Source organism: Mobula birostris, chromosome 2 (genome assembly GCF_030028105.1).
Source record: "Mobula birostris isolate sMobBir1 chromosome 2, sMobBir1.hap1, whole genome shotgun sequence".
NCBI lineage: Eukaryota > Metazoa > Chordata > Chondrichthyes > Myliobatiformes > Myliobatidae > Mobula > Mobula birostris.
In genome coordinates, this window is record NC_092371.1 from 69,298,782 (window position 1) to 69,442,960 (window position 144,179).

At 43.1% G+C, this 144,179-nt stretch overlaps 2 protein-coding genes across 8 annotated transcripts; one reads left to right on the forward strand and one right to left on the reverse strand.

Moving 5' to 3' along the window:
* Positions 1 to 580: 580 nt before the first annotated feature.
* Positions 581 to 54,636, reverse strand: sgk2a (serum/glucocorticoid regulated kinase 2a). Its single transcript, XM_072277265.1, has 13 exons — positions 54,536 to 54,636; positions 37,285 to 37,359; positions 24,980 to 25,029; positions 24,842 to 24,899; positions 23,013 to 23,096; positions 19,893 to 20,024; positions 13,797 to 13,909; positions 13,671 to 13,707; positions 13,500 to 13,586; positions 9,997 to 10,092; positions 9,097 to 9,252; positions 5,725 to 5,814; positions 581 to 788 (listed from the first exon to the last, which is right to left on the reverse strand). Exons 3-13 carry the CDS (start codon positions 25,024 to 25,026, stop codon positions 627 to 629), a joined length of 1,062 nt encoding a protein of 353 aa, XP_072133366.1. The 5' UTR covers positions 25,027 to 25,029; positions 37,285 to 37,359; positions 54,536 to 54,636; the 3' UTR covers positions 581 to 626.
* Positions 54,637 to 56,205: 1,569 nt separating this feature from the next.
* On the forward strand, positions 56,206 to 118,158 carry slc2a10 (solute carrier family 2 member 10). 7 transcript variants are annotated; one of them, XM_072242577.1, is made up of 8 exons: positions 56,221 to 56,291; positions 58,543 to 58,765; positions 72,867 to 73,009; positions 83,623 to 85,029; positions 88,091 to 88,213; positions 92,863 to 92,998; positions 94,623 to 94,753; positions 118,049 to 118,158. In XM_072242577.1, exons 3-7 carry the CDS (start codon positions 72,979 to 72,981, stop codon positions 94,711 to 94,713), a joined length of 1,788 nt encoding a protein of 595 aa, XP_072098678.1. In that variant the 5' UTR covers positions 56,221 to 56,291; positions 58,543 to 58,765; positions 72,867 to 72,978; the 3' UTR covers positions 94,714 to 94,753; positions 118,049 to 118,158. The 7 variants fall into 7 exon arrangements, with proteins under 7 accessions (XP_072098685.1, XP_072098678.1, XP_072098650.1 ...); XM_072242549.1 differs by lacking the exon at positions 118,049 to 118,158 and having other exon boundaries at positions 94,623 to 99,614; XM_072242560.1 differs by lacking the exon at positions 118,049 to 118,158 and having other exon boundaries at positions 56,222 to 56,285; positions 94,623 to 99,614.
* Positions 118,159 to 144,179: the final 26,021 nt, after the last annotated feature.

Consider the following 144,179-nt stretch of genomic DNA (forward strand, 5'->3'; position numbering starts at 1 on the left):
GAGTGCAAGGTTGTTGCTGCAACTCCACTCAAACAGCTGATCTATCTTGCTCCTGTATCACTCCTCATCACCATCTGGCATGGTGGAGCAGACTCGATGAGCTGAATGACCTAAATCGGCTCCTACATCTTGTGCCTTATGGTTTAAAATCCTTTTGTAAAACACAGAATACAATGTACAGAATATTCCAAATTTCAGAAAAACACCTTGTAAGATTTTGCTATCAGAAAATACTACTGAACATTGATTGCTGAAAATGAAACAGACTTCTTAAATTCAGGAAATAGTGATTGAGATTATGAATGTCAAACTTGTTTAAGTATGAAAAGTATACATTTGAAATTTATACAAGCTTATAGTGATAGAAGCAGTCTTATAGAAACTGTGTACACATTTATAATTGAGGTGCCAAGGCAAATTTGAAAATTCACGCATGACAGTGTTGTAAAAACTAATAAATTCTATTCTATTATATTTTCAGTTAACTGCAAGACAATTATTTTTAATTCAAATTATGAATTTATTTCTCAGAAATCATTTCAGTGATGCATTTTAGTGTTAATTACATTATCTTCCTCCTGCTAGTAATATCCATTTAAATAGCTCAGTTTACATACTGTATTTAGTTAACTTCTCAAATTATCATCTGTAGTAGCATAGGAAAATCCCAAAAATGCACTTGTTGCAGTTGGGCTGTTAATAGTGGAGTCAGGAATGCGCCCAATAGAATTAGGGACAGTTTCTTGTGTGAATTCAGGATCAATGTGTTGTAAGTCACCAGGGCCAGCCTGAAATAAGAAGTAAAACAAATCTGTAAAGCAAATCTTACAAATACATATATGCAAATTTTAAGAAGGAATAAGGAATATTTTGAACTTTACTTACTTGATCCTTGTGTTTGATCCTTATTCCTAGCAATCTTGTGCAGATTAGACATGGCCAAAGTTACTACTGTCTAAATTGCACTATAATTCTTTCTTAAGTCTTATGGATGTTCTATTTTCATTCACTATCAGGAATTTTGCTGCATTCCTAATTGTTCTTCAGAAGGTGGTGGTGAGTTACCTTCTTGAATCACTGCAGTCTTTCTGTTGAAGGTATGTGTACAGTTGTGTTGGGTGGTGAGTTTCAGGATTTACAACATGTGACAATCAAGGCCAGTGAAACATTTCAAAGTCAGTATGGTCCGCACCTTGGATGGGAGCTATCAGGTGATAGTGTTCCCATGCCCCTGGTACCCTTGTCTTTAATGGCAGAAGTTACCGGTTTGGGAGATGCTGAAGAGTAGCCTGATTCTATTCCCTGATTTAAACCTGAACCAGATACGTCATGGAAACATGGCTTAATCTTTGTTTTCTCTGGATCTACTTACTAGATACATAAGTAGTTTATGTGTTTATGATTTTCTGCTTCTATCTTGTACCCAAGGTCTAAAAACAGGGCTGTTCTGGTAGACCAATTGTTTTAGGTTCCCTGGCCCCCATTATCTTATTTTTACAATGGATGTCCAGTCCCTATACACCTCCATCCCCCACCAGGAATGCCTCAAAGCTCTGTTTCTTTCTAGACACCAGAACCAACTAGTTCCCCTCCACCATCACTCTCCTCCACCTAGTGGAACTTATCCTCACTCTAAATAATTTCTCCTTTGGATCCTCCCACTTCCTTCAAACAAAAGGGGTAGCCATGGGCACTCACATGGGTCCCAGCTATGCTTGCCTGTTTGTCAGCTACATGGTACAGTCTATGTTGCAAGCCTACACTGGTGACAGTTCTGCAATTTTCCTATGCTACATCGACGACTGCATTGGTGCTGCTTCCTGCACCTGTGCTGAACTTGTTGATTTCGTCCACTTTGCCTCCAATTTCCACCCGTTTCTCAAATTCAGCTGGTCATTTCCGACACTTCCTTTCCCTTTCTCGATCTCACTGAGACAGCTTATCCACCGATGTCTATTATAAACCAATGGACTCTCACAGCTATCTTGTCCCACCCTGCTACTTGTAAAAACCCCATCCCCTTCTGTCTCCACCGCATCTGCTCTTGGGATGAAGCTTTTTATTCTAGAATGAAGGAGGTGTCCTCCTTTTTCAAAGAAAGGGGCTTCTCTTCCTTGACCATCAACGCTGTCCTCAACTGCATCTCTTCCATTTCATGTATGTCTGCTCTTACCCCATCCTTCTGCCATGCTACCAGGGATAGGGTTCCTCTTGTCCTCACCTATCACCCCACCAGTCTCTGCGTCCAGCACATAATTCTCTGAAACTTCCGCCACCTCCAACTGGATCCCCCTACTAAACACATTTTCCCCCCCCTCCCCACTTACTGCTTTCCACACCCTATGAGACTCCCTTGTCTATTTGTCCCTCCCCACTGATCTCCCTCCTGGCACTTATGCTTGCAAGTGGAACAAGTGCTTCACCTGCCCCTACACCTCCTCCCTCACTATCATTCAGGGCCCCAAACAATCCCTCAAGGTGAAGCGACACCTCACCTGTGAGTCTGTTGGGGTCACATACTGTTTTCAGTGCTCCTGGTGTGGCCGCTTGTATATTGGTGATTCCCGACGTAGACTGGGAGACCACTTCGCCAAGCATCTGTGCTCCATCCACCAGAACAAGCGTGATCTCCCGGTGGCCACCTATTTTAATTCCACTTCCCATTCCCTTTCCAATATGTCTATCCTTGGCCTCCTCCACTGTCGGGATAAGCCACACTTAGGTTGGAGGAACAACACCGTATAATTCCATTTGGGTAACCTCCATCCTTATGGCATTAATATCGATTTCTCAAACTTCCAGAAATGCCTTCACCTCTCCTTCACCATTTCCCATCCCTTTGTCCCTCTCTCATGTTATCTCCTTGCCTGCCTATCGCCTCCCTCTGGTGCTCCTCCTCCCCCCTTTTTCTTTCTTCTATGGCCTGTGTCTCTTTCACCAATCAATTTCCTAGCTCTTTGCTTCACTCACAACACGCTGGAGGAACTCAGCAGGTCAGGCAGCATCCGTGAAAACGATCAGTCAATGTTTCGGGCCAGAACCCTTCGTCAGGACTAAAGATGGAAGGGGCAGGGGCCCTATAGAGAAGGTGGGGGGAGGGTGGAAAGGAGAAGGCTGGTAGATTCCAGGTGAAAAACCAAGCTCTTTGCTTCAACCCTCCCCCTCCAAGTTTCACCTATCACCTGGTGTTTCTTTCTCCCCTCGCCCCACCTTTCAAATCTACTCCTCAATTTTTTTCTCCAGGCCTACCGAAAGTTTTGGCTTGATACGTCGACTGTACTTTTTCCCATAGATGCTGCCTGGCCTGCTGAGTTCCTCCAGCATTTTGTGTGTGTCGCTCGGATTTCCAGCATCTGCAAATTTTCTCTTGTTTGCTGACCCATTGTTTCTCCCTGCATTTGACCCATTGAACTTATCTTCTCACACCATTCTGTATCTTCTTGTCCACTTCCTTACACCTACACCTACCCGTCACCATTTGGACAACTTCCAATTCCCTGGCCCCTAATGCATCATCTTTACTATGTATATCTAGGTTTTACACATCTCCATTCCCCATAAGCAAGGTCTAAATGCCTCTTCCAGGACATCTGAAATGTCTTCCTTTTTTCAGAAGTGTGGCTTCCCTTTTGCTGTGATTGATGGAGGCTGATCTTGCATCTCCTCTGTCTCTTGTACTTCTGCTCTTGTTCTGTCTCCTACCAGACAAAACAGAGATAGAGTTCCTCCGGTCCTTTCACCCTATGAGTTTCTGCATCCAGCATACCATACTTCATCATTTGTGTCAGCTGCAATGTAATCCCACCATCAGCCGCATCTTCTCCCCACACTTCTGCCTTCTGCAGGGATTATCCCCACTGTAACTCCCTGGTCCACTTATCCCTTTACACCCATCCCTCCCTTACCACTGGCATATTTCCCTGTGCTCACAGTAGATGTAACACTTCTCCTTATACCTCCCCCCATCATCCAAAGATTTAAATAGTCCTTCCAGGTGGGGCAACACCTTATATTCCACCTGCTTATCTCCCTCCAGAAGTTGTCTCCCATTTTCACTCTCCCCTCCCTCTCTCCATCTTGCTCCATCTGTTGTTCTTTTTCTTTTTACATTCTCTCTTTGTCATCTCCATCTATCATTCAGCTGCCATGGTCATCCAACAACACCCTACACTCACCTCCCCTACCTGGCACCGTCTGCCTGTGATTTTATACTCGTCCTCAGTCTGCCAATTGCCTTGCAATCCTTTCTAGCCACTTTTCCTCTTTATACTAGACAACTCACCTCTCTCCTCAGTCCTGATGCAGGATTTCAACCTGAAACTTTGACTGTTTCTTTCCTCCCATAAATGCCACTCACCCATTGAATTCCTCAAGCAGAATTTTTGTGGCAACAACTAATTCCCTCCTGTTTCTAAAGGCACATGCCACAATCTTATCTCAAACAAAATCTTTTGTGACAGATGACCTGACTGAAGACTGTCCGAGACAGACTGGAGGCAGGGTGAAAGGACTGGAGGTGGGGTGAAGTCAAGATGGCACTAAGTGGTGACTCCTTTGCTTGCAACTTTGGAAACAACTCTAGTTCTATCTTTGATATTTCTTTTTTTCCTATTCAAGGTTCTCTTGAAGACCCTGACCTGGAGTTGCACTCTGACTTTGCTTCTTTGTGGGAATGGGATTCGCTCTCAGGGCCTCACAACCAGCCACTTTTTGATATCCCAAGGTCACGGCCTGGAAGATGAGCGTGCCTTCAGGGTTCCAGAATTTCATGGCTCTGGGGACTTGCTGATTCTGGGCTGGTGCCCGTGACTGAAGCGTCGCAGGAGAACACAGACCATTGGGAGCAACAGGTTAGCTGCCGGGCGTTGTCTGTATGGAGAGCTGCACTTTTCTGCTTCCAACTGTTTGGGCACAGAGCTCAAAAGAAGTGATGGAACAGACTCTTAATATTGTAGATCAGCGAGTTGTTTGTTAAATCTCCCCTCTTGCTGTGTAATGGGGGCACCCCTTTTTCCCTTATTCGGTGGTAAGTCTAAATACTGGGTGAATGAGTAGTTTTTGGGGTACTGCAGGTTTGTGTCTTTATTGATGCTTTGCTGCACACTTGAGTGCACGGTGGAGGGTGCCAATGCTTTTTTGTTGGTGGGGGTGGGGGTGGCGGTGGTCGTTGCCTTGTTGCTGCTTATGTGTAGGGGGGAGTTGGGGGGCTCTGAGGTTCTAACATTTTAACTGTTATTCGTTCTTTGGGGCACTCCTCTGTTTTTGAGAATGTTTGGAAGAAAAAGAATTTCAGGATGTATATTGTATACATTTCTCTGGCATTAAATTGTACCTATTGAATAACAACCAGATTTTGTTCAATATAGATCAGCGCCAACTACTTCTGTATCTGGAAAGAGCAGCCAGAGAAAGTACAGAAGCAGGTATAGCAGCAACATTTAAAAGATATTTGGATTAGTGCACGAATGCAAAGGCTTTTGAGGGATATGAGCTAAATATGGGCAAATGGGACAAGCTTAGATGACATCTTGGTCAGCAGGGATGAGTTGGATCATAGGGCCTGCTTTGGAGATATATTACTGTTATGATTCCATATTAAATGTTCATTGATACCTTGATTCTCAATTACATCAGTTAAATTTTTATAATATGCAGCTAGATTAATTGGAAGATTATTCTATCTATAAACTGCACACAAAAACTAACAGAAACCAAAACACCTACCACATTGGGATTGTATGGTGGGGCAATTCTCTTGTGGTAGAGATCCTCCCAGGAAATTGTTGAAAAGAATTGATGTTTTTTGACGTCAAGCTGTGACAGAAGAGTGCACTAATTAATCAAGCTTTAATAATCATAGACATACTTTATTGATCCCGAGGGAAATTGGTTTTCGTTACAGTTGCACCATAAATAATTAAATAGTTATAAAACCATAAATAATTAAATAGTAATATGTAAATTATGCCAGGAAATAAGTCCAGGACCAGTCTATTGGCTCAGGGTCTCTGACCCTCCAAGGGAGGAGTTGTAAAGTTTGATAGCCACAAGCAGGAATGACTTCCTATGACACTCAGTGTTGCATCTCCGTGGAATGAATCTCTGGCTGAATGTACTCCTGTGCCCAACCAGTCCATTATGTAGTGGATGGGAGACATTGTCCAAGATGGCATGCAACTTGGACAGTATTCTCTTTTCAGACACCACCATCAGAGAGTCCAATTCCATCCCCACAACATCACTGGCCTTACAAATGAGTTTGTTGATTCTATTGGTGTCTGCTACCCTCAGCCTGCTGCCCCAGCACACAACAGCAAACATGATCGCACTGGCCACCACAGATTCGTAGAACATCCTCAGCATCGTCTGGCAGATGTTAAAGGACCTCAGTCTCCTCAGGAAATAGAGACGGCTCTGACCCTTCTTGTAGACAGCCTCAGTGTTCTTAGACCAGTCCAGTTTATTGTCAATTCGTATCCACACTGACCCCCTGGATGGAAACAGGGGTCACCGGTGCCTTAGCCCTCCTCAGGTCTACCACCAGCTCCTTAGCATGATATCTCATACCAGCACGATATCTCATCATGTGTCATGTCGGAGCTTAAATTCTGTTTTTATTTTGGATGAAAGACCTTGGATATAGAATTTGTATACTATTCAACACATTGTTTGTGCTCAATGTAAAAGGCAGTATGTGTCAGTATAATTAAGCTTCTGTTAACCATCTTCACTGAACTTTATCTTCACAAGGAAGATAGCTGTCAGGATTTACAGAAGGATCTTGATCAGCTGATTAAGTGTGCTGAGAAATAGCAAAAGGACCTTAATTCAAGTGAGCAACGTTTTGCATTTTTAGAAGATAAATGAGGGTAGGACTTTCCTAGTGAAAGGTAGGGAGGGCCCTGTGGAGTGTTATAGAACAGGGGAACCTAGGAGTACAATACATGGCTCCCTGAAAGTGACATTACCGATAGATAGTGTGGCAAAGAAGGCTTTCAGTACGGTGGCCTTTATCAGTCAGGATACTGAGTTTAGAAGGTCAGATATTATGTTACAGTTGTATAAGCTGTTGGTGAGGCTACATTTGGAATATTACGTTCAGTTTTGGTCACAGGATTTATAAGGGGGATGTTGCTGGGACTCAAGAGGCTGAATTATGGAGAGAAATTGAGTAGATTGGGACATTTCTCGCTAGAGTGTGGGTGAATGAGGGGTGATCTTATAGAGGTGTATAACATTATGAGGGGCATAGATAGGGTGAATCTGCACAGTCATTTGCACCCAGAGAGTGGTCAGAGGTGCTGAAGGAAGTTGAGACAGGTACATTAACAACTTTAAAAAGGTAGTTGGGCAGGTAAATGGATAGGAGAAGTTTAGAAAGATATGAACCATACGTTGACAAATGAGACTAACTTATACGGTAATCTTGGTTGGCGTGGACCAGATGGCCCTAAGTGCCTGTTTCCATGCTGTATGACTCTGACTCTAAGCTTCTGATAAATTTAAAGTTAAAATATCCTTTCAAGGGTTTTGGTTTTATTAATGCTGTAAAATGGCTTTAAGCAAAGGGTGTATAAACTCTTTGAAACATTACTTCAACATACTTTGATATATATTACATTTTTGAATGTTATCTTTTATCATTTCACATACTTTTCAATAAAAATTCAGCGTATTTCTTGCTTATTTCTCAAATAAAAGTATACAAAATAGACTTGTTGGGTCAAATGTCTTTCTTCTGTTCTGTATGCATTCTATGACTTTAATTATTTTCAAAGATTGAAATATTTGTAGTATTATTGTCGCAGTTTTAATCTTCAATTCATCTGGAAAAACTATTCATTGTATTTGTTGGTGTATTTTTAATGACGCAGAATCCAATTGTTAACAGGAATGTGTCTTTACAGATGTGAAGACATATTGGTTCCCTCTTGGAACCAGTAGTTTCCTGCTTCCATCCTCTGTACTGGTAATCTGCTACCTACTTTTCTAAGTGTCTAAAACTTACATCAGAAAACGGTACATTAGTCAAGCATGATTCCCCAATATCTAAAACTACATTGCTTGAAGCAAATTAGTTAGATCAATTTTTTTTTTGATATTAAGGAAATCAAGCAATAGGGAGTCAAGAAAGTGGAGATGAGGAAAAAGATTACCCATGATCTTACTGAAGGATGGAACGGAAAAGAGCAGCTGAATGGTCCTTTCCTGTTTCTTAAATCGTAATGTTGACTTTTAAGATAAAGATACTCAATTACTCCTCATTCACTATTACATTTCTGAAGTTGAATATCCTTTTAAAAATAGCGAGACTAAAACTGGCCAAGTATTCCAAATGTAGTTTCAGCCTCCAGGCATGTGTTATACTGTTATTCTATGTATACTGCATCCATCTGTTCATGAAACATTTTTTCCATCAGCTTTGGAACATTGTGCTGATGATCCACCTATTAAAATTCCAAGACTGTTGTCGTGCTCTGATAACTGAATATATTCTAATTTAGTTCATAACTTGCATCAATCTTCTCTCTGTCAGATCTCAGTTACATTCCCTTTGTTAAACATTATCCCCCATCTCCCCTCTGTTCTAGCTAACCTAAATTGCAATGTATTGATCATCATTATTTGCCTCTGTTTGTTATTTGATATTTTCTAAACATTTTGGACTATTCCGTACTTCTCAGTAATTTATAAAATGAGTTGTATACAAAAATGTGTCAAACATTTAACTTCACAATGATTATACAAGTAATTGGCTATCGCCCATATTTCTGTCACACAGTAATGCTCATGTTCATGCATCTACTATTATACATTTTACACCATTTAAAAATATTCTAGTATTCAAAGGCTTTGAATTTATCGAATAGGCAAGTATGTGAGAGAGTGTCAAATGATAGCCGGAAGTCTGGAAGATGATATTCATTAGTTCTTTCTTAACTATTATGCTGACATTCATTAAAAGAAAACAAGAAATTAGGCTCGCATGTCTAAAACCACATTGCATAAATCTGATTGGCTGTCTTACTGGTAATGCAAGGTATTGTTGTATTCATTTACACCCAGTATTCAGTCACATACAAAATGTGCACTCACAAAGTCTGCTTGAGCTCCTAATCTTCTCCTTTGATCTTTTTGTAGAAGTCCTGTCAAAATATCACGGGCAGCTGTTGATATGCTCATTGGCAAGTGGAGTGGCTTGTGGAGAATATTGTCATACATCTCAGCTATATTCTGGCTGTAGAAAGGTGGCTATCAACAAAAATGAAAAACAATACACCTTCTTGATCAAACCTACAAATGTATCAGGATCAAGTATATAGATTTGTCTCAAGAGCAATTTGTACAGAGAAAGAAATAAATAGAAGCCCACTGTTTAATAATTTTTTTCCAGATTTGTCATGAAGTGCATACAATTTTAAATTACCAGAACATGAGGATTTATAGCAATTTTCATCATTGTTGCCTCTATTATAGTAACAAAAAAAGCAGTTAGTTGCTTTCACTTTATTTAAAAATGCTACAGATTAGCAACTTTAGAAAGGTTTGGCTTACTAAAGCTATATTTAAGGCAGTTGGTAAGTGAAAGAAAGGTGAAATGTGGAAATTATTTTTATAAATAAGCATAAGATAATAGATATAGATCCAATTGTTCCCCTTCCAAATAAAATTGTATGAGTACTTTTTTTAAACCTTATCTTTTTCCATTTATCACCCACCAGGTTCTGTCCCTGAAGTCCCACCCCATCAACCCCCCTCAAGTGTGACTCCATAAGCCAATCATTGCCTACCCCACCTGGTCTACTTATCACTCTGCCTCACCCTCTGCTTCCCACCTCTTTATGCTCGCTACTGTCAGTCTACACTTCCACTCCTCATACAGGTCTCAATAAAATGTTGATTGTATCTTTGCTTCCATGGATGCTGCTCAACTCACTGAGTTCATTCTGGATTTGGATTTAGATTCTGGTTCATAGATTAGAGTTCATTACTTACCAGTCCAAGCAACATTTCATAGAGTACTGCCCCAAAACACCACCAGTCAACACTACGATCATACGGATGTTTTCTTAATACTTCTGGAGCAAGATACTGTTAAAGCAAAATGCACTTAGAATGGAAGGTTGTAAAGTTTTCTCTGAAAATTTCACTTTCTTCAAGCATGAAATGAAGCCAATAACAATTTAATGGGATATTAAATCTGAACAAGATCAAAAGCAAGCCGTAAACACAAAATAATCTGCAGATGCTGTTGTCAAAGGAACACTCACAATGCGCTGGAGGAGCTCAGCAGGTCAGTCAGCATCAGTTGAAAAGATTAGTCGACGTTTTGGGCCGAAACCCTTTGCCAGGACTGAAGGAAGAACTTTGGGGAGGGTTTGAAGAATGCTGGTAGTTGAAAAAAACAGTAATTTTTAAGACAAAGTGGTGGGGGAGGGGAAGCAGGGAGGTGATTGGCAGGAGAACAATAGTAGAAGGAGGCGGAACTATGAGGGAGGTGATGCGAAATAGGGATAGAGGAAGGGAGGGGGAGGGAATTACTGGAAGTTGGAGAATTCTATGTTCATACCAAGGGGCTGGAGACCTCACCAGTTCCCCACCACCACTACCCTCCTCTGGTTGACGGAACTGGTTCTTACACTTAATAACTTCTCTTTTGGCTCTTCCCACTTTCTTCAGACTAAGGGTGTAGCTATGGGAACTCGCATGGAACCCAGCTACGCCTGCCTCTTCGTTGGTTATGTGGAACACTCTGTGCTCCAAACCTATTCTGGTACTGCTCCCCAACTTTTCCTTCGATACATTGACGACTACATTGGTACTGCTTCCTGCACCCATGCTGAGCTCATCAATTTAATGGACTTTACTTCAAACTTCCACCCAGCCCTCAAATTCACTTGGTCTATCTCGGACACTTTTCTCCCCTTTCTCGATGTCTCGGTCTCCATCTCTGGAGACAGACTGTCCACTGACATCTTCTACAAGCCCACTGATTCTCATAACTACCTTGACTATACCTCTTCCCACTCCGCCACATGCAAAAATGCCATTCCCTATTCCCAGTTCCTCCGTCTTCGCCGCATCTGCTCCGAGGATGAGGCTTTCCGTTCCAGGACATCTCAAATGTCCTCTTTCTTTAAGGATCGTGGTTTCCCTTCTATGGTGATCAATGATGCCCTCACCCGCATCTCCTCCATTTCCCGCACTTTGGCCCTCACCCCATCTTCCCGCCACCACAGCAGGGACAGAGTTCCCCTTGTCCTCACCTACCACCCCACCAGCCTCCGGATCCAGCACATTATCTTCCGCAACTTCTGCCACCTTCAACAGGACCCCACCACTAAGCACATCTTTCCCTCTCCACCCCTCTCCGCTTTCCGCAGGGATCAATCCCTTTGCGACTCACTTATCCGCACGTCCATCCCCACGGATCTCCCACCCGGCACTTATCCCTGTAAGCGTAAGTGCTACACCTGTCCCTATACCTCCTCTCTTGCCACCATTCAGGGCCCCAAACAGTTCTTCCAGGTGAGACAACACTTCACTTGTGAATCTGTTGGGGTCATCTATTGCATCCAGTGCTCCCAGTGCGGCCTCCTCTACATCGGTGAAACCCAACGCAGATTGGGGGACCACTTCGTCGAGCACCTCCACTCCGTCTGCCACAACAGACAGCATCTCCCGGTAGCCACCCACTTCAACTCTGCTTCCCAATTCGATTCAGATATGTCCATACATGGCCTCTTCTACTGCCATGATGAGGCTAAACTCAGGTTGGAGGAGCAACACCTCATATACCATCTAGGTAGTCTCCAGCCCCTTGGTATGAACATAGAATTCTCCAACTTCCGGTAATTCCCTCCCCCTCCCTTCCTCTATCCCTATTTCGCATCACCTCCCTCATAGTTCCGCCTCCTTCTACTACTGTTCTCCTGCCAATCACCTCCCTGCTTCCCCTCCCCCACCCCTTTGTCTTAAAAATTACTGTTTTTTTCAACTACCAGCATTCTTCAAACCCTCCCCAAAGTTCTTCCTTCAGTCCTGACGAAGGGTTTCGGCCGAAACGTCGACTAATCTTTTCAACTGATGCTGACTGACCTGCTGACTTCCTCCAGCACATTGTGAATGTTCCATCAAAAGCAAGCCAACAACTAAATATAAGATTGAAAGAGTCAAAGGACATTTATTGTCAAAATATGTATGCAGTATACAACTCTGAGATTCATCTTTCCACAGACAGCCATGATACAAAGAAATATCAAAGAAAATATCAAACATCCAACATGCGAAAAAGAACAACTGAAAACAGGATATAAAACATCAAACCACAGTAATTGAAATAGTCTAGGAATGTTCAATTTAGTTCAGTTCAGTTCAATTTAGTGCTGGGTCAATCAACAATCTAAAGTTGACCATCCCTTGTGAAAATTCCCGATATCCTTGTGCACTCAGTGAGAAAATGGAATTTATAATCCTATCGGGCATTTGTAACATTCAAACAATATCCTATTTTCACCTGAATAATACACATGAGGAATGAAAAACAATGCACTTGATAAGATTCAACTACTGTTTTACGAGACCGGCTTGGAAAGGCTAGATATCAAACAAGAGACATTAAATAATCCTGAAAGGAGAAACAAGAAAAATATCTGCTTTATATTTCTTTGAAAAATACTCTTTACACACTGAACTTTCATTCGTTACATAAAGAAAACACTCTGATATTTTTTCTTCAAATAGTTGTGTCTCTGTTGAATGTTATTTTGCTCAACCTGCCCATGCTAACTACAGCTGTCTGCTAGTGCCAATTTCCTGTGTTTGGTCCATAACCCTCCAAGACCTTTCCCTCTATATACCCAGCTGAATGCCTCTTAAATATTGTAATTGTATCTGCTTCAATCACGACCTCTGGCGGTTCATTCCAATTACTTAATCTCTTCTGTATAAAGCAGTTAGGTCCCTTCTAAATGTGTTATCTCTTATCTCGTATCTGTACCCTCTACTTTTAGAGTCCCAATTCTGGGGAAAAGACTGACTTTATCCATATCCCTCATGATTTTATAAACTTCTAAGTAAGAAGTCACTCCACATTCCACTATGCTTGAAGGAATAAGGATCAAGTGTGATCAACCTCAACTCCATCATGGATGTCCTAAGCCTGGCTGTGAAAGAAGGGTTGGGCATGGGGCTAGCAACCCCATCCTGTTAAAAGTCAGTGCTATAGAAACGCCAACAGAAACTCCAATGACCTCATTCCCGAAAAAGTAACGATCTAAGAAAATGGGCTACACTTGAAAGACTGCCCCAGGATAGATAACTCTGGCAGGTGCTGTCGGAGGGCCCATGCCCTAGTAGGGGTGATGGGCTTATGTAAATTAACCAACCTTTCCCTATAATTTTAGACCCTCTAGTCCAGGCAGCATCCTCATAAATCTATTTTACACCCTCTCCAGCTTGATGATATCCTTCCTATAACAGGGTAACCATATGCTTACCTCAGGAGTCCCACAAAAAGTAGAAGTTGTTCCTGATGGCTCTATTACCTCTTTACAAAGACCAAAGTCTGTTAGTACAATATGACCCTGAAATATGAAAAAGGTCACATCAACTGGATGCTGAAACTATTCTTTAAATTATTAACAAATTGGGATATTTGTTAATAATACCTGAGAATCAAGGAGGATGTTTTCAGGCTTTAAATCCCTGGAATACAAAGTAAGATTGAAAACTCAACTGCAGAACTTTTGAATTTTGGCAAAAAAAAGAACTAAAATTTTTGCAACAAAACTCACCTATACACAATGTTGAGTGAGTGCAGGTATCCTATTGCACTGGCAACCTCTGAGGCATAAAATCTTGCTCTGGGCTCGGGGAAAGTGTGTTCTCGTTGTAAATGGAAGAAAAGCTGCAATTAAAGGCCACGAGTGAATGGGTGTAAAGTACTAAATCTTGATTCTGGCAGGGAATCAGAATCAGGTTTAATAGCACCAGCATACTTTGTGAAATTTGTTGTCTTTGTGACAGCAGTACAATGCAATACATAATAGCAGATAAGAGCTGTGAATTGCAGTATGTATAAATATAAGGGGTCGATGTGGGGGGGGGGGGTGGGGGGATAAGATTTTTGGATAATTGGCTCTCTTCCAGGGAAGGTGGGACCTGTTTAAAAAGGGATGGGTTGTACCTGAACTGGAGGGGAACTAGCGAGAAGGTTTGTTAATGCTGCATGGTGGGGTTTAAAATAAAGTTACAGGAATGGGGACTAGAGTGCTAAAACAGTTAGTGGAGAGATCATGAAGGCAGATATTGCTAAGACCTCAGACAAACTTAAGAATCAAAAGGTTGAGCAACTAGTGTTGTGAGCTGCATATATTTCAATGCAAGAAGTATTGTAGGAAAGGTGGATGATAGAGCTGAAGATGAGGTAACTAGCTTATAAGCACAGGCAATGTGCAGTAAGGAGAGACTGTTGATAAGGCAAAATTGCAGTCAACAGGATGAGTTGCAATGTAAAAGGCAGACAAATCGAAAAGGGTGAATATAGGACTGAAGGTGTTGTATTTGAATGCGCGCAGTATACAGAATAAGGCAGATGAACTTGCAGCACAGTTGCAGATTGGCAGGTATGATGTTGTTGGCATCACTGAATCATGGCTGAAAGAAGATTATAGCTGGGAGCTTAATGTCCAAGGATACACATTGTATTGAAAGGATAGGCAGGAAGGCAGAGAGGGTGGCATTGCTGGATCAGCAAAAATGAAATCAAATTATTAGAAAGAGATTACATAGGTTTGGAAGGTGTTGAATCATTGTGGATAGAGATAATGAACTGCAAGGGTACAAATACCCTGATGGGAGTTTTATACAAACTCCCAAACAGTAGCTAGGATGTGGTATACAAATTATAACGGGAGATAGAAAATGCATGCCAAAAAGTCATGGGGGGTTCAATATGCAGGTAGATTGGAAAAATCAGGTTGGTGCTGGATTCCAGGTGCGGTTATTTCTAGAGTGCCTACGAGATTGCTTTTTAGAGCAGCTTGTGGTTGAGCCCACTAGGTGATCAGCTATTCTGGATTGGGTGTTGTGCAATGAGTAGAGACCTTAAAGTAAGAGAACCCTTAGGGGCAAGTGATCATAATATGATCGAATTCACCCTGAAATTTGAGAAGGAGAAGCTAATGCCTGATGTATCAGTATTACAGTGGAGTAAAAGGAACTACAGAGGAGTTTGCCAGAATTGATTGGAAAAGAACACTGGCAGGGATAAGGGCAGAGCATCAATGGCTGGAATTTCTGGAAGCAATTTGGAAGGCACAAGATACATACATCACAAATAGGAAGAAGTATTCCAAATGAAAGATGACAGAACTGTGACTAACAAGACAAGTAAAAGCCAACATAAAAGCCAAAGAGAGGGCATATAATAGAGCAAAAATTAGTGGGAAGTTAAAGGATTAAGAAGCTTTTAGAAATCAATAGAAGGCTACTAAAAAGCCATTAATAAGGTAAAGATGGAATACAAAAGTAAGCTAGCCAATAATATTAAAGAGGATATCAAAAATTTCCTAAGATACATAAAGTGTAAAAGAGAGGGTAAAGTGGATATCGGACCGTGGGAAGACGATGTTGGATAGTAATGGGGGAGAAGGAAATGGCGGATGAACTGAATAAGTATTTTGCATCAGTCTTCACAGTGGAAGACACTAGTTTTATGGTGGAAGTTCCAGGTGTCAGGGGTCATGAAGTGTGTGAAGTTACCGTTACTAGAGAGAAAATTCTTGGGAAACTGAAAGGTCTGAAGGTAGATAAGTCACCTGGACCAGATGGCTTCTAAAAGAGGTAGCTGAGGAGATTACTAATGATCTTTCAAGAATCACTAGATTCCAGAATGGTTCTAGAAGACTGGAAAATAGCAAATGTCACTCAATTCTTCAAGAAGAGAGAGAGGCAGAAGAAAGGAAACTACAGGCCAGTTAGTCTGTAGTTCGTGGTTGGGAAGATGTTGGAGTCGATTATCAAGGATGAGGTCTCAGAGTACTTGGAGGCACATGGTAAAATAGGCCATAGTCAGCATTGTTTCATCAAGGGGAAGTCTTTTCTGACAAATCTGTTGGAATTCTCTGAAGAAACTACAAGCAGGATAGACAAAGGAGAATCAGTTGATGTGTTCTTGGATTTTCAGAAGGCATTTGACAAGATGCCACACATGAGGCTGCTTAACAAGTTATGAGCCCATGGTATTACAGGAAAGATTCAAGCGAGGATGAAACAGTGGTGATTGGTAGGAAGCAAAGAGTTGAAATAATGGGGAGCCTTTTCTGACTGGCTGCCGTTGACTAGTGGTGTTCCACAGGGGTCTGTGTTGGAACTGATTCTTTTTAAGTTATATATCAATGATTTGGATGATGGAATTGATGGTTTTGTGCAAAATTTCCAGATGAGAAGGTGGAAAGGTACGTAGTTTTGAGGAAGTAGAGAGGCTACTGAAGGACTTAGACATTAGGAGAAAATTGGCAGACATGTCAGATGGAATACAGTGTTGGGAAGTGTATGGTCGTGCACTTTGGTAGAAGAAATGAAAGGGTTGACTATTTTCTAAATGGAGAGAAGTACAAAAAACTGAGGCACAAAGGATCTTGAGAGACATACAGGATTTCCTAAGGGCGAATGTGTAGGCTGAATCTGTGGTGAGAAAGGCAAATGCAATGATAGCATTCATTTCAAGAGGACTAGAATAGAAAAGCAAGGATGTGATGTTGAGAGTTTATAAAGCATTGGTGAAAGCTCACTTGGAGTACTGGGAGCAGTCTTGGGCCCCTTGTCTTAGAAAGGATGTGCCAACATTGGAGAGGGTTCAAAGGAAGTTCACGAAAATGATTCCAGGATTGAATGGCTTGCCATATGAAGAGTGTTTGTTGGCTCTGGGCCTGTATTCACTTGAATTCAGAAAAATAAAGGGTAACCTCACTGAAATCTTTTGAATGATGAAAGGCCTTGGTAGGGTGGATGTGGAGAGGATGCTTTCTATGGCGGGAGAGTTTAAGACCAGAGGACACAGCCTCAGAATAGAGGGGTATCCTTTCAGAATGGAGATGAGGAGGAATTTCTTTAGACAGAGAGTGGTGAATCTGTGGAATTCTTTGCCACAGGCAGCTCTGGAGGCCAAGTCTTTATGTATATTTAAGGCAGAGGTTGATAGATTCTTGATTGGTCAGAGCATGAAGGGATGTACGGAGAAGGCAGGAGGGAGATTGGGGCTGAGAGGAAAATAAGATCAGCTACGATGAAATGGCAGAGCAGACTCGATGGGCCAAATGGACGAATTCTGCTCCTCTATCTTTTGGTATTATGGTCTTATATATGAAATAGTTAAATTAAATAAGTAGTACAAAAATAGAAATACAAAAGTGGTGAGTGTCCATTCAGAAATCAGATGGCAGAGGGGAAGAAGGTGTTCCTGAATCATTGAGTGTGTGCCTTCAGGCGTTTGTACCTTCTAACAGATGGTAGCAATGAGAACAAGGCATGACCTGGATGATGGGAGTCCTTAATGATGGATGCCACCTTTTTGAGGCATCGTTCCTTGAAGATGTCCTGGATACTATGGAGTCAGCTGGAATAAATTTATACGAATGGCTTCTGAATTTTCAAGGACTTTCTGATTAGTAGGTATGGTATATAACTTATATCATAAGTAGGAGAATTTATTTTTAACATGGTCTTCTTCCAAGAATATTCTGAACTTCAATTACCCAGGTGTATCTTGTACTTGAAAAACATAGCATTGTTCTGTCCTGCTCACCATGTATTTCTCTTTCCTCGATCCCATTTAAAGGACACAAATATATTGCAAATCAAATTCTCATTAAATTAAAGCCGTATTTTCGATGTTCCGCTCTGAACATCCACATCAACGTGACTACTACTCTCACTTTTATTCTGTTTTATGGTATCAACCCTGTCTCTGCATGTCTGCCCTCAAAACCTCCAACATTGTTTTGATAGTTTTAAATTTAATTACTCCAGTGTTCTTTTGACACTTCTTCATAACCTCCAGCTCATCAGAAACTCTGTTCTCATAACCCCATCTTGCATATTTTGTCTATCACTTTCATGCTCATTCCAAGTTAGGTCATAATTCTTCATAATTTCATTTTTAAAATCCTCACCCCATTGCTTTGCTCTTCCTATATCTCTGTAACCTCCTATACCTTCGTAAGGAAAGTGTTTAATTTCATTCCTCCTAGGCACACCTAAAATGTGTAACACAAAATGGAAATTTGTAAGACAAAATCATGTTAGTCTATAGTGTGTACTGTTTAGAGAAAGCACAAGGGGACCAGTTCACAGCAATAATTTGAGCAAAATTTTTAGAGAATGTGTAATTACTAGTCTATTGCCTGGAGATGTGCATGAATTCATATCATTCAGGTTAGATATTGATGAAGAATGTTTTCCTTCTTACAGACCTGTTGTCTCTCTAAGTTATGTGCCTATGCAGAAGGCCGTCATTAAGAAGATATCTGTTGGTACCACTAAGGGATGGAAAAGTGTTGGAATAAAAGTTAGGTTATTTTTTGTAGGGATCTTTAAAGGAATATTAAAGGGTACCTTCTTGTTGCAAATGGGAATCTTAGGCCAGGTAGTGACTGGTGCTAAGAGCTGGAGCTAAGAATATATATATAGATATAGATAGATAGATGAGAGAGATAGTGAGAAAGAGAGAGAGATTGAGAGATAGATAGATAGAGAGAGAGAGAGAGAGAGAGAGAGAAAGAAATGAAGGGGGAGGACTATCAGATAATTGTGGTTCCCTCCAGCAATATATTGTGTTGCATGGCTGAGTGATTGGTTGCTAGGTACTCTTTTGTCTCTTTTATGACTTCAGTAACTACTTTTTGGTATTTTATTCATAACTGTAATAAATTAATTTCTTATAACCTTTAACACCTGTACAGTAAACACAAGGAATTCTGCAGATGCTGGAAATTCAAGCAACACACATCAAAGTTGCAAAGTTCACCAGCAACTTTGATGTGTGACACCTGTACAGTGTTTCTTTTGTTTGCAGATACCACTTGCCACTGCATTTAAAATATTTTCATTACAACCTTGTAACCTTTGCTGAATGCTCCTCATTTGATTCTGGCTCTGTGCTTTTAGTTTAGCTCTGGAATTCCCCGCCTACTTACTTCACCTCTTCGCTTTTCCTCTTCCCCTCTTATAATCTTGTTTAAACTGACTTTACAGTTGTATTGTCCTGCAGTGACTACTGGGAAAGGCAAACACTCACAGCACTCTGTGGCATCACTCACTACATATTCTACCAAGCATGTGTAATAAATGTTTGGATATGGATGAGAGATGTTCAGATTCAAAATGATTTATTGTCATATATACCAGGATGCAATGAAATGTCTTGCTTGTGTGTCTCTCGCAGGATGATGAAGTGTAAATTTCATATCAAACCTTTTGGAAAAATTCCCCACATCTTAAAGACTCCAGTATTATTTCTCTTCTATGAATACCAACATTAAGAGCTTTTGCTTCACAAACATTCCTTGAACTGTTGACTATATAGACTATGCTCTATACTTATTTCAGACTTCCAGATCTGCAGTTTTATTTTCCTGTCCACTTCATGGAGTTTCCTATTTGCTTTGTTAATAGCTCCAGGAATTAGATAGTCAAAGCATATCAGGAACATTCAAGAGGTCACGAGTACACGCATAGTGATTATAATGTGCGAAACTATTGAAGTGTTTTGTCATGTAGAACAGGACGAAGAATGGAACATAATGAAACAAGGAGAAAAGCAAAGAAACCCATTTACCTGTTCAATATAAATACAATTGCACATTTATAAAGGATCACGATCCACTCACCTCTCCACCATTTAAATAATCAAGAACAAAATAGAGCTTTTCGGTTGTTTGAAAGGAATAATGGAGCCCAACCAGAAAAGGATGCTTGAGATTTTTCAATAGCACATTGCGTTCTGCCATTATGTTCTTTTGCTAATTTAAAATAGGTAACATTAGGTTCTGAGCAAGCAACAGCAGAATAAATTTATACATTCGTTAGTCAATACATTTAAAATAATATGCTTTATTTTTATAGATTTTGCAATGGTGGGAACTCATACGAAGTTGATTCTCACTAGCGTATTTCTGATTATAATTGTCTACATTACCAATCACCAGTCATACATTTACTTTAGCAATGAATTTACACAGTGGTACCATTGTGTTGTTAGATCAGTGATTGCTCTTTTGCCTCAGGATAAAGTTGGTCAGTTCCATTTCAGAGATTTGTACACAAAATCTAAGTTTAGAGTGCAGCACAGAGCACAACATTTAGGCCTACATTTCATGGAGTACTGAGGAAATTCTTCCTTCTTTCATCTGGGACCTTAAAGCAATGATTACAAACAGATCACATAGAGCTATTTGGAAGGGGAATAAGTATTGAGTATAAGCATATACTCAAGAGGCACATAGTGCCGAAATGGGTCCCTCAGCCAAATTTATCCATGTCACCATGATGCCCAGCTAAGATAATCCCATTTTCCCTCTATTCCTTTCCTATCCAAGTACCCTTTCAAATGGCTTTTAAACACAGGTTCTGTATCTGCCTCTGTCACTTCCACTGGCAGTCCATTCTCTAGATACTAAAATAAGGGGTGAGGGAAGGTGGGAATAAGAAGTTTTTCAATTAGCGACTAAAAACTGGTGGGATAATGTAGGGCTGAATGCGTTCATTCTTTATTATACCATTCTGCAATTCTACGGATCTCTTACTACTGCCCTGAACAATATAGAACATAGAACAGTACCGCCCATGAACAGGCCCTCCAGCCCACGATGTCTGTGATGAACATGATGCCAAATTAAACTAAATCACTTCTGCTTGCATATGATCCATATTCTTCCATTCTCTGCATATTCAGCTCTCAAGCTAAAAGCCTCATGAGTGCCACCATTGTATCTCTTACTGCCTCTACCCTACAACTCCCTGGGTAAAAAAAAAAATTTGCCCTGCACATCTCCTTTAAAGTTCCCTATTTCACCTTGAACACAATGTCCTCTAGTATTTGACACTCCCTACCTGGAATAAGATTATGGCCGTCTATCATATGCCTTTCATAATTTTATAAACTTCTGTCAGGTCTCTCAGAACAGAAATGGTCATCATTAAATTATTATTTTAATATTATGCTGTGCTCAAATTGGTTCTGTTTCTTTCATTATATCAGTGACAATATTTATAAAATAGAGCATTCATTATAAAGGAATGGATCAGCTTGGAGCCATGAAGATGCTAAGTAATTGCATATCTTTCTTTCCTACTAACTTCACCAATGATCTTCAATACAGTGTCAAGCTGCCACAGGCAGGTCCATTTTAAAAAAGGGAGTATATCATGGTGGTGTTCATGTAAGAGAACAATTTTATATTTAGTACCTAAAAACACTGAGAAAATTATTGTCATCTTTGCTTATTCTTCCATTTCACTATCTGAACCAAAATTCTGAAATTTGAAGTTCAAAGTAAACTTATTATCAAAGTACATACACGTCACCATATACAACCCTGAGAGTCATTTTCTTGTGGGCATACTCGATAAATCTATGGAATAATAACTATAATAGAATGGGTGTTCAGCCAGACTGCAGAAGACAACAAACTGTGCAAATACGAAGAGAAAGAAATGAAAATAATAAATAAGCAATAAATATCGAGAACATGAGATAAAGAATCCTTGTGGAAACATTTCAATGATGGGGCAATTGAAGTTATCCCCTTTGGTTCAAGAGCCCATTGGTTGTGGGGTGATAACTGTTTCTGAACCTGATGGTGTGAATCCTGAGGCTCCTGTTCCTTCTTCCTGATGGCAGCAGTGAGAGGAGAGCATGACCTCGGTGGTGGAGGTCCCTGATTATGGATGCTGCTTTCCTGTGTTCAAAGCTCCGTATAGATGTGCTCAATGGCCTTAGCCGTGATAGACTATTTTTTGTAGAATTTTCCATGCAAGGGCATTGGTGTTTCCATACCAGGCTTTAATGCAGCCAGTCAATATACTCTCCACCACACATTTATAGAAGTTTGTCAAAGCTTTAGCTGTCTTGCCAAATCTTCTCAAACTCCAAAGGAAGTAGAGGCATTGATGTACTTTCTTTGTAATTGCACTTTATGTGCCGGGACAGGACAGGTCCTCCAAAATGATAACACCAATAAACTTAAAGTTGCTGACCTTCTCTACCTCTGATCCTATAATGAGAGCTGGGTCATGGACCTCTGGCTTCCTCCTCCTGAAGTCAATAATCTGCTCTATAAAACTCTGTTAATCTTACATACTCCGTTCTTGGCGGTACTGGATTAACAGATTTTCCATGGTATTTAATTCACTTGTGTGCTCAATTTTAAACGGTAGTGAACCAAGTAGATTGAATAGGACTGTGAGGAACCCTGGTGAGTTTAAAGAGAGTGTAGAAACCAAGCCTTAGTGAGTTTAAAGTGAATGTGGGAACTGGATGTTAAAGAGAGTGTGGGATGAACATATGGTGGCCAAACCACCATAACTTCGGAACAATCAGATGGTGGATAATTAGATTTTTACTTCGCCTTTCAAACATGTAGCATTCTTTCCTGCTGTTCCCTATTTAAATCCCTCAGATTTTGTTTCTGTCCTATCACTGTACTGATCTGGCCCCGACCAAGGACATGATCATTGAATTATTTCTCATCGTGATTTACCGATAACTAAACAGGTTCGTATTCCTGCTACCAGCTCAAGTTTTAGCACCCAAGCATTTGTAGTACTTCTGCTGTTTAATTTAATTAAATAGCGCAGGAAATAATACTGTTACTGAATTTGGATATTTTTTGGACTGAAAAAATTTCTTCAGGGCCCAATCGTCCACCAGTGAAGGGATGCAGAGTAAAATTTAATATATTGAAATACACACTTCAGAAGAAAGACATTTTAGATAGCTTCATACATACCTCATTTTTTTTAAGGATCATTTTCTTCTGCAAGACTTTGATGGCATAAAATCTGCCATCGGATTTGCGTTTCGCAAGAAGAACCTAAATCAACATTAACAATTTAGGATTGAAGTTCCAACTGTACATTAAATGCTGACTATAGAATTTACAAGTTATAGCCTTTGTCAGATTATACACTGGAACCTTACTTTGCACCCAGGATGCATTCTTTGTAATGACTGCACTAGTGGAAATAGCACTTAAAGGTATCGCAAGGCACCTTCTAGAGGTGCGTTACTGATAGTTGAGAGGACACTGGCCTGCTGGTAACCCCACAGCAATGAAATAGTTAAAGGGATCACACAGGTGTGTGGCCTGGCATGCAGTGAGCCGCTGAGACAATGTTGATTTTGATAGAGTTGGAGTGAGCAGACTGGCAATACTCACTCCACATTTTAACAAGACTGCTTGGATGCTTTGCGACCTCCTGCTGAATGTCATGGAAGCTGCCACCTCTCCCCTCTTTGCTTTGCTCTCGATTCACTGGTTATTAAACTTGTCACCACGGAGAAATCACCGAAGTGCGGCCAAAAAGCGGGAGGAGAGAGAGCAGCACGCCTGCGCGTGCGCAGCCCTCCGGTGAAAAATGATATCGTATCTGAATTCTGATTTGATGGAGAATGGACGTGAAAGCACAAAGGAACATCTGGAGAAATTTCTGAAACGCTCGTTCGCTGTTGTCGTTACTGCGTGGTTGGGAATCTTTCGGAGGGTAGGCCTCAAAATCCCCGGCTTTGCCTGCTGTTGGCGACCGAGGTTGAGGTCGAATCGTTCAGACAGAGATGGCGCTCAGTCCTCGGTGTTGGAGAGCTGATCAGAGCTCGAAGTTTTCGGATGACTCAGAGTCGGACTGTGGTCAGCATGGCAGGGAGAGTTTTTCTTCCCGCTCCCGTCTGCGTGAGATATGGTACATTTGAGAACCTTTGAACTTTACTGTGCTCGTGGACTTCTTCATCAAGTTATGGTATTGTTGCACTGTTGTAACTATATGTTATAATTATGTGGTTTTGTCACTTTTTTCAGTCTTGGTCTGTCCTGTGTTTTGTGATATCACACCAGAGGAAATATTGTATTATTTCTTAATGCATGCATTACTAAATGACAATAAAAGAGGACTACGTGTCTTCATAATCTAAAAAAGGAGGAGGTTGAAGCTTTCATCACAACCAGCAGAAGCAGATAAGATAGACTGCAGAATCTGAGTGGCCTGACGACACACAGAACAACTGCTGCCAGTCCTCAACAACGGCCAGAGTATAGCACAAGTCAGTGTTGAGTTATGAAGCTCCACTCCAAACAGGTCCATATGATTAAGAGACCCCAATGTCACTGCTGCAAGGGTTCATGCAAATTTCTCACCATAGCAGTGAACTGCTGGAGAGTGCATATTCCATTTACACGTAGGTTTATACTCAAAGATTCAAAGTACATTTATTATCAATGTATGTATCCAGGACAAAAAGCATTGTCATAATAGTGGTCTACAGGTTAGAACTAAGCAGGGTACAAGTGTGTTCAAATTATTTCTGGCTATTTCTGATCTAACAGATTTAAACATATATAAAGCGATACGCTCATTTGTGGAAACTGTCTTTTATGTCCGATGTTGATCTCACATAATGAAAAATAGTGCACATCTTTTTAAAAGTCACTCTATTGAAAGTGGGATAAAATGTAAATAAATAGTGGAACTGCTTTACAATTGCTTTTGAAGGAGAAACTTTTTAACAGTATAAATAAGGTTAAATAGAAACGGAAGCAAAATAGTAGTAAAGCAATTCACTTACTTTCCCAAAACTCCCTTTTCCAATAACTTTTAGAAAGTCAAAGTCTGTTGGCTTGGCGCTGTAAAGAAATGCGTTTTAAGTGAAATACAGTATTTTCAAGTAAAATAGGTTGTTATTCTGGAGTCAAAATAAACTTACAAAGGATTAGCTGAGGGGCCCAGGTTGATATCACTTTGTTTTGACATGCTCTGTAAGAGAAGATTTGGATAACATGTTTAAAGGAGCGAAATCTGCTTGTTAAATGATGATAATATGAATCTGAAAGACTGATGTATTGAAATAGCAAAACAAGAATGAAAACTATTTTCTCCTTATTGGAGTTCCTCTATCATGAAAGTGATCCTTTTCAGTTTCTTAAAACTCTATTTTCTAAGGCCAAGGGCTGAAAAGGAAAAAAAAAATTTATTTTTTGAAGTTTACATCTTTAAACTATCTTTTGACCATTATAGTATAATGAAATGTAGTAGCCAGTTCCCACTTTGCTTTGATTGAAAAGAGACTGAGAAATTTTGGAGGAGGAAAGGCTTGCATTATAGTTATGATGCTATTCATAAGGGATGTGTCCTAGGAAATTAACAATGATTCTGAATGAATAAAAAAGTTAACAACTATGAACAAATATTACTGTGGGGTTATGCCCTGTAGGACATACACTCAGTGGCCATTTTGTTAGGAATCTCCATTACCTAATAAAGTGACCACTGAGTGTATGATCGTGGACTTTGGCTGCTGTAGCCCATCCACTTAGAACTAATTTCTTTTCCATCCTGATGTTTGGTCTGAACAACAACTGAACCTCTTGACAATGTCTGCATGCTTTTATGGATTGAATTGCTGCCACATAATTGGTTGATTAGATATTTACATTAACTAGTAGGTGTACAGGTGTATCTAATAAAGAGGCCAATGACTGTATGTATCCCTGATGTCACCAATCAATGGGCATTTTGTAAGAATGTAAGAGATGGGGCAGGAAGAATCCATACACACTACTTGAAACTGGTCTTCCCATTAAGGTAATAGTTTGATTGTTAGCATCTGCAGCACTTCTTCATCCCAATAACGCTTGAATACCTTATGTGATGCCAAACCAAGTTATCAGACGATTGATGCTAATGAGAGAGATAAGGGAGACAATGGAGAAACGTTCAAAATGTTAATAACAGAGGAGAGTGAGATTAACGGAAAAGAAACACAATTCAGAATATTGACAGATCGGTTGCTTTGAACCTGAACTGTTTGAAGTCTGATGGACAGGCGATACCCCAGCAGGGGGATAAAAAGAACAGGTTCACTAAGGCACAACACACCATGAGATCACGAGATAACGAGACCCTGGAAGAGCGGTGTGCCCCCACAAGTTGGTGGGAGTTTGGAGGTCCGGTTCGTGGGAACCGACCATTGACTCACAGGGTGTAAAGGTACGATCGGTGGGAACCTGGTGTGTGTGTCCGCCCTTGCCTGGGTGCCGGGTTCACCGTGGAAGAACGCTCTTATCCGGAATGGAGGGGTCACAGTCGGTGACCACAGCAGGATAGAAGACATAAAAGGGTCCGCCCGAAAACCAGCTGCGAAGACATCAAAGGTCTGACCGAATCAAACGGCAATCTCTCCCCCCTCCAATGGCACAACAGCGATTACTGTGAACTGTACTAAGCTGAACTGAACTCTTCATCACTTAAGACTGATCATTTTACCCCTAGACTGCGATAGAGCTTGGTTTGATTCCTATTACCCTAGTTCTGCGTACATGTGTGTATTAACATTGCTAATCTGTTGCATTTATATCCTTACGATTAGAGTACTGTGTTACTTATTTCTTTAATAAAACTTTATTAGTTCCTTGTAATCCAGACTCCAACTAGTGGTCCATTTCTGCTGGTTTGGCAACCCAGTTACGGGGTACGTAACATAAGTGGGGCCTCATCTGTGATTTTGAACACCAAGTTTGGGACTGGGTAAATTGATTGGGTTAAAATTCCCGAAAGAAAGAAAGGGCAAACAGAAGAAATGGAGATTGAGGAATTTCTAAAGGCGCCAACCTTGGAGGTATTAGAGGATGCCAGGAAATCAGAATTGGCAACTGTTGCCAAAAGGTTGAATCTTTTTAAGGGGAAGTTGACAATGAGGAGAGGGGAGGTGCACAGAGCTATCATTGAGCATTATGTATCGAAAGGTGTGTTTCCCCAAGGGGAGCTGGAGGTGGTATCTATGGGCAAACCTGGTGGAGAAGCAGTACAGCTGCAGATGGAAAAATTGAGACTCGAGCATAAGTTCCAGGTAAAACAGCTGGAACGAGAAGAGAGGGACAGGCAGTTAGAACGAGAAGGGAGAAAGAAACAGAGGGAAAGGGAATTTGAGCTGGAGAAGTTAAGGATGACGCTAGTGCAGGGCCCCATGCCGAACCAAGGTGGAGGGTTCAGGGCGACCCAGGAGGTTAGGCTGGTTCCCCCATTTGAGGAGGCCGATGTTGATCAGTACTTTCTACATTTTGAAAAAGTTGCTGCAAGTCAGGACTGGCCGAGGGATAAGTGGGCTGTTTTGCTTCAGAGCGTACTTAAAGGAAAAGCTCAACAAGCTTACTCGGCATTGTCCGCAGAAGATGCCCAGAGGTATGATGTGGTGAAAGAGGCGATACTCACGATTTATGAGTTGGTCCCGGAGGCATATCAGCAGAGGTTCCGGAATGTGAGGAAGCAGTGGGGCTGCACGTATTTAGAGTTTGCCCGTGAGATGCAGATGTATTGTGAGCGTTGGTGTGCCTCGAAAGGGGTCAATGGGGATTATGACAGACTGCTACAGCTAATACTGATTGAGCAGTTTAAAAGTTGTGTCCCTGAAGGTATGAGGCCCTATCTAGATGAGAAAGAGGCAGAAACCTTAGCCGCAACTGCTAAGTTCGCGGATGAGTACGCGTTAACACACAAAGCGAAGTTTACCCTGAGTAAAAGCTACCACAAGGGTAGTCGAGAGGGCGGAGAGAGTCTGTCGGAAAAGCCAGAAAGTAAGCCGGGGACTAGTGAGAAGGATAAGGAAGACAGGAAGCAGTTTGGTAGGAAGTCTCCTGGGGTCGTAAGCTATAATTGTGGGAAAGCCGGTCACTTTGTGTCCAGGTGCTTTGCCCCAAAGAAGGAGACGGGGAAAGGAAAAATGACGACTCCAACTGGCTGTATTGAGCCGGCAGACAAACTGCTAGGGGAGAAGAGGTCTGATAGAGTTCAGGAAGGGCACGACAAGTTTATTTTGGCCCGATTGGTATCGGTGAAGGAGGAGTCAAACCCAGTTCCAATACGGATCTGGAGAGACACTGGACCTTGTCAGTCACTGATCTTAAGGAGTGTTTTAGACTTTAGTTCAGAGACCGAGACTGGGGAGGTCAGTGTGATAAAAGGCATTGGGAAAAGGACTGAAGCAATACCTTTGCACCAGATACACCTAAAAAGTGACTTGGTCTCCGGACCGGTCACGATAGGGGTGAGGCCCGAAATGCCGATGGAAGACGTGGAGGTCTTATTCGGTAATGACCTCGCCGGTGGAGAGGTGTACCCAGCAGTAAAACTGCCAAGCAAACCTGCCAGGATTGAAGACCCGCCCATAGACACACAGGTTTATCCCGTTTGCGCAGTGACTCGGCGCATGTCCAGAAAGGCTGTCGAAGCGAATGTAGATTTAGCTGAGACATTCTTACCAGCCTTGTACCAGGAGGGGTTAGAAAGTGAGAAGAAGGAGCATAGTAGAGCAGAAGGAAGTAAGGGAGTTGAGGTAGACTTATCATTAGCGAGGAAGGAATTTATACAGGTACAGGAACGAGACCAGGAGCTGATGGTTTTGACGGAGACAGCTCTCTCCGAAGCAGAATTAAAAAGGGAGCCAGTGGGCTATTATGTGAAGGAGGGAGTACTAGTGAGGAAGTGGAGACCAAGTACCGTGCCCCCAGATGAGGAATGGGGGGTGGTGCACCAGGTGGCAGTGCCGAAAATTTATAGGGGCGAGATTTTTAACCTGGCCCACAAGATACCCCTCGGTGGACATTTTGGGGTGAGGAAGACAGTTGATAGAATTATGAAAGAGTTTTACTGGCGGAACATGAGGAAGGATATTGTTGAATATTGTAGGCGATGTCATTTATGTCAGGTGGTAGGAAAGCCAAATCAGCTCCTGCCTAAAGCACCCCTTCCACCAATACCCGCTTTCGGGGAACCTTTTCCCCGAATAATTGTGGATTTTGTCGGTCCCCTGCCCAGAACTGCGAGTGGGTGAGAGTATGTGATGACATTGATGTGCGCCACCACCAGGTTTCCGGAGGCTGTGCCCCTGGCCAGCGTCAAAGCTCCCGCAGTGGTAAAGGCGCTTGTGAAATTTATCACTACGGTGGGACTGCCCAGGGAAATCCAGTCAGATCAGGGGAGTGTCTTCACATCTCACACATTCCGACGGATGTTGGATGAGATGGGAGCAAAGCAGATTTTGGCCTCCGCGTACCACCCAGAGTCCCAAGGGGCGTTGGAACGATTCCACACAACATTAAAGACCATGATTAAAATTTACTGTCAAAAGAATGCTAGGGGCTGGGATGATGCTTTGCCTCTTTTGCTAGTTGCCGTAAGGGACACGGTTCAGGAGTCATTGAGGTTCAGTCCATTCGAGCTCGTCTTCGGTCATCGGCCCAGAGGCCCCCTGACCTTACTGAAAGAGCAATGGTCCAGTCCGGCAGTCCAAGTTAATGTGATTGATTATGTTTTAAAATTTCATGAGAGGCTTAAAAGGATCTGTGACCTTGCCAAAGAAAATCTACGACACTCCCAAACTAAAATGAAACAATGGTATGATAGGCGTGCCCATGAACAAGTGTTTCAAGTGGGCGATCTGGTCTTAGTTCTTCCCAGTGGTAACCAACCCCCTCCAGGCGAGATTCCACGGTCCGTACAAAGTGATTAAAAAGATAGACCCTTTGAATTATGTTATCGAAACGCTGGACAGGCGTAAACCCACACAGTTGGTACACATTAACATGCTAAAAGCTTACCATGATCAGAAAGCAGATCTAGTGGGTGTTATCACGAAAATTAATGAGACTGGGGTGTGAAATGATACCAGGAAAACCCATTTTGAAAAGATGAATATGGTGCCGACCAGATTGGAGAACTCTATCGTTTTGGCCAATTTTGCTGATAAGGTCTCTCACTTAACCCCCGAACAGAGCGAGCCACTGATAAAGCTAATTAAGCAGCACGCAGACGTATGTCCGGATGTCCCGAGGCGATGCAAAGGGACGGTGCATGATGTTGTTGTCACCTCAGACCAGCCTATTAAACAACACCCCTATAGGATGAACTTGGAGAAGGGCAAGCTAGTGGAGAAAGAAATTGAACACATGCTAGCCACAGATATTATTAGGCCATCCAAATCGGAATGGGCGTCCCCCTGTGTGGTTGTCCTGAAAGTCAATGGGAGCATACGATTCTGTACAGATTACAGAAAAGTGAACGCCATCACAAAAACTGATGAGTACCCCATCCCAAGGGTAGACGATTACATCAATAAAGTGGGGAGCGCTAAGTACATCACAAAGATAGATTTGCTGAAAGGGTACTGGTGCGTTCCTTTAACCAACCGGGCTAGAGAAACCTCAGCATTTGTCACTCCATCCGGGTTATACAAGTATAATGTTTTACCTTCTGGCATGAAAAACGCCCCAGGGACCTTCCAGAGGATGATTAATTCAGTGATAAAAGGGCTAAAGTGTATATTGACGATTTAGTGGTCTGGAGTGACATGTGGGAGGAGCACATTGTGGCAGTAGAGGAGCTGCTTAAGAGGCTGTTGGAAGCCAACCTGACAGTGAACCTCGCAAAAAGTGAATTTGGCCATGGAAAGATCACTTATCTGGGATTTGTGGTAAGACAGGGGCAGCTGGCTCCGATGCAGGCTAAGGTGCAGGCTACCTCTGAAGTCCCCACCCCGACAGACAAGAGAGCCTTGAGAAGGTTCTTGGGGATGGTAGGGTACTATTGGAAGTTTTGCAAAAACTTTGCAGATATTACCCTCCCTCTTACTAAACTCTTGCCAAAGAATGCGAAGTTTGTGTGGAACGACCTTTGTCAACAGGCCTTCGAGAGTCTAAAGGCGATTCTGTGTCACCATCCTGTGCTAAATGCGCCTGACTTTTCAAAACCCTTCTCCCTAGCAACAGATGCTAGCGACGAAGCAGCCAGGGCGGTGCTGTTGCAGACAGACAAAGAGGGGGTTGACCACCCAGTGGCGTATTTTTCTAAGAAAGTTAATATCCATCAGAGAAATTATTCCACTGTGGAAAAGGAATTACTGGCCATCATACTAGCATTACAACATTTTGAGGTTTATATTTGTCTGGCACGGAAACCACTGATAATTTACACTGATCACAACCCATTAGTGTTTTTGGTCACTATGAAGGATAAAAACAAAAGATTGCTAAGTTGGAGCCTAGTCTTACAGGAATTTGATATTAAAATAAAACATATAAAAGGAACAGACAATGTGATTGCTGACTGTCTGTCAAGGTGTTGAAAACTTAAAGTTCTCTGTATTAGCCGAATAGCTGATGACCCTGTATATTAGTGTGTATCTAATAATGTATTCATGCCCATAATTTTTACCCCGGTAAAAATCCTTTGAAGGATAGGAGTGTGACGCCAAACCAAGTTATCAGACGACTGATGCTAATGAGAGAGATAAGGCAGACAATGGAGAAATGTTCAAAATATTAACGAGAGAGGAGAGAGAGATTAACGGAAAAGAAACACAATTCAGAATATTGACAGACCGGTTGCTTTGAACCTGAACTGTTTGAAGTTTGATGGACAGGCAATACCCCAGCGGGGGGATAAAAAGAACAGGTTCGCTAAGGCATGACACACCATGAGATCACGAGATAACGAGACCCTGGAAGAGTGGTGTGCCCCCACAAGTTGGTGGGAGTTTGGAGGTCCGGTTCGCGGGAACCGACCATAGACACACAGGGTGTAAAGGTACGATCGGTGGGAACCTGGTGTGTGTGTCCGCCCTTGCCTGGGTGCCGGGTTCACCGCGGAAGAACGGTCGTATCCGAAACGGAGGGGTCACAGTCGGTGACCACAGCAGGATAGAAGACATAAAAGGGTCCGCCTGAAAACCAACTGCGAAGACATCAAAGGTCTGACTGAATCAAACTGCAACTTCCCCCTCTCTCTCTCTCCAACGGCACAACAGCGATTACTGTGAACTGTACTAAGCTGAACTGAACTCTGCATCACTTAAGACTGATCATTTTATCCCTAGACTGCGATAGAGCTTGGTTTGATTCCTATTACCCTAGTTCTGTGTACATGTGTGTATTATCATTGCTAATCTGTTGCATTTGTATCCTTACGAATTGAGTACTGTGTTACTTATTTCTTTAATAAAACTTTATTAGTTCCTAGTAAGCTAGACTCCAACTAGTGGTCCATTTCTGCTGGTTTGGCAACCCAGTTACGGGGTACGTAACACTTACAATAGAAAACTTTCTCTAAGTCTTGAAATACATTCAGTAGTTCAGCATCCGCAGTCTGATACTACAGAAAATTCCAACAATTCACAACTCTCTGAGAGACAGAATATATATCAGTCATTTTCGGGTAACTTTATTCTGAGACTTTGGCTCTTTTTCTCCATTCCCTCATGAGAGAAAATATCCTCACAGCATCTACCCCGTCAATACCCTTTAGGATCTTTTAAATCTTGATTGGATAATTTCTCATGTTAATTAATAGTAAAACAATGTGTCATCAAGAGCAGAAAAGTGGTTAAGGCACAATAAAAGACTCATTTTGATTAATGTGGTAGTTTAGGGCATTGTCCTTCTGTTTATATTGGTTGCAATTGTGATGTAGCCTCTGGTTAAATATGTGTAAATGTAGTTACTGTTCAAATCAAGCATGTGAATGTTGTCCAGTTCCAATATGATCTTGTTTTTTCAGATGATCTGTGTCTATGTGTACTTACATACACCTGGAGTTTCCACCTAGTAAACAAATAAGATTTTGAGTATTTTTAGCATAGCGGGGTGGATGTTCTCATACCACTGAATGTTCTGGCTAAGCTTTTCTGATGATTAGGAGATCCAAAACAAATTTCACAATGCTGGTTTTGAATTTTTAGTAAATTGTTGACAGGTTTTGGAAATTTTGTTTTGAATTAACATGATGCACAATGTTTTCCAGATTGGATCAAAAATCCTACTTCAACATATTTTAAATTTGGAGAATGGGACAGTAAGATATGAATATAGTTTGTGGGCTGAATGCATTTTTAAGCAACTGTAAACCAAGGCTAGCTGCTTTTAGATACTAGTACCCTGGCAAAAACTGTGATGATCCTTATGATTTTATGAACATCTATAAGGTTACCACTGCAGTCTACTTTTGCATCAAGGAAAACAATCCCAGCCTATCTAGTCACTCCTTACAACTCAAGTCCTTTAGTCCCAGCAACATTCTTGTGAATCTTAGGGGAAGATATACAAATAGGCTATTTGACTTTAAGACTCCAGCATCATCCAATGAAATAAAGGTTGATTATAACTTATAAACTCTTTTTGCCCCCACATCCCCTAATTCCATTGGTAGGCAAAAAAAAACAATCTCTGCTTAAGAGTAACAAGTGAAACTACCATCTATTGCTATTTGTCAAAGGAAAATCCAAACTCCTACCACACTATGCATTTTGAAATGTTCAGCTTCATATTCAGATTCAGATTTATTTATCACATATACATTGAAACATACAGTGAAGTGCGTCATTTGCATTAATGAGCAATACATTCAAAGATGTGCCAGAGGCATTCCTAACATCCTGAAATGTCTTCTTTTAACTTTAGACCGTTCATTCCCACCTGTCTGATTCCACAAAGAGTGGAAGTAGTTGCACTCAACCAATCCCACCATCTTTTTCTTATTTTCTTGAAAACATCAAAATTAATTTTAAATTTTCAAACTTGAGGGAATATAACCCTGTTTCTCTGATCTCTTCTCATAATTTGATCCTTGGATTCCAAGCATAATGCTGTGGACCCACCAAGACCAGTATACATTTGAAATATAACCCAGATTATAAAACAAGAAAGGAAGAATAGCACATTCAATAATGTTATCCTTGGGGCTTGCATTTGTGGAATTAGGACTGGCTGTCCCTCCAGGAGCAGGCACAATTGGATCAGAGTACCAAGCACTAAATTTAGTGTAATTTTCATGACAGATGTTATATTATTTACATATTCCATTATAAGTTGCTACATCTACATTTTTACATGCACTACTTAAGAAAACTGGTCAAACTATAATTAGAGGTTTCACCTCATGATCACAGTACAGTTGGAGTCAACAGCAAACTATCCTTGCTCGCTCAACGCAATTATGTAAGTGAGAATGAAGGTTTAACTCCCAAGACTTTGGTTTAGCAGAAAGCAACTAGCTTAGTATACAGCCTGTAAAATAAATTGTGATTTTTTTTTACTGTATGTCTCAAATCTATTTAATGTCTGAAATCAGGGGATGAACCTTTTCACCTCAGAAATGTGCAAAGTTCAAAGTTCAAATTAAATTTATTATGAAAGAGCGTACATGTCACCATATACTACCCTGAGCTTTATTTTCTTGTGGGCATTCACAGTTGAACAAAGGAATACAACAGAATCAGTGATATACTACATACAAAGACTAACAATTGGTGTCCAAAAGAAGACAAACTGTGCAGATACAAAAAAAAACAAATATTAATAATAATAATAATAATCAAATAGCAAATAAAATAATGAAAATGACTTGTAGAGTCCTTGAAAGTGAGTCCATATGCAACCCTGAGATTTGTTTTTTGAGGGCATACACAGTACATTTGGAAACACAATAGAGTCAATGAAAGGTTGCCCTCAAAAGGATGGACAAACTGCAAATACAAAATAAGGGAAAGTAAACAAAATAATAATAATAAATAAATAGGCAATAAATATCAAGAAAAAGTGTTGTATAGTCCTTGAAAGTGAGTTCATAGATTGTGGGAACAGTTCAGTGATGGGGTAAGTAAAGTTGACTGGTTAACCCTTTTGGTTCAAGAGCCTAATGGTTGTGGAGTAATAAATGTTCCTGAACCTGGTTATGTGGTCCCTGAGGCTTCTGTACCTTCTTCCTGAAGGCAGCAGTGAGAAGAGAGCATGACCTGGATGGTGGGGGTCCTTGAGATGGATGCTGCTTTCCTGCAACAGTGTTCCATATAGATGTGTTCAATGGCCGGGAGGGCTTTACCCATGATGGACTGGGCTGCATTCATAACTTTTGTGGGCTTTTCTGTTAAAAGGACATTGGTGTTTCCATACCAGGCCGTGATGCAACCAGTCAATATATTCTCTACCACACACAGAAGTAGGTCAAAATTTCTGATGACATGCTGAATCTTCACAAACTTCTAATAAAGTAGAGGCACTGCCGATCTTTCTTTGGAAGTGCCTTATGTGCTAGACTCAGGAGAGATCCTCTGAAATGATAACACTGAGGAATTTAAAGTTGCTGACCCTCTCCACCTCTGATCCCCTGATGAGGACTGGCTCATGGATCTCCAGTTTCCTCCTCCTGAAGTTAATCATCAATGACTTGCTCTTGCTGATGTTGAGTGAGAGGTTGTTGTTGTGGCACCACTCAGCCAGACTTTCAACCTCCATCCGATATATGACTCAGCCAACGACAGTGGTGTTCTCAGCAAACTTAAATATGGCATTGACACTGTGCTTAGCCTCATAGTCATAAGTATAAAATGAGTAGAACAGTTGTCCACGCTGGTTCAGGAAACTGATGGTTGAAGCGTAATAACTGTTCCTGTACCTACTTCTCTTTGTCATCAGGGAGAAGAGTGTGTGGCCTGGATGGAGGGGGTCCTTGATAAAACATGTTGCTTCCTTGTGGCGGTGCTCCTTGTAGATGTGCTCAATGGTGGGGAGAGCTTTTCCTGTGATGGAGTGGGCTGTATTCACTACAGATACTCATACGTCAGATGAATACTGTTTCAATTTCTCAAGATTTTAAATTAAGTATAGTTAAGTTTAATAAGTGTCCATTAGTATTGCTGAATTTCCTGGGGACTTCGCACACCAGGTTTGACGATGATCAGAATTTGTTGTGGAACTGCTCAATGGCAAAGTAGTTTCTTTTGTTAATGATGTCATGGAGGAGAGTGGAGACAGAATGTGAATTTTACTGTAAGGGCCCACTGTACTGATAACAGTCTTATAACTTCAATCTTCTAACTCCAAGATTAATTTTATATCACAGCAATGGTGAGGTGGGTAGGAAGAGCATCCCCCCCACCGGCCTTTGTGCCCATGCATTGGTGAGGTTATAAATATGGATTTACCCGTTAATACCATCAGTATTATCAGCTGGTGGTTTATTCAGACACTAAAGCAGCAAGCTATCTGGAAAAGCAACTTCTCGTTTCCATATAGCTATTCAGCTGAAGGTCAATATTGATATTTTTCTAAAGAAAAGAACAGCAGCATTTGGATAATTTGTACAAACATAATTCTAATGTGTGTGTGTATGTAAATATATATATATATGTGTGTGTGTGTGTATATATATATATATAGCAGCGTAGAACATTAAAAAAAATCTGGAGCATGACCCTCCTCTGCCATTCAAAACTATCATTAATTAGTTGGTGCCTTTCCGTGCCTTGTGGTGCATTGGGCAGCAACCTTGCCGTTTCTTTCTGGGTTGCTAGCTCGACGCTCAGTCAAGCACAGATGAAAAGTGTGCAAGGGGCCGGCTGGATTTGAACCGGGGACGACTCACCCTGAGGGCTGGTACGGATGCCACTACAACACTGGCTGGCCCAGTACGATCATTGCTGCCTCGTTATTGCAATGCCATATTCCTGCTCTCTCAACCCCTCCCCCCCATGATGCCTTGTGTGCCTCACTGACCTGGACCATTTATTTTACCATGTATATGCCACGTTCCAAACAGAATTGGAGATTAAACCAAAGACACTGAGACCCAGTGATGCATCATTGTACCTAATAGCTAATTCATACTGGCATTTCTCTCAGTTTTACACAATTGAATGAATATTTTTGCCATATTATTCTATCACATTAACTGTTGGCAGTCACAAGTACAAAGTGCTAACTTAACCTAAAAACGAACAGTTAACGATGCAGACTGCAAACAAGTGAACGCGTAATCATTGTTAAATATCTGCTTCATAATCGTCAAGAAGCTTCAGTCCTCAGGTGACAACAACAATCTGTACTTATAACATGCTAGGACATCTCACTGTGGTTCACAAGGCCATTATCGTACTATAATTACAGCCAAGAATCAGCAATTTAATGATGTATTTTAGACTGAAGGTGACTGAGCACAAAGGATATAATTTAAAGGCATGTACTGTACCTTCAATGGGTAAATCTTGTGAAAGTGGGAGCCTTCTGCTTAACGACAGATGATAATGAGCCGCTGTTAGTCTTGCTGCTGCCAGGCGAAGAATGTGAGAGATCAGGCTGTCTGACAAGGTCAGGAAACTATTTACATAAACACAAACCTGAGATATAAAAAAAACATTCTTCCACTCTTGCAAAATTCGCATTGCAATCTTCAACAGTCAACTTTTTGCCTACCCTAATGGAATATATTAAAAACCTTCACTTTCCTATCTTGCAATTCTGTACTACCAGATACTTAGTGATAATTTCATTATCAGGCTATTGAAAAATAGTATCATCAACATGAACTTATTTAATTGCATTTAATAAACTTTTAAATTAAAGATGATGGCTTGCATGAATTACTGAATAGGACAAAATGCTAACTGAACCTATATGGTGGTGGTGGTTGTCTCTTGGGGTCCGAGGAAGACTAAACATTGTGCAGTCATCTGTGGATATGCATGTGGCTTCAGAGGTCGAAGGTCGAAGCACACACACGGTTGCTGGTTGGACATGGAATGGCGGTTGTTAGAACTGGTGCATACACAGCTTTGAGGTGTTGGTCTCATGCTGCTGCAAGGCGCTGATTTCGGTCATCCTCAAAGTCAGACGCAGCTTTTCTGGTCAGGACGCACCACGCAGCCCTGTCAGCTGTGGACACCTCAAGTTGTCGAGGCTGGAGGTCTGCCCATTTGATGTACGATTTCAGATTGTCTTTGAATCTTTTTTTGAGGTGTCCCTGATTGCGACTGCCATGCTCAAGCTCACCGTAAAGCAGCTGCCTGGGGATTCTTGTTTCACCCATGCGGATTACATGGCCAGTCCAGCGTAGCTGGGCCTGGAGGATCCTTGCCTCAATGCTTGTGCTGTTGGCTTTGTCAAGGACTTCCTGGTTGGTGATTCGGTCCTGCCATCGAATCCTCATGATCGAGCGCAGAGAGCGCACGTGAAACTGCTCCAGCAGTTAACGTATATATGAACAGTTAAACATGCAGACTGCAAACAAGTGAACATTTAATCACTGCTAAATGTCTGCTTATGGTTGAGTGTTTGACTATGCATGCCAAATACAAGCCTGTTCCTTAATGCATCAGAAAATCCATTTCTAAAGTCACAGTACCGTGAAAGTTTGCGCAGTTTTGCAATGCAAAAATCTGCTGGAGGAACTCGGTGGTTGAGGAGCATTTGTGAAGGGAGAGGGTAAAAGGACTGTTGAATTTTTGAGTCAAAACCTGGCATAAGAATTGGAGAACAGAGGAAGCAAATATAGATATGCTGAGAACTGACATCTTGTGAAAGGGACACCCCGATAAATTGCAAAAGCGTAGACACTCTGACAATTGAGGAACTGATGGTTGAGGTAACTGTGGGATGGCAGCAGGAATTTAAAGGAGTTAAAAAAGTTATACTTGTATGGATAAGGAATGGACATTATAAGTCATATAATTATCGATAGGGAACTAGGCAATGACTCTAAGGTATATGATGTGATGTGTAAAGGCTGCCTTCTGAGATAACTTCACAGCAGTGACTCCGAAGACTGTCCACGGAAGAAGACTTTGAGTTAGAGAAGAACTTGCCAAGATTGAACCCTGGTTAGGTTTATCGAGACTGGGAGATAAATAACCACAGTTAGTAGGTTTTGTAAGTTGTAAATATAAGCCAAAGAATTGTGTAACTGAAAGGATTCTGAAACTAAATAGTTAATGCATCTTGTTTGAATTTATGTAGTCATTCTTTGAGTTGTTTGAATAAATCCCAATTAATGAAGGAGTATTATTTCATAAAGAAGAAATATTTTGATTTCACTGTTTAAGAGAAGCTTGGATAGGTACAGTATATGGATAGGAGGGGTATGGAGGACTATGGTCCAGGTCCAGGTCAATGGCCTAAGCAGTTTAAATGGTTTGACATGGACTACGTGGGCCAAAGGGCCTGTTTCTGTTCTGTAGTTTTCTATGACCCAATAAGGACAGTTGTTCAGCAAAGTCATTTAATGCTGTGAGGAACCAGTATATAAAGTGTATCTTCAAAAGGCGATGCCTCACGGAGGTGACATCCATTATTAAGGACCCTCACTGCCCAGGACATGTTCTTTTCTCATTACTACCTGCAGAGAGGGAGAACCAGAGCCTGAAGACACACACTCAATGTTTTAGGAACAACTTCTTCCCCTCTGCCATCAGATTCCTGAATAGCCCATGAACCTATGAACACTACCTCACTATTTTTGTCACATATACTCCCTTTAGTAACTTATCTGTTGCACTGTACTGCTACTGCAAAACAACAAATTTCACGACGTATGTCAGCGATAATAAACCTGATTCTGATTTTGGATAATGACACAAAGGCAAGGCTTACAGTGAACCAGCTTTGCGCAAACCAGCCATCAGTGAGATGTTACCCACACAAGTTTTAACATAACCAAGCTGCCTCTGAACTAAAATGGTCAGAAGCTCAAGAACATGCTTGTTTCTGCCTGTTTGTGAATACATTAAACAATCTCATATGATCTGCACGTGTATTATTGTCTATTGCTATACAAAATCAAAAACAGAATCAGAATCAGAATCAGGCTTATTACCACCGGCATACACTGTGAAATTTGTTGTCTTATGGCAGCAGCACAGTGCAATACATAAAAAAATTACAATAAGGAATGTATAAAAAGTGCAAAAACAGTGTAAACTAATGAGGTATCATAGGATCAAGCACTGTTCAAAAATCCAACAGCAGAGGAGAAGAAGCTGTTCAAACTAAAGGGTTAATGTGCATCCTCAGGCTCCTGCTCCACCTCCCTGATGGTATGAAGGAGAAGGAGGAATCTCCCATATGGTAAAGGTCTTCATGGATGGATGCCGCATTTTTGAAGATGTCCTTGATGATGAGGAGGCTAGTGGTCATGATGGAGCTGCTTCAGCCTACAACCCTCTGCAGCCTTTACTGATCCTGTGCATTGGAGCCTCCATGCCAGACAGTGGTGCATCCAGTCAGAATGCTGCCCACGGTACACCTACAGAAATTTGCTAGAACCTTTGGTGAGATAAAAACCTCCTCAAAGTCTTAATGAAGTATAGCTGCTGGTGTGCCTTCTGTGTGATTGCATCAACATGTTTGGCCCAGGATAGACCCTCGGAGATTTTGAAATCCAGGAACCTGAAGCTGCTCATTCTTCCCACTGCTGACCCCCTGAAGAGGACTGATGTGTGCTCCCTCAACTTCCCCTTCCTGAAGGTCACAATCAATCCCTCGGTCTTACTGAAGTTGAGATTAATGTCATTGTTGCGACACCACTGTCTCACTCCTGTGCACCTACTCATCACTATCTGAATTTGCCAACAACAGTAGTGTCATCAGTGAATTTATAGATGGCGTTTGAACTGTGCCTAGCCACACAGTCGTGAATGTAGAGTAGAGCAGTGGACTAAGCACACATCCCTTGAGATGCATCTGTGTTGGCGGTCAGCAAGGAGGAGATGTTATTTCCAATCCATACTGAGTGATTGAGGAAGTCAAGTATCCAGCTGCAGAGAGAGGTACAGAGGCCCAGAGGCCCAGGTTTTGAACCTTGTTGATTAGCACTCAGGGGATAATGGTGATGACCACTGAGCTGTAATCAGTGGGCAGTGGTCTGAAGTAGGTATTGCTGTTATCTAGGTGGTCCAAGGCTTAATGGAGAACCAGTGAGATTGCATCTGCTGTAGACATGTTGTAGGCAAATTGCAGTGGGTCCAGATCCTTGCTCAGGAAGGAATTAGTTCCAGCCGTGATCATTGTAACTGAGTTCAACACTATCAGAATGTGTACTCATTCACAACCTGTTAGCTCAACCGTTCCCAACCTTTTTTATGCCATGAAGCCCTGCCATTAACCAAGGGGTCCATGAACCCCAGGTTGGGAACCCCTGAATTAGCTGAAACTAGATAATAAACACAGAGAGGAACATGAGAATATGAATTAGAAAATACTATTTAATCCCTCAAATCTGTTCTGCCATTCTGTTTATGACTATGTGGCTGTCTTGTTTCTATATTGAACCATCAAGCAACTGTCTACAATGGTGTTTATGGACCCCTTGCTTATTGGTATTGGTCCATGACATAAAAACCGTTGGGAATCCCTGGTCTACATCAATCCTAGTCACTTCGTAACTTTGCTAATTATAATACACATAATCCTAATCTTTGTAAATGTATTTTGCAAATTAATCCACAGAGTCAGGTAGTGTTCTTGTCGAAGGTGCTGGAGCCTCTGGAAATATCCCTTTCTTAGCAGATATAGCCTACATCTTTTTCCAGATCCAGCATATAGCTGACCTGTACGGCAGCACAGTGGCAAAGTTAGTGGAGTTACTTCCTCACAGCAAGGTCAGCAGAGTGATGCAGCTGCCTCTCAGCTCTAGTGACCTGGGTTCAGTCCAGAAGACAATAAGACATAACAGCTTAATTATCCTGGCCACCAGTGTTGTCTGTGTGGGGCCCGTGAAGGCTTCCTCCAGGTGCTCAATTATCTTTTCAATCCCACTAGACAAAGGATGTTGAGTTTTTGGAGAGGGTGCAGAAGAAGTTTACCAGGATACTGCCTGGTTTAGAGGGCCTGTGCTATCATGAGAAGTGAGGTAAACTTGGGTTGTTTTCTCTGGAGCGGTGGAGGCTGAGGGGAGATCAGACTGAGGTTCATAAGATTATGAGAGGCAGAGATAGGGTGGACAGGGAGTATCTGTTTCCCAGGGTTGAAATATCTAACACCAGAAGGCGTGCATTGAAGGTGAGGGGGTGGGGTGGCTTCAAAGAGGATGTGAGGGGTAAGTTGTTTACTTAAAGAGTGTTGGGAGCCTAGAATGTGCTGCCTGGTGTGGTGGTAGAGGCAAATACATTAGAGGCTTTTAAGAGTTTTTAGATAGGTGGAGGGATATGGACATTGTGTAGGTAGGAGGTGGTTTTGATTTGCTTTTTAGCTGGTTCAGCACAACACTGTAGACCAAAGAGCCTGTCCAGTGCTGTACTCTACTATGCTAGGTAATTTCTAAAGTAAGTACATGTTTGGCACAGCATTGTGCTGCAGGTTTTCTATGCTCTATTCCAAAAATATGTGGATTGGTGGGTTAACTGGCCACGGTAACTTTCCTGCAGCATGTGTGAGTGGTAGAAACTTGGGGGCTAGGGGTGGAATGTGGGAGTTAATGGGAATACGTAGAGAATTAAATAGGTTAGTGTAGGGTTAGTGTTAAAAAATTGATAGCTGGTGAGAACTTGAAGAACCTGTTTCTCTGCTAATCCGTCTGTGACAATAACTGTGACTCCAGACTCTCTTTGAAGTGGCTTTGCCAGGCACTCTCAGGGAGAAATTAGAGGCAAAGCTGGGTTCAGTCTTGACCTCCGGCATTGTCTATGTGGAGTTTGCATGCTCTCCCTGTGAAATTAGAGGTGGAGCAATGATGCTGATGTTCCCATCCCGTGAATGAATAAAGAGCAGTGATTTTCTGATCAAAGTCAGATCATAATACAGTAAGTTCAGTGCCTGGTACCAGTGATGTGTGGCCACTCTATTGGGTAAGCCAGTCACCTAGTTCAGAACTATATTAGCGCACATCAAACAGTGTCAATTACAGTAAAATGTAATAGCTATTAAGATGTAGGAGGGAATTGATCTTTTGGTTTTTGGTTTTGGGTTTCATTCCAATGTACCAGACTCATGGCATCCTCTCCGTACTGAGCCAAAAGTCATTTCATTGCAACACGTTCCCAAATACTGCAGAACTCAGCAACAAGGAGGGTTAAGGGTATGTGCCAGGTCCCAGGAACTCAGCCTCCTGTACAGCAGCAGGGAGGGTATGTCAGTGCTGTCAGTGAAGTATCCTCAGTATAGAATGCCGTAATGACTTATTGATTCCTTCAGGTTGTTATAGCCGCGCATGAACTCCCACTACCTATTAACTGCTCCCAATGGCGTGCGTCTCAAATAGCCTCTGACAACCAAGTGCAGCTCCTGACCTTCCCGTGTGGCTTAGCTACTAAACCTGATGGAACCATCTCTGCTGTCAGAAGGGGCAAGTGCAGGCTACTGCTGCCTTATAACCAGTCACTTTGGGCAGATGGGGCTTGTCAGCCATGGCTGGCAGCTCATCTAGGAGAAGGAAAACTCTGATCTCAAACCTCCACTGCCTTGTGACTATACCCACTTATGGGAAGGCCTGAAGGGAAAATCCGGAGCTGGAGTCCCTAAGGCAGTCCTACGTTGAGTTCAACGCTGACTGGCAAGTCCTACTAGGCCGCTGGTGCCAAGCTGTATCAGTCTCTGCTGTTCCTTTGAATTCATCATCTGCATGGGGTGGGGAAGCCACTCTTTGCTCTCCACACTGCCCTGACTATGTAGACAGATAGGACACAACATCTGTGGTTGACCCCCAGCCAAAGGAGAGCCTCTCTCTCTCTCTCTCTCTCTCTCCAATGACTTACTTCAGTGATGATGTCATTAACACCCTCATTCTTGGAAACGCATCCCGAGTTGTAGGCAAGCTACCAATGAATGAGTATTTCGATAGCCATGTGCAGTATTTATTGCTGACAAGGAATTTTAAAGATTAAAAAATCTATTTCCTAAACAGGCCTTGGGGTCTTTAATTTTTTTTTTTTTTTTTTTTTTTTTTTTTTTTTAAATAGCTAAGATTCAAGCCATATATTCAGATGAACAGTAATTTTGTCCCTCAATGACTCTTCATCTTTGCAATCTGGAAAAGAATTGGAATCGATTTAAACTGTGAATGCTAGTTCTGCAGCTTGAGAATACTTAGCAGCATTATACTGAATCAGATTCAAAATCAGGTTTAATATTACTGACATCTCGTGAATCAGTTGTTTTGTTGTCGCCGTACAGTGCAATACTTAAAACTATAAATTACAAATACATATATAAGCAAATAGTTATATAGAACCATAGAAACTACAGCACAGAAACAGGCCTTTTGGCCCTTCTTGGCTGTGCCGAACCATTTTCTGCCTAGTCCCACTGACCTGCACATGGACCATATCCGTCCATACACCTCCCATCCATGTATCTGTCCAATATATTCTTAAATGTTAAAAAAGAACCCGCATTTACCACCTCATCTGGCAGCTCATTCCATACTCCCACCACTCTGTGTGAAGAAGCCCCCCCTAATGTTCCCTTTAAACTTTTCCCCCCTCACCCTTAACCCATGTCCTCTGGTTTTTTTCTCCCCTTGCCTCAGTGGAAAAAGCCTGCTTGCATTCACTCTATCTATACCAATCATAATTTTATATACCCCTATCAAATCTCCCCTCATTCTTCTACACTCCAGGGAATAAAGTCCTAACCTATTCAAGCTTTCTCTGTAACTGAGTTTCTCAAGTCCCGGCAACATCCTTGTAAACCTTCTCTGCGCTCTTTCAACCTTATTTATATCCTTACCGTAATTTGGTGACCAAAACTGAACACAATACTCCAGATTCTGCCTCACCAATGCCTTATACAACCTCATCATAATATTCCAGCTCTTATACTCAATACTTTGATTAATAAAGACCAATGTACCAAAAGCTCTCTTTACGACCCTATCTACCTGTGACACCACTTTTACGGAATTTTGTATCTGTATTCCCAGATCCCTCTGTTCCACTGCACTCCTCAGTGCCTTACCATTAACCCTGTATGTTCTACCTTGGTTTGTCCTTCCAACATGCAATACCTCACACTTGTCTGTATTAAACTCCATCTGCCGTTTTTTAGCCCATTTTTCCAGCTGGTCCAAGTCCCTCTGCAGGCTCTGAAAATCTTCCTCACTGTCTACTACACCTCCAATCTTTGTATCATCAGCAAATTTGCTGATCCAATTTACCACATTATCATCCAGATCATTGATACAGATGACAAATAACAATGGAAGCAATTCTCTACTACCATTCTTTGGCTTCTTCCATTGAGCCAATGTCTAATCCAATTTACCACCTCTCCATGTATACCTAGCGACTGAATTTTCCTAACTAACCTCCCATGCGGGACCTTGTCAAAGGCCTTACTGAAGTCCATGTAGACAATATCCACTGCCTTCCCTTCATCCACTTTCTTGGTAACCTCCTCGAAAAACTCCAATAGATTGGTCAAACATGACCTACCACACACAAAGCACAAATGTATTAATATACATTATACTAATATATGCAATATACATAACATAGAACATAGAATAATACAGCACAGTACAGGCCCTTCGGCCCACAATGTTGTGCTGACCCTTAAACCCTGCCTCCCATATAAGCCCCCACCTTAGATTCCTCCATATACCTGTCTAGTAGTCTCTTAAACTTCACTAGTGTATCTGCCTCCACCACTGACTCAGGCAGTGCATTCCACGCACCAACCACTCTCTGAGTGAAAAACTTTCCTCTAATATTCCTCCTTGAACTTCCCACCCCTTACCTTAAAGCCATGTCCTCTTGTATTGAGCAGTGGTGCCCTGGGGAAGAGGCGCTGGCTATCCACTATCTATTCCTCTTATTATCTTGTACACCTCTATCATGTCTCCTCTCATCCTCCTTCTCTCCAAAGAGTAAAGCCCTAGGTCCCTTAATCTCTGATCATAATGCATACTTTCTAAACCAGGCAGCATCCTGGTAAATCTCCTCTGTACCCTTTCCAATGCTTCCACATCCTTCCTATAGTGAGGTGACCAGAACTGGACACAGTACTCCAAGTGTGGCCGAACCAGAGTTTTATAGAGCTGCATCATTACATCGCGACTCTTAAACTCTATCCCTCGACTTATGAAAGCTAACACCCCATAAGCTTTCTTAACTACCCTATCCAGCTGTGAGGCAACTTTCAGGGATCTGTGGACATGTACCCAGAGATCCCTCTGCTCCTTCACACTACCAAGTATCCTGCCATTTACTTTGTACTCTGCCTTGGAGTTTGTCCTTCCAAAGTGTACCACCTCACACTTCTCTGGGTTGAACTCCATCTGCCACTTCTCAGCCCACTTCTGCATCCTATCAATGTCTCTCTGCAATCTTTGACAATCCTGTACACTATCTACAACACCACCAACCTTTGTGTCGTCTGCAAACTTGCCAACCCACCCTTCTAACCCCACATCCAGGTCGTTAATAAAAATCACAAAAAGTAGAGGTCCCAGAACAGATCCTTGTGGGACACCACTAGTCACAATCCTCCAATCTGAATGTACTCCCTCCACCACCCTCTGCCTTCTGCAGGCAAGCCAATTCTGAATCCACCTGGCCAAACTTCCCTGGATCCCATGCCTTCTAACTTTCTGAATACACCTACTGTGTGGAACCTTGTCAAATGCCTTACTAAAATCCATATAGATCATATCCACTGCACTACCCTCATCTATATGCCTGCTCACCTCCTCAAAGAACTCTATCAGGCTTGTTAGACACAATCTGCCCTTCACAAAGCCATGCTGACTGTCCCTGATCAGACCATGATTCTCTAAATGCCTACAGATCCTATCTCTAAGAATCTTTTCCAACAGCTTTCCCACCACAGACGTAAGGCTCACTGGTCTATAATTACCCGGACTATCCCTACTACCTTTTTTGAACAAGGGAACAACATTCGCCTCCCTCCAATCCTCCGGTACCATTCCCGTGGACAACGAGGACATAAAGATCCTAGCCAGAGGCTCAGCAATCTCTTCTCTCACCTCGTGGAGCAGCCTGGGGAATATTCCATCAGGCCCCAAGGACTTATCTGTCCTAATGTATTTTAACAACTCCAACACCTCCTCTCCCTTAATATCAACATGCTCCAGAACATCAACCTCACTCATATTGTCCTCACCATCATCAAGTTCCATCTCATTGGTGAATACCGAAGAGAAGTATTCATTGAGGACCTCACTCACTTCCACAGCCTCCAGGAACATCTTCCCACCTTTATCTCTAATCGGTCCTACCTTCACTCCTGTCATCCTTTTTTTCTTCACATAATTGAAGAATGCCCTGGGGTTTTCCTTTACCCTACTCCCCAAGGCCTTCTCATGCCCCCTTCTTGCTCCTCTCAGCCCCTTAAGCTCCTTTCTTGCTTCCCTATATTCCTCAATAGACCCATCTGATCCTTGCTTCCTAAACCTCATGTATGCTGCCTTCTTCCACCTGACTAGATTTTCCACCTCATTTGTCACCCATGGTTCCTTCACCCTACCATTCTTCATCTTCCTCACCGGGACGAATTTATCCCTTACATTCCGCAAGAGATCTCTAAACATCGACCACATGTCCATGGTACATTTCCCTGCAAAAACATCATCCCAATTCACACCCGCAAGTTCCAGCCTTATAGCCTCATAATTTGCCTTTCCCCAATTAAAAATTTTCCTGTCCTCTTTGATTCTATCCTTTTCCATGATAATTATAAAGGCCAGGGAGCGGTGGTCACTGTCCCCCAGATGCTCACCCACTGAGAGATGTGACCTGACCCGGTTCATTACCTAGCACTAGATCTAGTATGGCATTTCCCCTGGTCAGCCTGTCCACATACTGTGACAGGAATCCATCCTGGACACACTTAACAAACTCTGCCCCATCTAAACCCTTGGAACTAATCAGGTGCCAATCAATATTAGGGAAGTTAAAGCCACCCATGATAACAACCCCGTTATTTTTGCACCTTTCCAAAATCTGCCTCCCAATCTGCTCCTCTGTATCTCTGCTGCTACCAGGGGGCCTATAGAATACCCCCAGTAGAGTAACTGCTCCCTTCCTGTTCCTGACTTCCACCCATATTGACTCAAAAGAGGATCCTGCTACATTAACCACCCTTTCTATAGCTGTAATAGTATCGCTGACCAGTAATGCCACCCCTCCTCCCCTTTTTCCACCCTCTCTATCCCTTTAAAAGCACTGAAATCCAGGAATATTGAGAATCCATTCCTGCCCTGGTGCCAGCCAAGTCTCTGTAATGGCCACTACATCATATTTCCATGTATGTATCCAAACTCTCAGTTCATCACCTTTGTTCCTGATGCTTCTTGCATTGAGGTACACACATTTCAGCCCTTCTATCTTACTGTCTTTACACCATTTATTCTGCTTCTCTTCCCTCAAAGCCTCTCTGTATGTTAGATCTGGCTTTACTCCATACACTTCTTTCACTGCTCTATCGCTCTGGGTCCCAACCCCCTCGCAAATTAGTTTAAACCCTCCCGAACCATGCTGGCAAACCTACCTGCAAGGATATTGCTCCCCCTCGAATTCAGGGGCAACCCATCCAATCTGTACAGGTCCCACCTTCCCCAGAAGAGATCCCAATGATCTCAAAATCTAAAACCCTGCTCCCTGCACCAACTCCTCAGCCACACATTCAACTGCCATCTCCTCCAATTCTTACCATCTCTGTCACGTAGCACTGGCAGCAATCCTGAGAACGCCACCCTTGAGGTCCTGTTCTTCGGCCTTCTGCCTAATTCCCGAAACTCACACTTCAGGACCTCATCCCTCTTCCTGCCTACGTCGTTGGTCGCAACATGTATCACGACTTCTGGTTGCTTTCCCTCTCGTACCAGGATGTCGTGCACCTGGTCAGAGACATCCCAGACCCTGGCACCCAGGAGGCAACAAACCATGCAGGTGTCCTTCTCACGTCCATAAAATCTCCTGTCTCCCCTGACTATAGAGTCTCCAATGATGACAGCTCTCCTCTTCTCCGTCCCACCCTTCTGCACCACCGGGTCAGACTCGGTGCCAGAGGCCCTGCCACCGTGTCTCACACCTGGTCGGTCATCCCCGCCAACAGTATCCAGGATGGTAAACTTATTATTCAGGGGAATGGCTGCAGGGTTGCTCTGCACTACCTGTCTGCTCACTTTCACTTTTCCCCCCTCTGCCTGTCACCCAACAACCTGCTTCCAGCAGCCTAGGTGTGACTACCTCCCTGTAGCTCTTATCTATGACTGCCTCATTCTCCCTTATGAGTCAAAGATCATCCAGCTGCTGCTCCAGATTCCACTCATGCACTGGCCACTTCACTTGAGCTATCCTTCTATTTATCTGTTTGAGCTTTTAAAAATGTTTGGTCACCTGACCTCGACTGCCCAATCAGCTGCTTTCTGTTGAGTCTGAGCTATTCAAATCTTGATTGTCTAATCAATGGCTTTCTGCTGATCTATTCAAATCTTGATTGACTTGATTGCACAGACCAACTGCCAAGACTGCCAGAATCTCTCGAGTCAAAGCCTCAAAGCTCCACTCCTTCACTGGCCACTTTCCACATTAAAAAGTAGCACAAATAGTGTAGTAGCTTTCATGGGTTGGTTCATCGTTTAGAAATCCTGAAGTGAACTATTGATGGCAGAAGGGAAGAAGCTCTTCCCCTCACCTCTCTCACTGCCAGGGGTGGAAGTTTCCACTTGCTTCAAAAAGGCAACAATGATACCAGTGTCCAAGAAGAATAATGTGGGCTGCCTTAATGACTATCGCCCAGTAGCTTTCACATTGACAGTGATGAAATGCTTTGAGAGGTTGGTCATGACTAGACCGAATTCCTGCCTCAGCAAGGACCTGGACCCATTGCAATTTGCTTATCGCCACAGTGGAGTTCACGTTTTTTCCCTCTGGTCGGATGAGGCTACGCCCATTAATGTATCTCTGTGAACGAGCATGTAATTACAGTGAGCACCCGAAGATATGGACCATCAACACAACACTGTGTGAAGGGAGCCAGCTTATTTATTCAGCTTAGGTCACCAAGAACTACTGCGGCCAAGCATACATAAGGCTCTGGCATTAGTCTCATGATTTTGATTCCCGAAATAAGCAGGATTTTTTAATAAGCAACCTCTTTGTCTCCTATTCTACGTCATCGTATAGAGAAAGCCATTATGCTCTCTCAGCTTTTACGAAACGAAAAAAAAAGCTAGAAATGGATCAGGAAGGGAATAAGTTCAACTTTGCACATGGAGCCCAATCCTCTGCATTCAGTTTAAGGGAGTTTGTTTACTTTCTATGGGAATTGCAAAGATCAAATCCAACTTTGAATCAAATATAATTCCAGGTTACTCACGCAAGACCAAGACACTTAAATAATATTTATATGAAAATGAATCTCTAGGTTGTAGATGGTATACAGACTTTGATAATAAATTTTAACTTTGAATGTTTAGGTCAAAGGGATGTCAATCTTTGTTTTTGTTTAGTTTTTTATGGAAATTCTATTGTATTTCTTCTTGCTGCCTGTAAATGCCCGCAAGAAAATGAATCTCAAGGTAGGATATGGTAACTGAGCAAATTTGATAATAAATTTACTTTGAACTTTGATATACGGAACAAGCGTAAGACGGAAGAAGTGGTCAGCATGGACGAATTAAGTGCTCCAAGCTGATACAGCGGTCTCTGTATACACGTTGCAAGCTGCAACTTTTGTGGGATATGCTCAACCGAGGTTTGGTTTTGAGGATGAAACCTCCTGGTTTAAAAAAAACTTTCCTGAGATCCTTGCAAAGACCTTTGATTACAGATCATTCATACATCCCTTGTTAGGGACTTTGCCTGAGTTCTAAGCAGCGGGTACACTTCAACACACTTTGAGGCGCCATGACCAACGCTATATTTTGTACCTCACTTTGCTTTCCTATTTCAACCAACTAATAATACTAAACGCAAAATTATTTGTTAGATAAATTAACAACAGTGGGGTTGAAACTACTCTGCATTATTTTTGGCTAATCAGGTCCTTGTTGCTGCCACTAGGGCTGGGTCAAGCCAAGCAGAGCTGGGAGTATTGATCTCCTGCTGGCTGTCCCATCACAGCGGTTTCTGTGCTCTCCTCCCGCACACCTTTTGTTTATTTCCAATGTACAGCCTCCAGGTGTCCATGGGTAATTAGCAGGGAAGTTATACTGTGATATTCCAAATGGTCTTGAATACAAAATTAAGGACGTTTGGCTAAGACTAAAGAAATTAAATCAAATAAGATCATGAAATGCCATGACTGAGGAGATGTTGAATTGTTTCTAAAAGAAATTAAATCAAATAAGATCACGAAACGACATGACTGAGAAGATGTTGAATTGGTTCTGTTAGTGGGAAAATCTGGAGCAAGCTAACAGTTAATACTCAAGGGGGTGGTCACTTAAAACTGAGATTAATTTAAGGATTTTTTTTTGCAGAGGATGGTATATCTCTGTATTCTTTGCCCGAGAGGCTGAATTTTTATGGGGGCATTTAGCGAGAAAGTAGGTTTTTCTCTTGAAAGATCAGGGGATTGGTTTAATTGGTTTATTATTACTGTCCAGTACAGTAAAAACTTTGTTTTGTATGCCATCCATACAGATTGGTTCCTTGAGGTTGGTAGTGGGGATAAGCTCCCACTACATATTTAATCCACCCAATGGTGTTCATCTCAAATCGCCCAGCTCCTGGCCTTTTTGTGAGGTGTAGCTACTAAGCCTGGCGAAACCATTTCTACTGATGAGAAGGGGAAAATGCGGATTACTGTCGCCTTAAAACCAGTTACTTCAGGCAGGCAGGGCTCGTCAGCCGTGGTTGGCAGCTCATCAAGGAGAAGGAAAACTCTGATCTCAAACCTCCGCTGTCTCGTGGCTATGCCCACTCACGTGGAAGGCTCCGGAAATAAACCCCGAGGAAAAATCTGAAGCTGGAGTCCCTAAAGCAGTTCTACGTTGAGTTCAACACTGACTGGCAACTCTTGCGACGTTGCTGGTGCCAAACTGTATCAGACTCTGTCGTTCGTTTGGACTCATCAACAGCGAGCAGAGGGAGAGCCTGCTACACGGGCATCAGCTTGCTCTCCATATCACACTGCCCTGACTTGCGTATCATTCATGGTCGACCAGGACCAACCGAGGGCCTCACCATATGGATGACTTGACAACATCAGTCAGGCTCTGTTAGAGGAGTCAAACTGGACACACAGGAGGCTGTGGTAGAACAAAGGACCCTACAGAAAATCCTGGCAATTCTGGACAATGTTTCTCACCCTCTGCATGCCACCTTGGCTGAACAGAGGAGCACGTTTAGTAACAGACTAAGACAACTGCACTGCTCCAAAGAGCGGTATATGAGGTCATTCTTACCCTTGGCCATTAGGCTGTATAATGAGTCAACCTATAGCCAGGGAAATGATGACCCCTCCCGTTAGACTGTTTGTGGTAACTTATTTTTATTCTTTCTACTTCCCTTCTTTTTTTTTTAACACATTCAGAAAGACTTTAATTGGATTTGATTCAGGCACTCAAACACTCCTACTGGGTGCTTTAATTGTACATTTCACCCAAACAATTCTTAAAGCCTAAGCAAGCTTCTACACACAACCAGATGGATAACTTTACAGAATCAGCATGGATTGGATGGACTATTTATCTCTTTCTGCATTGTCATGTGTGAAGCCAGGCAGAGCTGCAGAACAGATGATGCTAATGAGAGAGATAATGAAAGACAATTGAGAAACATTCAAAATGCTAACAAGAGAAAAGAGGGAGATTAACGAGAAAGAGACACAATTCAGATGTTGGCATCTGCCACAGACCGTTTGCTTTGAACCTGAACTGTTTGAAGTTTGATGGACAGGTGATACCCCATCAGGAGGATAAAAATAGGGGGTTTGCTAAGGCATGACACACATGCCACAAGACCCTGGAAAGAGCAGTGTGCCCCACAAGTTGGTGGGAGTTTGGAGGACCGGTTCATGGGAATCGATCAGAGGCTCACAGGGTGTAAAGGTACGATCGGTGGGAACCTGGTGTGTGTCCGCCCTTGCCTGGGTGCCGGGTTCACCATGGAAGAATGATTGTATCCGGAACGGAGGGGACACAGTTGGTGACCACAGCTGGATCAGAAGGCATTGAAAGGTTTGCCTGAAACCATATATATATACCTCTCCCTCTCCCTCCCCCCCCCCACCCACCCCCAATGGTACAACAGTGAATACTTTGAACTGCACTAGACTGAATTAAACTCTGCTTCACCTTAAGACTGATCATTTTACCCCTAGACTGCGATAGAGCTTGGTTGATTCCTATTACCCTATTTCTGTGTATATGTGTATACTATCATTGCTAACCTGTTACATTTATATCCTTGCGGTTAGTGTACTGTGTTATTTATTTCTTTAATAAAACTTCATTAGTTCCTAGTAATCACAGACTCCAACAAGTGTTCCATTTCTGCTGGTTTGGCAACCCAGTTACGGGGTACGTAACAGCATTATATCAATTCTGAGATTCCACAATTCCCATTCTGATGAAAGGTAGTTGTCTCAACTGTTTCTCTCTGTAGCTGTTGCCTGGCCTGCTGAATGTATCTCACATTTTGCTTTTGATCTCAAATCTTTTCATTTTCATCACAATATTTTGTTAAAACTTCCCATGATACAACTAGTTTATAATCAAATGTTTCCCACCTCACCAGCAGGCTGTAAAATAGCCATTGGGTCTTAGAATTATTACTTCAGTGCATCAAGCTGACATCAGCTCTCTGTTGACCCATTCAGCCAATCACATTCCCTGCTTTCCCCCGTATGTTTATAAGCTGATTTCCTTCAGGTGCTATTCCAATTTCCTTCTGAAATCATTGATTGCCCATATTCATAGGTGGCAAGCTGTCAGCTCTTGCTAAACAAAGTTCTACCTCACATTCCTATCTAATCTTTTTACTGAAACAACCCCAGATTCTCCAACAAAATTTGTAGCTCTATTCCTGGAAGCATCTTCACAAATCTGATCAGCATACAAAGGCTTCATTTTCTTAAGTGTGATGACCAGAACAGTATGCATACTTTATAAAACATTCAACACAACTTTCCTAGTTTTGTACTTTATACATGGCATCTAAGATCCTTACACTTTACCATTTATTCTTAATATAATCAAAGATCTACACAAATGAACCTCCAGGTTTCTTGGTTCCAGTCCACTTTCAGGTTGTGCCTTCAAGTCTATGTTGCTTCTCCCCATCTACTAGAGCAAAAGGGCAAACTTCAGTTTCTTCCTTTGTTAAAAGTCCATGTTCACTTTCTATAACATGAAATCTAGGAAACACTCAACATCCATTCCCTAACAGCATCAGTAACTCCTAAGCACAGAATCCAAGCTGAAGTGATTTTATCTCAATACCAGCATTCTGAAATTCCCACAGGATGTAAGAAATACAAACAACAGGTTTCATTTAATCAAAAACCCCCAGAAACTATTCCCACTTTTAGATGAATATACTAACCCGAGACAAGTATTAGGTTTCAGATCTTGCTGCTTCCTGTTCCTTTGGACCACATCTTTAAACACAAACTTTTTGTTGGCAGTCCAAAGGGTTACCCGTCTGACCACGTTTCCACTCAAAGGGCCAAGTTGCACCGTCCCTCAGTGATAACAATATTAGTGTTCTTAAAGACATCATGAATTCTCTCAGCAACTTTATTCCAGCTGAGTTTGTCCAATCCACATCCAATCCTGGGCTCTGTAGACTTTCATAAGTTGGCTTTTGAAAGGCTTTCTTTTTAGTAATCAGATAGTAAATGTATCTTTGGTTTTTCTTCAGCACTGCCACTTCTCCCGTTTTCTTCTTCTGGATTGAAACTGATTTCTGAATGCAAGTGCTATCCCTGCTGCAGTATGCAGTCCTCACTGATGCAGTGTGCCAGTGATTCTTCTGCTGGACATTGGAACAGAGCACCAGTCACGTACGAGATAGCAAAGCCATTGTGCTTTGGTGCTCTCTCAGTACAATCCATCCTTTTGGTCATCCTACGTGCACAGATGGCAGAGTCAGACTGTAAACCAAATGAAAATTAAAGGACTGGACGAGTCCAGCCGGGCCGGCCAACGACACTGGGAAGGGGTCCGTATTGTGCCCCTAATTCTCTTCTAATACTGTATTTATATCTGTGCGTTTGTACTGTAGTTTCCTTTGGGATCAATATAGTATCTATCTATTCAAATGCATCGAGATAGTAGAAGGGAAAAGCAACGGCAGAATAAGGAATATAGAGTTATAGTTACACTACAGGAAACTTGTAGTACAGGTCGGCAAAAAGATACAGGCCGTGACGAGGTAGATTGTGAGGTCTCCCGGACGCAAGAACGCCAGACTGCTAATAGATTTAAAGTCAAGCGGAACTAGTATAGATAAGAATGGAGCGGATCAACCATGGCCATATTGAATGGCGGGCAGGCTTAAGAGGCTTATCTCCTCCTATTTATTTTGCTCTTATGAGATTGTATCGGACTTCGGCCGGACATCATTTGATGGACATTTTGGTCTCCCTCTGTTATGTGGAAAATGCTCGGTAGTCACCACAGCACAGTTTCACTGGATTGAAGAAAAGCCATGTATATTTACCTACGCACACTGGGGTTTAGGAGAATGGCCACGGAGACGGACAAGGGATGGATGCAGTGAACGCCCAGAAGTTGCCTCTTTCAGCAGAAGAGCTGGAAACTCGGCAGGTAAAGCCACGGCTGGACTAATTGGGAGATGAGAAGTTACCACGGAATTCTTTTCAAGGGGCAGTAGATGCTTGGTGCTACGGAGAATACCCGAGGCCGAGATCGATAGATTTATCGACATCAAAGGAATTAGGAGATATGGGGAGGGGAAGTAGATCTACAGGAGCCCAGCGAATGGTGCGGCACGCCTGAGGAGCTGTACACCCCCAACGCCCCTCCCGCACTTTAGCTTCTTACAGTAACTTGCATCCCTTCCTCGCTACAACCTGCAAGCCGATTGCCGGTAAAACTTAATGGGACGATCGGACTTAATTTGCGTTTCACTTGGGCAAACGGATGTGGACGGACGAATATCCCGAGAGGTAAGGCCGGCCTTTGTCGCCCTCTCGTGGTCGCTAAGTATAGCTGCACAAACATTCTTAAACTGTTCCCTCCAGTTTCACTCATCTTTCCAGTTCAACTCTCTGCCACGTCGACTCGCGACGCAGAATCCCCCACTCCAAGAGGTTCGCATTCAACGAAATGTAACGGTATCAATTTCCTGTTTTCGTCGAAAGTAGTCTCGCGGCTTTTATTTTGTGTTGAGCGGGGTCAAAAGTGGACAGATTTGCGGAAAATATCGTTTATGGTTTAGTCCATGTAACTAATCAAACATTGAAGGAGATAGGGAAATTATTTTTTTTGGAAATGTCTTTAGGCCACAAATATTAAACAACGGAACACGCTAAGCTAAGAAGATCATAGATTTCGTTTTACTAGATGCTGACGATTGAGATTTTTGTCTTAATACAATATTCGTGAAGTTCTGACACGCATTTTATTCCGATAATTTAGTTATAAACTTTAGTAAATAAAACTAAATAGAAACGTTGTTACTTTGGCATCCTGGAAGAAAAATGTTAAAGGTTACAATTCGCATCTGTAGTGTATGAAATAAAAATATCGCAACTGTTTACTTACTGGGAAGGTTGAGATTAGAATGCCGTTTGGGCCAAAGCAGCAACAGTGCAAATACGATAAAGCTTTGCGAATGGTTACAATGTGTTTGAATTAGGTGGTATCCCTGATGCCAATTGCTTTTGGTGTTCGAATTTGTTTTGTACAATTGGATGGACATTCAACAAGAAATATCGTGCACGCAGGATATAATAAACAGAAGCGATTCCGCAGATGCTGGAAATCCGGAGCAACACACACAAAATGCTGGAGAAACTCGGCAGGTCAGGCAGCATCTATGGAGAGGAATAAACAGTCGACGTTTCTGGCTGAGACCCTTCATCAGGACTGGAAGGGGAGGGGGAGGAAGCCAGAGTAAGCAGGGCGGGGGGGGGGGGGGAGAGGAAGGAGTACAAGCTGGCAGGTGATAGATGAAGCCAGGTGAGGGGGAAGGTAGGTGGGTCGGGGAGCCAGAGGAATGAAGTACGAAGCTGGGAGGTGATGGGTGGAAAAGGAAAGGGCTGAATGTACACAGGAGCAGTGTATAAATCAGCCCACTTCTGATATCTCACCAGTTTTAATTTTACATCAAGTCTTTCTGGATTTTCCCCCTGGTCCGGTTATCCAATCATTTTGATGAATCACATTTGCAACTCCCTCTCATATGCTGACCCGAAGGTCTTCCTCATGAACCCAGACAGCAAGTGCTAACGAGCTGGTGAACCAAGGAAAATGTCACAGTCAAACCCAGGCTTGTTATGGTAATGAAGAGCTGCCACCTTTAAGTATGACATGGAGTTTAATTGACTACGTATTTCAGAAGTCACTGTCACCTTCCTGTCAGTTTGATCCAGTCTGGCCATTCTTCTCTGACCTCTCTTATGAACAGGGCATTCACAGGATATGTTTTTAGTTTTTTGTACCATTCTCTGAAAGCTCTAGAGACTTGTGTGTGAAACTCCCAGGAGAGCAGCAGTTTCTGAGATACTCAAACCACCCCATCTGGCACCACAATCATTCTGCAGTCAAAGTCACTTAGATCACATTTCTTCCCCATTCTGATATTTGGCCTGAACAACAACTGAACCTCTTGACCATGTCTGCATGCTTTTGTGCATCAAGTTGCTACCCACGTGATTGGCTGATTGGATATTTACATCGACATGATTGGCTGATTAGATATTTACATTGACGAGCAGGTGTGCAGATTTACCCATAAAGTGGCCACTGAATGTGTTGCCATATACCACTTTTAGATTCATTTTCTCACAGATATATTCAAGAAGATAAAGTAATAGTATAGAATTTACATAAATAAAGCCTGACTGATGTGCCTAAAGAAGACAAATATGCAAATTAAAATAATTTTGAGAACGCGAGCCCTTGATAACAAGCCTGTAGGCTGTGGAATCAGATCAGAGTCAAAGGGAATGAAGTTGATGGGACAGTGCCAGAAATGGGTGGGAAGATTAGGTCATGTGCACAATTAAATCATGGTTATGTTCCCCAAATATTACCCTCCTCCCTTTCTATTATTGTGATTGCACTCACTATCCCGTCAGTATTAAGCCCACTGTTTGTTGTCCTTGTGCTAATCCTTTGGGTTTAGTTCTACATGGAGTCATAAACGACTCAGTGTGTTGAGCAGCATCTGTAGGGGGAGGGGAGGATTCGATATCTCAGGTCAAAACCCTGCGTCAGGACATTCTTTTCCTCCTGCAGGTGTTGCTCAACGCACTGAGTTTCCCCAGCACAATGATTATTCCACCATCTGATGTCTCCTGTGTCTTCCCTGACCGTGCGGGCATCTCCTGTAGATTAGGTACTCATTGCCTTTAACTTCAGTTGTTTCAGGGGAGGTTGCTGGTAGAACGGGTGGAGTGCAGAAGAAAGCGGGTGCTCTTACCTTCTGATGGAGTGCTGGATCTTTCGGTGGGCAGCATTCAGAGGACAGAGGACCATCGTCAAGCCACAATGGGAGGTTGTTGGTCAACACCAGGAGTGAGGGGATCGTTATTTGGATGAAGTGCCTCAAAAACAAATTAATTACCTCACAGGCAGCCTCAAGGTCAGTGACTTCCTTGTCAAATTCCTGTCTGTGCTATATCTCACACCTTGCTGCATGCAGTGCACTCCTGTCCCAATTGCTATCAGTCACACCTACTATCTAACATTCATAGTCTTTATCATAATCTCATCACTATTTCAAACCACAGCCCAGCACACTGTGAGTTATTCATCCATAACTGGGACATCCTGCAGGAAAATGGCAATACTTTCTGTTTTTGTGTAGGGCAAAACATGGGGCAACTGATTGCAATAGCCACAGATAGATAAGAAACAATTATGTGTCCATTAGCTCAACAGTCCAGTATCATATCCCACATAAATTTACAGTGTAGAAGGAAGACGTTTCGCTCTCATTCCCATGTAAATCCATATCCCCACACCTTCCTATAACATATTCTTTCTCTGCTTGATCTTTCTTTCTTAATCTTTTTATTGATTTAAAAAAATATAAATACAATGAAGAGGAGAATTAGTTCAAATATATATATCAGTAATGAAGATTAAAATAGACATTGTCAAAATCATAGATATTGTTAAACTAGTATAAAATATATAATTTAAAAAAAGGAAATAACGATTCTCCTCTTACCAGTTTAAAAGGAGAAAGGAAAAAAAAACATTGGGTTTTAAATGAAAAGAAAAAAACCCACTACACCGTATATAAAAAAAAAAAAAAAGAACAAACAAAACAAAAAAGGGACTGGGCAGTCCATTTTGAGGATATGACCAAAAGAAGAAGAGAAAAAGACTTTCTGATCAAATCTAAAACTTCAAAAGAAAAGATTGAAAGAATAATAAATCAAATTAAATGAAAATATTGGATAAAAGGTTGCCATATTTGTTCTAATTTAAAGGATGTATCAAATGTCCGACGACTTATTTTCCCTAAACTTAAACAGGACATAATGGAGGAAAGCCAATAAAAGACCGTAGGTGGATTAGAATCCTTCCGCTTCAGTAAAATGGCTCTCCTAGCCAGTAAGGTCGAAAAGGCTATCATATGTTGAGCGGAAACAGGAATATTTCCTGCTTCCAATGGGATTCCGATGCAACCAATTTCCCCTGGGATCAATAAAGTATGACTATGATAATCCCAAAAATTGCCGAAAGCAAATGAGGTTGTAAATCCAGATCCAAAGCTCTTGATAGTGTTTTAATCTCTCCAAAAGTTATCTAGCTTTATACAAGACCAATACATATGAATTAAAGTGGCTAGCTCAGTATTACATCTGTCACAAATAGGATTAATATTAGAGAAATTATACACGCTAGTTTATCCTTTGACATATGGGCCGGATGCACTACCTTGAACTGTATCAAGGAATGACGGGCAAACATAGATGAGTTATTAACCGAATGAAAAATTTTACTCCATATATTATATGAAAATGACTCTTGAAGTTCTGATTCCCAAGTGCGTTTAATTTTATCATTAGATATTATTAGTAAACTCGATAACCGTTTATAAATTATAGCTATCAACCCTTTTTGAAATGGTTTAAACTGAAAGACAACATCTGTCATATTAGGTGGATAAGCAGAAGGGTAATTTGGTAACAAACCACGTAAAAAAATCCATATTTTTAAATATCTAGAAAAGTGTACATTAGATAAATCATATTTTTCCACTAACTGAGAAAAAGACGTTAAGCAGTCCCCTAAAAACAAATCTGAAAAAGTTATTATTCCCTTGGTTTTCCAAATTAAGAAGGCCTTATCCAAAATTGATGCTTTAAAAATTAATTGAGGTAGATCTCCGCATGATCTACCTACCACTCACCACACAATGAGGACATATACAGTATCCAGATAGCTTGCCACTTCCGAGTTCAAAGTACAATTCATCATATGTTACCATTAGATTCATTTTCTTGCGAGCATTTACAGGAAAATAAAGAAATACAGCAGAATTTATGAAAAACTAGAAATAAAAGACTTGACAAACAACCAATGTGCAAAAGAAGACAAATAGTGCAAATAATAACAAAAAGTAAATAAACAATACAAGTTATAGAAATAGGTTGACTATAAGTGAGTCTATAGGTTGGGGATAATGGAGGCTAAAAAATTGCACATGGTGGAATACTGAAGCTGCAATATTTCATATGTTGAGTTCAAAGTTCACAGTAAATTGATTATCAAAGTACATATATGTCACCATATAGGACCCTGAGTTCTGTTTCCTTGCAGGCAAATCCAACAGCCATAATTGAATCACTGGAAGACCACACCCAACAGGGCGAACAAATAACCAATGTGCAAAATACAACAAACTGTGGAAATTAAAAAAAGAGAAAAACAGATAGTAGTAATAAATAACTAAGTAATAAATATCGAGAACTCGAGATGAAGAATCCTTGAAAGTGAGTCCATAGGTTGCGGGAACAATTCCATGATGGGGCAAGTGAAGTTGAATGAAGTATCCTCTCTGGTTCAAGAGCCTGATGTTTGAGGGGCAATAAGTGTCCCTGAAACTGGTGTGTGAGTCCTGGGGCTCCTGTACCTCTTCCTGATGGCAGCAGGCCAAAGAGAGCTCTATAATGAAGCTGGATAGATTCTACACTGAGCAATGGAGCCTGGTAAATCTCTAGCTCACTCCTGTCGTTAGATTCCGACTTGAGGAAGGACATTCTTGCTATTGAGGGAGTGCAGCGTAGATTCACGAGGTTAATTCCTGGGATGGCAGGACTGTCAGATGTTGAAAGATTGGAGCGACTGGACTTGTATACACTGGAACTTAGGAGGATGAGAGGGGATCTGATTGAAACATATAAGATTATTAAGGGATTGGACACACTAGAGGCAGGAAACATGTTCCTGATGTTGGGGGAGTCCAGAACCAGAGGCCACAGTTTAAGAATAAGGGGTAGGCCATTTAGAATGGAGTTGAGGAAAAACTTTTTCACCCAGAGAGTTGTGGATCTGTGGAATGCTCTGCCTCAGAAGGCAGTGGAGGCCAATTCTCTGGATGCTTTCAAGAAAGAGTTAGATAGAGCTCTTAATGATAGCGGAGTCGAGGGATATGGTGCACATGTGCCGGTCGTGCATGCGGCTGGTTACAGTTGCTCCGTAGTGTTAAGCTTTTTAACTTAGTTATTTGTTGTATTTTTTTCTCACGGTAACACGTTGAAGCTGCACCCTCTCTAACATGCTGGTGGAGAGAGTTTTACTTGTTTTTTTAGCGCTGGAATTAGTTACATTCAGACACGTCTCGTTAGCGTGCCAGCAGGATGGCCGCATTGTGTATTCAAGGGACCAATTGATTGCACTCATGCCGGCTGGTTTATTGAGCAGAGCAGCGGACATCCCAGCTGAAATCTGGAGGAAAGCACACAGAGGATGCAGAGGGGGATCAAAGAGGCGAGGGAAGAGGACCGGGTCGAGACAACAGAGGCTTATGGAGAAGAGAAGTTATAAGTCGTGTCTCCCCTCTCTCATCATGGGAAATGTGAGATCGCTGGGGAATAAAATGGATGAACTGACGGCGCTTGTCAGGAGTCAGAGAACATTTCAGGAGAGCAGTGTCATGTGCTTCACTGAGACGTGGCTGCGCGAGGACATACCCGATCAAAGCATTTCCATAGAGGGCTTCCAGACTGTTCGAGCTGACCGGAATTGCACTGAGAGCGGTAAGCGTAAAGGAGGGGGGCTGGCGGTTCTGGTAAATAACAGATGGTGCAATCCTGGGCATATTACAATCAAGGAACGTGCCTGTACCCGGATATTGAACTTTTTGCTGTTGGACTCGGGCCATATTATTTGCCAAGGGAAATCTCGCATGCAATTGTGTACATCCCTCCCTCTGCCAACCCGACGTCAGCGTGTAACATCATTTACACCGCCATAGCCAGGTAACAAACCCAGCAACCGAGTGCCCTCATTACCATCTCGGGTGACTTCAGCCAGGTTACCATGGCTAGAACACTGCCCAACTTCACGCAGTGTGTGAGCTGTACAACCAGAGGGGAGAGGACTCTGGATTTGATGTACGCTAACGTTAAGGATGCATACAGCTCCTCTCCTCTTCCCCCCACTGGGAAGGTCAGATCACAACCTGGTGCATCTAAAACCCTGCTATGTGCCTCTGGTGAAGAGTAAACCTGCAACCTCGAGGACAGTGAGGAAATGGTCAGAGGAGGCTTATGAGGTGCTCCAGGGTTGTTTTGATGTGACAGACAGGCAGGCACTCTGTGAGCCACACGGAGAGGATATTGATGGGCTCACAGAATGCATCACTGATTACATTAACTTCTGTGTGGACTGCAATGCTCCGACAAGAACTGTCCTTTGTTATTCAAATAACAAGCTATGGGTGACAAAGGACATTAAGGACATCCTGAATGTTAAAAAGAGGGCATTTAGAGATGGAAATAGGGAGGAGCTGAGGGAAATACAGAGGGACCTGAAAGCCAGGATCAGGGAGGCTAAAGACCGGTACTGGAGGAAGATTGAGTGGAAACTCCAGCAGAACAACATGAGAGAGGTCTGGAGGGGGATGAGGACCATCACTGGGTTTCCGCAAACTAGCAACAGAGGAGCTGAAGGCAGTGTGGACAGGGCCAACGAACTTAAACCTGTTCTTTAACAGATTTGACATTGTGACCCCTGCCCATCCCCCACATGAGCCATCTGTTGTCGGCCCCCAACCAACACATATTCCACTCTCCCCTCCTCACAGTCCCCCACCCTGCTGTCATGACTATACCCCTTCCCCACACGAAACCACCACAGTGGGCTTCACAGCTGAACAGGTGAGAACCCAACCCAAGCAAGGCAGCAGGACCGGATGTTGTCAGTACCAGGGTGCTCAAAGCCTGTGCCCCTCAGCTATGTGGAGTACTTCGCCATGTGTTCAACCTGATCCTGAGGCTCCGGAGGGTTCCTGTACTGTGGAAGACGTCCTGCCTCGTCCCTGTGCCGAAGACGCCGCGCCCCAGCGGCCTCAATGACTACAGACTGGTGGCATTGACCTCCCACATCATGAAGACCTTGGAGAGACTTGTTCTGGAGCTGCTCCGGCCTATGGTCAGGCCACACTTAGATCCCCTCCAGTTCGCCTACCAGCCCCGACTAGGAGTTGAGGATGCCATCGTCTACCTGCTGAACCGTGTCTATGCCCACCTGGACAAGCTAGTGAGCACTGTGAGGGTCATGTTTTTTGACTTCCCCAGTGCGTTCAGCACCATCCGCCCTGCTCTGCTGGGGGAGAAGCTGACAGCGATGCAGGTGGATGCTTCCCTGGTATCATGGATTCTTGATTACCTGACTGGCAGACCACAGTATGTGTGCTTGCAACACTGTGTGTCTGACAGAGTGATCAGCAGCACTGGGGCTCCACAGGGGACTGTCTTGTCTCCCTTTCTCTTCACCATTTACACCTCGGGCTTCAAGTACTGCACAGAGTCTTGTCATCTTCAGAAGTTTGTGGATGACTCTGCCATAGTTGGATGCATCAGCAAGGGAGATGAGGTTGAGTACAAGTCTATGGTAGGAAACTTTGTCACATGGTGTGAGCAGAATTATCTGCAGCTTAATGTGAAAAAGACTAAGGAGCTGGTGGTAGACCTGAGGAGAACTAAGGTACCAGTGACCCCTGTTTCCATCCAGGGGGTCAGTGTGGACATGGTGGAGGATAACAGATACCTGGGGATACGAATTGACAATAAACTGGACTGGTCAAAGAACATTGAGGCTGTCTACAAGAAGGGTCAGAACCGTCTCTATTTCCTGAGGAGACTGAGGTCCTTTAATATCTGCCGGACGATGTTGAGGATGTTCTACGAGTTTGTGGTGGCCAGTGCTATCATGTTTGCTGTTGTGTGCTGGGGCAGCAGGCTGAGGGTAGCAGACACCAACAGAATCAACAAACTCATTCGTAAGACCAGTGATGTTGTAGGGATGGAACTGGACTCTCTCACGGTGGTGTCTGAAAAGAGGATGCTGTCTAAGTTTCATGCCATCTTGGTCAATGTCTCCCATCCACTACATAATGTACTGGGTGGGCACAGGAGTACATTCAGCCAGAGACTCATTCCACCAAGATGCAGCACAGAGCGTCATAGGAAGTCATTCCTGCCTGTGGCCATCAAACTTTACAACTCCTCCCTTGGAGGGTCAGACACCCTGAGCCAATAGGCTGGTCCTGGACTTATTTCATAATTTACTGGCATAATTTACATATTACTATTTAACTTTATGGTTCTATTACTATTTATTATTGTGCAACTGTAACAAAAACCAGTTTCCCCCGGGATCAATAAAGTATGACTATGACTATATGGGGAGAAGGCAGGAACGGGGTACTGATTGTGGTTGATCAGCTACGATCACAGTGAATGGCGGTGCTGGCTCGAAGGGCTGAATGGCCTACTCCTGCACCTGTTGTCTATTGTCTGTTGTCTATTGCCACAGTAACAGAGGTTTTTTGGTTAATGTGAAGAAAGAAAGAGGGAAAACAATTTGAGGAAAAACGACATTCCCCCGAGCAGTTTGATTGTTGCTCCAGATTTCAGCATCTGCTGTATTTTATGTCTCTTGCCCACCACTGTGCCATAGAGTCATAGAACACTACAGCACAGAAACAGGCCCTTTGGCCTATCTAGTCTGTGCCAGACTATTATTCTGCCCAGTCCCATTGACCTGCACCCAGACCATAACTCTCCATACCCCTCCCATCCACGTACCTATCCAAATTTCTCTTAAGTGTTGAAGTCAAACCCACATCCACCACCTCTGCTGGCAGCTCGTTTCTTGCTCTCACTGCCCTCTGAGTGAAGGTCACCGTCATGATCCCCTTAAGCATTTTATCTTTCACTCCTAACATGACCAGTTCTCGTCTCACCCAACCTCAGCGGAAAAGAGCTTGCTTGCACTTACCCTCATAATTTTGTATAATTTTTTAGCTGCTGAACATCTCTGGATTCCTTTAAAGTGCTGTTGCCGAAATCCTTTTCTAGCAGCATTTTTTTCTAGCTCAGGCAGATACCTGTGAACCTCTGCCTTGCCTGCTGACTGATGAGGGAGTGAGGGAGTGTGCGGGAGTGGGATAGATCAGATGGCTGAGTGGAACCTCTGCTTTGCCTGCTGACTGATGAGGGAGTGAGGGAGTGTGCGGGAGTGGGATAGATCAGATGGCTGAGTGGTGTCATAACCACACCCTTGTACTCAAGGATCTGATTGTGGACTTTGATGTCTTTGGTATACTGGAGGAAACTGGGGCACCCAGAGGAAATCCACATGGTTGCTGGGAAATCTGTGCAACCTCATCAAAAACAGCGCCTTGGAATAGATAGGGACTTGAGCTGCTGGGGTTATGCAGTGGTGGCACCAACTTTTGCAGCACTGTGCCCCCCTAGGTTGGTTCAGCTGCCTTGGAATTTGTGACCAGGATTAGCAGAGCTCTTTGAAGGTCCTGATAAAGTTCCCATCAAATCTCTTGTTTTTCACTGTACTTATCCTGCTGTCTCTTCTGAAGTTTGGTGATGGTGCGAGGATATGTCTCCTAGTTGTGTGCACTTCTGGTCACCTAGCTATAGAAAGGATGTCATTAAGCTGGAAAGGGTTTGGTGCAGAAAAAAAATTCACAAGGACATTATCGGATCTGAGTTATAAGGAGGGATTGTACAGGCTGGGTTTTTTTTCCGTTGGAGTGTAGGAGGCAGAGAGGTGACCTTATAGAGATGTATGAAATCCATGAGGGGTGTAGATGAGGCAAATTGTCTTTTTCAATTGAATTGAAGTGAATTTATTTAAATCTTACATCTGTCCCGCAACGTGAGGGAGTAAAAATCTTTGTGTTATGACTCAGTTGCAATGTACAGACATGTGAATTTATGGGTCTGTTGGCTTGTAGAAAGAAGCTGTCCCATAGCCTGTTAGTCCTGGCTTTAATGATGCAGTACCATTTGCCAGACAGAAACAGCTGAAGCAGGTTATGGTTGGGGTGATCTTCCAGGCCTCCTTTCTGCACCTGCTGCTATCAATGGAGAAACGTTCACACCTACAGATGTGCTGGGCTGTCCCAGGGTAGGGCAGTCTAAAACTAGAGGAAGAAGCTTTAAGGTGAAGGGGAAAAATTAACAGGAGACTTGAGGGGGATTGGGGGATCATTGTTGTGTGGAATGAGCTGCCAGAGGAAACTGTAGAATTGGGTACAATTGCAATATTGAAAATATCATCAAAATCAGGTTTAATATCACTGGCATATGTCGTGAAATTGTTGTTATGTGGCAGCAGTACATTGCAATACATAATAACAAAAACAGTAAATTATACACACACACACACACTCACACGTATAGGTAAAGGTTAAATAAGTAGCGCAAAAAGAGAGAGAAAAAAAGAAAAAGTGGTGAGGTGGTGTTCACGGGTTCAATGTCCATTCAGAAACCTGATGACAGAGGGGAAGAAGCTGTTCCTGAATCTCTGAGTATTTGTCTTCAGGCTCCTGTACTTTTTTCTTGATGGTAGCAATGATAAGAGGGCATGTGAGGGTGGCAGGGGTCGGAAATGATGGGCACTGCCTTTCTGAGACACTGCCCCTCGAAGATGACTTGGATATTACACAGGCTAGTACCTATGGTGAAACTGACTAACTTTACAACTCTCTGCAGCTTACTTTGATCCTGTGCAGTAGCCCCCCCACCCCATACCAGGCAGTGATGCAGACAGTTAGAAAGCTGTCCACAGTACATCTGTAGATCTGCAGAAATTTGTGATTGAGTTTGGTGAGACACCAAATCTCCTCAAACTCCTAATGAAATGTAGGCACTGTTGTGCAGTCTTTGTAACTGCGTCGATATGTTGTGCCCAGGATAGATCCTCAGAGATGTTAACACCCAGGAACTTGAAACTGCTCACACTTTTCACTTCTGACCCTTTGATAAGGACTGGTGTGTGTTCTGTCATTCTACCCCTCCTGAAGTCCACAAACAATCCTTTGGTCTTACTGACGCTGAGTACAAAGTTGTTGTTGCGACACCACTCAAACAGCTGATCCTTCTCACTTCTGTCGCCCTCAAATTGAAACAGGTTTGTGTGTAGCGAAAGTTTAGAGGGAAGTGGGCCAAATGTAGGAAAACGGTGCTGGTCAGGCAACTTGGTTGGTGTGGATGAGTTTAGCTGAAGGGGCAGTTTGCATTCTGTCAAACTCTTGAGTCTGTTCAGTCGACCAAAGATGCTATATAAAAACAGCTGTGGCAAAAGGAGGGTTCCAGGTTTTCCTCAAATTGTTTCCCCCCCTTTCTTTCCTCACATTAATCAATACACTTCTGTTACTCCAGCAGTAGGAACTTAATTAGGAGAACGTGGCAGAGATTTATCAAGCTCCATTACTCGTTGTAGGATCTATCCTACCTCCAACACTCAACCCATAAGACCATAAGACATAGGATCAGAATTAGGCCATTTGGAACATCAAGTCTGCTCCGCATTTTGATCATGGCTGATTTACAGTACTGTGCCAAAGTCTTATACACATATATAGTATATAATTAGGGTGTCTAAGATTTTTGCATTGTACACAAGTAATTTTATGTATTGCACTGTACTACTGCCACAAACAAAAAACAAATCTCCTGACATAAGTGAGCGATGATAAACCTGATTCTGATATGGGTCTCTGTTGTGGACGGAGAGTGGGAAGGGAGTAGGAAGACGGGAATCATGGATGGGAAAAGGGGAAGGGAGAAGGGAGGGAGCAGGGAGCACCAGAGGGACATTCTGTAATGATCAATAAACCAATTGTTTGGAATCAAATGACCTTGCCTGGTGTCTCAAGGCTGGGTGTGCCTGGACCTGTGCCACCCCCTGCCATATTGATCGGCACCTGATTAGTTCCAAGGGTTTAGATGGGGCAGAGTTTGTTAAGTGTGTCCAGGATGGATTCCTGTCACATTATGTGGACAGGCTGACCAGGGGAAATGCCATACTAGATCTAGTACTAGGTAATGAACCGTGTCAAGTCACAGATCTCTCAGTGGGTGAGCATCTGGGGGACAGTGACCACCGCTCCCTGGCCTTTATAATTATAATGGAAAAGGATAGAATCAAAGAGGACAGGAAAATTTTTAATTGGGGAAAGGCAAATTATGAGGCTATAAGGCTAGAACTTGCGGGTGTGAATTGGGATGAAATGTGCTATGGACATGTGGTCGATGTTTAGAGATCTCTTGCGGGATGTAAGGGATAAATTTGTCCCGGTGAGGAAGATAAAGAATGGTAGGGTGAAGGAACCATGGGTGACAAGTGAGGTGGAAAATCTAGTCAGGTGGAAGAAGGCAGCATACATGAGGTTTAGGAAGCAAGGATCAGATGGGTCTATTGAGGAATATAGGGAAGCAAGAAAGGAGCTTAAGAAGGGGCTGAGAAGAGCAAGAAGGGGGCATGAGAAGGCCTTGGGGAGTAGGGTAAAGGAAAACCCCAAGGCATTCTTCAATTATGTGAAGAAAAAAAGGATGACAGGAGTGAAGGTAGGACCGATTAGAGATAAAGGTGGGAAGATGTGCCTGGAGGCTGTGGAAGTGAGTGAGGTCCTCAATGAATACTTCTCTTCGGTATTCACCAATGAGATGGAACTTGATGATGGTGAGGACAATATGAGTGAGGTTGATGTTCTGGAGCATGTTGATATTAAGGGAGAGGAGGTGTTGGAGTTGTTAAAATACATTAGGACAGATAGGTCCCTGGGGCCTGACGGAATATTCCCCAGGCTGCTCCACGAGGCGAGAGAAGAGATTGCTGAGCCTCTGGCTAGGATCTTTATGTCCTCGTTGTCCACGGGAATGGTACCGGAGGATTGGAGGGAGGCGAATGTTGTTCCCTTGTTCAATAAAGGTAGTAGGGATAGTCCGGGTAATTATAGACCAGTGAGCCTTATGTCTGTGGTGGGAAAGCTGTTGGAAAAAATTCTTAGAGATAGGATCTGTAGGCATTTAGAGAATCATGGTCTGATCAGGGACAGTCAGCATGGCTTTGTGAAGGGCAGATCGTGTCTAACAAGCCTGATAGAGTTCTTTGAGGAGGTGAGCAGGCATATAGATGAAGGTAGTGCAGTGGATGTGATCTATATGGATTTTAGTAAGTCATTTGACAAGGTTCCACACGGTAGGCTTATTCAGAAAGTTAGAAGGCATTGGATCCAGGGAAGTTTGGCCAGGTGGATTCAGAATTAGCTTGCCTGCAGAAGGCAGAGGGTGGTGGTGGAGGGAGTACATTCAGATTGGAGGATTGTGACTAGTGGTGTCCCACGAGGATCTGTTCTGGGACCTGTACTTCTCTTGATTTTTATTAACGACCTGGATGTGGGGTTAGAAGGGTGGGTTGGCAAGTTTGCAGACGACACAAAGGTTGGTGGTGTTGTAGATAGTGTAGAGGATTGTCAAAGATTGCAGAGAGACTTTGATAGGATGCAGAAGTGGGCTGAGAAGTGGCAGATGGAGTTCAACCCGGAGAATGTGAGGTGGTACACTTTGGAAGGACAAACTCCAAGGCAGAGTACAAAGTAAATGGCAGGATACTTGGTAGTGTGGAGGAGCAGAGGGATCTCGGGGTACATGTCCACAGATCCCTGAAAGTTGCCTCACAGCTGGATAGGGTAGTTAAGAAAGCTTATGGGGTGTTAGCTTTCATAAGTCGAGGGATAGAGTTTAAGAGTCGCGATGTAATGATGCAGCTCTATAAAACTCTGGTTCGGCCACACTTGGAGTACTGTGTCCAGTTCTGGTCACCTCACTATAGGAAGGATGTGGAAGCATTGGAAAGGGTACAGAGGAGATTTACCAGGATGCTGCCTGGTTTAGAAAGTATGCATTATGATCAGAGATTAAGGGAGCTAGGGCTTTACTCTTTGGAGAGAAGGAGGATGAGAGGAGACATGATAGAGATGTACAAGATGATAAGAGGAATAGATAGAGTGCATTCCAGCGCCTCTTCCCCAGGGTACCACTGCTCAATACAAGAGGACATGGCTTTAAGTTAACATAGAAACATAGAAAATAGGTGCAGGAGTAGGCCATTCGGCCCTTCGAGCCTGCACCGCCATTTATTATGATCATGGTTGATCATCCAACTCAGAACCCTGCACCAGCCTTCCCTCCATACCCCCGATCCCCATAGCCACAAGGGCCATATCTAACTCCCTCTTAAATATAGCCAATGAACTGGCCTCAACTGTTTCCTGTGGCAGAGAATTCCACAGATTCACCACTCTCTGTGTGAAGAAGTTTTTCCTAATCTCTGTCCTAAAAGGCTTCCCCCTTATCCTCAATCCTCAATCTGTGACCCCTCGTTCTGGACTTCCTCAACATCGGGAACAATCTTCCTGCATCTAGCCTGTCCAATCCCTTTAGGATTTTATATGTTTCAATCAGATCCCCCCTTAATCTTCTAAATTCCAACAAGTACAAGCCAAGTTCATCCAGTCTTTCTTCATATGGAAGTCCTGCCATCCCAGGAATCAATCTGGTGAACCTTCTTTGTACTCCCTCTATGGCAAGAGGTGGGAAGTTCAAGGGGGATATTAGAGGAAGGTTTTTTACTCAGAGAGTGGTTGGAGCGTGGAATGCACTGCCTGACTCAGTGGTGGACTAGCCTTTATTACCCCACAGTGCGAGATACTACAGCTTTAGTCTCACACCATGAGATTTTTTTCAGCTTTTGTCTCCTACTGTAAGAATACTGCAGTCTTGATTCCTATTGTTTGAGATCCTCAGGGCTCCCAATTTCCCTTCTGACATATGTATTATTTTTCATACATGAAATTTATGAGAACAATGATGCTGTGTTGCATGTTAACAATAACTCTAAAATAAGGATCCAGGGCTGCATGTCTAACTAACCTCAATATGTTTAACTAACCCCCAAGGGATTTGCTGTCAAGTGCAGACAAAATCAGTATTGATGACTGATCATTATTAGATATTTTCTCTTTAAAATGAAATGACTAAGTAAATCAAACTTTACACTGGATTGGTCCATGCGTCTGCTTTTGGTTTCTATGGAAACTGTACCCTTGGTGTCCAGCAAAGGCAGGTGAGGTTGGACACTTTGATGTTCTGATGTGTACTGATCCCATTGCCAATAATGAACTTCATGCATATCACATTGCTTTCATAATTTGCTGTGCTACCACTTGTCCTCAGTAGGTCTTAATGAAACACTGATTAATGAAGCCATTGGTTGCCTCGGTGACAAATCTCTTTGATATTCCTCAAGTCATTTTCTAGTGGTTCCCATTATGTCACTTGTCAATCTTCATTTTTTCTTCCTGCTGGCATTAAAGAGCAAAATGTTCAGATAACAGAGATTAATAAGAATAGTCTGTATATTGGAGTCATAGAATCATAGAGGAGTATAGCACAGTAACAGGCCCCTTAGCCTATCTAGTCTATGCTGAGCCATTTATACTACCTACTCCCATCGACCTGCACCAGGACCATAGCCCTCCACTATCTAAACTTTCCTTAAACGATGAAATCGAGCTCACATAGACAACTTGTGCTGGCTGCTTGTTCCACACTCTCATGACCTTCTGAGTGAAGAAGTTTCCCCTCGTGTTCCCCTTAAACTTTTCACCTTTCACCCTTAACACATGACCTTTGGTTGTAGTCCCACCCAACCTCAGTGGAAAAAACCTGCTTGCATTTAGCCCATCTTTGCCCCCCATAATTTTGTGTACCTCGATCAAATCTCCCCTCAGCATTCTAAGTTCCAAGGAATAAAGCCCACCGAACAGGATAATTTTAAGTACTAATGATGAAAAAGCACTCAGGCACAGCAGTGTAATGGTTAGCTCAAGACTTTCCAGACCCAGTTGTAAGATCGGGGCTCCAATTCTTGTCGCTGTCTGTAAGGAGTTTGCATGTTCTCCCCATGACCGTGTGGGTTTTCTCTGGGTGCTCTGGTTTCCTCCCAGAGTCCAAAGACCTACAGTTAGGGCTAGTGAGTTGTGGGCATGATATGTTGGCACTGGAAGTGTGGCAACATTTGCAAGGTGCCCAGTTTAATCCTCGCTGATTTGATGCAAAACAATATATTTCACTGCATGTTTCAATGAACATGTGATAAATAAATTAACCTTTAATCTGTTTCTCTTTCCACAGATGTTTCCTGTCTTATTTCCAGCACCTACCTTGTTTTGATATTAATGATATATGAGCTACAGAGAAAGATTAGAGGCTCTGGAGAAACCATTTCACCTGGGTATTAGTCGGGATGAGGTGGCGCTGCTCTCACCAGGAGATGGGTAAGTGGAATGTTTTTCACCGAGCTGTTTCACAGTTTAACTCTGCTGCAGATGGTCCCAGGCTCGGCTGTGAAAGGAGGAGGGCGGGGCACGGGGCTCGCAGCCCCATCCTGTAAAAACCCAGAGCTTCAGAAACAACAACAGAAGCTCCAAAGACTCCATCCCTGGGAGAGGAAGGATCTTTGAAGGTGGGCTACACCCGGGCGGCAACTTGAAAGACTGGCCCCGGACAGAGGACACTGGGGAGCTGCTCTCGGTAGCCTATGTCCCATTAGGGGTGGTGGGCTTAATTAACTGATTCACAGTTTGAATTTGATAAACTTCATGATATATTTTGTGTGCATCTAACGATCTTTCCTTGTTACTAAACAAATTAGAACAGGTTGTTGCTGCTTTAGATTCTCAAGAGTGTTGGTAGATGAGTTGAGCGTTTATTAGTGCTGACCTGCTGCTTTGGGAATGGGTATGATCTGTCTAATGAAAGAACTAGAGGAAGGAAAATTAAGGAGAAGAAATTTGTGCACCTGTTACCATTCTTGTTGTTGTATTTACATTGCTGATGTCATTTGCCTCTCACACAGCAAGACAGATAACAAGAACGCAAGCAGAATAATATCACAAATGGTGGAAATCTGACTTAAATCACAAAATCCTAGAACTTCTATAGGTTCTGTAGGTTCTACAGATGTGTGCTGGAGAGTATACTGACTGGTTGCATCACAGCCTGGTATGGGAACACCAATACCCTTGAATGGAAAATCCTGCAAAACGTAGTGGATATGGCCCAGTCCATCGCGGGTAAAGTACTCCCCACCACTGAGCACAGTCATAAGGAGCGCTGTTCTAAGAAAGCATCATCCATCATCAAGGACCCCCACCATCCAGCCCATGCTCTGTCATCAGGAAGGAGGTACAGGAGCCTCAAGTCCCACATCACCAGGTTCAGGAACAGTTATTACCCCTCAACCATCAGGCTCTTGAAGCAGAGGGGATAACTTCACTCACCACAGCACTGAAATGATTCCACAACCTATGGACTCACTTTTAAGGACCCTAAAACTTATGTTCTTGATATTTATTGCTTAGTTACTTATCATTGTTATTGCTTTTTTTTCCTTTTTTTGTATTTGCACAGTTTCTTGTCTTCTGGACTCTGGTTGTCTGAACTTATTGTATGCGTTTCCATTGGGCCTGTACCCGCTGGAGTTTAGAAGAATGGGGGTGGGGGGGGAGGATCACACTGAGGCCTACCAAATATTGAAAGGCCTAGAAACAGTGGACATAGGGACAATGTTTCCTGTAGTAGGGGATTCTAGAACTAGAGGGCACAGCCTCAAAATAGAAGGATGTTCCTTTAGAACAGAGATGAGGAGGAATTTCTTTCACCAGAGGGTGGTGAATCTGTGGACTTCATTGCCAAAAGTGGCTGTCATTGCCAAGTCATTGGGTATATTTAAAGTGGAAGTTGAAAGGTTAGCAAAGGTGTCAAAGGCTGTGGGGAGAAAGCAAAAGAATGGTGTTGAGAGGGATAGTAAGTCAGCCATGTTGTAATGCTAGAGCAGACTTGATGGGCCAAATGGCCTAATTCTGCTCCCATATCTTATGGTCTTATTTGTGTCGAGAGGAATCAACATTTCAGGTCAAAGACCACTCTGGTCTGGTTCTGGCTGTACTGTGATGCCTGCCTTACCCTGACACAATTCAGATCCTGAATATATTCCATTTGCAATCTCATCTGAAGATACAAGGGACAGCAGGTGCTGGAATCTGGAGCAACATACCAATTGCTGGAGGAATTTAGTAGGCCAGGCACAGTTGGTGTTCTTGATTAACCATTTGTCTGGATGGGATTTCATTCCACATACAGTCCAGGTGAGGGGTCTCAGGCTGAATGGCTGACTGCCCATTTCTCTCTATGGGTCGTGGCTGATCATCTGAGTTCCTCCAGCATCTTGCTTTCCCCCAACAACACTGACTGATGGCCGGTGGTGTAGTGGCATCAGCACAGGACTGAGGCAGATAGTCCTGGATTCGAATTTGGCTGGCCCTCTGCACACTTTCCATCCATGCTGGGTTGAGCACCGAGCAAGCAACTCGGCCTTGTAAAAGATACGCACACACACAAATGCCCAATGCGTCACAAGTCGTGTAAATGAACAACACCAACACTGAGGATATGTGGCACCTTCTGGTGCAAGGCAGCCCCACCTAATTGGTATCCAGTCCACCACTGTACATATTCCTTTTTTTCCAGCACCAGTGGGGTTAATTTACAAAATAACTGTTCTAGATCATCAAGGTTTATTTGACAGCTCCTCCCAAATTATTGACCTCTGAACTTAGAGGAAATGAGGACAGCAGTTTCATTGGAACTCCAGCGACTTTACTGACTTAAGTTTATTGCCATTTCTTCATCACTACCCCCTCAGTCCAGTTAGGAATGAACAATACACGTCAATTGTGTTGTAGGCTGACAAGATCAAAAGACACAGAGCAAAATTAGGCTATTTGGCCCATTGAGTCTGCTTCTCTATTCAATCATGGCTGATGTATTTTTCTTCCGAATTCCATTCTCCTGCCTTCTCTCCAGAAACTTTGACACTCTTGCAGGGCAGCATACAAAAAATAGCATGGATTGTATCTATTGCTTTACGCATACCGTACATTTCAAGCTTATTGCTTCACACCTGAAGTTGTCCGGATTTCCCTTACAGATGCTGTATAGTCAGTGTAGGAAACATGGTGACCAATGCTTGCACCGCAGATTCTCTGAACATCAATGAAATAAAAGCTAAAGAGAGGGCATACAATAGAACAAAGATTTGTGGGAAGTTAGAGGATTGGGAAGCTTTTAAAAACCAACAGAAGGCAACTAAAAAAGTCATTGAGAGGGTAAAGATGGAATACGAAAGTAAGCCAGCCAATAATTTTAAAGAGGATATCAAAAGTTTCTTTAGATAAATAAAGTGTAAAAGAGGCAAGAGTGGATATTGAACCCACTGGAAAATGATGCTGGAGAGATAGTAAAGGGGGACAAGGTAATGGTGGATGAACTGAATAAGTATTTTGCATCAGTCTTCACTGTGTAAGACATTAGCAGTATGGTGGAAGTTTCAGATATAAGGGGGCATGAAGTGTGTGAAGCTACTATAACTAGAGAGAACGTTCTTGAGAAACTGAAAAGGTCTGAAGGTAAATATTTCACCTCGACCAGATGGTCTACACCCCAGAGTTCTGACAGAGATGGCTGAAGGGATTGTGGAGGCATTAGTTATGATCTTTCAAGAATCACTAGATTCTGGAATGGTTCCTGAAGACTGGAAAATTGCAAATGTCATCCCACTCTTCAAGAAAGGAGAGAGGCAGAAGAAAGGAAACTATGGGGCAGTTAGTCTGACCTCAGTGGTTGGGAAGATGCTTCAGTTGATTATCAAAGATGAGGTGTCAGGGTACTTGGAGGCACAAGGTAAAATAGGCCATAGTCAGAATGGTTTCATCGAAGGGAAGTCTTTTCTGACAAATCTGTTGGAATTTTTTAAAGAAACAACAAGCAGGATAGAACAAAGGAGAATCAGTTGATGTTGTGTACTTGGATTTTCAGAAGGTCTTGACAAGATGTCATACATGAGGCTGTTTAACAGATTACAAACCCATAGTATAAGAGGAAAGATTCCAGCATGGGTAAAGCAGTGGCTGATTGGCAGGAGGCAAAGAGTGGTATTAGAGGGAGCCTTTTGTGGCTGGGGGACTAGTTCTTTTTGCGTTAAGTGTCAATGATTTGGATGATGGAATGATGGTTTTGTTGCAAAGTTTGCAGACGATATGAAGATAGGTGGAGGGGCAGGTAGTTTTGAGGAAGTAGAGAGGCTACAGAAAGACTTAGACAGATTAGGAGAATGGGCAAAGAAATGGCAAATGGAATACAGTGTCGGGAAGTGTATGGTCATGCACTTTGGTAAAAGAATTCAAAGGTTTGACTATTTTCTAACTGGAGAGGATATACAAAAAAATGAGGATTATACAGGATTCTCTAAAAGCTGATTTGCAGGTTGAGTCTGTGGTGAGGAAGGCAAATTCAATGTTGGCATTCATTTCAAGAGGACTAGAATATAAATGCAAGGATGTAATGTTGAAACTTTATAATGCAGTGGTGAGGCCTCACTTGGGGTATTGTGATCAGGTTTGGGCTTCTTTTCTTGGAAAGGATGTGCTGAGACTGGGGAGGGTTTAAAGGAGATTCACGAAAATGATTCCAGGATTGAGTGGCTTGTCATTAAAAGAGTGGCTGATGTCTCTGGGTCTGTATTCGCAAGAATTCGGAAGAATGAGGGGTGACTTCATTGAAACCTATCGAATGGTGAAAGGCCTTGATAGAGTGGATGTGGAGAGGATGTTTCCTATGGTTGGAGAACCTAAGACCAGAGGACACGTCCTCAGAATAGAGGGACTTCTATTTAAAAGTTTCAAAGGTCTGACAGGAAGTCCAGGATCCAGCTGCACAAGGCAGGGTCAAGGCCGAGGTCTCTGAGTTTCCTGTCAATGGGAAATAGAAAAGGCATACCAAAAGGCTATTGTTATGATAGTCATGGGAGATTTCAACATGCAGGTCAATTGGAAAAATCAGGTTGGTAATGGATCTCAAGAGAGTGAGTTTGCTGAATGCCTACAAGATAGCTTTTTAGAGTAGTTTGTCGCCGAGCCTACCAGTGGATCAGCTATACTGGATTGGGTGTCATGTAATGAACTGGAGGTGATTAGGGAGCTTATGGTAAAAGAACCCTTAGGAGGCAATGATCACAATATGAATGAGTTCAACCTGAAATTTGATAGGGAGAAAGTGAAGTCTGACATAGCAGAACTTCAGTGCAGTAAAGGAAATAACAGTTGTATGACAGAGGAGTTGGCCAAGTTAATTGGAAGGAGCTGCTGGGAGGGATGACAACAGAACAGCCAAGGCAGGATAGATGTATTCCAAAAATGAAGAAGTATTCAGATGGTAAAATAATACACGGTGGCTGACATGGGAAGTCAAAGCTAATGTAAAAGCAAAAGAGAGGTCATACAACAAAGCAAGAATTAGTCGGAAGACAGAGGATTGGGAAGTTTGAAAAACCTACAGAGAGCAACTAAAAGAATCATCAGGAGGGAAAAGATGAAATATGAAAGCAAGCTAGCAAACAATATCAAAGTGGGTAGTAAAAGCTTTTTCAAGTATGTGAAAAATAAAAGAGAGGTGAGAGTGGATATATAACCACTAGAAAATGAGGTCAGAGAAATAATAATTGAATTGAATTGAATGATCTTTATTGTCATTATACATAGGTGCAATGAAACTCTGTTTGGCTTCCTCTCGGGCAATTAAATAAAGCGGTAGATAAAAACAAGACAGTAATAGAAAAACAGTATTAAATAGATAAGTAGCAGAATATAAGCAGCAGCAGCACCAGAATATCACAGTACTGCACAAAGTGCCATTAGTGCAAGTGTTTGAGTCCTTGTGTGTGCTCAGTTTCAGTCATTGTTCTGTGGGAGTGGTGGGATGGAGGCCACAGCTCTGGGATAGAAGCTGTTCCTCAGTCTATTTGTTCTGGCTTTTATTGTCCCGAACCTTTTGCTGGACGGCAGTGGGTCAAACAGGGAGTGGCCGGGGTGTGTGGTGTCTCTGGTTATGCTGATTGCTTTCCTCCTGAGTCTGCTGGAATAGATGATATCCAGTCCTGGGAGCCCCATCCTGACAATTCGCTGGGCCGCCTTCACCACGCGATGCAGGTCTTGTCGCTCAGCGGCTGTGCAGCTGGCATACCACACGGTGGCGCTGTTGGTCAGGATGGTTTCAATTGTGCTTCTGTAGAAGTTAAGCAACAGCTTCTGTGGGAGTTTGGCCTGTTTCAGCTTTCTGAGGAAGAGTCTTTGTTGTGCCTTTTTTACAAGCAGCAAGGTGTTGGTGGTCCATGTCAGCTGTATTGAGAACATAACTCCAAGGAACTTTAGTTTTTCCACACTTTCCACTACCTCTCCATGTATATAGAGGAGGGTGTGTACTCTGTCCTTTGATCTCCTGAAGTCAATGATCATTTCTTTTGTTTTAGAAGTGTTAAGGACCAGGTCGTTGTCCTTACACCACTCCGTCACATGATCCACCTCAAGCCTGGAGGCTGTTTCATCCTTGTCGGAGATCAGGCCAACCACTGTGGTATCGTCCGCAAATTTAATTATGGAGTTGGAGGTGTAAATGGGGATGCAGTCATGTGTGAAGAGTGTGTAGAGCATAGGGCTCAGCACATAGCCCTGCGGGGTGCCTATTTTTAAGATGAGGGTGGCGGAGGTGTGCTTACCAATTCTGACTTGCTGTGGTCGGTCTGTGAGAAAGTCCATGACCCATGAGCACAGGGAGGAACTGAGGCCAAGAGTGTTCAGTGTATGGGGGATGACTGTGTTAAATGCAGATTCGGTTCCTCTCAGTGAGTCGGAGCAATATGGAGGGCTGTTGTGATTGCATCCTCTGTGGAGTGGTTTGCCCGGTAGGCAAACTGGTGTTTGCCCAGATCAGGTGGGATTGTAGCCTTAATGTGTGAGAACACAAGTCTCTCTAAGAACTTCATGGCTATGGGTGTCAGCGCTACAGGGCGATAGTCACTAATAATAGGGAACAGGGAGATGGCAGATGAACTGAATGAGTATTTTGCATCATTCTTCGCTGTGGAAGACACAAGCAGTGTTCCAGATGTGAAGGGTGTGAGGGAAGAGAAGTGAGTGCAGTTACTATTACAAGGGAGAGGGTGCTCAAAAAGCACTTGGACCAGAGGAATTGCACCCTAGGGTTCTGAAAAAGGTAGCAGTAGAGATTGTGGAGGCATTAGTAATGATCTTTCAAAAATCATTGGACTCTGGCATGGTGCCAGAGGACTGGAAAATTGCAAATGTCACTCTACTCTTTAAGAAAGGAGGAGGTCAGCAGAAAGGGAATGATAGACCAGTTAGCCTGACCTCAGAGGTTGAAAAGATGTTGGAGTCAATTGTTAAGGATGAGATTATGGAGTACTTGGTGACACAGGACAAGATAAGACAAAGTCAGCATAGTTTTAAGGGAAAATCTTGTCTGACAAACCTGTTGGAATTCTTTGAGGAGATTACAAGTAGGATAGATAAAGGGGATGCAGTGGATGTTGTGTATTTGGACTTTCAGAAGGCCTTTGACAAGGTGCCACACATGAGGCTGCTTACCAAGTTAAGAGCTTATGGTATTACAGGAAAGTTACTGGCATGGTTAAAGCATTGGCTGTTAGGTAGGAGGCAGCAAGTAGGAATAAAATGATCCTTTTCTGGTTGGCTGCCAGTGACTAGTGGTGTTTTGCAGGGGTCGGTGTTGATACTGCTTCTTATGCTGTATATCAGTGATTTAGATGATGGGATAGATGGCTTTATTGCCAAATTTGCAGATGATACGAAGATTGGTGGAGGGGTAGGTAATGTTGAGGAAACAGATAGGCTGCAGACTGACTTAGACAGTTTAGGAGAATGGGCAAGAAAATGACACAGGAAATACAATGTTGGAAAATGCATGGTCATGTACTTTGGTAGAAGAAATAAATGTGCAGACTGTTTTCTAAACGGGGAGAAAATCCAGAAATCTGAGATGCAAAGGGACTTGGGAGTCCTTGTGCAGAATACCCTAAAGATTAATTTGCAGGTAGGGTCGGTGGTGAGGAAGGCAAATGCAATGTTAGCAGTTATTTCCAGAGGTCTGGAATATAAGAGCAAGGATGTGAAGCTGAGGCTTTATAAGGCACTGGTGAGGCCTCGCCTTGAGTATTGTGAACAGTTTTGGGCTCCTCATCTAAGAATCCAGATGTTTTGAAGTCAAGATTGTGGCATAATAATACAATCATGCAACAAGGTTAAGTGTTACACGAACAGAGAAAAAAGAGCAGACAACGCAGAAGCTGTAGTTGACTTATTAAAAAAGTAGCTTCGACTAAAAAGATAACAACATTCCAGTGATAGCAATAAACCTATAAGGTAGTCCCTCCAAAAGGACCACAGCCTTGTCATAGGGTTTGGAGGCTTACATGCCTCAATGATCCAGAGAGCTATGATGGCTGGGGTCAGGGCATTGTGCTTTGGCTCTTGGTAGGGTCACCCATGCCAAACAGGTCAAAGGGTAGAGGTCAGGCTAAGACTGGTCCACCAGTCCTCCAGGTTTGGGGGTTCTGCTCAGGGCTAACAACCCTAAATGGTAAAAAAAAAACATTGTTACAGAAACAGCAATGAAGAGTCCTTCTTTATTTGTGTGTGACAGTGTGGACAGACAGAGAAGGAGGACGTTCATTGCTGTCCTAAATGCCAAAGGTGTAATGGGCAGGAATTATAAGGTAGCCAGATTCAAATAGCGTGGTATCTGCTGCTGGAAAACTAAGAAGCTTCTAGAAAAATACAAAAGCAGCTATACTACATCTACTGAAAAAAAATTACTGAACCATGATATGTATATTGGTGATATGAAAATATAAGCAAGGATAGGAATGTTAAACTACATGGGAAATACAAGAAAAATAACAATTCTACCCCCTAATCCAACACAATCTTATTGAAAATTGTATGGCAGTGCACAGTACTACATTCTGATTACTGCCACATGATTAACAAGCACTTTACCTGTCAACCACTGTCTCACACTCATGAGATTATGAATAATCACTGAACGTCAGTGATTTGAGTCAAACTCTTTGTAGGAGCCATGTATCTATTGTATTTCATGCCGTGTGTTTACTTTGGGTAATTTGCCATGTGGGTTGAGGTGTGGTAGAGGTGAAGAGTATAGTTACCTATTCATGCTAAATCCTTTTGTTCAGTTTTCTAGTCCGGTTAGAGTTAGAGGCAGCCGGAATGATATTTTTTGTTGACCACTTCACTTTTAAGATTCAAAAGATTCAAAAAACTTTATTGTCATTCTAACTGTACAACAGCTCTGCAGGGCAGAATGAGACAGCGTTTCCCAGGAGCAGTGCAATCATAACATAACAAACGCAACACTAAATAATAAACATAACAATAAATAGTAAAACACGATAGCCACATGTCAGTTAAAATCAAGTTATAAGTGTCCAGTGCGAGTTAAAAGTGTCCAAAAGTGGAGTCAGGTAGAGCAGCTATTTAGCAGTCTGACTGCCTGTGGGAGGAAGCTGTTTAGTAGCCTTGTGGTTTTAGTTTTGATGCTCCTGTAATGTTTGCCTGATGGCAGAAGAACAAACAGTTCATGGAGAGGGTGTGAGGGGTCGTTAATGATGTACCGTGTCTTCTGGAGGCATCGACTCTGAAAGAGGTCTTGGACAGAAGGTAGGGAGACCCCAGTAACCTTCTCTGCTCCCCTAACCACCCTCTGCAAGGCTTTTTTGTCGACAGCACTGCAGCTGGAGTACCAGGTTGTGATGCAAAAGGTCAGCACACTCTCAACCACGCCTCTGTAGAATGTAGTTAAGATGTTAGTTGGGAGTGATGCTTGTTTAAGCTTCCTCAGAAAGTGCAATCTCTGCTGGGCCCGTTTCACAATCCCAGTGGTGCTCCTGGACCAGGTGAGATTGTTCGAGATCTGCACCCCAAGGAACTTGATGTTTTCCACTCTCTCCACTGTGGAGCCGCTGATGCTGAGGGGTGTGTGCTCAGGCTGAGACGTCTGAAATCGACAATCATCTCCTTGGTTTTGGTGACATTAAGCATCAAGTTGTTATCCCTGCACCAGCTCTCTAGGTGTTTGACCTCCTCCCTGTACATTGTTTCATCATTTTTGCTGATGAGCCCCACCACTGTGGTATCATCAGCAAATTTAATGATTAGGTTCTCCTTGAATCTGGCTGCACAGTCATGTGTTAGCAGTATAAACAGCAATGGGCTAAGCACACAGCCTTGTGGAGATCCACTGCTCAGTGTGATGGAATCAGAGATGTTCCTGCCAACACGGGCTGACTGTGGTCTCTCTGTCAAGAAATCCAGAATCCAGCGACACATGGCAGTGTTAAGACCATGCAGCGACAGTTTCTCCACTAGTCTCTGCGGGATGATGGTATTGAATGCTGAACTGAAGTCAATGTACAGGATTCTGGCATAAGTGTCTTTGTTGTCCAAGTGAGAGAGAACTGTGTGCAGTGTGGTGGATATTGTGTCCTCCGTAGAGCGATTTGTCATTTATCGTTTATCATTTATCATTTAAGAACACTTGACTTAGACTGCTTATTTTGTTCTATTGCTCATCTTAGTTTCATTAGTTTTATCGTTACAAGATAGTTCACCTTTGCTGGTTTATTGATAAAGGATCAAATGTACTTTCTCTGACATTAGAACTTGGTTACTTGATAGAAAGTGCGTCATACAGTGTCATTCCCCACCTATGCTTAGCCTCTAAGCGGTTTTGCTTTCTTTTGAAGTCACCGATATGTACGTCTGTTATACAGTAACTCTGGCACTAGACTAGCAGTGGTACATTAAGGTCCTTTGCATGTTCTTGTGGACCGTTGTAATGCAGTTCAAGGTATAGCTACATTATTTTTCAGTGACTAACTGTTCATTATTTTAGATACGAGTTTGAACATACTGTAAATATTTGTTTAACATTTCAGACCAATTTCGGCTTATCCTGTTGCTGTCATCAATGGTGGCCTTCCTTGGTGGACTGATTTTTGGGTACGAATTGGGAATCATCTCTGGCGCACTACTGCAGCTCCAGGAGCTGTTCAGCCTTACTTGCTTGCAGCAGGAAGTCCTGGTCAGTGCCCTTCTGTTTGGAGCTTTCTTTGCCTCATTGGTTGGAGGGGTAGTTATTGATCACTATGGACGGAAAAACTCGATCATTCTGAGCGTGGGGTTGGTGTGTGTCGGAAGCATCATCCTGTTACTGTCCTCCTCGTTCTCACTGCTCGTGAGTGGCCGGGTAGCCATTGGATTTGCCTTATCCATTTCCTCCACTGCCTGCTGCATATTTGTTTCAGAGATGGTCTGGCCACATCAACGAGGGATGTTGGTGTCACTCTATGAGGTGGGGATAACTGTTGGCATCTTGAGTGCCTACGTACTGAATTATCTTTGGTCGGACGTACAAAACGGATGGAAGTACATGTTTGGATTGGCCATTGGCCCGGCAGTTCTGCAGGGAATCTGCATTCTCTTCCTTCCCTCGAGCTTGCAGAAGGAAAAAAGCCAAGCTGATGATTCCCAGAAAATTCTGTTGCAGTTCCAGAACGGGGAGCCCAACAGTGCGGAGTCAGAGGATGTTAGCTCAATGCAAGCGCCCCAGCGGCAGTACAAATTCCTCGACTTGTTTCGGGCCAGGGACAACATGAGGGCACGACTGCTGGTGGCACTGGGTCTGGTGCTCGCTCAGCAGCTGACAGGACAGCCCAATGTGCTGTACTATGCTTCAACAATTTTTAAATCAGTGGGATTTCACCAAAATAATTCAGCCATCCTGGCCTCAGTAGGACTGGGAATTGTCAAGGTTATTACAACATTGGTAGCCATGGTGTGTGCGGACAAAGTTGGAAGGCGAACGCTGCTCATTGGCGGTTGCTTGGTAATGTCTATTTCAGTCACCGTGATTGCATTCACCAGCCAGACTATTACAATGGAACTGCATAACACCTGCAGAACCAAACCTCAGCCCAACGAGTCACTCTACCTCGTGAACTCCAGTGCAGCTCTCTCCGGTCCAATTATTTGGAAATCAAATCCAACATTCACCAATGAGAGGTTACTGAACATGGGTCGTAATTCATCCTTATCTGTCCAGGACAGACAACGTTTAACTCTGGATGTGAAGAAGCATAGCACTCTGGTCAGCGAGCATGCAATGGACTTAATAAGCACCCCAAGCACTTTGGATATAGGTCTCCGTTCCAGGCAAACTCAGAATCATGACATGAAAATTCCCAGAAAATCTTTTGAAACCTCCAGACATTTGGTTTTAAACTGGATTACACTGCTTAGCATGATGGGCTTTGTCAGTGCTTATTCAATTGGATTTGGTCCAAGTAAGTATGGTTCTTCCTGATATTTTATAGTGTTCAGCCAATGTTGATAAGTTGCTGTGTTTAGTTTACAAAGCAGGGAGGGAATACCTATGACACACATTAGAGATAAGAAGGTTAGAACCAGGAGCTGGAACAGACCATGTGGCATGCATTCTTTGACGTACTTCAAACACGCTCTTACTCAATCCCCGTATCTCTTCATTCTCTCAGTTTCCAAAGACCTGGTGTTTCACCTCTGAGTATATACAATGGCTAAGTAACAACTACCTTCTGAAAAAGATAGCTTCAAAGATTTGCAACTCTCAACACTAAGAAATTTCTCCACATCTCAGTCTTGTGTGGCTGGCCCTTTAGCTTGAGGCCAAAGTTCAAAGTAAATTTACTATCAAAATACATATACTGTGCATCACCATACACTACCCTGAGGAACTTTTTTTGTGGGCATTCATATTAGATACAAAGAGACACAATAGAATCAATGACAAACTACACACAAACAAAGATGGACAAACAACCCATATGCAAAAGGCAACAAATTGTGCAAATACAAAAAAAACAAATAATAATAAAAAATAAAATCAAGAACATGACTTGTAGAGTCTTTGAAAGTGAGTACAAAAGTTGTGGAATCAGTTTAGTGTTGGGGTGAGTGAAGTTATCTACTCTGCTTCAAGAGCCTGATGGTTGAGGGGTAATAACTTTTCCTGAACCTGGTGGTGTGGGTCCTGAGGCTCCTGTACCTTCATTCTGACGGCAACAGTGGGAAGAGAACATGGCCTGGATAACAGGAGTCCTTAATGATAGATGTTGCTTTCCTATGACTGCACTCCTTGTAGATGTCCTCATTGGTGGGGAGGGCTTTAGTTTTATACCTTCCAGCCAAAGGTATGAGTCTTTCACTTCGCTCCTGCAAATTTCCTTTAGAATTGTATGTTTCAATACAAATCATCTCTCAATATTTAATTTCTAAATAGCACTGGTCAACGTTAGTCAGTCCTTTCACACAGGTCATCCCAGAGACTGGTAGTGAAACTATGGTGGATGCTATTTGGCAAGCTTTACCTTGATTGGTAACAGAGGGCAAAACGGCTGACTGATGTGCAGATGTGGATAACAGGGTCCCTAAAGTGGAAAATGTACAACAGGACTGTTAGTTGATGATAAACTCAAGCTCATGATGATGACCATGGGCTGGTTATTCATAGGATTAAATTGAGAATGAGGATCCTAGGAACTTTATTTATGCATTCTCAGGTGTAAGCAGCATTTATTGTCATTTAACATTTTTTTTGGAATGACTTGTGTAATTTCAGTGTATTTAGGAGTGAAGCTCATGCTGTAGAACTGGAGTCACATAGAGGCTGGCAGCCATTCATGTGGATAGCACAACACTTTACAGTACCAGCAACCCAGGTTCAATTCCTGCCACTGTCTGTAAGGAGTTTGTACGTTCTCCCCGTGACCGAGTGGGTTTCCTCTGGGTGCTGTGGTTTCCTCCCACAGTCCAAAGGTGTACCGGCTAGTAGGTTAATTAATCATTGTAAGTTGTCCCCTGATTAGGTTAGGGTTATATCCAGGGTTTCTGGGCAGCACGGCTGAAAGGGCTGGAAGGGCCTATTTCGCATTGAATCTCAATAAATAAATAATCATAGAAAGTTTACAAGATAGAAGGAGGAATTGGACTCATTGAGTCTGTGTTGGGTAAATTGAAACTACCCATACCAATATCACTTTCTAACACTATATCAGTAGCCTAATAACTCACACCATTTCAAACAGACTGTTTAAGTGTGATGACATTTTCTGCCTCTATCACCCATTCAGGAACAGAATTCAGAATCAGAATCAGTATGACATACTGTATGTTGTGGAATTTGTTGTTTTGCAGCAACAGTACAATACAGTATATAAAATAAAACTATAAATTACAATAAAAAATATAAAAAGTGAATTAACTATATAGTGCAAAAAGACAGCAAAAATAGTGAGTTAGTATTCATGGGTTCAATGTCCATTCAGAAATCTGATAACAGAGGGGAAGAAGCTGTTCCTGAAACACTGAGTGTGTGTCTTCAGGCTCCTGTACATCCTCTCTGATGGTAGCAATGAGAAGAAGGCATGCACTGGGTGCTGGGAGTTCTTAATGGTTGATGCCCCTTTTTGTGGCGTCGTCTTTGAAGGTGCCCTCGATGCTGAGGAGGCCAATGCTCATGATGGACCCATACCAGCCTTTGGATGAAAAAGTATTTCCTCAGCATGCCTCTAACCCTTCAGCTAATTACTTTAAGTATATCTCTCCTGCTTTTTAACTCCTATCACCTCTTTCTTGGCATGCTGTACACCTCAGTGGAGACTCCCCTCAGTTTCATTTAGCATAGCCAGTGCACCTTATCCAATGTTTCCTTATGGTTAAACTGGCAAAATCTTTGTAAATCTCCTCCGCAACTCACTAAGATATTAAAAACTCACTTTGAGTATTGTGTCCCTCTGGTGGGTGCATAGTCATGATTACCAATTTTATCTTCTCAGTTCATGAGCCCAGATCCCTATATAGGAGGAAGTTTCTCTAAGGAAACCTTGAATTTTGGAAAAGTAGGCCAGCAATTCTCCATCTGTGGTCCATGGATCCAGTTAGGGAACATGCCTAGGTCTGAAATCTGAAGTGTTTTTTGAATAACAAATTCTATGTGTGCTGGTGGTGTAAGTTGAAACAAAAAGTGGCAAGTGCATTTTATAAAAGTCAATGCTGTTCTGTTCATTGTCAGGTAATGGTGCAGATGGCAAAGGGGAAGCTGAAATAAGGGATTGGAACATACTGTAGATGGACTATTTGAGTTCCATTTGGTGAACAGTACAATCTCTGGCAAATTGCAACTCCAAAGCCATAACAAAAGTACAAAGTGAAGTATTTCAACAATATAAATGCTTAGCTTTGTCCATTCCAATGACATTTCAATCCACAAAATAACTGAATAAGTGGTCCAGGATTGGCTCTGCTGATCCATTGTCGTCTAGTAGCAACAATGCCAAAGTCTTAACACAAAATGGTCTAATTTTTCAGTGACTTGGTTGGTTCTGAGTGAGATATTCCCCACTGGAATAAGAGGCCGAGCATTTGCATTCTCCAGTAGCTTCAACTGGGCAGCTAACCTAATTATCACGGTGACATTCCTGGATGTTATTGGTGAGTGGTTTTTAAGATTGGGTCTTACTCTTTCAAAATGCCTCAAAATTATTTACACAAAATGGATTGATGAATCTCAGCAACTGTTTAGCAAACCAGTAAGAATTAGTACTTGGTTCAGAACCATACTTCAAGGTGGTAACGCTGGATGGACGTGTCCTATTCAGTTGACGCTAGTTCTTAACCCTGGTGAAGATATAAACCAAGGGCTCCACGAAGGCCGTGGTGGGTGGGGAGAGTGAGGGCATGGATCACCTCCCAGTAATTATTAGGCATATTAACCTGTATGTATTAAGAGGGCAGCGTGGTAGCTAGTATAACACTATTACAGCACCAGCGACCCAGGTTCAATTCCCGCCACTGTCTGTCCTCTCTGTGACCGTGTGGGGTTCCTCCAGGTGCTCCAGTTTCTTCTCACATTTCAAAGACACATGGATAAGTAGGATAATTGGTCACATGGGTACAAATTGGTCAGCTTGGACTCATTGGGCCAGAAGGCCTGTTACCGTGCTATATCTCTAAATTAAAATAAAAATTTAATTAAAGGATGTGTATCTTCAAAAGTGGCACATGCTTCTTACCTCTGCCTTCTTGGAGGTTTTTTAAGAGTCACTTTGCAGTGCTATTGATCTTCACTCACTTTCCTGAAAATCCTATAGTCTCTGGCCAGTGCCTGCCACTGTCTCCCCTATGCATTTGGAGACATTGTATGATGTTACTGGCACCAACAAAGTGCAAGAGGTTGGCATAACTTGCAACCCAGGCAGTCCATTGATTCTTTAAACAATACAAAGTAAAAGTTTGGCTGTTGTGTGTGATTGCTCCCTATGTGATGACCCAGCAAATCCAGTACCCTTGTGCATTGTCTTACCCTGTGTAATATCACTCATTCATTGCTTTGATCAAAATGACACGTTAAATCACTGTCTCTTATATTCTGCCTCAGCAATACCAGCACAACTTGCATTAACACAAGAGATTCTGTAGATGCTGGAAATCCAGAGCAACACACACTGGAGGAATTGGAGGACAAATGATATCTGGCAGTATCTAACATCATCATCGTTATGTGCTGTGTTGTATAACGTAGGCGATCATGGTCCCATGGTTCTCATTGTTCTTCAGAAGAGGTTTGCCATTGTCTTCTGGGCAGTGTCTTTACAAGACAGATGACCCCAGCCATGATCAATACTGTTCAGAGATGGTCTGCCTGGCTTGTGATATGCACCAACTGCTCATACGACCTGCTCCCATGTGACCCTGATCGGGCTAAGCAGGTGCTGTACCTTGCCCACGGGTTACTTGCAGGCCAGCAGAGGGAAGGAGCGCCTTACCATTATGGGACTCATATATAGGCCTCCAAATAGGCCAAGATGTGGGGTTGAGATTGCAAAGAGAGCTGGAAAAAGCATGTAATAAGGGTAATGTCACAATTATAATGGGGGACTTCAAAATGCAAGGGGTTTGGGGAAACCAAGTTGGTGTTGGATCGCAAGAGAGGGAATTTGTTAAATGCCTATGAGATGGCTTTTTAGAGCAGCTTTTGCTCAAGCCTACTTGGGGAAAGGCTATCTTAGATTGTGTGTTGTGTAATAACCAAGATCTTATTAGGGAGCTTAATATGAAGGAATCCTTAGGAGGCAGTGATCATAATGTGATTGAATTCATACTGCAATTTGAGAGGGAGAAGTCAGATAAAGGAAATTACAGAGGCTGGAAAGAGGAGCTTGCCCAGGTGGATAGGAGGAGGATACTGGTAGGGATGATGGCAGAGCAGAGGTGGCTGAAGTTTCTGAGAATAGCTCACAAGGTACAGGATAGATACGTTCCACAGAAGAAGTTGTTCTCAAATGGCAGGGCGAGGCAACTGTGGCTGACAAGGGAAGTTAAGGACTGCATAAAAGCCAAGGAAAGGCCATATCATATAGCAAAGGTGAGTGGGAAGCTGGAATATTGGGAAGCCTTTAATATCCAACAAAAGGCAACTAAAAAGCTATAAGAAGGGAAAAGATGAACTATGAGGGCAAACTAGCTGATAATAAATGTTTTTTCAGTTATATAAAGAATAAAAGGGAGATGAGAGTTGATATTGGACCTCTGGAAAATGATGTTGGTGAGGTAGTAATGGGGGTCAAAGAAGTCGCAGATGAACTTAAGTACTTTACTTCGTTCTTTACTGTGGAAGACACTAGCTCTTTGCCAGAGGTCCATGAATGTCAGGCAGCAGGAGTGAATGCCATTGCTGTTACAAAGGAAAAGTGCTAGGCAGACTGAAAGGTCTTAAGGTGGATAAGTCACTTGAACAAGATGGAGTACATCCCAGAGTCCTGAGAGAGGTTGCTGAAGAGATAATGGATGCATTGGTCATGATCTTTCAAGAATCACTTGATTCTGGCATGGCCCAGGAGGGCTGGAAACTTGCAAATGTCACTTTAAGATGGGAGGAAGACAAAAGAGAGGAAATTATAGGCCAGTTAACCTAATCTCAGTGGTTGGGAAAGTGTTGGAGTCTGTTATTAAGGATGAGGTTCCGGGGTATTTGGAGACTAATGATAAAATAAATCAAAGTCAGCATGGTTTCTGTAAAGGGAAATCTTGCCTGACATATCTGTAGGAATTCTTTGAAGGGTATCAAGCAGGGTGGACAAAGGAGAGGCAGTGGATGTCATTTACTCAGATTTTCAGAAGGGATTTGATCAGGTCCCTGACATGAGGCTGTAGGACAAGATAAAATCTTACGAAGTTACAGGAAATATATTGGCATGGATAGAGGAATGGCTGACAGCCAGGAAGCAGCAAGTGGGAATAAAAGGGGTCTTTTCTGGTTAGCTGCCAGTAACTAGTGCTGTTCCTCAGTATTGGGACAGCTACTATTCACATTATTTTTCAATGATCTAGTTAATGGAATTGATGGCTTTGCAGCAAAGTTTGTGGATGATACACAGATAGGTGGAGGGGTAGGTAGTATACAGCAACGTGTTTGCAGCAGGAGTTAAACGAATTGGAAGTCTAGGCAAAACAGTAGCAGATGGAATTCAGTGTTGGCAAATGTATGATAATGCATGATGGTAAAAGGAACAATAGTGCAGACTATTATCTAAATGAGGAGAAAATTCAAACATCAGAGGTGCAGAGGGACCTAGGAGTCCTCATGCATGACTCTCAGAAGGTTAATTCACAGACTGAGTCTGTGGTAAAGAAGGCAAATACAAAGTTGACATTTATTTTAAGGGGAATAGAATATAAAAACAAAGAGATAAGATACTGGTCAGGCTGCACTTAGAGTATTGTCAACAGTTTTGTGCCCCTTTGTACTAGAGTAGGTTCGGTTGCCGGCTGCTCCACCATGGTTTTCGGTTGGGCGCCGGACGCTCGGAGAGACTCGGTGGGGAACAGGCGCCCGGCGCTTGGCCAGGGGCCGGGGGCGAATGGTCGGCGACTTGGCCAGCCCCCCCACCGGACTTAGTCTGGTGAGGAGGGTGTGAGGACACCCAGCAGGACTGAAAACAACAAGACCTGACAAAGGGCGGATGAGCTCCTTGTGAGCCAATGGTCATCTTCCGTGGGAGAGATTAAAGCCTCACCACGTATCTACGAATCATATGCTATGCACCTAGTTAGAAGAGACATGATGAACTTGGGTGCTGCACCGTGTGCTTGGACTTCTCCAAGGCCTCCGCCTAAGGAAGGGCTGAGCTGGAAGAAGCGGCCACGGCTGGAGGCCGACACGGCCTCCGGCTCGAGTTCGGCGGGGGCAGCGGGCGGTGCCAAAGTGGCCAGCGAGAACAAACTGGAGGAGAGGCTGTACTCGGTGCTGTCGCAAGATTGAAGAAGATGGAGTTGCATAGCCGCCAGCCCTGGATTCGGGACAGCACCCACTGACTGACTGACTGAGGTTCAAGAGCATGATTCTGGGAATGAAGGGATTAACATATGAGGAGCATTTGGCAGCTTCCTGTATTCACTGGAATTTAAAAGAATGCGTGGGGTTCTCATTGAAACCTACCGAATGTTCAAAGGACTAGATAAGGTGGATTTGGAGAGGATGTTTCCTATGGTGGAGATATCCAGAACTAGAGGGCACAGCCTCAAAATTGAGGGGTGACCTTTCAGATCAGAAGTAAGGAGGAATTTTTTAGCCAAAGAGTGGTGAATCTGTGGAATGCTCTGCCACAAACTGTAGTTGAGGCCAAGTCCGTGGGTATATTTAAAGCGGAAGTTGATAGATTCCTGATTGGTCGGGACATCAAGAGATATGGTGAGAGGGCAGGCGTATGGGGTTGAATGGGATCCAGGATCAGCCATGACGAAATGGTGGAACAGACTTGATGGGCTGAATGGCCTAATTCTGCTCCTATGTCTTATGGTCTTATACCTCCTTTGGTAAAGATGTATATCCACCCCACCACCCAAGCAGTATCTATGGAGAGGAATAATCGGTTGACGTTTCAGGCCAAGAGCCTTCATCAACCCTGGAAAGTCGACTGTTTATTCCGCTGTATAGGTGCTGCCTGACTTGCTAAGTTCCTCTCTGTTAACTAAGCTCCTTTCATGATTGTGTAGTGTTTTACAGCTGACGAAGAACTTGCTGCTGTTGTAACCTAATAAGACCAGTACTTCACTTATACCAAACTCTTCTTCTGTTTCAGATACCATTGGACTTTCTGGAACATTCCTATTCTATGGATTGGTGGGATTCGCTTCTGTTGCTTTTATAAGCATTTGCCTTCCTGAGACAAAGGGACAATCACTGGAAGAAATTGACAGGCTGTTCTCTGCTAGAAGGTGAATCTATTATACACAGAAATGTGTATTACTGCTGTTGTGAGTGTGCCTTTAGCTAATTAACTTATACTGGTCACATCCAGAGGCACTACCATTGAATACCCGCTCACTGGTATGAATCTATCTCTTGCATTGTGCACTGTATAGCCTCACATTATAGAACACTCCCTTCTGACTTGATGTAGGGGGCAGTGTGATTTTATCCCCATGTTTAATAACACACACAAAATGCTGGAGGAATTCAGCAGGTCAGGCAGCATCAATGGAGAGGAATGAGCAGTTGTTGTTTCGGGTTGGGACCCTTCATCACCATCACCTGGCTTCACCTATCGCTTGCCAACTTGTACTCCTTCCCTTCCCCTCATTGTCTTATCCTGGCTTCTCCCCCTTCCCTTCTATTCCCGATGAAGGTGGGTGGGGGATGGGGAATGAAATAAGAAGCTGGTAGGTGATAGGTGGAAAAGGCAAAGGGCTAGCAAAGAAGAGTTGATAGGACAGGAGAGTGGACCATGGGAGAAAGGGAAGGAGGAGGGGTACCAGGATGGGGAGAAGAGATGAGAGGCTAGAGTGGGGAATTGAAGAAGAAGGAAGGGGGAGACATCAATGTTTGTGCCATCAGGTCGGAGGCTTATTGGAGAAACTCATAACCCTCACTGGAGCTCACTGTTCAAGCTCCTGAGAAACGTTAAACGCATGAAGTCCATCAGTGACCTATTGACTGGAGGCAATGCCAAAGGTCCAACTAATCAGCATAGAACAGGGGACTCTGGTTACGATCGCTGGACCATGCTGCATAAGCCAGTTCTGTTGAACGCTATTGCATTTAACCTCAAGGCTCCGGGTCAGAGAGATGTAGGGTTTTTCCTTCTGGATACTACCTAGTGAGTCACATAGTGTAGGAATCAGGTTCACGTTTAAGGTGGGAATGTGATTAAGTATAGGTGAGAATAATAATGTTTCAAACACAATGAATAAGCCCACTGAGTGAGTTCCTATTCAGTCTAGCTCCAATCTGAATTGAGGTATCAAAGAGGAAAAGAAAACTAAAGTTGGTCACAAAGTGTTGGGTGGTTGGGATTATTGGTGTTCAGAGATTTAAGAATCAGAATGAGAATCAAACTTATTATCACTGGGATAGGCCATGATATTTGTTACCTTGCAGCAGCAGTACTATGCAATACTTGATAAGTTACCATTAGTGACAATAAGAACTATACAGAAATAAGTTAGCAGTGAGTGCACAAAGAGAGTCAGACAGTGAGTGGACCTTTCAGAAATTCCAGTTCATGGGTTCATGGACCTTTCAGAAATCTCATGGTGGATAGGAAGAAGTTGTTCCTAAAATGTTGAGTGTTGCATCCCAAAGCTCCTGTATCTCCTCCCTGTTTGAGGTAGTGAGAAGAAGGTATGTCCTGGACGATGATGAGGCACCATGTTCGGAAGATGTCCTCAGTAGTGAGGAGGCTTGTGCCCGCGATAGAGCTGGCTGAGTGTACAACCCTCTGCGGCTTTTTTGCTCGTTTAACCCAGCGTTCCATGTTACGTAGGAGAGGATTGAGTCAAGAATAATAACTGCCACTATAAGCAGCATTTTATTGCAAAACTTTTTTATTTTGCTTTCCAGATTCTCAGACCTGAGGTGCTGCAATCTGAGTTCTGGCAGAAGAGGAACATCAGCAGGCCAATATCATCGAGCTGGCAGTTTGGTCGTTTAGACTACAGAGCGCACAATATTTGTTCACAGACTCAAATGTGGTAACACGAGCTCAATGAACTCTTTGGGATGGACTGATAGAGCTGGAGTTTGGATGGAGGGTGTTTGTTGTAATGTGCAGAGCAACTCTGATGGGTGGGGGCTGTTGTAAACTCAGGAAACCTAACCAGCTGGGATTCCTGATTGTCCACTGGTGGCATGATTGACAGCTCGGAGGCCCTTCAGGTGAGAAGCTTGCTTCATAATGAAGGAGTCCTGGCGAGCAGCTTCATTACAGGGGAGTGGGAGGTCTAGAAGGTAGGGTTGTGGCAGTGGGAGGGATTCCACTGCAGGTTTGGGACTGAGGCAGTAACATTGCTGATGGCTGTGGTATCTAGTGGTGGTCAAGTGGGAGCAGAAGAAGGTCAGAGGTCTGGTGGTGGTCAAGAGTGTGACTGTGTGGGTGGGGAGTTAGATCTAGGGTCTGTGATAGTGCCCTTAGAATCTGATGGTGTTTGAGAGGGATAGCACTGCGTTTGGTTGGAGTGGGGAAAAAGAGTGTTCTGTGATGGATGACGACATTTCAAGGGGACTATCTGTTTACTGGGTAAGATTTAGAGTATGAAGTAACTGCTTTGTTCCTTCTGCCCTCTAAAAATGTTATAATGACACTTACCTCATGAATTCAGTCACTCTTTCCTCCTTTTGGCTGCCAGGTTTCCATAGAACTGGAAAACTCAGCTACTTGTGGTCATTGTGGAATGAGAGTCAAAAGAAGGCAGTTTTCCTCATTACAGTTTCTGCCAGCTTCCCGTGCATGCATTGGCTGCCTATCTGTCATTTCACTTCCATTTTTAAACCTCAAGTGGGCATGTTTGATTGGGTTTACTGCCTGTTTCAAATTCGTTCTGATCTAATCCCAACTGCACTTGTTTCAGGAGTTAGGATTCAGTTCTTTGTGGAAGAGAACAGCTCAGTCCTGGGGAAAGAAAAATCTGTGGACCCTTGAGAGTCTTTACTCCAACCATTCCTACATCTTGGCCTTTGCAGATTTTTCCCCCCTTTAGACATGTGGTTCATTGTCACAGGGCTGGATTCTGCTTTGATTCATTCTGAAAGTAACAAAGGGAATGGTAAGTGTTTCTAACAGGATGGCCAGAAGGAGCTGATCTCTTGAGGGTGAGCAATTCTTTACTGAAGAATCTTTTGCACCAGTTTAGCATTATTTCGTTTTTGTTTTCTATTATTGCAATAGGGCCCCATGACAAGTAGGACATCAAAGCTCCTGTTGGCTTCCATTGGTTGAGGTCAACCTTAGACGTATCCTAGCTATCTACGTTGTAGGTGCAGCGCTGTCTGTGGCTGACGAGACCGATGCAAGAGTGGCAGTCTCTGTCGCAAAGGTCGCATCTCTAAGTGGTCTCAGATCTGCTGGAGATACAGTGTTCTTTTTTTTTGTCTTCTGCCGCTTTCAGGTATTTTTTTGCTCGCCTGACTTAAAGTGTTGTTTTAAGATGCTCCTCCATCTGGTGCGGTCAGCTGCAAGATCCCCCAGGGCTCAATGTTGATGTCCAGCGCCTTCGTTTCCCACTTGTAGACACCCTTGTAGCGCATCTGTGGGCGGCCAGCGGTCCCCTTGCCTGAAGCCAGCTCACTGCAGAGGACGTCTTTGGGGTTGCAGCCGCCTTGCGTGTGGTTGACATGGTCCAGCAAGTGCAGCCCACGCTACCTGAGCAGCGGGTACACGTTAGGGAAGCCGACGTGAGAGGGAACCTCAGCACTGGGTGCTCTGTCTTTCCAGCAGATGCCCAAGGTGCAATGAAGGCACCTTAAATGGAAGGCGTTGAGCCTTCTCTCCTGCTTAGTGTATGTTGTCCAGTCCCGCTGCCGCACAGCAGTGAACTGGTCACACAACCATTCTACACTGCCACCTTTGATTTGACTGAGAGTTTGGAGTTCTCCTAGACTCATGCAGCGAGGCGGGTAAGAGTGTTGCTGACTTCCTGATGTGCTTGTCGACTTCTGCAGCTAAGGAGAAGTTGTCACTGACGATGGAGCCCAGGTATGTGAACTGGTGAACAGCACCCAGTTTGTAGTTATCAGTGGTAATGATCGGTAGTGGCTCCATGCCTTCTCCAAAGATGTTAGTCTTTTTCAGGTTGATAGTCAGACCAAATTCTTTACAGGTCTGGAAGTGCTGTGGAGTGTGGGTTGCAACTGCACCATCATCAGTAAACAGCATGTCTCTGACCATAGTCTCACTCACTTCTGTTTTGGCTGTTAGACAGTGAGGTTTTAGGCTGCCATCTGATCTGGTGTGCAGGTAGATCCCCTCTGATGCATTGCCAAATGTGTGCCTCAGGAGAAGGGCAAAGAAGGTCTCTGAGAGCACTGGGGTGAGAACACAGCCTTGCTTAATACCACTCCTTACGTCAAGGGGCTCTGAAGAGCTGCCATTGTACTGCATAGTCCCCTTCATGTTGTTGTGGAAGGATCTGAGCATGGCAGCCTACCTTAGAGAGGATCTGAAAGGGTCTGCCTCTGCTGCCCAAGTCAAACACCTTGGTGAGATCAATAAGCACAACTAGAAGGGCCTTTTTCTGTTCTCTGCACTTTTGGAGTTGGTGGAGAGTGAAAATCATGTCCACAGTTGGCCTTCTAGCATGGAAGCCTCTCTGTGACTGTGAGCGGACTAAAAAGACCCAGGAGAAGACTTTGCCAACAACACTCATGAGGGGTGTGCCCCTGCAGTCCATTCTCTCATCTTTGTTTTTGTGGAGGGTAATGACCTTCATATCCCTCATATTCTGTAGTACAGTTTCTTTCTGACAACGCTGACAGAAAACTTCATGCAGCGGGTGCAGTAGGGTAGTGATACAGTGTTTGATCAGAAATCCCAGCATTACCTGGAGCCCTCCCTGAGGCCAAGCTGCCGATGGCCTTGCTCAGCTCCTCCAGGGTTGTCATGGCATTCAGTTCTTTCATTGTCAGCAGGCACTCAATGGTGTCCAGGGCTGAGGTGGTGACAGTGTTCACTCTGGAGTAGAGATCAGAGTGATGTTCTAGCTGTCTCTCCATTTGTTTGACCCTGTTTGTGATTACTGACCCATTGTTGGATTTGAGGAGCCATCTTGCTTTGAGAGGGGCTGAGGGCTTTTTTGATGCCACTGATACTGCCTGTCATTTTTGCGGTCTGGATGTCGTCACCGAGTTGTATCCAGTACTCATGGGTTACAACACCTGACAGTCTGCTGAACTTTACTTCTAGCAGCCCTGTGGATCTGTAAGTTCCTTTCAGTTGGTGAATGCTTATACTCGGCTAGGGCAGCACATTTAGCTTCAATGATGGGGTCATTTAAAGGAAGTCAATAAATCTTATTTCAGAAGTTCCTGGAGTCTTGTACAGTATGTTTTTATATTTGCGCAGGTATGACCTAATATAGGATTTAAGATAGTATCTAATCTGCTGTAACTCAGATATAAGACCAAAAGGCCATAATTAGAGCAGAATTAGTTCATTCAGCCCACCGAGTTTGCTTCGTCATTTAATCATGGCTGATATATTTTCCCTTTTAACCCCATTCTCCTGCCTTCTCTCCGTATTCTTTGATGCCTTGACTAATCAAGAAACTATCATTTCTGCTTTAGGTATACCCAATGTCTTGGCCTCTACAGATATTTGAGGCAATGACTTCCACAGATTCACCACCCACTGGCTAAAGGAATCGCCCCTCATCTCTGCTCTAAAGGGATGTCCTTCTATTCTGAGGCTGTGTCCTCCAATCCTAGACTCTCATGCTATTGGAAACATCTCTCCACCTCTACTGTATTTAGACCTTTCAATATTCGATAGGTTTCAATGAAATCCCCCTCCATTCTTCTAAACTCCAGCGAGTACAGACCCAGAGCTAAAGGCTCCTCATACATTAACCCTTTCATTCCCAGGATAATTCTCATTAATCTCCCCTGGACTCTCTCTAGTGTCAGCACATTCTTTCTTTGATACGGGGCCCAAAATTGCTCACAATACCCCAAATGTGGTCTTAGAAATTCTTTATAAAGCCTCAGTATTACATCCTTATTTTTACATTCAAATACTGTCAAAATGATTGCTAACATTGCATTTGCTTTCCTTACTACTGTCTCGACCTGCAAATTAATCTCTAGAAAATCCTGCACTAGGATTCCCAAGTCCCTTTGGACCTCTGAATTTTGAATTTACTCCCTATTTAGAAAACAGTCTACACCTTTATTTCTTCTACCAGGGACCATTGTTTTTGCTGCTATTGCTGTTGTAATAGCTGGAAGATATATTTGGATACATTATTTTTATCCATCTTTTTAAATGATCTTAACCTGCAGCATTGCCCAGTCTATATGTCTTCCAGGCCTTTCCCAAGCTCATAATGAACAAAGTGTGAACAAGCAGCGAGAGTTGATTGTCACTGGTTTGGTTTCTCTTCTCATTATGAAGCACAGGGCCTCCGCCGTCCTCAGAGCCCCTGCTGTGAGCAGTGTCGGTTGTGAGTCCTTGGTACCCTGTTCCTGTAGCCTGTGTACGGGATGTATCCAGTTCCCGGAATTAGCTCCTAAAAACAAGGACAATGCTAACAAGTAATATTTAGTGAATCCTGCAACTGTGGTAATTGAACAGGATAAGAAAGAGATAAGAACTTTAGCCCTTTTTTGTTGTTTTACAACCATGCTGGTGTACTTGATGTGAAAGAGTAAAAGTACACAAAGTTGTGTTGTTATAGCTTTTATCTGGGCCCTTACATGTTAATTCTATGTGTGTGACTGATGGCTGAACAAATAAATGTAAACTAGATTTGGGCAGGGTTATTTTGCTATTAGTAATGCATTCTGGTAAATGTTACTGCCTTGAAACTATATTCAGTGACTAGTTGCAATGATTTGTACCCAGCACGATTTTACATTAAATTTATTAGATCATTTTATAAGCCTTGCTTCTGTGATTGCTAGGTTTTGTGATTTTTGGATTACATATTCATGATTTCTGTTTAGGAACAAGGATTTTACTGTGATTGTTTGAATTTATTTGAATTTGAATTTATTTAAATGTTGGCCCAGTTAGACTGGGGGCTCTTCGTGTCACAATGCTAAGGTCGTGAGGCTGCCCCTAGCTGCAGTGCTTCATGTCTGCGATGAATATGATGAACTGAATACTGAGGCTTTGGGCCTACTCCGGGCTGCTGCCTCACAAATCCAGAGATCTGGTTTCAGTCCTGACCCCACATACTGTCTATGTGGAGGCTGCATGTTCTCCATCACCACGTAGATTTCCTCCAGGTGCTCTACTTTCTTCCCATATCTGTCGGGAAGGTCATGCCAGTTGGTAGGTCAACTACTATAAATTGCCCCTAGTGTGTGCAGGTAAGTTGTAGAATTTTGGAGGTAAACTGAGGGAGATGTGAGGAGATTAAGTTTCAAGGAAAACAAATGGTGAACAGATTGCTTTGTGGGCCAGCATAGACATTGTGGGTCAAATGGCCTCTTTCTCAGTCATAAGGAGATATGAAAGAATTGAAATGAACAAACAGGGCTCAAACATTCTGCTGAAATGATAGGACAAAAAGTAAAGCAAACATACAATAGAGAGGGATCTTGCCAATCCTGGTCTCTTTCCCAGAATGTTTGTCCAGAATCTCCTCTCACCTGCGCCTTTATGTCAGATGCAGAGCTCACTCTTAAAGAGTGCTTCAATGTGGAGACACAGTCCTTGGAACTAAGTTGAAGGCAGAGCTTTGCAACTTTCAGAAACATTTAAAAACAGAGTAAATAGTATGCCATGCACAATCCTGATTTGATGGAGACAGCCGTGAGAAGCACAGAGGAACATCTGGAGAAACTTCTGAAATGCCTGCTTCGCTGCCACTGCTACTGTGCAATCGAGAATCTCTGGAGGGGAAGGTCCCAAATCCTCGGCTTTGCCTATTGCCTGTTGCTGGGGCCGGGGTCGAAGCGCTCGGCAGAGATGGTGCTCGGTGTCAGAGGGCTGGCCGGAGGCTCGGAGTTTTCGGACGGACTCCGAATCGGACTGTGGTCGGGGTGCTTCCAGGATGCTGCTTCGGCAAGTTGGCGGCGCTGGAAGCTTCCTTCAACCATCTGTGTGAGATGATGGGACTTTCGGGAGACTTTAAGACTTTTTACCGTGCCCATGGTCTGTTCTTCTATCAAATTACGGTATTGCTTTGCACTGTTGTAACTATATGTTACAATTATGTGGTTTTTGTCAGTTTTTTTTAGTCTTGGTTTGTCTTATGTTTCTGTGATATCATTCTGGAAAAACATTGTATCATGGCAGACCACAGTACGTGTGCTTGCAACACTGTGTGTCCGACAGAGTGATCAGCAGCACTGGGGCTCCACAGGGGACTGTCTTGTCTCCATTTCTCTTCACAATTTACACCTCAGACTTCAACTACTGCACAAAGTCTTGTCATCTTCAGATGTTTTCGGATGACTCTGCCATAGTTGGATGCATCAACATGGGAGATGAGGCTGAGTACAGGGCTACGGTAGGAAACTTTGTCACATGGTGTGAGCAGAATTATCTGCAGCTCAATGTGAAAAAGACTAAGGAGCTGGTGGTCGACCTGAGGAGAGCTAAGGTACCGGTGACCGCTGTGTCCATCCAGGGGGTCAGTGTGGACATGGTGGAGGATTACAAATACCTGGGGATACGAATTGACAATAAACTGGACTGGTCAAAGAACACTGAGGCTGTCTACAAGAAGGATCAGAGCCGTCTCTATTTCCTGAGGAGACTGAGGTCCTTTAACATCTGCCAGACAATGCTGTGGATGTTCTACGAGTCTGTGGTGGCCAGTGCTATCACGTTTGCTGTTGTGTGCTGGGGCAGCAGGCTGAGGGTGGCAGACACCAACAGAATCAACAAACTCATTCGTAAGGCCAGTGATGTTGTGGGGATGGAACTGGACTCTCTCACGGTGGTGTCTGAAAAGAGGATGCTGTGTAAGTTGCATGCCATCTTGGACAATGTCTCCCATCCACTACGTAATGTACTGGGTGGGCACAGGAGTACATTCAGCCAGAGACTCATTCCACCGAGATACAGCACTGAGCATCGTAGGAAGTCATTCCTGCCTGTGGCCATCAAACTTTACAACTCCTCCCTTGGAGGGTCAGACATCCTGAGCCAATAGGCTGGTCCTGGACTTATTTCATAATTTACTGGCGTAATTTACATATTACTATTTAACTATTTATGGTTCTATTACTATTTATTATTTATGGAGCAACTGTAATGAAAACCAATTTTCCCCGGGATTAATAAAGTATGACTATGACATTTCTTAATGCATGCATTATTAATGACAATAAAAGAGGACTGCGTGTTTTCATAATCTAATCTAAAAAAAACATTGAAATGTTTAAAATAAATAAAAATCAAAGCATTTTGAAACAATTATGAATATGAAATGAAAGCAAAATGATTTAGAAAACCTTCCACTTGCTTCTAAGTCACTATTGAAACCAGTGTAGTTTTAGACCCCTCTCTGTATCAGGGGGGGCATGGTAGTGCAGCAGTTATTGTAATGCTGACAGCACCAGCGATTGGAAGATCGGGGTTCAATTCCTGCTGTTGACTGTAAGGAGTTTGTACGTTCTCCCGGTAACTGCGTGGGTTTCCCCCAGATTCCTAATGAGGTATGGGTTAGGGTGGGCATCCTTTGTTGGCATCAGGAGCATGGCAACACTTGCGTACTACCTCCAGAACATCTCTAGGCTTTGTTGGCCTTTGATGCAAACAATTCATTTCACTGTATGTTTTGATGTCCTTGCGACAAATAAAGCCAATTTAAAAGAAAGTTAAGTTGAGTTCATTGCCATGTGCTCAAGTACAGTGAGGTACAATGAAAATCTTGTGGAGGCATCACAGACACATAGGCTCATACAATGAGCAAACCATAAATTATGCAAGTTGTGCAGAGAAAGGAAAAAACTGTGCAAATGAAGACATTAGTGCAAAATAATCGAGACAAGTCCATGGTGGTTCATAGTATTCCATTGCTGAGTAGGGTTAGGTTTGTGCAGGTCAGTTCAAGAACTTGTTGACTGTGGGAAGGCAACTGTTTTTGAACCTAGTGGTGTGGGACTTCAGTTTTCTGCATCTCCTACCTGACAGACACAGCGTGAGGAGGAAGAGACCTGGTACAGAATTTGAAAGGTAGTATCTCTGTGAAAGGAGATTTCCAGCAAGTTTGAGCTGTGCAATTAGATTCTACAGTAAGTCCAATGATCTGAATCAGGCTTATTATCAATAACATATGTCATGAACACGAGGAAATCTGCAGATGCTGGAATTTCAAGCAACACACATAAAAGTTGATGGTGAACACAGCATCTCTAGGAAGCAGTACAGTGGACGTTTCAGGCCGAGACCCTTCGTCAGGACTAACTGAAAGAAGAGCTAGTAAGAGATTTGAAAGTGGGAGGAGGAGGGGGAGATCCAAAATGATAGGAGAAGACAGGAGGGGGAGGGATGGAGCCAAGAGCTGGACAGTTGATTGGCAAAAGGGATATGAGAGGATCATGGGACGGGAGGCCCAGGGAGAAAGAAAAGGGGAGGGGAACCCAGAGGATGGGCAAGGGGTATAGTGAGAGGGACAGAGGGAGAAAAAGGAGAGAGAGAAAAAGAATGCGTGTATATAAAAAAAAAATGGATGGGGTACGAGGGGGAGGTGGGGCATTAGCGGAAGTTTGAGAAATCAATGTTCATGCCATCAGGTCAGAGGCTACCCAGATGGAATATAAGGTGTTGTTCCACCGACCTGAGTGTGGCTTCATCTTTACAGTAGAGGAGGCTGTGGATAGACATATCAGAATGGGAATGGGACGTGGAATTGAAATGTGTGGCCATTGGGAGATCCTGCTTTCTCTGGCGGACAGAGCGTATGTCATGAAATTTGTTGTTTTGTGGCAGCAGTATAATGTAAGACAAAAATTAAGACATAAAAGTTACAATGAAAATATAGAATAAAGGAAGTGTTTGTGGGTTCATATTCTATTCAGAAATATGTCAGAGTGGTAGAAACTGTTCCTACAACGTTGAATGTGGGGCTTCAAGCTCCTGTACAGTACCTCCTCCCTGATAGTAGCAGTGAGAAGAGGGCACATCTCGGATAGCGAGGATCCTTAATGCCTTCTTGAGGCACTGCCTGTAGAAGATGTCCCTGATGGTGAGGCGGATTGTGCTTATGATGCTGGCCGAGACTATAACCATCCGTAGTGCCCTGCGATCCCGTGCATTAGTATTCCTTATACCAAGTGGTGATGTGACCAGTCAGAATGCTCTTCACAGTACATCTGTAGGAATTTGTTAGAGTCTTTGCTGACATACCAAATCTCCTCAAACTCCTAATGAAGTATAGCTGCAGGTGTGCCTTTTCATGATTGCATCAATATGTTGCAAATTAATGTGATGCAGTATGGTGCCAGATCTATGACATCAAATCTATGAGTAAATCTTGACCTGCGGTGCATGTGAGCATGCCTGGGACTTACTTTAGTAAGATTGGTTATATATTGGCTGTTGTCATCATGATGCTGGCAGCAGTAAACTTCGGCCCAATGCAAAACCACAGCAATCCAATCAATATCTGAGAGAAAGCGTGGTAAGTGACCTGGATGTAAGCTTTGATTAGAATCCTAAGGAAAGAAAGAGGAAGTTGTAATAGATTCACTTCAAAGATTTGAAGATTTAAAGTACGTTTATGATCAAAGTATGTATGCAGTATACAATCCTGTTATTCGTCTTCCCACAGACAGCCATGAAACAATGAAAGGGAAACCATGGAGCTTGTTCAATGAAAAACATCAAACCCCAATGAGAAAAGAAAGAACAAATTGCACAAAGGGCAAACAAGACGAGCAAAAAAAAAACACAGAACATAAAACACCAAACCACAGATCATTGAACCAGTTCAGGGATATTCAGTTCAGCTTCAGTTCAGTTCAATTTAGCTCTGTGTCATTCATTGACCTCAGACCTCGGAGTCACTTCAGAAGTTCTGGTCAATCCACTGTCCCTTTTTCAGAATTATTTGTTTTATTTCAGCATTTCCTAACTTTTTTTTCTTTCAGGTGATAAATATAGGAATCAGAACCTATCCTTTGCAACTTAGATCTGTTAGCAAGAGACGTGTTTCAATTCCTTCCAATAATTTCAGAGGTATATTAGCACACAGGTGAGCTTCACGTCCCAGAATTCCTGATGCCCAAGTGTTAATTTTAATCCTAAACTGTCCAATTTGGGATTTCCTTCATTATTCACAAAAAAAAAATCCTCCCAGGGTTATACATTCCAGAGCAGAGGGTAGAGATGTGCACACCATCCTGTCAGGGCAGCTGAACAAGTTTGCAGGTTCTGCAGGAGCAACGTACAAGCTGCTAAGGATCAACGTCCAGGAGTGAGACTGCTTGATAAAAATTAAAAAGCAGAATAGCTTGAGTGAAACCTGGCACAGCCCACCGCGACATTTTAAAAATGCATTCTGTCCTGTCTGACAGATGGCACCTCCATTAGTTTCAGATAATGTTTAATTGGAACATCTGTTCAAAGCAGTTGGCTACGTATTTCAATGATTTCTTAGGGGTGGTCTCCTTATGGGGGAGGGGTTGGGGGTGGGGGTGGGGGCAGGGTGTGAGGAGACATAAAAGGCCACTGTGATAACACTGCAATTACCTATCGTTTTGAATTGGCTGAAAATCTTTTGCCCATATATAATCTAATGCTGTGTAATAAAGAACTGAAAATCTGAGTGTTAACACTTACTTTTAAAGTACATTTCAGACTGACTCAAGTTTCAGCTGATCCACCTCCACAGCGTGAAGAGAAGCTGACTTGATACAGTTTAAGGTCCCATTTCAGCTTTCTTCTGGGTGGTGACTCTTCTATTGCAAATTTCACAAAAAATATTCATTACCTGCCACCAACATTATGAGGGATATAGATAGGGTAAGTGTAAGCAGGCTTTTCCCACTGAGGTTGAGTGGGACTACAACAAGGGGTCATGGGTTAAGAGTGAAAGGTGAAAAATTTAAGGGGAACATGAGGAAAACAACTTCATTCAGAGGGTCGTGAGAGTGTGGGACAAACTGCCAGTGCAAGTGGTTCATGCGAGCTTGATTTCAACATTTAAGAGAAGTTTGGATAGGTTCCTGGAGAGTAGGGCTAGGGAGGGTTATGACCCTAGTGTAGGACAATGGAAGTAGGCAGTCTAAATAGCTCAACGCAGACTAGATGGACCAAAGGGCCTGTTTCTGTGCTGTACTTTTCTATGACCACTATGGAGTAATAAGTGACAGATTGTTTTTTTGTTAAGGCATTATGTGTTAGGCCCAAAATAAAGTGACAAAATATAAATATTCTTTTTTCTACTGTCCATGTAATTTGTCTGTGTACAAGACTGTTTTGATCCGTGTTTCTCTCAATATATGTAATCTTCTCCCAGCTATATATAACAGTTTTAAAACTCTCCACACTTCTGTTCTAGACCCACTGGTGGCTGCCTTGTTGCTATATTATTGGGAGGGGGTCCTTTGAAATTCATTACTTCATTCTTCTTTGAAGGACCTTAATATCTGTCCAAGCTTTTAGTCACATGGGTTTGTGTTAAATGTTATTTGAAATACCCTTGGTGTTTTATTTTTCCAAAATCAATACATTACTGTTAGTCTTGACCAGTGCTGATGAAGGGTTGTGACCTGAAATGCCCACTGTCCATTTCCCTCAGTAGATGCTTCCTGACCCGCTGAGTTCTTCCAGCTCCTTTGAGTACTATTCATTGTCATATTGTATGACCTGAACGATCATGGTCTCAAGGCCATGATTAGTCTTGGCAAATTTTCTACAGAAGTGGTTTGCCATTTTCTTCTTCTGGGCAGTGTCTTTACAAGATGGGTGATCCCCAGCCATTATCAATACTCTTCAGTGATTGTCTGCCCAGTGTCAATGGTTGCATAATCAGGATTTATGATATGCACCAGCAACTCATGTGACAATCCACCACCTGCTCCTATAGCTTCACGTGACCCTGATCAGAGGAGCTAGGCAGGTGCTATACTTTGCCCAGGGGTGACCTGCAGGATAGTAGGGGGAAGGAGTGTCTTACACCTCCTTTGGTAGAAATGTATCTCCATCCCACTGCCCTTTGTGTTCTATTAGAAATACAAATTGTTGCTAATATCTTAAGATTATGAGTTTGCCTTGGATTCCTTACTTTTGAAGATTCACTGAGCATAGGTCAAAGCCTCTTCTCAACGGGGAGAGAGAAAAATGGACAATTTCGCTGCTGTGACTTGAGTCAGATTGCCAATAATATTACCATCTTCAACTTATGAATACAAGTAGAAACTCTCTGGAATAAGGAATGGCCAATCAGTTAGATTAGATTAGATTATGAGGACACGCAGTCCTCTTTTATCGTCATTTAATAATGCATGCATTAAGAAATGATACAATGTTCCTGCGGTATGATATCACAGAAACACAAGACAGACCAAGACTAAAAAACTGACAAAAACCATATAATTATAACATATAGTTACAACAGTGCAAAGCAATACCATAATTTGATAAAGAACAGACCATGGGCACAGTAAAAAAAAGTCTCAAAGTCTCTCGAAAGTCCCATCATCTCATGCAGATGGTAGAAGGAAGAAAACTCTCCCTGCCATGAACCTCCAGTGCCGCAAACTTGCTGATGCAGCACCCTGGAAGCACCCGACCACAGCCGACGCTCGAGTCCATCCGAAAACTTCAAGCGTCCGACCAGCCCTCCGACACCGAGCACCATCTCTGCCGAGCGCTTCGACCCTGGCCCCGGCCACCAAGCAACAGGCAAAGCCAAGGATTTGGAGCCTTCCCCTCCGAAGATTGTCAATCGCACAGTAGCAATGGTAGTGAAGTGGGCATTTCAGAAGTTTCTCCAAATGTTCCTTCGTGCTTCTCACATCTGTCTCCATCAAATCAGAATTGTGCACGGTACCCTACTTAACAAATATAGATATCATTCTGGAGCGGCCGCGCGCGCTGTGTCGCGCCGCCATCTTCTCCTCCCTCTTTTCCTTCCATAGTCTCTGTGTAATATAGCTTTAATCTAGTCTGGTATGGAAGCACCAATGTCCTTGAAAGGAAAATTCTAAAAAAGGTATTGGATATGGCCCAGTCCATCGGGGTAAAGCCCTCCCCACCACTGAACACATCTACATGAAACACCGTCACAGGAAAGCAGCATCCATCATCAGGGACCCCCACCATCCAGGTCATGCTCTCTTCTTGCAGCTGCCATCAGGAAGAAGTTACAAGAGCCTTCGAACTTGCACCAACAGGATGAGGAACAGTTATTACCCCTCAACCATTAGGTCTTGAACAAAGGGGATAACTTCACTTGGCTTCACTTACCCCATCATTGAAATTTTCCCAATGGACTCTCTTTCAAGGACTCATCATCTTACATTCCTGATATTTATTGTTTATTTATTGAATTGAGTTGAATTGACTTTATTTCTTACATCCTTCACATACCTGAGGAATAAAAATCTTTACGTTATGTCTCTGTCTAAATGTGCAATGTGCAAACATAGTAATTCATAATAATTTATAATAAATAGAACAGTCAATGTAACATAGAAATACTCTCAAATCAGCATGAGTTAATCAGACTGATGGCCTGGTGGAAGAAGCTCTCCCGGAGCCTGTTGGTTTTGGCTTTTATGCTGCGTACCGTCCTTCGGGCCCTTTTTACACACCTGCCTTTGTAAATGTCCTGAATCATGGGAAGTTCACATCTACAGATGCGCTGGGCTGTCTGCACCACTCTCTGCAGAGTCCTGCAATTGAAGGAAATACAGTTCCCATACCAGGCAGTGATGCAGCCAGTCAGGATGCTCTCAATTGTGCCCCTGTAGAAAGTTCTTAGCATTTGGGAACCCATACCAAACTTCCTCAACTGTCTGAGATGAAAGAGGTGCTGTTGTGCCTTTTTCACCACACAGCTGGTGTGTACGGTCCACGTGAGGTCCTGAGTGATGTGGATGCCAAGGAACTTAAAGCTGTTTCTTCTTTCTGCATTTGCACAGTTTGTTGTCTTCTGAACTCTGACTGAAAGCACCAGTTTGGCAGACATTCATTGACTCTGTTATAGTTACTTTTCTATAGATTTGTTGAGTATGCCCTCAAGAAAATGAATCTCATGGTTGTGACATATATGTACTTTCATAATAAAATTTACATTGACCTTTGAGCTTTGAAAATTTTCCCAAACTCTGAACGGCAAATCAAATTGAACCTTAAAATAATTATCTAGTCTCTATCCTTGAACATTTAACTTTCTTGCAGAACATATCCATAAATCTTGCATGGAATTATATGCAAGCCTTTTGACCTGTGGTGTTTGTGCCAATAGAAAAGCCAATCCAATCAATTTAACCATAGCCTAATAAATGTCTCCTTCAAATATTTTCCAATCCCCTTTTGAAAGCTGCTACTGAATCCACTTACATCACCTTCAGGTGCAGTGCATTTCTGATCCTTGACACATCCGCATAATCAGTAGTTCCCAACCTGGGCTCCATGGACCCCTTGTTAAATGGTATTAGTCCATGGCACAAAAGAGGTTGGGGAACCTCTGACATAAGACCTGCTTTGCAAATACATTCACTTATTCTACTACCACTTACCTGTGGCTTTGCTTATCAATTTACCCATCAACTGGCAGCACTTCCTTTACAAAACACTGGTGAGGCCTCACTTGGAGTATTGTGGACAGCTCTGGGCCCCTTATCTAAGAAAGGATGGGCTGACATTGGACAGGGTTCAAAGGAGGTTCATGAAAATGATTCTGGGATTGAAAGGATTATCATATAGGGAGCGTTTGATGGCTCTGGGCCTGTACTTTTTGAAATTCCAAAGAATGAGGAGTGACCTCATTAAAACCAATCGAATGTTGAAAGGCCTCGACAGAGTGGATGTGGAGAGGATGTTTCCTGTGGTGGATAATCTTAAGAACGGAGGACGCAGCCTCAGAATAGAGGGGTGTCCTTTTAGAATGGAGATGTGGAGGCATTTCTTTAGCCAGGGAATGGTGAATCTGTGGAATTCGTTGTCACAGACAGCTGTGGAGGCCAAACCATTGGGTATATTTAAGGCAGAGGTTGATATATTCTTGATTAGTCAGGGATATGGGGAGAAGGCAGGAGACTGGGTCTGAGAGGGAAAATGGAGCAGCCATGATGAAGTGGTGGAGCAGACTCGATGGGCCAAGTGGCCTAATTCTGCTCCTATGTCTTACGGTCTTGATCAAAATGTTAAGCATCTTCTTAAAATCTCCTCCTTAACCTTTGCCCCTGTAAGTGGTGGAATAATTCCATCTTTTCGCTACTCTGTGTAGAATAAATTTAACCCAAAAATTGTACGTTTTGTACATCCAAATAAAAAAAACTACCCAGACATAAAGGGAACTATATTCAGTTTTATATTAGGATCTCTCATAATTATTAGACATGTTAGGGACATACTTGCAAGTGCTTATGTTTATAAAATCAATCTATTTACTTTCATTCCTTTGTGATAAAAAGCAGAAGATAGCAGATGCTGGAAATCACAAATAAAATAATAAACATATAATAAAGAAGTAACTTATTAACACGAGAAAGTTGAGAAAGTCTGGAGCATCTGTTAACTCAGCATTTTATACACCAAATACTACCTACCCTGCTGAGTATTTCCAGCACTTTGTGCATTGCTCGTTGAGGAAAATGTAAATGTTTAATATGTTTTAAAAAGTCACCAGATTTAAATTCCTGCAACACACATCAAAGTTGCTGGTGAACGCAGCAGGCCAAGCAGCATCTCTAGGAAGAGGTACAGTCGACGTTTCGGGCCGAGACCCTTCGTCAGGACTAACTGAAGGAAGAGTGAGTAAGGGATTTGAAAGTTGGAGGGGGAGGGGGAGATCCAAAATGATAGGAGAAGACAGGAGGGGGAGGGATGGAGCCAGGAGCTGGACAGGTGATTGGCAAAGGGGATATGAGAGGATCATGGGACAGGAGGCCCAGGGAGAAGGAAAAGGGGGAGGGGGGGGAAAACCCAGAAGATGGGCAAGGGGTGTAGTCAGAGGGAGAAAAAGGAGAGAGAAAGAATGTGTGTATATAAATAAATAACGGATGGGGTACGAGGGGGAGGTGGGGCATTAGCAGAAGTTAGAGAAGTCAATGTTCATGCCATGTGTAGCACTTGTTCCGCTTACACGGATAAGTGCCAGGAGGGAGATTAGTGGGGAGGGATGGGGGGGACGAATGGACAAGGGAGTCATGTAGGGAGCGATCCCTGCGGAAAGCGAGGTGGGGGGGGAGAGAAAGATGTGCTTAGTGGTGGGATCCCGTTGGACGTGGTGGAAGTTATGGAGAATAATATGTTGGACAAGTGCTACACATGCCCTTACACTTCCTCCCTTACCACCATTCGGGGCCCCAGACAGTCCTTCCAGGTGAGGCGATACTTCACCTGTGAGTTGGCTGGGGTGATATACTGCGCCCGGTGCTCCCGATGTGGCCTCCTATATATTGGCGAGACCCGACGCAGACTGGGAGATCGTTTTGCTGAACACCTATGCTCTGTCCGCCAGAGAAAGCAGGATCTCCCAGTGGCCACACATTTTAATTCCACATCCCATTCCCATTCTGATATGTCTATCCACGGCCTCCTCTACTGTAAAGATGAAGCCACACTCAGGTTGGAGGAACAACACCTTATATTCCGTCTGGGTAGCCTCCAACCTGATGGCATGAACATTGACTTCTCTAACTTCCGCTAATGCCCCACCTCCCCCTCGTACCCCATCCGTTATTTATTTATATACAAACATTCTTTCTCTTTCTCTCCTTTTTCGCTCTCTGTCCCTCTGAATATACCCCTTGCCCATCCTCTGGGTTCCGCCCCCTTCCCCCTTTTCCTTCTCCCTGGGCCTCCTGTCCCATTATCCTCTCATATCCCTTTTGCCAATCACCTGTCCAGCTCTTGGCTCCATCCCTCCCCCTCCTGTCTTCTTCTACCATTTTGGATCTCCCACCCCCCCACTTTCAAATCTCTTACTAGCTTTTCTTTCAGTTAGTCCTGATGAAGGGTCTCGGACGGAAACATTGTCTGTACCTCTTCCTAGAGATGCTGTCTGGCCTGCTGCGTTCACCAGCAACTTTGATGTGTGTTGCTTGAATTTCCAGCATCTTCAGAATTCCTTGTGTTTGAGATTTAAATTCCTTATCACATTCGATAGAGGGACTCCGATCTGAAGCATTAGCTACTCCTCTTTCCACAGATGCTTGCTGACCAGCTGAGAGATATACTAAACATTCATATTTTACCCAGTGGTAAAAGCAGAAAAATGCTGGAAACATTCAGCCGAATAGGCAGCATCTGTTGTATGAAAAGCTGAGGTGTTGCTTGACCTGCTGAGTACATAAAACATAGAACAATACAGTACAGTCCAGGCCCTTCTGACCACAAGGTTGTGCTGTCTTCTCAAACTACTCTAAAATCAATCTAACCCTTTCCTCCCCCATAGCCCTAAGGTTTTTTTAAACCATGTGCCTATCTGAGAGACCTTTAAATATCCCTAATGTATCTGCGTCTACCACCTTCTCATGCATCCACTACCCTTGGTGTAAAAAACAATGTAGAAAACCAATTCTCTTTAGGAAAGATGTAATTAAGGTTGAAAGGGTACAGGGAAAACTTACAAGGATGGTGCTAGGTCTGGAGGACCTGAGTTATAAGGAAAGATTGGATAGGTTAGGACTTTATTCTTTGGAAGGTAGAAGATTGAGAGAAGTATACAGAATTGTAAGGGGTATAGATAGGGTGAATGCAAGCAGACTTTTTCCACCAAGGTTGGGTGGGACTTCTACCAGAGTCATGGGTTAAGAGTAAAAGGTGAACAATTTAAGGGGAACATGAGGGGAAACTTCTTCACTCAGAGAGTTGTGAGTGTGTTGGACAAGTTGGCAGTGCAAATGTTGCACATGAGCTCGATTTCAATGTTTAAGAGAAGTTTGAAATCACTGGAGGGAGGGATGGATGGAGGGCTGTGGTCCCAGTTCAGGTCCATGGGACTAGGTGGTGTAAATGGGTTGGCATGGATTAGATGAGTGAAAAGGCCTGTTTCTGAGCTGTACTTTTCTATATGAATATAACCCCTTACACTTTCCTCCCATCATCTTGAAATTCTGTTCTCTCTATTAGCCATTTTCACCTTGGAAAAAGGCAATGACTGTCCACTTTTATCATGCCTCTTATTATTTTAAACATCACTATCAAGTTACTTCTCACCCTCAATTGCTCCAAAGAGAAAAGCCCTAACTCTCTCATCTTTTCCAAATAAGACATGCTCTCTAATCCAGGTAGTATTCTGGTAACAATTCTGTACCCTCTCTAAAGCTTCTACATCCTTCCTGTAAAGAGGCAATCAGAACTGAACACAATACTCCAAGTATGGTCTATATACACGGGTTTTATTGAGCTGCAATATTATCATACAACTCTTGAATTAAATCCCCTGACTAATGAAGGCCAACATGCCATATGCCTTCTTAGGTTCACAAGGTTGATTCCAGGAATTAAGGGGTTAAGATACGAGATACGAGTAGAGCTTTGGGCCTCTACTCATTGGAATTTAGAAGAATGCGTGGTGATCTCATTGCAACCTACTGAATGTTGAAAGGACTAGATAGGGTGGACCTGGACAGGATGTTTCCTATGATGGGGGTATTCAGAACTAGAAGGCACAGCCTCAAAATTGAGGGGCGACCTTTTAGAACAGAGGTAAGGAAGAATTATTTTAGCCAGAGAGTGGTAAATCTGTGGATTGCTCTGCTACTGCCTGTGGTGGAGGCCAAGTCTGTGCATATGTTTAAGGCAGAAGTTGATCATTTCGTGATTGGTCAGGGAATCAAAGGATATGGAGAGTAGGCAGGTGTATGGGGTGGAGTGGGATCTGGGTTCAGCCTTGGAATGGCGGAGCACACTCAATGGGCTGAATGGCTTAACTCTGCTCCTATATCTCATGGTCTTATGGTCTCAACCACCCTATCAACTTGTGTGTCAAACTTGTGGGATCTATGGATGTGGGCAGCCGGCTGGTGGTGTTGCGGCATTGGCACTGGATTTCAAGGCGAGTGGTGTCGGGTTCGAATCCAGCTGGCTCCTTGTATGCTTTCCATCCATGCTAGGTTAAATGTCAAGCTAGCAAGTCGGCCTCGTAAAGAACAGACAAAATTGTTAAAGAAACCGCAAGGTTGCTGCCCAATGCACCACATGGCGTGAAAAGGAACAACAACAATGGATGTGGACCCAAAGGTTCCTCTGTTCCTCCAGGCTGTTTATTTATTTATTGAGATGCAGTAGGGAATTGGCCCTTCCGGCCCTTCCAGTCATGCAGTTCAACAACTCCCAATTTAACCCTAGCCTAATCACGGGACAGTTTACAATGATCAATTAACCTACCAACTGGTACGTCTTTGGATTGTGGGAGGAAACCGGAGCACAAGGAGAAAACCCACATGATCATGGGCAGTGTTCCCTCTAAGGTGTGTGTGCGTGTGCGCGCACACACACACACATCTTTTGCTACTAGTGCACAAAGGAATTTAAACTGCACACAAAAGGTCATCACCCTCTACCTTGTTGGCATGTTAGGTATATTTCACAATTGTATACAATCACATTTCCTTTTCCGGTTTCTGATGCAGCCGGTGTTGACAACGTGGAGTTTGCGATGGTTTGTCTGCAAATTTTAACACTAGCTTATTTACACAGATTTTATTGAAGAAATTATTGGTTCACTATGTCAAATTCCAAAGAAGCAAAGGGTGTGAAGTGCAAAAGAACTGCTAGTTCATTTAAAGCAGAATGGCTTAATGAAACAGTAGAAACTGCTACACCATAAACTCATGAGGTCAGGAACATGCAGCTATGAGAAATATTTATGTACAATACAGAGACTGGTGTTATGTGAGTGTATTGTCACAGGTAATATGTCTTACTGACGTGTATTATTTTATTTCTTTTAAACAATGAACAACAAACTGGACTTGGTCATTTATTATCCTTAGAATAGCTTCAGGTTTACTTTCACTTAAAAATTCAGTTAGCGTACTTTGTTGTCACTGGGCAAAAGGTTGCACAGCACAAGATTTTTGTGTGCACTGGTCATTACTGTACACATTAGAGGGAACATTGGATGGTGGATCGGGGGGACATACAAACTCCTTATAGGCAGTGGTGGGAAATGAACCCAGGTTGCTGGTAATATAAAGCGTGCTAACCACCACGCTACCATGCTGCTGCCATCATTTATTTCAGATTTCCAGCATCTGCAGTTCTTTGATTTTCATTCAATTCCAGCATCTGTCCATCTGCTCACTGGCAATTAAGTTAGCATGTACTTTATAGTTTTAACTTTCAACAGAGTAAGGGCTCCATATTCTCTGCCACCCTATCGTTTTTCTGGTGGTTTTGTATCAATGTGTGTGACAGTCCACTTGTTTCCTATCTTTAAAGCTTTGTTACAACTTGAAAGCTTCTGAACCCATGGAGTGAGTAAACCTGATGTTACCAGTAATTTTCTTATGAAGGAGAAAAACATGTGAATATAACTTTTCACATTAGATGCGAAGAAAGTAACTCTAAATTAAACATGTACAGTGAATTGAGTCAACAATCCCCAGAGTCCCTGAAGAAAAATTCCCCAGTTTGGCTTCATAATTAAATGTATGAAGAATGTTCTAATGTTGCTCAGATTGTTTGGAACTTTGAGAGGTTATGTTCATTTTTGCTGGAGCGTGACTAATGAAATATTGCTCTTTCAGTAATGTATAAAGGTCAGTGTTATGTTTGATTGAATGCACTACTTAAGTAACCATGATTCAGACTAATTTCATCCATTATAAGTAGCAGAAAACATTTAGAGCCACTATTTCCACAAGTACACGCAAACTACATATCAGCGGTCTGTGATTTCCAACTCGTTTTATTTATTTTTTCAGCAGTTCCATGCCCAGGGTGATTAACTCTGGGCGAGTAGTCCCACCAGTCTGAAGTAGGGACCCTGGAATAATATTATGACACAATGTAGGAACTCTGAAATAATATTTTTGCATTATTTACATTGACGGACTTCTGCAGATCAGAACTAGCAGTTCTCTAATTGGTCTAATAGCTGAAATGCTGCCTGTTGGATTGCGTGAGAGCTTGGCTGCTTGATTTATGTGCTCCATGAGGCCTAATATGCTGACCTGCAGAACTGTAGATTTGTTTAGGCTCTCCCCTGGCAAGGAATGGCTTCTTCCCTCTTCTAATCTGTCCCCAAGGAGAGGTGAACGAGGAAAGGGTCTGATACTCATGTGGTGAAAAAGAAACACTCAGTCCAAATGTTGGTGCGGCAGGTCAGACCTAAGGAACATCTGTGTTAAATGAAGCCCTGAGAGAAAACTAAGGCCATACCACCATTCTAAGCTGCAAGCTGCAAAAACCACAGTGATTTACAATGCAATGCGATGACCTAAACCCTCCCGATCTGAGGCACAGCCTGTTGTGTGAATCCACTTTAATCCACTGTAAATACCCCTTCCATTTACAATATTGTTCACTCAGCCCCTCACTGATCTTCCACATGGCACTCTGTTATAATAGACTGTCAAGCGATAATTGAACAAGCATGCAATTTTTTTCAAACTTCACACCGCTGTGCCCCAGATTATGCTCAAAAGGTCGTGTGGTATAAAATGGAGCAAACTGCATCAGATGCTTTAATTATACATCACAAGTTTACAATATATGCAGTAGAAACCCTGAACTTAACTTTGATAACAGAGCTGATAATTGTATGTAGTTATGAAGAAACTTAGGCAGTGTTACATTGGGCTGTAGAATTGCTATTTTTCTAGTATTTTTCTTTCAGTTTCACTTTACTAGGTTTGCTAATAACTTTTATATAATCACCTATATATGTACAAGTGAATTTACTGGAAATTGTAATAGAGCAGATTCTGTTTTTTCTAGAAGCTTCTCAGTTTTTCTGCAGCAGAGCCACTTTAATTCCACTTCCTGTTCCCACATAAAAATATCTGTCAATGGCCTACTCTACAGCCAAATTGAGATTAGCTGCAGATTAGAGGAACACCTCATATCCTGCCTGGATAGTCTCCAACCAGATGGCATGAATATTGATTTCTCTAATTTCCAGTAACTATTCCTCTCTGTCCCCATTCTATTTAACCTTCCTTATCCCACTGGCCCTATCACCTGCTCTTACTCCCCACCCCCAGCCCTCTCATTCTGTCCATCACCCACACAATCCTCCCACCAGTTTCCCTTAAACTTTTCACCTTTCATCCTTAACCCATGACCTCTGGTTGTAGTCCCACACAACCTCAGTGGAAGAAGCCTGCTTGCATTCACCCTTTCTATATCTTATAATTTTGTATACCTCTATCAAATCTCCTCTCAATCCTCTATATTCCAAGGAAAAAGTCCTAATCTATTCAATCTTTCCTTATGACTCAGGTCCTTAAGACCAAGCAACATCCTTGTAAATTTTCTCTGCACTCTTTCAATTACTGTGTACATACATCTAGTGATGCTTCTGGAGACATATCTTTCCTGTAGGTAGGTGACCAAAACAGCATACAATCACCAAATTAGGCCTCACCAACGTCTTATATAACTTCCTGTTCTCAGTATTTTGATTTATGAAGGCCAATGTGCCAAAAGTTTTCTTTATGACCCTACCTGCCTTTGATCCCACCTTCAATGAACAATGGACCTGTATTCCCAGATCCCTTTGTTGCACCACATTCCTCAGTGTAAGACCAACCCTGGTTGGTCCTACTGAAGTTCCTCCAGCATTTTGTGTGTATTTCTCCAAATAATAATTTTATAACAATGATTCTTTATCATCTAATTAGACAAACTGTTCAATTAACATTTCATCCCTCCCCTTCTATTTTAACAGAAACATTAATCCATTTGTGGATTAAGCACTCAATTAAAAATAAGTTCCACACAAAAATATACAACATCTGTAGTTTATCATTGTTGTTTAATAGTATGGCCTAATATCTGTTGTGCAGTTGCAGCCTACAAGTAAAATAACTGAAGAATTTGAGGAAGCCTACTGTATTGCTGTCTATAAATAATACTGGAAAGGTCTATTTGTATTCAAGAAACTACCTTTTTTTGTTAGAATATTATGCTTTCTGGTTACTGAGGTGTCCCAATAGATGATATTGTTGAAAACCACTTGATTCTCTTACAGAAACATGGCTGCAAGCTAGTTCTGAAGTCTTGGATTTGATGCTGTTTTCAGAACTGTGGAGTCACGAAGCCCCTTAATGATCCCGCTCTGAACAATAACCCACACCCAAGTATGTGAAAAATTACCTCAGCAAGTGTAAATTACAGACACATCTAATCATTAAAGCTGTTTTTTCTGCAAAATTGTTTGAGACTGAGGACATGCACGCAGAATATCTGAGGCCTACCTTCTAATTTAAAATTTAAAAAGCAGTATTTTGTCCTCTGGATCTTGTTAGCTTATGGTGGTTTGTGCACTGTTTTCTGTTGTTAATTAATAAGTGGAGGTTTGTGTAATATTGTGTTGCAGGTCAGTATAGATTTCTGCAGACTCTCAGTTTTACTTAGCATTGATACTGAAATGCTCCCTTTTGGTTTAGTATTCTGCTTTCACAGCTGTACTTGGTTTTGTTAAATTGTTGCAATCTCACAAAAAAAATCCCACAGTACAGCATTAAGGGCAAAAAAACTACCATATAGGCATGAAAAAAACATGTAACCATGCAGGCCGTGTAGATCACAGGGCATGCAAGCAATGGAGAAGCATGCGGAGGTGAAGTTGATTCGAAGGATGGGCCACACGGGAACAGTGCAAAGCCGGAACGCGACAACGTGTTCCAGATGCAGCCGCAGACACAGTTGTTATCGCTGTCGCTGTTGGAGTGAACGATTTGGAGAGGAGTTGATCCAGAAGAGTTTTGATGCCCATCCACCTAAACTGGCAGTGAGGTTGGTTCGCTTCAGGCACCGAGCCTACGGCAATATCAAGAGCAGCTTCGGGCTGTGCAGCCTGGCCATGTCGCTGTGCTGGGGCGCGGGTCCTAGAATGAGGCACAACCCGATTCTTGGACAATTTAAACACCAATTCAGATAGACTGGAAAGCCCAAGTGCAGAGGTGAGGGCCAGGCTGATTTCGCTCGCTCTTCCGTGATGTTCATTCCTCTCTCTAGAGGCTGCTGTCTCTGTGAGTTTTGTAGCGTTTTGTGACCTGCTGCTATGATGAACCTGAGATCAAGGCTTGGGCCTACTAGTCCGGCGGCTCTGGGGAATGGATCTAAGGACTCAATCTGGTTCGGAATGTTATCATTTGTATCTATTGTTTGCATGAGGTGTGTGTTTTTCCCCTCTTTCTCTGTGCAGTGGCTATGGTCTTTCCATTTTTTAAAAATTGGGCTCTTCAGGTTTCTTGTTTTGTGGCTGCCTGTAAGCAAACAAATCTCAAAGAGCATAATTTATACATTCTTTGATAATGAATGCACTTTGATTGATGTACAAGGGGTGGCACGATATTGTAACACTATTACAGCGCCAGTTGTTATGTTTTGTAACTTCAAAACATTAACCTAATCAAAGGAAGACAGGGGAGTATCAAGTCTGGGTCTAACTTCACGTTTACTTTAAGCAAGGCGGGCACGTATCGCAAGGCAGCCTGATGACGTATGCAATTTACGTGTTTATACATATAACCCTTAATGATTATTTAGAGAAGCAAGAATGCCTAATCAACATAACACCAGTGACCCAGGTTCAATTCCGTCGCTGCTTGTAAAGGAGTTTGCACGTTCTCCTTGCGGCTGCATGGGATTCCTCTCACGTTCCAAAGACGTATGGGTTAGTAGGTTAGTTGGTCACATGGATGTAAATGGCCCAATACTGTGCTGTATATCTAAATAAATAAAATCAAATTTGAAAAGGACTGAGCTTTTTCCAACTGGATTGATTGAACTGAAGAAATAAGTTGATAACCTTCAGCAAGATAATACCATAATATTTCTTCCCAAACCCAACTATTGTTGAGTGAAGTAATGGATTAGCCTAGGATTCCAAATGATCTGCAACACACATAAAAGTTGCTGGTGAACGCAGCAGGCCAGGCAGCATCTCTAGGAAGAGGTGCAGTCGACGTTTCAGGCCGAGACCCTTCATCAGGACTAACGTTAACGAAGGGTCTCGGCCTGAAACGTCGACTGCACCTCTTCCTAGAGATGCTGCCTGGCCTGCTGCGTTCACCAGCAACTTTTATGTGTGTTGCTTGAATTTCCAGCATCTCAGAATTCCTGTTGTTTGCGTTTCCAAATGATCTGCCAACCTTGGTTCTACTGTTTCACAGGGACGAATTGGAATGCTGGATTGGTACAGGAATTGGTACCATAAGGAATACATCCTGAAAGGTAGAAGGTGGAGGTTTTGTGGTACAATATTATAATAAAATTAATCCAGTTAGCAAAAACAACATCTAATGAACTGATAAGAGGAAGTGCCCCAAGCATGCCAACAAGGAGTATCATATAATCAGACACTGCTACATTTTTGAGGCCCTTCGTTGGTTGGGGTCAGGTGTCAACGCGATATGCAAGCTAGTACGCAAACAAGCCAGGGCAGTACGATATGGAGGGAAAGCTGTTGTCCATGCAGCGAGCTTCCCCTCTCCACACAGCTGATGAACCCAATGGAACAGCTGATACCAATACGGTTTCCACCAGCAGCATCACAAGAGTTGCCAGCCATTGTTGAACTCAACATAGCACTGCCTTAGGGTTTCCAGCTCCAGATTTTTCCTTTGGGGTTTACTCCCCAAGTCTTCCCCATGAGTGGGTATTATCCCAAGGCAGCGGAGGTTTGAGATCAGAGTTTTCATTCTCCCCGATGAGCTGCCAGCCATGGCTGACGAGCCCCATCTGCCCGAAGTGTCTGGTTGTAACCTGCCTTTGCCCCTTTTCTCCTCTTCCTCCTTCTCCAGCTCCTTCGCCTATTGTGAATTTATCGTGCTCCTTCTTCAGGCATCCAAGGAGAGTAAACATTAGTGAATATGTTCTTAGGAGGAACTGGTTTATGCAGAAAACTTGGAAGTCAAGATGATATCTTTGATTAGCCAATGTTGTGTTCTGTGCAAAAGTATTAGCCACAAATATATAGCGAGGGTGCCTGAGACTTTTGCACAGTACTGTATTTGTCAACATGAGAGCGGAGAGCGAGTTTGCAAATCTGACAGGAGCAAAAGATGTTGGGAATGGCGAGGGTGGAGCACCACAAGAGGGGTGGGTGACAGGTGGCAGAGAAGGAATGCTGGGGTGGGGGTGGGGGGGGTGTCAGTGGCAAGTGTCCAGACACACCCAGCCCTGAAACACCAGGCAAGGTAATTTGATTCCAAACAATTGATTTATTGATCATTACAGAGTGACTCCCTGGTGCTTCCTGGTCTCCTTCCCCTTTTCCAACCATGATTCCCCTTTCCCTGCCCCCTTCCCGCTCTCAGACCACTAACAGAGACCCATCACAGAATCAGGTTTATTATCACTTAAATTGCTGCAGTACTGTGCAGAAGTCTTAGGCACCATAGCTACATATATCTGTCTAGGACTTTTACGCACTACTGTAATTTCCCTGCAGACTTTAGTTCCTTTGAAGAACTGTAGTAAGTATTAAGCTCCTATACCATTGAAGCTACAACTGATAGAAATTCACTAGCAACCATCCCAAAATTAGTTGAGTATTTGCTTACATCATGAGGGAGGAGGTGAGTCCTTCTACAGATGTGCAGTAGAGAGCATCCTAGCATGCTGCATCATTGCATGATGTGTAAATTACACTGCGGTGGACAGGATGGATTTTCCAGGGGTAGCCAAAACTACCTGACACATCACTGGCACCACACTACCTGCCATCAAGGACTTATACAGAAAGGTGCTGGAAGAGGGCCAGTTACATCGTGAAAGATCCACCCACCCTACTCAAGGACTGTTTGTTCCACTCGCATCAGTGAAGGGGCTACACAGCATCCACGCCAGGACCACCAGATTCAAAAAACAGTTACTTTCCCCAAGCAGTAAGGTTGATTAACATCTCCACACCTCCTACTACTATTACTTTATCATTTCCCATCAGGGTCACCTGAGGTACAGAGACTCCTGTGCCTAGCATCACTTTATGGACACACAATCATTCCGTGCATATAAGCTATTGTACATATTTGTACATACTTATTGAGTTTTTTTAAATTATTGTGTTTTTTATCGTATAGTGTTTTTTGTGTTGCGTCGGTTCCAGAGTTAGAATTATTTTGTTCTCCTTTACATTTGTCTACTGGATATTACATTAAACAATCTTGAATCTTGAGGTGGGTAAAATTGGTCGCAGCATTCATCCGGGGCTAAGATGCAAAACAGAGCACATAAAGTCACACACAGCACACGAAACATATAGTTATGATAGCACACGCAGGCACAAAACAATATTAGCAAAAGTCCCTGAGTGGCATGGCCTGAATATTGATGATGCATGGGATGTTGTGCTGGAGCCATGTTTCCACAAGTATAAGCATGCAGCAGTTCCTCATTTCTTATGGGGTCAGCTGCAGACGAAAGCAAACCAGCTTGTCTGTCAGGGAGTGAACACTAGGGAGCAGCACCGACAGGAGACCACTCTGCAGGGGCCAGCCCTCCACCCAGCAAGGATTCCAACATGCCTGCTGCGTCTCTGTTCACTCCCACACTGCCTCTGTTGCCTCCTCCCCGGGAGGTTGTAATGGGTAGTGCCACGGCATGAGAGCCTGGTTTGCATAACGTCTGAGGCTACGCAGTTCCCCCATCATCGGTCTTGCCAATAAACTGGACTTACAGTAGTTTGTGGTTAAGGGCGGGAATTGGCTGAGGTGGCACTGAGTTTCAAAGTGTCAATGCTGGTACTAAAACTTAAGCAAGGTGAAGATTTGCCTGCTCTGCAAAGCCTAGTGGGCTTGATATCATGTATATCCTTTACTTAATGTAACAAATAATGAACTAGTTGATAAAACAACAGATATTAACATCCATTGGAAGTGTTATTAAAGCTAATTAAGTTGTTGAAGATATGCCAAAAGAAACCAGATTACAAATTGGGGAACTGAGGTGTGGATGGCTGGGGGAGACTGAGGGAGGTGGTTCAGAGGGGCATGGAGAATGAGGGTGTCCTCACGTATGCTAATTCTGTGCAGCAGATCCCAATCCCTATTCTCTTGGATCTCGTTGTCAAGGAACCAAGACCTTTCTCTTTCAACAGGAACTCCATATTAGAATAATTAATGCACAGGCACCTTCCATCTCAGAACCGGAATGGATGCAAGTTACCCTCAGCTGTACTGCTCAATAAGAAGAGATTACAATATAACATTCTTTATCCTTAGCTCACACACAAAAATGCTGGAGGGATTTCAGGCAGCATCTGTGGAGGGGAATAAACAGTCAGCGTTTCAGACCGAGATCCTTCATCAGGACTGGAAGTGAGAGGAGCAGAAGCCCTCAACTCTTTGTAGTTTGAAATATTGTGGATCATTTTAAGAGCTTCACCTTCAAAAATAGTTTTCTGCATTATATTTGGAAATGGAAAAGCATTGAAACGATCTTACTCACACTCAGAACTCCTTAAAGGGAGGTTTAAGAGAAACGTTTCAGTCAATGAGTAAATCTGTTGCAGATGCTCATGTTCTCATTATAAAAGGACAATATGTTGGTTTTGAATAAATCCACTGCCTTTACTGACAGCAGAAGTGCATCACAAACGTGGTGAGCTATATCTGCAAGGTCCTTTGGAGGATAGTTATACATTTAATACTCAGCAGTTGAAATGGAAGGAACATATTTGTGTGCTGCCTCTAGAGGTTTGCTGTTAACTTGATTCTAAAATCATATACCTATAAACATGTATTGTTCAGAGAAGAGAGATGGGTTTAGCTGTATACCTATGCACAACCTTGACTGCTGTATGCTCCCAGCAACAGGAGAGGTATACTAGATGTACAAGAACTTTAAACAGGTAATCTCTTGGTAGAGGATGCTTTTATAGAAACATAGAAAACCTACAGCACAATATAGGCCCTTCGGCTCACAATGCTGTGCCGAAAATGTGTTTACTTTAGAAATTACCTAGGGTTACCCATAGCCCTCTATTTTTCTAAGTTCCATGTACCTATCCAGGAGTCTCTTAAATGACCCTATTGTATCCACCTCCACTACTGTTGCCAGCAGCCCACCCCACACACTCACCACTCTCTGCGTAAAAAACTTACCCCTGACATCTCCTCTGTACCTACTTCCAAGCACCTTAAAACTGTGCCCTCTCATGTTAGCCATTTCAGCCCTGGGAAAAAGCCTCTGACTATCCACACGATCAACACCTCTCATCATCTTATATACCTCTATCAGGTCACATCTCATCCTCTGTTGCTCCAAGGAGAAAAGGCTGAGTTCATTCAACCTATTCTCATAAGTCATGCTCCCCAATCCAGGCAACATCCTTGTAATTCTCCTCTGCACCCTTTCTATAGTTTCCACGTCTTTCCTGTATTCAGGTGACCAGAACTAAGCACAGTACTTCAAGTGGGGTGTGAGCAGGGTCCTATATTGCTGTAACATTACCTCTTGGCTCTTAAAGTCAATCCCACGGTTGATGAAGGCCAATGCACCGTATGTCTCCTTAACCACAGAGTCAACCTGCGCAGCAGCTTTGAGTGTCCTATGGACTCGGACTCCAAGATCCCTCTGATCCTGTACACTGCCAAGACTCTTTCCATCAATCCTATGTTCTGCCATCATATTTGACCTACCAAAATGAACCACCTCACACTTACCTGGGTTGAACTCCATCTGCCACTTCTCAGCCCAGTTTGTAACCTCTGACAGTCCTCCACACTATCCACAACACCCTCAACCTTTGTATCATCAGCAAATTTACTTCCTCATCCAGGTCATTTATAAAAATCATGAAGAGAAGGGGTCCCAGAACAGAGCTCTGAGGCACACCACTGGTCACCGACCTCTATGCAGAATACAACCCGCCTACAACCTTCTGTAGGCAAGCCAGTTCTGGATCCACAAAGCAAGGGCCCCTTGGATGCCATGACTTTTTAGTTTCTCAGTAAGCCTTGCTTGGGGTACCTTATCAAATGGCTTGCTGAAGTCCATATACACTACATCTACTGCTCTACCTTCATCAATGTGGTTAGTCACATCCTCAAAAAATTCAATCAGGCTCGTAAGGCACGACTTGCCTTTGACAAAGCCATGCTGACTGTTCCTAATCATATTATGCCTCTCCAAATGTTCATAAATCCTGCCTCTCAGGATCTTCTCCATCAACTTACCAACCACTGAAGTAAGACTCACTGGTCTATAATTTCCTGGACTATCTCTACTTCCTTTCTTGAATAAGGGAACAACATCTGCAACCCTCCAATCCTCTGGAACCTCTCCTGTCCCCATTGATGATACAAAGGTCATTGCAAAAGGCTCAGCAATCTCCTCCCTTGCCTCCCACGGCACCCTGGGGAGGGTGATCTCGTCTCCCGGAGATTTATCCAACTTGATGCTTTCCAAAACTCCAGCACATCCTCTTTCTTAATGTCTATATGCTCAAGCTTTTCAGTCCACTGTAAGTCATCCCTACAATCGCCAAGGTCCTTTTCCATAGCAAATACTGAAGCAAAGTATCTCCTCTGGTTCTATACACACTTTTCCACTGTCACACTTGATTGGACCTATTCTCTCACGTCTTATCCTCTTACTCTTCACAGACTTGTAGGATGCCTTGGGGCTTTCCTTAATCCTGCTCACCAAGGCATTTTTATGGCCCCTTCTAGCTCTCCTAATTTCATTCTTAAACTCTTTCCTGCTAGCTTTATAATCTTCTAGATCTATCATTACCTACATTTTGAACCTTTCGTAAGCTTTTCTTTTCTTCTTGACTAGATTTTCAACAGCCTTTGTACACCACGGTTCCTGTACCCTACCATTCTTTCCCTGTCTCATTGGAACGTACCTATGTATAATGCCATGCAAATATCCCCTGAATATTTGGCACATTTCTGCTGTACATTTCCCTGAGAACATCTGTTCCCAATTTATGCTTTCAAGTTCCTGCCTGATAGCTTCATATTTCCACTTACTCAAATTCAACACTTTCCTAACTTGTCTGTTCCTATCCCTCTCCAATGCTACGGTAAAGGAGATAGAATTATGATTCCACTTTAACCAAGTGAGCTTTCATAGTACAGCTCCCTTTGTCAAAATGGAAATTACTGAAGCTTCTGCAGTTTATTGGGCATATCTATCTACTGGAGTTTACCTTACCATGCAGTGCTCTTCACCATGGTAGACCTACATTCAGTGGCCACTTTCTTAAGTACATTTGTACATCTGCTTGTTAATGCAAATATCTAATCAGCCAATCATGTGGCAGCAACCCAATGCGTGTAGACATGGTGAAGAGGTTCAGTTGTTATTCAGACCAAACATCAGAATTGGGCAGAAATATGATCTAAGTGATTTTGATCTTGGAATGATTGTTGGTGCCAGATGGGTTGGTTTCAGTATCTCAGAAACTGCTGATCTCCTGGTATTTTCATGCACAACAGTGTCTAGAGTTTACAGAGAATGGTGCAAGAAACAAAAAAAAAATCCAGGGAGTGGCAAATTCTGTGGGTGAAAATGCTTTGAAAGTCAGAGAGGTCAGAGGAGAGTGGCCAGACTAGTTCAAGCTGACAGGAAGGAAATGGTAACTCAAATAATCATGTTTTACCACAGTGGTGTGCAGAAGAGCATCGCTAATCACACAACACTTTCAACCTTGAAGTGGATGGGCCTGGACAGCAGAAGACCATGAACGTACACTCAGTGGCCACTTTTTTAGATTACTGAAAATACCTAGTAAAGTAGCTACTGAGTGTATGTCTGATTTGCACTTGGCTGAGCAAAGCAGTCAACAAAATTTTCTCCACAACTTGAAATGATGTTATATCCCTCCAATTGATGATCATAATGCAAGCCAGAAAATCAACTCATTGGGATATAGGAAGTTCCTCTTGGAATATATCTGGAATGTTACTAATTACCAGCTTCTATAATACCCGGGGTTAAAACAGGGCTGTAACATTTAATCTTGCTCTGCTGTTCCCACTTTGACAAAATATAGCCTTCTTAAAAAATTCAGTGGTCGATAAAGCTTGAAAATAAACATTGGCATTCGTATTTCTTATATATTCTTATTTATGAAAGAGTTCTTAATTCCCATTACTTTTTTGTATTTCCTTTTTAACATTCTGTGTGTTCAGCAGAAGACTAAACATTACAGAATATGCTCAGAAATGAACAGGAAGGAATTTAGAAAATTACAAATGTTAAAAAACTCTAAATGATTCAAATTGCCCTGATTACCATGATTACGCCAGTGAGTCTCTGATACTTTCACTGTAAATATGTTAAATTAAAAATTCCAACTGAATTATTCTGAAATGATATACGTTGCCTCTAAAATCAGCAATGGGAAGTTATTGCTTTGATTCTTGGGCTCTCTACGTTAATGTGACAGGAACTCATTAAAAATATGAATAGGCTTCTTCTTCTGTTAGTTTTTCACAATCAGTAGTGAAGCATTTTAAACTGATGATTAGAGGTATACTTCAAAGGATTATTGCTCCTTTTAGTGCCTGAAAACAGTTCTTGTTCAAGACATTTTTGGCTTGTTTACAAGTGACTGTTTCTACTCACTTAGGAATGACTTGTGGAGTCTGGCCTTCTGAAACTGTGATGGACACAGTCAGGAAATCCTAATTCTGTGACAGTCTGCTGCATATTTTTGTTGAAAGATCCTACAGTACCAGGAAGAATGTAAAGGAGCCTTAGCCCCCATATCAGCAGGATCAGGAATAGTTATTACCCTTCAACCATCAGGCTTCTGAACCAGCGTGGATATTTTCATTCACCACAACACTGTATTGATCACCGAAAACAACCTCCGGATCCACTTTCAAGGAATCTATAATACATGATCACAGCTTTAAAAAAATCTATCTACCCATTTATTTATTTATTTATTTATTTATTACTACTTGCTTATTTCCCTATTTACACAATTTGTTGATCTTTGTGTGTAGTTTATATTTATACTTTATACTTTATTGTCGCCAAACAATTGATACTAGAATGTACAATCATCACAGTGATATTTGATTCTGTGCTTCCCACTCCCTGGATTACAAATTGATAGTAACTATTAAAAATTTAAATTATAAATCATAAGTAGAAAATAGAAAAATGTAAAGTAAGGTAATGCAAAAAAACCGAGAGGCAGATCCGGATATTTGGAGGATATGGCCCAGATCCGGGATAGATCACTGACTCTATTACGTTTCTTTGTTCTGTGAAAGCCTGCAGGAGAATGAATCTCAGGGTAATATTTGGTCACAGGTACGTACTTTGAACTTTAAAGGTTGTTTGGGGTCTTATAACGTTCTTATATCATTTAAACAATGACGTTTTAATGCTTAGTTATTAAGTAGGAAAGATAGTGACATTGAACGAGTTACCTGTGATATTTATGGGCAGCACTGTGGAGCAATTGAACTTGTTCCGCACAGTTCCACTGACCCAGGTTCAATACTGGCCTGTGGCACAGCCTGCATGGAGTTGTACGCTCCAGATGATTGTGTTTCCTCCCATGTCCCAAAGATGATTGCCAGGTTAGTTGGTAAATGTGTTCTGAGGCATAGGTGAGTGATGGATTCTGGGAGAATTTGATGGGAATGTAGGAAGAATACAATGGGATTCGTGCTCAGTGTGAACATGGCGGAGAAAATACCTTCTTGTGTACTCTTTGGCCACCATGTCACTAGCTCCTTCACTGCAGAATTGGAATCAGGTTAATTATCACTGAATTAGGTGATGTGAAATTTGTTATCTTGCAACAGCAGTACAGTGCAAAGACTGAAAATGACAAATCACAAAATAAATAAGTAGTGCAAAAGGAAAGGTATAATAAATTGTTCATGGATTCATGGACGATTCAGAAGTCTGATTGCAGATGGAAAGGAGCTGTTTCTGAATAGTTGATTGTGAGTCTTCAGGCTCCTGTAACTTCTTTGCAATGGTGGTAATGAGAAGAGAGCACATCCTAGATGGAGAAGGTGGATGGAAGAATGCTGCCTTTCTGAGGCACCCCCACTCGAAGATGTCCTCAATGGAGGGAAGGGTTGCACCCAAAATGGAGCTATCTGTAAGTTCCGTGCAACCTCCTGGTATGGAGGCTCCAATGCAATCCTCTGCATTTCAGCATCCATACCAGGCTGTGATCAACCAGTCATATTGCTCCCCACCATTCGCCTCTGGAAATTTGTAAGAGTCTTACGTGGCATGCCAAATCTCCTGAAAGTCCTAATGAAGAAGAACCGTTGGCATGCCTTTTTTGTGGTTGCATTAATGTGCTAGGCCCAGGACAGATCCTCTGAGATGTTGATGCCCAAGAACTTATAGCTTCCCATGGATCCCTCACCCTTTTGTTGACTCCTCAGTGAAAGCTGGTGTATGTTCTCACAACTTCCCCTTCCTGAAATCAGTTCCTTGGTCTTGCTGGCATTGAGTGTGAATTTGTCGCTGTGCCGCCAATCAACCATTAATCTTTCTCACTCCTGCAGTTCATAATGAACAATGCGATGAGTTGTGTGATTCACCACAGCCCTCATCAGGAATGAAACATTATTAAAGGACAAGTGAGGAAGGTCGGAAAAATCTTTTGTTTACATGGCGCCTTTCAAATTCCAGTCACATCAGAAGGGGCTTCACATCATTGATTTGCCTTTGGAGTACGTGGTGGCTGACTTGTGTGCACCAAGGAGGTCTGTACTTGTTCGAATGACATTCTGAGACCAGATTCTCAGGAGTAGTGAAGCAGAAAACTATTCTTCATTTGTTTTATGGCCTTGATTTTAAAGAGTATTTTGAAAATATGCAATCCTGACTGAAAAATGCCTATATTTCTTGCTTGGAATATAGAACATAGAACAGTACAGCACAGGAATGGGCCCATGATGCCTGCACCAAATATGATGCTCCCCCGAACTGAAGGAGGGTCTTGGCCCTTCAGGACTGAAGAATAATCTTGGCCCAAAATGTCAACTGTTTTAACTATTCATTTCCATAGATGCTGCCTGACCTACTGAGTTCCTTCAGCATTTTGTGTGTGTTCCTTTGGATTTCCAGTATCTTGAGAATTTCTTGTGTTTATAATATCAGTTAATATTCGCCACATCTTTTGGTTCTAATTTTCAAATTAAGTTAGAGTCTCAGAGATACTTCACAAATCACTTCACTGACCCAGCTAACCTATCTGAAAAAGATTACTACAGGTGCAAAGATAATAAATAAAAAGGAACATGACTTTGTATCTGTTTAAAAACTGCTGCATCTTTAACCTTTCCAAGAGAAGGTCATTGATGTGGAGAGATAACTCTCCATTCTCTCCTCAGTTATGGCCTGATTGCCAAATAACTGTACTTTGGAATATTTTTATATAGTTCTTTATTCTTTATAATTGTTGAATGTCGTTTTTGTTGCATGTTGCATCCTGACCACACACCATAGCAAAATCCTAATAATGCATATGGCAAATAAAACTGATCCTCCTCCTCAAATATTCCCAGAATGTATTCCCATATTATATTGCCTCATTCACACCGGTATCCACCTAAAACTGTTAGACATCAATGCAAGATTATATTATAATGGGATTAAATCTCGACAGTTCTCTTTGGACCTCCAAACAAAAGAATAAAAAAATCTTGAATTTATGTGCCTTCATTTCATGACATCATATGGGTAGCCACAGATTTAATGCCAGAAACCTTATAAACAACTCGCGTACAGCAAGCTCCCACACACACCAATGTAATAATGACCTGTTAACCTGCTTTACTGATACTGGTGGAGGAAGAATTATTAGCAGGGCATTTGGGATAACTCATTCACTCTTCTTGCAAAATATGCCAAGGATCTTTTAGTGTGTGTGTGTGTGTGTGTGTGTGTGTGTACATACACGTGTAGAAGCATAGAAGCACAGTGACATAAACATGTACAACCCAGAGGTGAATATTTGGCTCATTATATCTGTATCAGATTAAATGCCAAATCTAATCTGACTTTCCAGCACTTGGTTCCTAGTCCTGGAGATTAGGACTCTTCAAGTGGAATTTTCTGCAGATTTTAAGTGTGATGAGGAGGTTCTACCACTCTGTCCAACATCCACCTCCCATCTCCTTTCTAACTCCTCTGCTAATTATTTTAAATCCGTATCTCCGGGTTTTCCCAGCCCCATTTTAAGGGGAAATAAACCCTTACTGAAGTAACACATACAAAATGCTGCTGTTGCAATGAGTGAATGAAGTGAACCCAAGTGCAGGACACAGCACGGAGGTTGAATTAGGATGCTTACGCGGATGTGAACGTTGAACGGCAAATAGGAGGGATCGTGACAAGGAGCCTTGACACAGGGAGATGAAGTTTCATAGGTAAATCTTGAAACTGGAGCAAAACTTAGAACACATGGTCCTAAGCGGCCAGGAAATGTTAATTATCACACAGGCAAAACCAACGATCTGGCAACTAGTGGGTGCAAAGCCAGGGTTCTTATGCTGCAGTTCTTGATGAAAACCAGGTGTGCCATCATCAAAGGGAATTAGGAGAAAATGGGAAAGTAACGGTCGGGACTGTGACAGAATACTCCCTCTAATGGGAGCCTCCAGGCGAACCACCAGGCTTGTCCGGATTGTCTCGATGGAAATCACGGAGGAGGGAAGGGTCCAGGATGAAGGAGCGGGGAATCCAGGAGTGCTCCTCTGGGCTGCATCCCTCCCAATCGACGAGGTACTGGAGGCCCCTGCCTCGGCAGCACACATCCAGTATTTGCCAGACGGTGTAAGCTGGGTAGTCGTCAATGATCTGGGTGGGTGGAGGGGGTTCAGCAGGAGGGCACAAAGGGCTGACAGATACAGGTTTCAATTGGGAGATGTGGAACGAGGGATAAATGTGCATGGATCCAGGCAGTTTGAGTCTGACCACCGAGAGGTTGATGACACTCTGAATTTTGAATGGCCCGAGGTAGCGAGGGGCAAGTTTCTTGGGTTCATTCTTGAGGGGGATGTCTTTTGATGAGAGCCAAACCTTCTGGCCGGGCTGATAATTTGGTGCAGGAATTCGATGGTGATCGGCAATCCTCCGGTCGCGGTTGGCTGAGCGGAGCAGTCGTGCGTGCATCCTTCCAGATTTTGTGGCACTGGTGGAGATGGGCCTGAACAGAAGGCACAACAATGTCAACTTCATGTGCAGGAAACAGAGGGGGTTGGTAACCGAGGGAGCATTTGAAGGGAGACATTCCGGTGGCAGTGCTGACCAGGGAGTTGTGGGTGTACTCCACCCAAGTGAGATGGGTGCTCCAGGATGACGGGTTGTTGACGGTTATGCGGCACAGTGCTGCTTCCAAATCCTGGTTTGCTCATTCTGTTTGACCATTAGTCTGTGGATGGAAACCGGAAGATAGGTTTACTGAGGCTCCAAGGGCCTGACAAAAGGATCTCCAGACTTGAGGGATGAATTGGGGGCCCCGGTCAGAAACAATGTCAGAGGGAATTCCATGAAGGCGGAAGACGTGATGAACAAGGAGGTCGGCTGTCTCATGGGCTGTAGGGAGTTTGGGAAGGGCTACAAAGTACATGGCTTTAGAGAAGCGGTCCACCACGGTGAGTACGGCAGTGTTCCCATGTAAAGGGGGCAGTCCAGTAATGAAATCCAGAGCAATGTGGGACCAAGGGTGGCTAGGGACAGGTAGGGGATGAAGCAACCCAGCAGGTGGTCGGTGGGAGGCTTTTCCGCGGGCACAAACAGAACAGGCAGAGACAAAGGAGCAAGTGTCAGTATCCATGGTGGGCCACTAGAAATGTTGCTTCAGAAGGGACAGAGTTTGTTTGATTCCGGGATGGCAGGTGAAACGAGAAGTGTGCCCCCACTGGAGAACCTGAGACTGAACCAAGTCAGGCACGAAGAAGTGATTGGACGGTCCATTGCCTGGGTCAGGTTGAGTCCTTTGGGCCTCTTTGACTATGGATTCAATCTCCCAGGTGAGGGCAGCCACTACACAGGATGGTGGAAGGATGATCTCCTCGGAGACGTATTGATGAGAGACAGCATTGGGCTTCCTGTTCTTGGACCCCGGACGATAGGTGAATGTGAATCTGAAATGGCCAAAAAATAATGCTCAACAGGCTTGGCGGGAATTCAAGCATTTGGCGGAAATTCAGGCGTTTGGCGGTTTGAACGTATGCGAGATTCTTGTGATCAGTCCAGACGATGAATGGATGTTCAGCTCCCTACAGCCAGTGCCTCCACTCCTCCAAAGCGAGTTTGACGGCCAGTAACTCCCGGTTCCCTACGTCGTAGTTCCGTTCAGCGGGGGATAGCTGGCGAGAAAAGAAGGCGCAGGGATAGAGTTTTTGGTCTGGGCCGGCACATTGGGAGAGGACCGCTCCCACCACAGAGTCGGAGGCATCGACTTCCACAATGAATGGGCGAGAGGGGTCTGGTTGGACCAGGAGGGGAGCGGAGGTGAAACGCCTCTTCAGTTCCGAGAAGGCTGAGTCCACTTCGAGGTCCCAGTGAAAAGGGGTCGTAGGAGAGGTGAGTCGAGCAAAGGGTGCTGCCACCCGGCTGTAATCCCTGATGAAGTGACGGTAGAAGTTTGTGAACCCCAGAAATTGCTGGAGTTGCTTCAGTGTCGTGGGTTTTGGCCACTCCGCCACCACCTGGATCTTTTCGGGATCCGCCCTCACCTGCCCGCTCTCGATGATGTACCCCAGGAAACTGACAGAAGGGACATGAAACTCGCACTTCTCAGCCTTCACGAATAGTTTGTTCTCCCAAAGCCTCTGCAGAACCTGATGGGCATGGTGGATGTGTTCCTGAAGATTGTGGGAGAAGATTAAGATGTCGTCCAAATAAACAAAACTGAAACAGTTAATAAGGTCCCTAAGGACATCGTTGATCAGGGCTTGGAAGCCGACAGGGGCATTGGTGAGACTGAATGGCATGACCAGGTATTTGAAGTGACCAAGAGGGGTGTTAAAAGCTGTTTTCCACTCATCACCCTCCCTTATCCTGACCAGGTGGTAGGCACTTCATAGGTCCAACTGAGAGAAGATGGTGGCTCCATGAAGGGGTTCGAAAGCAGAGTTGATAAGGGGCAGGGGATACTTATTCTTTATGGTTATGCTACTCAGGCCCCAGTAGTCAATGCAGGGGCACAGTGAACCGTCTTTCTTCCCCACAAAGAAGAAACCTGCACCCGCAGGGGAAGATGAGGGTCAGACAACACCTGCCATGAGACAGTCATCTGCATAAGCCTCCATTGCTTCACTTTCCGGCCGGGACAGGTTGTACAGCCCACTGGTGGGTAGAGGGGCTCTGGGGAGAAGGTCAATAGCGCAATTGTAAGGGTGGTGTGGAGGCAGGGAAAGAGCCCGTTGTTTGCTGAACACTTCTCCCAGACCGTGATACTCTTCTGGAACCTTAGATAAGTCAGCGGCAGATGAGGTCACGGTGTCTCTCTCAGGGGAACGGGCCGATTGTAGACAAGTGGAGTGACAGAACCGACTCCAGCTGACTATCTTCCCGGTGGACCAGTCAATGTGGGGATTATGGCAGCTTAACCAGGGGTACCCAAGAAATATAGGAGGTTGAGGAGAGGAAATTAGGTTAAATTGTACCTGTTTCCAATGGTTCCCGGAAAGAATAAGAGACAGGGGTGGTGTGCAGTGTGTGACTTGGACCAGAAGTCTACTGTTCAGTGCCTGGGTTTCCAGAGGGATACTCAATGGCTCCCAAGGAATTCCAGCCCAGGAAGCTATGTCTTCATCCAAAAGGATTCCCTCAGCTCAGGAGTCCACTAGAGCTGACAGAGGCAGGGACCGTTGGTTGTAACGTAAAGTAGCGTGGATCTGCATCCGAGTTAAGGGAATGTTGTCTGGCTCACCAGGGTCCCCTTTTCTACTGGTGAGCCTTCCCTTTTGGCCGAAGGGGACAGGTAGCATGGAAGTGGCCGGACTGGCCGCAATGGAGACACTCCCCTGTGCGGAGCAAGGGTGGACCCAACTGCAGGACACAAACATGTTTTGTAGGGTTAACTAAATTGAGTTTATTACTCATTACAAAGAGAACAAAGCAGAAGCGGGAATAAGCGTAATGGACTAGGAATAGGACTAGGTGTGTCAAGAAATTAAGGGAAGTGGGGAAGAAACGATGCTGGACAAGGCACAGGCCCTGGACAAGACTAGGATACAGGGCCTGGACTAGGACTAGACTAGGAAAGTGGGACCTGGACGAGGAACTGGGAACTTGGAACCTGAACAAGGACTCCGAGCCAGAGACTGGACAGGGACCCAGAACCTGGGCCTTGACTCGGGCTCGGACTCCGGATCAAGGCGAGGACAAGATGTGGCAAGGCAACAGGACTGGATGAGGAACTCCTGCACAGGACGAGAACACAAAGCTTTGACTTGGACTTGGACTTGGAACTGGAACCTTGGAACTTGGGACCCAGAGATGGACTTGACACTTGAACCTTGAAGCTTGGACTTGATCCACGAAACCTGGACATGGACTTGGACATGAAGAGAGATCTCAACTCAGGGTAGTGGCAGACGGCCGGGCCTACCCTGTGGAGGCGAGGACAAGAAACATCGAGCCAGGGCTCCTCCTTGGACACAGGATGGAGTCGGGACTCTTACACAGATCACAGAGCCGGGACCCCTCCTTGGGAACAGGATGTAGGGCCGGGACTCATACACAGAATGCTGAACACGATGAGACAGTTCCCAACACAATGGTAGACACTTCTTTATCTGGACACAAGTTTGCTCCAAGCAGCGGCAAGCTCTTGACTCACCCCAGCAGGTTAACTTTAACGGGCCAGCTCTGGCAAGGGAAGGTGGCTTGCTGGCACTTGCTTTGGGGAGGAGACTTGGCTTGCTCCGGCAAGAAACTTAGTTGGCTCCAGCCAGATGACTTCGGCTCGCACTAGCTTCAGTGACTTCGTTAACGCACCATAACGCTCTCGCCTGAATGGCTGAAGCCGGAGACTCATAAACTGCCAGTTCAGTTGAGAGTAAATTGCCTTTAATCACCAAGCCCGAGGGATACGGGAAAACCGGGAATTAGCGGGAAACAGGGAGTCAACGGTCCGGGTCGTAACACAAAGAAAGTAAATTTAAAGGGAACCCGATCTGGACCATGACACTCAATCTCCAGAGTCACTCTGTGGGAGAAAGACGGTTCTGTCCCAGCTGCATGGGTTCCCCTCCCGGGGTGGTGGAAATGGCTGGGCTGGGAGCTATTCTAGGAGCAGGAGGAGAAGAGGGGCCTGTGCTGGTGGGAGATGGTAATGAATGCCGTGAAGTGGCCAAAGGTGGTGGACGACCAGTTTTTTCGCTATGGCGTTCTTGAAGACGATTGTCCAACCTGGTGGCCAGGGAGATCAGGGAATCCAGGCCGTTGGTGTCGTCTCTTGCCACCAACTCGTCTTTCACCATGTCGCTGAGACCATTCTGAAGTACACCCTGGAGTGCCTCATCTTTCCACCCGAGTTGGCCGCTAAGGTCCGGAACCCCACAGAATATTCAGGAACACTGCGTGAGCCCTGGCGGAGAGTGAGTAGATGCTTGGCAGCGTCTTCACCATGGACAGGGTGGTCAAAGATCTTTCTCATTTCCGCGATAAAGGTGGGGAAAGAAGAGCAGATATCTGGTTGATTATCCCAGACAGCTGTAGCCCACACTAAGGCACTTCCCTGCAACAACCTCATGATATAAGCTACCTTTGACTTATCCGTGGAGTAAGTGGACGACTGCTGATTGAACACCAAGGAGCACTGAAGGAGGAAGGCCCAGCGCTTCCCCAAATCCCCAGCGTAGTGTTCTGGTTCAGGTACGTGCAGCTCTCTTGGCGGAGGTGTTGCTGACATGTTGGGGGTTGCCACTGCAGGCTGTCTGAGCTGGTTAGACAGGGTTCCAGGAGTGGATGAGGTAAAATGAGTGGATACACGGTCCACCTGGTCACCCATCTTTGTAACATTAGCGGAAAGGGAATGGAGGTTCTCCATGACATCCCAGAGAAGTTGATCGTGCAGACTCAGTAGGGAGCCTTGGCTGGCAAGGGCTTGTTGCAGGGTATTCATGTCTATTCGTGTCCACTGGGTCCATTGTGGCCAGATCGTTCTGTTGCATTGAGCGAATGAAGCGAACCCAAGTGCAGAATACAGGCATAGAGATTGAGTTAGGATGCTTACGTGGACGTGAACGTTGAATGGCAAACAGGAGGGATCTTGACACGGAGCCTTGACACAGAGAGACAGAGTTTCATAAGTAAAGCTTGAAACTGGAACAAAACTTAGAACACATGGTCTTAAGCGGCCGGGAAACGTTAATTATCACACAGGCAAAACCAACGATTTGGCAACTAGTGGGTGCAAAGCCGGGGTTCTTATGCTGCAGGTCTTGATGAAAACCAGGTGTGCAGTCATCAAAGGGAATTAGGAGAAAATGGGGAATTAACGGTCAGGACTGTGACAGCTGGAGGAACTCAGCAGGTCAGGCAGCATCTATGGAGAGGAACAAATGGTCCTGATGAAGTGTCTCAGTCTGAAACGTGGACTGCTTATTCCTCTCCATAGATGCTGCCTGACCTGATGAATTCCTGCAGCCTTCTGTATGTTACACCCAGGATTTCCAGCATCTGCAGAATCTCTTGTGTGTAAATCCTTTCTAGCTACTGTACTCAGCTCCTGGTAATTTTATACATCTCCTTCAAAGGATTCCATATATTTGAATCTATTTCTGATTGAGGTTTTTGCTGACACAAATTAGGTTATTTTAAAATTTAGATGAATTATATGCATTTGTATTTTCCATTAATGCAAGATGGAATAAGAACTTCTCAAGATCTAATTTCTTGGAATTATAAGTACACATATTACACATCCCAATTGTAGAACTCAACATATAAGGGCAAAACCTCAATCCGGCTCTAGAAGTTCAGTTTTATCAGATCTCTTCTCCATCCACACAGATTTATGAAATTAATCTAATTTAAAAATACGGGACCAATTTTACCGACCAATAAACCGATAAGCATTCCTATCGTTACTGCATTACAGTTTCATGGTTGTGATTATCGGCCGTAGATAAACTGTGTTCAGCCGGGCCACTGAAGGGCGTTTTAATTCGACTACGCCACCAAACCAAAAACTTGCTCTGATCGTAAAATATTTCAACAGCTTGCACTTATAATATTTGGCCTGTAGGTGTCAGGCTGGGTTTGTAAAGCCTCTCGGCCGGCAGCAACCCGAGCGCCCCCACCCACTCCGAAATCTAAAGAAAGTCCCTAAGTTTACAAGACTTGAGGCTTATGTTGTCTTGATAGAACGCAGCCAGCCTCTGCTTATTTCTAATCCTATTGTGAAATATTAAATGCAGTTGGAATTTAAAAAAGGGGCTTCACATAATTCTGGAGTTTAAGGATTTTTACTGTCTTTTGGGACGTAGTTCCTGCTACTAGCAGAAGAATCGAACTCTATCATTCATGTTATCCAAGACTGACTGATCGATGCGACTCAGGGAGAATACCTTCTAAAAAATAAGGAGAACGTAGCATTACAATTTTACAATTACAACTGGGGAAAAAATCTAAAGAATTTCCAATACCCCCCAAAGCAAGTAAATTGAGGCCGAAACGCTTTATTAAAACTCACCGGCTATAGAAAATAATTAGACTCAGGCGAAATGTATATAGAGGAACAATTAAAATTCACCTTTCCTACATTAGGTGAGGCATTGGAGTTGAGCTTCAAAGAGTAAACATTACATTCATTTCTGTAAGTTGCATTTGAATTTAAACAACACACACACACACACAATGCTGGAGGAACTCAGCAGGCCAGGCAGCATCTATGGAAAAAGTACAGTCGACGTTTCGTGCCGAGACCCTTCGGCAGTTTAGTTTTCCAGCATCTGCAGATTCTCTCTTGTTTGTGATTTGAATTAAAATATTGTTCTTAATCGTGCATTTTGATAGTGTATTTCAGCGTTTTAAAATATCGCGCTGGAATATGTGGCTGGAAACATTTTTGTAGCCCCCAGTGAACCTGAATAAGTACAACGCGAAGCGTGCTTTTAAAGAATTTTAACCCCCCATTTAGTTAAACGTGATTAAAATATTTTCGCCGCGCGCACTTATTCTGGAAAGTGATTCCGTCCATATAGTTTTGCAATCTGGATAAAATACTTCTACGCACTGGGAATTACATTTTGTACACCGGGATAAACATCCAACAGATAGTTAATTATGAAAGCTAGTGCTCGGAATGTACTGGGAGAGTTCCCGCGAGTACCATTTACCCCAGGGTTTGGGGATTTGAAAATACTAATAGCAAACGCAAGTTCATAATTTTCAACTGTTGAACGTGGCGCTTTAGGAATTAGCCACTAACAGCTAAACCAGCACGGTAGAGCAGACACGGTTTATGTTTGTATGCAGAATGTATGATTTATACACACGCATTTCGACATCAGCGCAGACATTAATCTTCCGTGTTCGATCATTTTGTGGTACTTTGTAATTTCAAGATCCAATTAGTGTTCCAAGAAGCAGAACCGGCCGTTAGAATTAGACCACGGCTTCCTGGTGATTTGCTGCCTTTTTCATGGGCAGCCCGATCTCGCGTGACAGGTTAGCGTGAGAAGCCCGCTGGGCTATCCCGGCTAAAGCGACAGGCACCGGTGCGGAACTGTGATGGAAACGGGAGGGGGAGTGAAATTGCCGGCTCGACTCATGGCACTGATGAACCCGAAGAAGCCATTGCCTGTTCAAAACAAAAATAAACAGGACACTTTGGATCAAACACCACCCATCCGTTTTTAATTCGAAACAGCTTTTGTTATATTGAGGAGCTGGTCTGTTATCAATCTGTAGCCGCCTCTTCAGGTCAGGATATTCTGTAGAATCAGCTGATGTCTCAAAATGAGACAGAGACCAGGGCAGATTTAGCAGCAATAAGAGTATTTATCGTTTGGACACTCTGCAGTTTGGAGGAATGCAATTTGTACTGGTTCCTCATCACGACACCCCAAATGTACTAGCCCACTTGCTTAATGTTTAAAAGGAGTTGCGAGTTAAATATATTCGGTCAATATTGACTTTATGTACATACAATCAGTCTATGTATACAGTATACGATAATCTTATGTATTTATATTTATTGTGTTTTTTTATGCTGCATAGGATCCGGAGTAATAATGACTTCGCTTTCCTTTGCACGTGTGTACTGAAAAAAGACAATAAATAATCTCGAATCTTGAATTGCGAATCTTCAGGCTATTTTAAAAATTCTTAAGAGTCATTTATTTAGTAAGTGTTACTTATGTCAAACACCGAATGAACCGAGGCATTTCTTTTAAAGCGGAAGGGTTCAAACTGTGTATTTTTTTTTAATCTAGGAATTGCAGTCAGCGGTAGTTTTTTATCAGACCAGTGCTTGGCACAGTGGGTGTGTGGTAACCGTATTCGGGTTATTGAGCGAAGTGGACTTGAATGTGAGTAATGTGTTATACTACCTAGGTACTGAAGTTAGTAGTAACCATTCCACCCTTCTCCCCAAGGTAAGGAATAGCTTCCTTAACCGATGATCATCCACTGTTGCTGAGCGGATATAGGGGTGAAGCTGGTTAGGTAGAGGGCTAGGATTCGGGACATCACCTATTCTCGCTTAACCGAGCCGGGAGAAATTCCTGCACAGTCCCAGGCTTGACCCTTCATTAGTAATCTGCCTTGCGCTGTCTCATCACCTTCCAAACCATTTGGACTCCGTCTGTTGTGGGGAAATAATACCGGAGGCAGGTGGGGATAGGAGTTTCATACTCTGTGTGGTGGCGTTTTCTTGAAGCCTGTTAGTACGAACACAATCGGGTTCACAACGCCGACGGGCTATCAACAGACCTGTGTAACTGTAATCTTACGGAATCAACGAAGACAGAACAAAAGCATCTGATGAAAATTTAATGAATTAACACGAATAGATCATCCTTGTCTCTCTTTGTGTATATAAATCATCAGGGTATGTTTAAGAGCATTTATTGTACTCTGGTTGTTGATTTGTGCAATTTGTCTTGCCTGAGACAATTCATACCCTCCGTTCTCATCCTAGATGTAATTCCAATAAAATTATTTTTCAAATAAATTTAAAAAACATTTCACTTTGCGGAGTTTCTGCACATAACCTTCCTTCCCCGTCTGCAGATAGGTAACCAACTAAATTCACCCTTCCACAACTGCCGCTTCCTGAAGACAAAACCTCTGGTTTCGGGATGGAGAACTTCGCTCGGACAGTCGATCAATTTCAGGCCAACATTAATTTTGAGCATTAAATACGCCACATATGCGGCGACACATTTTTTCTTACCAGTGCGCTAGAAATTCATATATTATTAAAATAAAGGTTATCCTGTAGTTTATCCTTCGTGTTACTTGGAACCCATGTATATTACCAAACAATTTCCCCCTCTCTTTTTTGCACTACGTAATTTATATATATATATATATTTCTTATTGCAATTTATAGTGTTTTTATTATGTATAGCACCGTACTGTTGCCGCAAAACAACAGATTTCACGACATAAGGCGGTGATATTAAATCTGATTCTGATCCTGAGTTTGCGGCACAGTCTGTTCAGCCGTTGAAGGAGTTTTGGTGGCCGAGATAAGACAAAATTGTCGTGTTAAACTGGGAAGCACACTGATAAATCCTAAAATAAGGACAGTCATCGCCTTACCCCACGAATGTGCGGTAAATTAGCTAGTTTTCAGCGACTGCGTTCAATAGCACGTATAAAATACAATTCTGACTGGCATCGCTGACACTAGAAAATGTGGCAGCGCGGGTCACGTCTTCGAAACAATTTAGAGGCCACGATTTCTGCCTTTACGAACATCCCCAGAAAGAAAAATTAAAGTAAATCAGAGAATTTCTTTTGTGTTTTGTAGCTCTGAAAATCCCTGCTTCGATGTTATTGATTGGGTTTCGCTGCAAGTTAATCGTTAAGATCTTTCGTACGATTTTTTCATGACGCAAGTCAAATCGAAATAGTTTTATTTTGCCGTACATGAGAGCTGATGGATAAAATAAAAGGCAACGATTTGATCAATGCACGATGACACAGGCGAAACAATTCCGCAGCTCACGCCATCGCTTCGAGCAAGAGAATTCAGTTTACCACCCAAAAGCAAAATCCAGATTAAGATTTTCTAAAAAAAAGTTTATTTTATTACATGTCAAATATAACTTAGAGCCATAATCAGACATTTCTATAGGGATTATAACTACTGAAACTTGAAATGCCATTGGAAGCATAATAATGGTGAGATTTTTGTTTCTTCTCACCCTTTTATTCCGGTTTTGATTATCCGATTTAACGCGCAGATCCAACCTGCAAATATTCTCATAATATCGCAAAGGTTTTTAAAGCTTTCGTGAAACGGTAAATATTTCGCTACAATGGTGAATTATTCAGTTATGCAGAGATTATTCGAATACAATTATTTGTCCCTCCACCATCAAGCTCTTGAATAAAAGGGGATAACTACACTCAACTTCACTTGCCCCGCCACTGAAATGTTCCCACAACCAATGATCTCACCTTCAATGATGCTTTATCTCATTTATCTGATATTCTCGTTATTTATTGCTATTTATTTATATTTGCATTTGTACAGTTTGTTGTCTTCGGCACTCTGGCTGATCTTCCATCGATCCTGTTAGTTACAATTCTACAGATTTATTGAATACGCCCGCAGGGAAATGAATCTAAGGGTTGTATATAGTGACATGTATGTACTTTGATAATAAAATTTACTTCGCATTTCGAGCATTGTATAAAACTTTGCCTTTGCGTACAATACCTGTACCTTGTATTGGTATTCAAATCTGTATCTCAAAACTTCAGATCCTGTTGCAAAATGCTATGTATGTTTGTTTACCTGTTATTAACAGTGAACTATGACTTACTCAGAATTCAGGTGTAAAACTTTATTGTAATAATGACTTGATTTTATCTATGATGCTGCCTGGTATGTACGTATATTTCAAATGCAGGCTAAATCTCACTGTTTTATGATGATGTGCTCATTTCTATTAAAACACTCAACATTGATTGCTTGTTTTGAAAAAAAAGTTTTAAATGAGTGTGTGGAGTGTCTAACGTGTATTGTTGGATCATAATGCTGGACAAATTACATTTAGAGATTTGATGAATTAGTTTCAATTTTGCCCTGTCCATATTTTGTTAAAGGGTTCTATGTCTTTATATTATGTATTAAAGAGAGCAGGGTGTAACTCCTCTATTTGCTCATGATTGGTTTTTATACTTGGCTTTAACATCAATCATTAATGCATAATTTTCACTTTGTAGAACCATTTAGATTCCATCAATCAGGGGTTCCCAACCTGGACCCCTTGGTTAATGGTGGGGGTCCATGGCACAAAAAAAGTTGGGAACCCCTGATATAGATTAATCTAAATTAACAGGTGCTATGGTAGCATACCAGAGTTCAAAGTCCAATTCTGGTGCCATCTGTAAGGAATTTGTAGGTTCTGCCCATGAACTGAGAGGGTGTCTTCCAGGTGCTCCAGTCTTCTCCCACAGTCCAAAGATGTACTGGTTATTAGGTTAACTGGTCGTTGTAAGTTGTCCTGTGATTAAACTGGGGTTAAGTAGGTGGTTTGCTGGATAGTGAGGCTCACTCGGCCAGAAGGGCCTGTTCTACACTGTATCTCTAAAAGAAGTGCATTTATTCCCACAGGCAGCTGTGGAGGCCAGGCTGTTGGGTGTATTTAAGGCAGAGATTGATAGATTCTTGATTGGACATGGCATCAAAGGTTACGGGGAGAAGGCCGGGACTGGAGTTGAGGACAATAGACAATAGACAATAGGTGCAGAAGTAGACCATTCGGCCCTTCAAGCCTGCACCACCATTCTGAGATCATGGCTGATCATCTACTATCAATACCCGGTTCCTGCCTTGTCCTCGTAACCCTTGATTCCCCTATCCATAAGATACCTATCTAGCTCCTTCTTGAAAGCATCCAGAGAACTGGCCTCCACTGCCTTCTGAGGCAGCGCATTCCACACCTCCACAACTCTCTGGGAGAAGAAGTTCCTCCTCAACTCTGTCCTAAATGACCTACCCCTTATTCTTA

Bases quoted from the DNA above. Each gene is read 5' to 3' on its own strand.
- sgk2a (XM_072277265.1), bottom strand. From the start codon at position 25,026: ATGTCAAAACAAAGTGATATCAACCTGGGCCCCTCAGCTAATCCTTT. The intron at 13,708-13,796 runs GTGAGTTTTGTT...TTTGTATTCCAG, and splicing joins TCACTCAACATTGTGTATAG to GGATTTAAAGCCTGAAAACA. The intron at 10,093-13,499 runs GTAAGCATATGG...TTGCTTTAACAG, and splicing joins CTTTTTGTGGGACTCCTGAG to TATCTTGCTCCAGAAGTATT.
- slc2a10 (XM_072242584.1), top strand. From the start codon at position 72,979: ATGAGGTGGCGCTGCTCTCACCAGGAGATGG. The intron at 73,010-83,622 runs GTAAGTGGAATG...TTAACATTTCAG, and splicing joins CTGCTCTCACCAGGAGATGG to ACCAATTTCGGCTTATCCTG. The intron at 85,030-88,090 runs GTAAGTATGGTT...CTAATTTTTCAG, and splicing joins TTCAATTGGATTTGGTCCAA to TGACTTGGTTGGTTCTGAGT.